Here is a 144,179-nt window from a genome sequence, read left to right on the forward strand (position 1 = left end):
TGGAGCCACAACTTTCTGTGTCCTGAAATAAGCAAGCCATGCACATGGGCTCAACAAAGGTCCTCCATTCAAATTACTTTAGTCTCCAAAACATGCTCATGGCTCAGTAAACTGGGCTAAAATGGGCAAGTTGAAGAAGCTGCCAGTGAGTGTTGGCAAAGTGAAGACAGGACATTTGATGACTTTTGAATTAAGTGGATGGAAATGAAATTTAAAACTTCAGACAGACAAAGGCTAAACTGTTACTGGCAGCTGAAGTCATGCTTATTCCTTTAAGAGGAATAGTGGAAGTTGAAATGGAAGATGATAAAATATGGATATCATAAAGATACTGACTTGTGATAGGTAAGCATATCAACTACTTTAAACTGGATGTGCTCTATGTACCAGAAACCACCATTATAAAAAGAAAACAAACAAACAAAAAAATAAAACATGCATCACTGATGTTACCACACACTGTGAGTATTCACTCAGAAGATTTGCCTATAGGTCAAGTTTGTGGTTATGATGGGGGAAGGGAATGAACCAATCCCACTCCTGGAGAAATTGAAAGAAAAAAGGGTAATACCATTATGATTATCTAGTACAATGATTTTTAGTATTTGACAAGTTTATAGACCCTTAGAAAATGTAATGAAAAATAGATATAAGATTTCCCACACACAAAAACATGTATTTATACATATAAACAAAATCTTGCATGTAGATACAGAGGATCAAAGATTCACTGAATCCTATCTGTGGAGCCTCTGCAAGCCTGTGTACCAGAAGTTGAGAAACACTGCCTACAGTAAGCCAGACACTTTTCATGTTTATCTCAGGTGATCCACAGACAAAGAGAACAACAATTGACAAAGATCCTTTTAATATTATCACCATTTTACAGAGATAAAGGAATAAGGATCACAGCGGCTGAGGAATTTGCCCAAGATCAAGCTAGAAAGTGGCAGAACCGAGTCTGTGAACACCCTGCTTACTAGTGAAATGGAACTCACATGTGCCTTGTTGTAGCATTCTACTTGCAAACTAGGAGAAAGTAAATGAAATCGTTCTTTTATAAAAACAACTTCTACGACACCCCAACAGAAGCACTCCCCAAAGAGAAATAAGTTCTTTGTTCTTAAATATTGAAAAAGTGTTATAGGGTGAAAACTTGCTCCCCACCTGACCCCCCCCCACCCCTGAAGATATTCACACCTTAGTCCCCAGAACCTGTGAATATGGTACCTTACATGGCAAAAGGAACTTTGCAGATATGATTACACAAATGATCTGGTGATGGTGAGATTACGATGGATAATGCTTGTAGGCCCAATAAAATAAAATAAAAAGTGTTCTAATAAAGGACATGGGCAGGTCAGACAAAGGAGAAGCCTGTGATGATCGAAGCAGAGGGTGGAGTGATTTGGCCACAAGCCAAGGAATGCCAGCAACCCCTAAAAGCTGGAAGAGACAAGAAGACAGATTCTCCCCTAGAGCTTCCAGAGAGAACCAAGCCTGCCAACATCTTGCTTTTAGCCCAGTGCAGTCTTTTTGCAGACCTCTGACCTGCAGAACTTGAAGAGGATGAATTTCTGTGGTTTCAAGCCACTAAATTTGTGGAACTTTCTTACCATGGAAACTGGAAACCAATACCAAAAGTAAAACCAAGTTATTTATAATCAAATTTCATTTTTTTTTCCTGAGCTCCATGAGAGCAGGGAGTTTTATATCCTAGCACCTAAAACAGTGCCAAAAACAGAGTATATGCCCAATAAAAAACACAATGAACCAGTGAATGTTCATTGTGGTACCATGACATTTTATAAATGTAGGAGAATTAAAAGTGAACCTAGAGGCACATTCCTACAGGGAGAAAAAAAAATGCTTTAAAATGCTATATATATTAATAGATATAGAGTATAAAGACAACTATATCTTTGTCATGTGTTTACACCCCCCACAGATGCAAATACAAGAGAATTATTAAATAAATGTTAAGGTGAATTGATTGATTATTCAGCCAGATTCTCTAATACACTAGTCCTTTCCTCATATAATCTTTTGTTATTTATGAACGAGGTGGTCCAAACTCAATTCTGCTTAGTAAATGACTATATTTTTCTTTTTCCTCACTTCTGATCACTCCTGCTATTCTTCTTGGAACTGGGCAGGGAAAGAGTTAAGGAATAATGAATCATTTAGAGGTTGCTGTGGGGAGGAGGCTGAAGCTGATGACTCCTACAAACTGTGAAGTTCATGTCCATACCTCACAGCATCACTAAGACAAAAGATGACTATCCCCCTTCTCTTTAAAACAAAAGGCTTCAAACTGATCTTCTATGGCCACTTTGCTTATATAAGGTTTTCCCTCCCAAGGGAAGCTGATGGGATGATGTTTAGGGTAAAGGATTAAGAAAAGAAAAAGAACTCAAGTACCAAATTCAACAGATGCCTCTTTTCAAGTCCCACCTACTAAAAGCTTTATTAGTCAGGGTCAGTGATTGCTGCCGAAGAGGAAATGGCACCCCACTCCAGAGCTCTTGCCTGGAAAACCCCAGGGACGGAGGAGCCTGGTAGGCTGTGGTCCATGGGGTCGCTAAGAGTCGGACACGGCTGAGCGACTTCACTTTCCCTTTTCACTTTCATGCTCTGGAGAAGGAAATGGCAACCCACTCCAGTGTTCTTGCCTGGAGAATCCCAGGGACAGGGGAGCCTGGTGGGTTGCCGTCTATGGGGTCGGACACGACTGAAGCGACTTAGCAGCAGCAGCAGCAGTGATTGCTGATGATGCCTGGAATTACAGCCGTCAGAGGCAGCACCATTAGATAGATACAATAAGTGTGAAAGATGTCCAAGGACAAGAGAGAAGAGGACGGGAGAGAAGAAGTCTAAATCTTGTGGCTTAGCATAGTTGACTGTATTTTGTTAAAGCAAATATTCCTAGTCAGTGAACAGGAATGTGCTTGGTTAGAGACCAGGACTGCCCAAGGTCTGAGTCCTCCATGAGGTGGGAAATCAAAGAGATGAGGGAATTACACAAAACATTTACTTGAATAAGACTGGGAGTAATATACAGCACTTATACCACATTCCAGGGGTCAGATCCCATCACTTTATGGCAAAGAGATGGGGAAACAATGGAAACAGTGAGAGACTTTAATTTTTGGGCTCCAAGATCACTGAAGATGGTGACTGCAGTCATGAAATTAAAAGACGCTTGCTCCTTGGAAGAAAAGCTATGACCAATCTCGACAGCATATTAAAAAGCAGAGACATTACTTTGCCAACAAAGGTCCGTCTAGTCAAAGCTATGGTTTTTCCGGTAGTCATGTATGGATGTGAAGGTTGGACCATAAAGAAAGCTGAGGGCCAAAGAATTGATGCTTTTGAACTGTGGTATTGGAGAAGACTCTCGAGAGTCCCTTGGACTGCAAGGAGATCCAACCAGTCCATCCTAAAGGAAATCAGTCCTGAATATTCATTTAAAGGACTGATGCTAAAAAAAATAAAAATAAAGGACTGATGCTGAAGCTGAAACTCCAATACTTTGGCCACCTGATGAGAAGAACTGACTCATTGGAAAAAACCCTGATGTTGGGAAAGATTGAAGGCAGGAGGAGGAGGGGACGACAGAGGATGAGATGGTTGGTTGGCATCACTGACTTGATGGACATGAATTCGAGCAAACTCCGGGAGTTGGTGATGGACGGGGAAGCCTGACATGCTGCAGTCCATGGGGCTGCAAACAGTCAGACATGACTGAGTAACTGAACTGAACTGAGGGGTCAGAACTCTTTCATATGGCTACACACTCCCACCTGCAAAGAATTCCAGACAATACAGTATGGCTTCAAAACTAGGAAGCAGAGAAAACAACTTCGGTAAAGATAAGTATTCTACATGCCCTAGCCTCTGGCCACCTCTATCAACTCATTTCCTATTGTTCTTCCCCTCATTTACTATGTTCCAGCCATTTTGGCCTCTTTGTTTATTTTTAAACCTATTAAACCAAAGTCCTATCTCAGAATCTTTGTACAGGCTGCTCCTAACAACCTAAATGCCGTTCCCGCTAGATATTCACACGACTTGCCCTCTAATTTCATTCTACTTAAAACCACTTCTTCAGGGAGGAGTTCCCTGACCCCACCTCCATCTAAAATCAGTACCCTGTCACCCTCTTGTCCCTCACTCTGATTTTTCGTTTCCCTTTATGTAATTCATCACTATTTGATATTATGCATGCATGTGTGCTCAGTGTGTGACCCCATGGACTGTAGCTCTCCAGGCTCCTCTGTCCATGGAATTTTCCATGAAAGAATGCTGGAGTGGGTTGCCATTTCCTATTCCAAGAGATCTTCCCAATCCGGGGATCAAACCCATGTCTCTTGCATCTCCCACACTGCCAAGCACACTCTTTACCACTGCACCATCTGGGAAGGCCATCTGGCATTATAACATCTATTTGTTCATTCCATTTTTATGTTTTTCTCAGTAAAATGTAGACTCCTAAACGTCAGACACTTTAGTCTGTTTTCTTAATTGCTGTACTTGCAGCATCTAGAACATTGCCCCAAATATGATAAAACACTCAGGAAGCATTTTATTGAGTGGAAGATGTTTCTTAATAAAGACTTCAAATATATAAGTACTGCAATGACTCTATTTCCTAATGACCCATTTTGAGCACAGCCCAGGTCACCTCTTTCACAAATATCTCTTATTCATTCCACTTCATCGCACTAACTCCTATCCATCTTGAATTTAAGTCGTCTCAAGGATCCTCTCTTTTCCCAAAACTCCGGCTGCTCTGTGCTCCGTGGTACTTCACACAGAACTCCTTTCTGCATGGAAGTCAACTGCTGATGTGTCTGTCTCCCCCACAGTCCAATTAATTCCTCCTGGGCAGGGCTGTGTATTCTTTAACTTTGTGTCCTTATTGCTTAGTATAATATCTGACATATGGTAGAATCTTAACAAATATCTGTTCATCAGAACTGTTCAATAAGTTTGAAGACTTCTTCCTGCAGCAAAACTTATCAAGAGAAAAAAAAATCAACCACTCAGACTTCCCTGAGCAGATTTAATAAGAATATGGCAAAACATGATTCCTCCCAGCTCCTTCCAAATTGTAAGAATACAAACAAAATTGTTCCTTGAATCATATATAATTAATGCAATGGTTATTAGAGCTGGATTATTTGTTTTAAATATGTCATTATGATGCAGTTAAGTGGTAATAGTTTAGTGTTATAGATGTAATTTGTACATTGAGATCCATGAATAATTGATGCACACATCCTATTTATGCCATTTTATAAAATTTGGAACATAATCTTATTTTAAATGACTGTAGAGATTTTAGTATTTGTTAGTTTTTAACTCTGGATCATTTTGCTGTTGAATTCATGATCAGAGAAGCCAGGCCTAATGGTAACATTATTGCTAAATGAAAAAAAAAATCCATTTCACATTGATATGCTTTATGGTATAACTTACAGCAATGTCTTATAAAGAAATGTGGAGATTCCTTATAGGAAATGGATAATTGGAGAGACAAGTTAATCCTGGAACTAACAAGCAGAGGGCTTCCTTCCCAGGTGGCTAAGTGGGAAAGAACCCACTTGCCAATGCAGGAGATGCAGAAGACATGGGTTTGGTCCCTGGGTCTGGCCCCTCCCCTGGAGGAGGAAATTTCAAACCACTTCAGTATTCTTGCCGGGAAAATCCTATGGAAAGAGGAGGCTGGTAGGCCCCAGTCCATGGGGTTGCAGAGTCAGACATGACTGAGCACACACACACAAGTAGATATAATAACCCATTAGGTGATTAGTAAAATCAAGTATTTTTTCTTAACTAGAGAAGTCTTTATTGCATTCATTTTCCATGTGTATAAAAGGTTTCTAGAAAATATGATAACATTTGGACAAATGTAACTCTTGTCAGAGACACCTTCAATCTGTAAAAGATAAAACATATTATCTGTGTATCTAGACTTTGTGTATCCCCTATGTACATGTATATATCCTGTGATAGAGACATATATTTATGTGTCTATATTTATGCATAAGGCATTTTCTTTCTCTCTCTATATATATAGGTGTACATGTGTGTGTGTGTGTATTTAGTATGGTTAATAACCATGCCTCCCAGGGTAGGGAATCATGACATTTAGAAACCCTGTTCCACTGTGTCACTTACATTTCAGGAACTGACTAGGCGTTTGGTTCTGTCTTCACCAGGCCAAAAGAACAGGCTTAAGACACAGCAGCCAAACCAGATGTGAGTTTACAAAATGCATTTGTTCAATTTCTATTTGGATCTTCACCTAAAAACCAATAATGTCTCAGCTACCACCTCATGGTGAAGTCCACCAGAGAAAACTGAGCCAACTGGATATCATCATATTAACACAGATATCAATGCATATGAGTCTGTAAGATCACTAAAACCAAATATAGCTTAAATTTCTCTGGGATTTTGAGTAGGCATCAATCCCCATTGACTCATCAATAATGAGTGCTGCAGTGACTTCTGACTTCAGAAAGTAAAGTGAGATACCTGGTACAATTCTACGTTTGGGTGAAGGAAGAGAAAAGATAGGTTATAAAGAAACAATTTTTCTTTGAGGGGCCAGGTTTTCCTACCATTCTATCAAATAAATCAGATTTTCTATTTTGTTCACATTTGGAAAACACCATGTATATAGAATGCAAGTTGAGTTGTGCAATTCCATGATAACTAGATAAACTTAATCCATCTGGGGCAAATGAGGTACATTCATCAGTCTACAAACAATATGCTTAGATATGAGTTTATTCATTCATTAGTTCAGTTCTTATTGATTACTGATGTGGTAGTGATGCTGAAGGCCAAATCACTGTTCCTTCTTGCCATGGCTTCACATCTGTTACAGAAGACAAGATCAGTAACTATATATTATTTTCATTTATATTTGGTTTAGTTTTCTTCTGTGATGTGATACTCCACATTTCCAACAGGAGTCTTTATAGTTTTGCATTGAAAAATAATATTCCATCTAATTTAATGTAGCTTAGACCTGTCAAGAAGAAAGAGCAAGAGGTCAACCTGCTGACTGACTAATAATTTTAGGCAGGGTCTCTTGGGGATTCAGCATCTGTATGTGGCTAATACAGGCCAGACATTTAGCTTTGCAGTTTGCTAAAATCAATTCCATCAGTTCATCTCAAGTGTGATCAAACTCTGGGGGAATTATTTGGACTGGAAAAACCACAAGAGATGGGTGGGCATGCAAACCAGAGTATCAATTTATTTGTGTGGTTGATGTACTTGGCAGAGTAAGCATCATTGATCAGGGTAATGCACTAGGGAAACTGAATTAGAGATGAAAAACAGTTGCTCACATGCTCAGCCTCAGAATTATGGAAATTAAGGATTCTGAAAAAGTATTCCATCCAGCTAAATTAATTGTTAACATAATATTTTTAAACAGCTTTACTGAGATATAGGCTTCCCTAAGAGTTCAGTTGGTAAAGAATCCACCTTTAACATAGGAGATTCCTGGGTTGGGAAGATCCCTTGGAGAAGGGATAGGCTACCCACTCTAGTATTCGGGCCTGGAGAGTCCAGAATGTATAGTCCATGTGGTTGCAAAGAGTCGGACAAGACTGAGTGACTTTCACTTTCACTTACTGAGATATAATTCACATGTCATACAATTCATTCTTTTAAAGTGTACAACTGAATATTTTTACTGTGTTCACCTCTAATTTTAGAACATTTCCAGCACCTCAGAAAGAAATCCTATACCCGTTACCAGTCATTACCCATTCCCTCTTCCCCCCAGTCCTACACCTCGAGGCTACAACTAATCTACTTTCTGTTTCTATTGATTTGTGTATCCTGGACATTTTATATCAGTGGCATCCTGCAATATGTGTTTCTTTGTGACTGGCTTCTTCACTTAGCATGTTTTCTTGGTTTTCCTATGGTGTATCATATATCAATACTTTTGTTACTTTTTATTTCTGAATAAAATCATATTTTATGAATATACTAAATTTTATTTATCTGTTCTTGGCTGATGTATATTTGGGTTAATACTAATTTTGGGCCACCATGAATAATGCTGCTATGAACACTCACATACAAGCTCTTGGGTGAACATATGTTTTAATTTTTCTTGGGTATATACTTAGGATGAAATTGCTGGTTCATAGGATAACTCTGGGCTTTCCTGGTAGCTCAGATGGTAAAGAATCTGCCTGCAATAAAGGAAACCCCGGTTTGATTCTTGGGTAGGGAAGTTCCTCTGGAGAAGGGCATGGCAACCCAATCCAGTATTCTTACCTAGAGAATCCCCATGGACAGAGGAGCCTGGCAGGCTATAGTCCATGTGGTCACAAAGAGCCAGACACGACTGAGTGACTAAGCACAGCACAGCACAGGTTAACTTTATGTTTAAATTTTGGGGGGCCTACCAAACTCTTTTTCAAAGGAATTGCACCATACTTAATTCCCATCAGCATTAATAAGCATTCCAATTTCTCCACATCCTCACCAGCACTTGTTAGTTTCTATTGTTTGTTAGTAGATATCCTAATGGGTGTGAGGTAGTATCTCACTGTGGTTTTCATTTGCATTTCTCTAATGATTAATGATAGTGAACATTCTTTCATGTCTATTGACCATTTGTAGACCTCCTCAACATTCAGAAAACTAAGATCATGGCACCTGGTCCCATCACTTCATGGCAAATAGATGGGGAAACAGTGGAAACAGTGACAGACTTTATTTATCTGGGCTCCAAAATCACTGCAGATGGTGACTGCAGCTGTGAAATTAAAAGACGCTTACTCCTTGGAAGGAAAGTTATGACAAACCTGGACAGCATATTGAAAAGCAGAGACATTACTTTGCCAACAAAGGTCTGTCTAGTCAAGGCTATGGTTTTTCCAGTAGTCATGTATGGATGTGAGAGAAAGCTGAGCACTGAAGAATTGATGTTTCTTAGCTATGGTGTTGGAGAAGACTCTTGAGAGTCCGTTGGACTGCAAGGAGATCCAACCAGTCCATCCTAAAGGAAATCAGTCCTGAATATTCATTGGAAGGACTGATGCTGAAGCTGAAACTCCAATACTTTGGCCACCTGATGCGAAGAGCTGACTCATTTGAAAAGGCCCTGATGCTGGAAAAGATTGAGGGCAGGAGGAGAAGGGGACGACAGAGGATGAGATGGTTGGATGGCATCACCAACTCAATGAACATGGGTTTGGGTGGACTCCAGGAGTTGGTGATGGACAGGGAGGCCTGGCATGCTGCAGTTCACGGGGTCGCAAAGAGTCGGACACGACTAAGCGACTGAACTGAACTTTGTAGCTATTCAGATCTTTCATCCACTTTTTAATTGGAGCGTGTATTAACATTTCATTTGTTTTATTGACAAGCAATGTTATATTGTACAGATATACCACATTTTATGTGTTCATTTACCAATTGACAGATATTGTGGAATAACGTTTGTATTTCTATGGAGAATGTTGGTGATGTCAACAGGATGGAGAACCAGGGAAGTGTATACTACAGAAATTAATTTGGTTTATGGGCCTAACTCTAAAGAAGTAATAGAACCTGAAAGAACCCAGAAAATTTTATAATATACAGCTAACATATTTAAAGTAGGGGGAAGATGAAGCAGTCTTAGAAGTCTCTGCTCCCCTACGAAGGTGAAGCCACCTTAGGCAAGGCAGCCAGCCTCTAGTAGCAGTTATACTTGAAGCCATGTATTAGTTGCACTCTTTCCGGCTGCGTGCATGCTTAGTTGCTTCAGTTGTGTCTGACTGTCTGTGAACTCATGGCCTATAGACTGCCAGGCTCATCTGTTCATGGGGTTTTCCCAACAAGAATACTGGAGTGGGTTGCCAAGCCCTCCTCCAGGGGATCTTCCAGGAGGTCCATCTAATTTAAAGCTGAACTTTACCCAATTACTGGAGAATCAGCACCAAGGTACAATGAGCCCATCACCCTTGGAGAAAAAGGACTGGCAAGCAAAAAGAAGGGTCAGGGTCTTTAGCAAGCAAGGTGAAATGCCAGCAGATGGAGCATTACTGAGAAATCAGGCAGAAGTGGGACCACATGAACCAGGAAAAAATGGTAGAGAACAGAGATGAAGGTGGATTATCATTGTAGGGACAGCAGCCCAGAGCCCACCTCATTCATTTTACATTCAATGCAGAAATCTAGTGATATTATTTCTGTATTATACCAGCTAGAGGGTGAAAGTCCACTACCTGTCTTGCTCAGACTTGGCTTTGGATCTGAAGTCTTGAGCATACATGGTAAAAAGTCTATATTAATAGCAACATGGAACAAGAGAAAAGCAGTAACTTCCAAACCTCTGTAATCAAAAGATACGATCAACACTAGTTCATCTATCTGTCAGTCTATCAATCATCCATCAATTCTTCTCATTAGAAGAAAGTGGTAGCTCCTCTTTTGAATGCTTTCTTTCAGCACTGGAACATATTTCTGACCCTTTGGTCCAATACCAAAGCAAGTGGTTGATAGTGTTTAGATGCCATATTTTATGGGGAGGGGGCGGGAAATGGACCTTTAAACATCAAAATCATCCCCATTCTGTTAAGAAGATGCTACTATGAGAGCCTTACTGAGGGAATAGCAGGTTTTTGGCTCTTATCAAATGCTAATCCCTGGTCAGATGCTAAATGGTAGAATGTCATGCCCAAATCCCATATAAATTGTTATTGCTGTATTTCTTTTACCATCCCTCTCCAATACTATATATTTATATTTACATAAGTTAAATGGGCATATAAACTTTCAACTCACTCTACAGTTTTCTTTATATAAGCTGTATTTCAGTCCTTTTCCTGATGTTACACCTTGAATATGTTGAGTGAACTAACTATAGAGACCCCTTGCTGTTTTGGTCAATGGTATTTCTGATAGAGACTTGGCATACACCCTAATCTCACTGTTAATTATTTTATTCAATAGTTAACCAAAATTATTTTTTATCTGTATTGTGCTTGATATAAGTCAAGAAAAAAAATCCTGTCCTCAAAGAAATTACAGTCTAGGAGTGGTAGTGAAGAGATGGACAAATAAATAGACAGTGAAATGCCAAGTGATGAACAGGTAGATGCTTTAGAAACACAAAGAAGTACTTAACCCAATTCCAGAGTCTCAGATAGCTTTTGTAAAGGAAATGGATTTCCCTGAGACCTGAAAAATGCATAGGCATTAGCCACAAAGAGGGGGGGATCCCTGGAGCAAGAAAGCTTGCCAAAGGGAACAACCTGTAAAAAAGCACTTCATACATTTAAGGGACAGTATCAAATAGCCAATCAGATTCTCTTTCTTGGGAAGTTTGAATGCAGGTTGTGCAGAGAAAAATAATTCAAAGAATTGTGGTGTAAGCAGAGAAATATAAGAAACACAGTTACAAGGTCATTTGCAGGCTTCAGAAAAAGAAGCAATAGCAGATGGATGCTTCTAAAAGAGCAGTGTGACCAAGTCACCAGAGACCTTCTTATTGGACCATAAGCGTCATTGCCAAACACAGGTGTGCTGCTCTATTCTGAGGGACATACGAAGTCTCTCTGCGCATCTGTTCTAAGAGCCTACAAGAACGCTTTCCTTGCAGGAGGCAAACCCACCTCGGAAATGACTGAGCAATGAAAATTTCAATAGCAGAACTTGAATGAACGTGGTGGTTTAAATGATATCACTGATATCATCTCTTTCTCTTCATCTGCCAGCCCTGCTTTCCTTTCCTTTGTCTTTATGTTTCCCTCATGCAAACTTCCTCCAAGTGGCCCCCACTAGTAGCCTCAGTTTTACATTTTACTAGCCAGGGGACCCCATTCTCCCAAGAGTTCCAGCAATAGCTTGGGTCTTGCACCTATCTGTGAACTGACCACTGTGGCCAGGGACAGGTAAACCTTCTATTGGTCTATCCTAGGTCTTATGTTCACCTTAGATCAAGGTCAGACCCACCTACTCACATGGACTGAAGTGTGGTTCCTCTGTGGAAAATTGAGACACAGTCATCAGCAAGGGGTAAACGGAAGCTTAGAAGACAGAAACAGCAGCTCTCTTCCATAAACTGTCCTTGTGTGTCCTTCCCTCCTTGTATCTTTCAAACAAGTCTGCAGTAGCTGATGTCAACTCAGCACATTTTTGTGGGGTTATTTGTGGTTTTTTATTTTTTATTAATTGTTTGCTCCTCATAGCCTAAAAATTCCTGGAAGAAAAACAATCATTTGAAAAATGGTCCTGTATAAAATAGATTTTTACATGTATGACATGCAATTTGTAAATAGAAGTGATGATTATTGCTCTTAAGCACATATGGCTAAATTAGCAAAGTGTAAACCAAACACTGCCACGCTGCATACCTATGAAGACAGGGTAGGCACAACCAGTTTTCAGAGCCTAAAGTAATCTAGTCTATTAGAGGAGAAAAACAAATAAAAATACAAAATTATAGTACAATTTTTAACTACAACAAAGACTGGTACCAGGTGTGTCTACAGAGGAAGAAGTAATTAAATATGGGAATGGGTGGTCTGGGCAAGGATTCCAGGAGGAGGGATCGCTAAACTAGATTTTGCCAGATAGATTCGATAAGTGGCTCTGAGAAAAGGGCACTCAGGAGGTGGGCTGAGGGGGGCACAGATCAAAACAAAGTCATTGCTGTGGAACAGTATACTCTTGTGTTTTACAAACTACTAGGGCAGGAATGGAAAATACGAGTTTAGGGAGCAGCAAAAGATGACACTGTACGACTAGCAGTTACTTGAGTGTCTCTTAGCCAATCAGTTGAACAAGCCTATTGTAAGAATATTTCTGATGGTGAGAATCTAAACATTTGACAACAGGGCACTGATCAAATATACAGTAGAATACTAAATAAGACCAAAAACGATGCTGCAGAAAGCCATTTAGTATTAGAGGAGGGGAGAGGGAAGGAGAAAGGGAGAAGGAAGGAAGGATTGAAGGAAGAACTGAAGGAAGGAAGGAGGGAGAGAGGGAGTGAAGGAGAAAAGGAAAGAAAAGAAAAGAAGAATGAGAAAGGGGAGAGGAAGGAAGCGGTAGAGAGAGAAGGAGAAAGGGAGGAAAATAGGTAGGAGCCTGACTTAACATGACTTGCCAGAAATCAAAAGGCAGTCAAACAACATCAAAATGGACCTTACAGTGAGTCTTTAGTTAATTTCTATATGATTTCTCTGTGAAAGAAACTGCTAAGGGCTGATCCTAGAGCCTACCTTCCTTCTCTCTTAATAAAAGAACCTCAGTTTCACTTGGAGCACTGGGACATCTAGCCTAGAAAAACCAAAGCAAGCTTGTTCTCCCTGGCTACGTGCTCACTTTCACAAACTCCTTGGGTGATCTGGTGACTGGATTCTGGTCAATGACTTGGAAATAGGAGAGTGGGTTCTGGAAAATATTTTTTCCTCCATAAAAAGATGTTCCCTTTTCCAATGGAATCCTTTTCTTTCTATTATAAAGGAGAGAAAAAGCTTTTTTCCCTCTATCCTCCAAGGGTCTCTAACTGAGGCCCTGCATATTAGACAGTGAAAATACATATTAATAAGAGAAAAAGAAATAGAGTTTATTAATATGTATGTACATCAGGCATAGATGCAGAAGAAACTCAGTGATGAGTAACTCTAAGGAGCAGTTAGAACTTGGGCTTATAGAGCATTTTCACAAAAACAATAAACTTGTATAGAAATGACAAGACAAAGGAAAATTTGGGGGGTTTAGGCTTTTAGGGGCAGCAAACTGTGGGAAGGCAAATATTAGGGGGAAACCTAATGAAAGGGAAGAATTACTTTAGTAAGATTTGTTTGCAGACTTATCATGGTCCAAGGTTTCTGTCCTCTTCATGGCCTTACACTATCCCAAGAGAGGGGATTTAGGGTAATCCTCACTTCTCTAAGTTTCTGCTCTTAGTCTGCATCTGTTGGTTCTCATTTTCCTCTGGTTCAAAATAATTCTTATGCCAAAGTGGCATATTTTGCGGTGGCATATTTGAATCTCCTACACTGTCTTGAACGTGGTTTGTAAGGATATGGTTTTTAAGGCAACGGCAGCCATTTTGTAACCATGCAGTGATAAAATCTATTTAGAGTCCAGTACTGGGCAGAATGGGCTTCCCTAGAGGGTCAGTGGTAAAGAATCCGCCTGCCAACACAGGAGACACGGGGGTTTGATCCTTGGGTCGGGAAGATCCCCTGGAGAAGGAAATGGCAACCCACTCCAATATTCTTGCCGGGGAAATCCCATGGACAGAGGAGCCTGGTGAGCTACAATCCATGGGGTTGCAAAAGAATTGGACACAATTTAGCAACTGAAGAATAACAACTGGGCAGAATGCATGGATATAAAAAAAAGAAGTTATAGTCCCTGAGCCAAAAAGTGTAATACAAAGTGTCAAGACACACACATGTGAATTAACCAAAGAACAATTACAAAACATCTTACAGTATGACTCAGCGCCAACTAACCCGCAGCACTGATGGGAGTCCTCAAGAATCTACCATTGCTAACTTCCTCGTGTCGATACTTCTAGCCAATCCAGCTAAGATGATGAAGTTTTTGGGCAAGATGTGACATTTAGAGAAGATTCTCATCTCAAATTCTTATCCTTTTAAAATATAGTACTGCCCCTGTTTAAATGCCCCTAAGACCTTTCACTCAGAAAGGAAACAGACTATCAAAAAAGCATTGGGCTGGTCCCTGGGCTTTAGTCTTGGTAAAGGCTCTGAACAGCTGTGGAACATCACAAAGTTTATTTAAATATCTGGCATTTTGATTCCTGATTTATAAATTAGAGTAATGATTCATTTAATTTATCCAGCCCTTAAAAAATGAGTGTAGTTTTAGGTGACAGAGATTTAGCAGTGAAAGAGGCGAAGCCCCTGCCCTCAAAAACAGTAGAGAGACAATAAACAAATATATACTCTATCAGAATGCAGTAGGAAGTCTGCTGGAAACACATAAAGCAGGTTAGAGAGGACAGGAAGAATGACAGGTAAGTGGGGAGGGAGCTGCTATTGTAATACAGAGTGGATGAGAACACATCTTTGATAGGAAGGCTGTATTTCTTTCTCCTTGTGGCGTGAAGTGTATATGTGTTTGTGTGTTTGTGAACACATTGGCCTGCTTCTCCAGGATCGTAGGAGAAGAAGTCAAATAACTGAAAATATGTAAAAAGTGCTTGGTAAATTACTCGGCATTATGTGGACATAAGGTATTGTTATTGTCATTATAATTTCAGGTTAAGTCTAAACTCCATAACTTGACATTTAAGATGCTTTACAAAACAATTTTCAAATCTACGTTTCTAGCTTTATCTCCACTCCCCTGTATAAACCTAACTTCCAAATAAAATGTTCACTTTAATTCACTTGGCAATTAATCATGTACCGACTCACATTGCTTCTCCTATTGTTTCTTCTGTTCAAATCCTTTATTATTTTCATTTCCCACAAACCCTGTGTTCCTAGTGATATTTTAAACTTGTGTATGTCAGTCTTTCTATAAATTCCTTGAGGTATTTAATAATATGATTTGGCTTTGCTTCATGTACTGTCATACTATTTATCATCACTCTGATAGTTATTATGCTTTGGAATTTGGTGTTATACTGAATTTTGTATGGGTTTTGAGAAGCAGAATATTTTTTTAAAAAATTCTGTATTGCTAAACTGAGCGTATAACTGTAGTTAGGACTTGCCTTAAGGATTACCTCAGTTCCATTCAGACAATTAAGCACCTCCTAATCCTGTGTGTCCACTTCATGACCACAATCCTAGCCATCCTCTTGGCTTTTTCATGGCCTTGGGATTTCTCTTGCCAGTATACATGTGATATTGTCTCTTGAATGACTTTCAAGTAAATTTTTGCATTGAAAGAACTTCCCAGCAGTCTGAGAAATCAAGTAGAAGAGATAGATGAGTAAAATATAGTAGAAACTATAGGATAAGTACTAAGTGAAGCTTTGATAGACATAATGATCCTACCAAAATAGCTAATCCCTGGAACCTCTGACTATGTTACCTTGCATCACAAAAGGGCCTTTGCAGATATGAATAAATTAAGGATTTTGAGATGGGGATATTACTCTGGGTTACCTGGATTAACCCAAAATAATCACAAGAGACTTTATAGAAGAGGGATGCAGGATAATCGGAGTCAGGGTAGAGGATAAAAGAGGTCTGAGTGATGTGGTCACAAGCCAAGAAAGGCAGATGCCTCTAGAAACGGAGCAAAGAACAGTAAGGAACAGATTCTCCCCTTAGAGCTTTCAGAAGGAATGCAGAGCCCTGATGAGCCTTTGATTTTAGCCCCATAAAACCAATTTTCAGGCTTTGTACCTCAAAAACTATAAAAATAATAAATTTGTGTTGTATTAAGCCACCAAATTTGTGGTAATCTGTTATAGCAACAGAAGAAAACTACTGCAGGAGACCTGGGTTTGATCCCTGGATTGGGAAGACCCCTTGGAGAAGGGAACAGGAACCAACTCCAGTATTCTTGCCTGGAGAATCCATGGACCGAGGACTCTGGCAGACTACAGTTCACGGGGTCACAAAGAGTCAGACATGACTAAGTGACTAACAGGAAACTAATACAGTAGTTTAATAATTTTTTTAAAAAGCCCTGAGCTAGGGATCTATCACAATCTAGCCCCATCACATGTTTTTAGTTGTGTAATATCGAGAAAGTTGCTCTACCTCAGTTTCCTTTCCTGTAAAGTAAAATTATACCTGCCTTACAGAGTCATTATGAAGACAGATGAAATTATTCATATGAGCATTTTGTAAAGTGTTTTGTGTTATGTAAACGTGAAGTGTAAAACTTTAACTTAAGGCTTTCTTAACAAGGGTTGGGTGTGGAATGAAGACATCCATCCTTACATGTTACACCATGATCATTCTCAATAACCAGCATGTTATTTTAGAAGTTGTAGAAGTGGCCTGCTGGGATACTTGCCACAAACTTCCCTCCATTAACCAAACTGGACATGGCTAGTGGGCTTCCCTGGTGTCTCAGATGGTAAAGAATCTGCCTGTGATGCAGGGGACCTGCAGGGGACCTGATCCCTGGGTTGGGAAGATCCCCTGGAGAAAGGAATGGCTACCCACTCCAGAATTCTTGCCTGGAGAACTCCATGGAGGAGCCCAACAGGCTACAGTCCATGGGGTCACAAAGAGCCAGATATAACTGAGCAACTAACAGACACACGATGGACTGCAACATTCTTTGTGCAAGAGCTAAGACACAGCCTTAGAATCCTTCTTAACCTAACTTTAGGAAGTTGCAATCAATCATCTAGAGCTGGCATAAAAGAAGAAATTTATTAAAATCCCTGACTTGGTGGTTTAGAAAGTTTGGTCCCTTGGCCGGCAGCACAAACACCCCCTGTGAACTTGTTAGTAACCACAGATCCACAGGTCCACCCCAGGCCTACTGAGTCAGAACCTACATTTTAACAAGATCCCCAGGTGATCCCCATGAGTGAGAGGATCTCTTTTGCAGTGTTAAATTCTTGTTTCGCAGTTACTACTATGTGACCTGAAGCAGTGTCTAAATCATTGAAGCTTTCGTTTTCTCATCAGTTCAGGGGAGAATTTCACTCACTTCATTGGGTCATTAAGAGAATTACAGAAGCTGCATATAAGGCATTTTGCACAGTGCCTGCTAACAAATAGTTGGTGAACGTTACCTCTTTTCAGTTTCATTTGCACCATCTGCAGCTGCTAACCATACTACACATCCATTTAGTGTTGCTGGAGCCACCCTGAGTGGACGCTTTCCAAAGCCATCCATGTCCAGGAGACGGGAGCTGGGGCAGTAGCGGGCAGGGGGCAGGAGCTGTCAGCAATGCCATCTCCAAATACGCGGGGTATCATACTTTTTGCAACACCGAAAAAACCTTGGATGGTCTCCTTGGTTTCAGATCTCTGCACTTGGCTCTTGTGGAAACCGTGTGCTGGAGTCAAGACACAGCCATGGAGTCTGGTGACCTGTGGGTGGGAGCGAGGGCCAGAATTCCTGCGGAGCTGCTCTGGGCCCCAGCCCTCTACCCTAATCTCCTTCTGAACTGTCCACCTGCTGCCGGTCTCCTCGCAGCAGCACCGCAACCCGCCAGCGGGTGCCCGGTTGCCCCCGGGCCCGCAGCAGCCGCCGCCGCAGCCCCTTCCCGCGGGACGGAAGGCTGGGCGGGGCGCGGCGGGGGCGGAGCTCGGCGTCCCGCCGCCGCCGGTGCCGCCGCTGCCTGCGCTCCTGCCGCCCCTTCCTCGGGTGTTCCGGCAGGGCAGCGCTGCCCGGCGAGGACAGATGCGCGCAGCCCGGGCCTGACGGACGAGCAGTCGGGCACGTGGACTCCCACCTCCAATTTGGCTCAGTGCCGGGCGGCGGCGGCTGCAGTCCCGGAGTCGGGGGTGGCCCCCGCGGTCTCCGCCCGGCTCCCGCGCGCCGCCTCTGCTCTTTGCATAGTAATTTCAGTTCCTGCCGGCACCCGGCTCCCTCCCGGAACAGGTCTGAAAAGGACCGCCACTCCCGAGCCCGCTGAGGCATCGGTGGGGCGCCGGGAGCCGCCGCGTGTGATATGCGACGGGAAGCCCTCGCCAAGGCGCAGGCAGCGGCCCCGCCACGCCGGAGAGAGCCGGGCAACAGCAGGTAGGTGACCGGCGGCCGCGGGAGGAGACGCCCCCCGCGCCACCTCTGCCCATCTTGCAACCCTGGGAGACCACAGCTTTGCGGTGTGCTCGGTACTGATGGGGGATGGATTCGGTCCCACATTTTGCTAGGTGATCCTTTTTGCCTGTTGCTCTCGTTTCCATCCCGTCCTGAGCTCCAGGAGGGGCAGCCTTTCTCGCAGGTGATGAATTTCTCGGCAAGGTCATTGCTACCTTAAGCTTTGGCTTTGAAGGTAAACCGGCGAAGACGCCTGTTGTTCTTGTTCTTGGGAGAGGGGGGTTTGCAATCAGGTCTGCATACTGTGAATATCCAAATAGGGGTGCGTGCGTGTGTGTGTGTGTGTGTGTGTGTGTGTGGCAATACTACACAGGCATTTTTCTCATTTTCCTACACTTACTCCGTTTAAGGTCAGCATACTGTCGTTATATATAATATACATGCGTTTGCATGCGTGTGTATACACACATTACATATATAGTTTTTCTTGAGATAGGCAGAGAGAGAAGGGCAGGCAGAGGTTGATAAAGGGAAATCATTGTAGAGACCTGTTCAGTATCTAGAGGTGAACTTTGGAACCACATTAAATCCGGGTAGACTAGAGGCTATAAACAGCTCTTTGGAGATGGATTTTAGAAAAGAAATCACTGAAAAACACTGTCAACCAATACACACAAAAGATCCCTACGCCATCCGGGCAGATCGAAAAGATACAGGCAAAATTTCAGACGCAACAATGGACAGTGAAAGAGTGGGGGAAAAAAGAGGGGGGAAGAATTTAGACACTGGTAAGTGATTTTGGCTGGTAGGAAGGCAGCAAAGTCTGGTCAGGTTTAAAGTGCTTTTTAGAGGGGCCTTGGGAGAAATCTTGGCTTGGTGTGTAGGTAGTTCAAGGTTAAGATGATGTAAATGTCCTGAGAGCAGCATAGGTAGTGGGGAAAAGGTTTGGAGGGGGAGGGGAGAAAGGAAGCTCTGAAAGTCATCAAGAAGCAACCACCTTTATTAAGGTATCCTCTTCTTCCTGTTAAGGCAATACCTTGGATATGCTCTATCTATTAATAAATATTTTTCACACCACATTTGTTAAAGATCCATTGGATCATGTTTTCATTTTGTTTTTGCAAAGAATCTGGGTCATGGTGGGACTGGAGGAAACTGAAGTGTTTACAACACCAGCAAGATTTAGAGAGAGAGTTGATTAAGGCTTTAGCTTCATGAAATATTTACACATCTCTTGCGTGGGCTTTTGTTTGCTCTTGTTGGTACTGCTGCATATTTTACTTTGATAATGCTTTGAGTGTACTTCTTCTGAATGTGCTTATTTTCCACTTATAAACTCTTCTTTCTTTTCCATTGTGTTCACCACTGGCCTGCCCTAAGTAGCAGCTGTGGGAATAAAGATACATGAGTCACAGCGTAAAGAAGAAAATCTTCTCTGTTGCTATCTGGGAATGGCAGGAGTTTGTATTAGGGAATATTCTTTTCAAATAGGATTGCAAAGAACATTTTTCAAGAGCTTTCCTGCTTTTAGTTTGTTGGCAGGGCGGGGGGTAGGTTGTTGATTCATAAACAGAAAAAAATTAGTAATTGCTATGGCAAGCCTAGATATTATATCACTGGAATTTATTCTGGAAATAGTGCAAAGGAACTTATAAAGATCCATGCAGAATGTATGTGTGAGACTTCACCTAATCACTAACTAGACTAATGAAAATGATGAGGACAAAATCGCAAGTGCATAGCTTCATGTGGGAAATGGGGATCTGAGGCATGGTCAGAACCCCAAGGGTGGGTTCCAACCAGCAGTTTTAAAATCTGAGTGATTTTTTAAAATTGCCTCAGTACACTTGCCCAATATACTAAATTATTTGTCCCTTCCAAATACCATTGTTTGTGCCCTAAATAAAGTTGAAAGAATATATTAGACACAGCTATCCTTCACTTTATGAATTTCCAGTCACAAAATCTGCACCCTTCAGGGAAACACTAAAATCATGGTCATAGAATCATAAAGTCATGAATGATTGGCCTTGGAGGGTTAAGACATACAATTCCAGTCCCAGATCACACTCAAGCTTTTTCAGTGGCCGTTCTTTATGCGGTCACTTGTTGATTCATTTATGCCTTCTCCATATTTTTATCCTGAATTCAACATGGCCCTAGATTGTAGAATAGAAGAGTCTCAGCCTGTAAAACTCAGGAGGGAGGGAGGAAGAGCTAGTTCAGTGCTTGATGGGGAGAGCACAGGGTGCTATGAAAGTCACATTGTGGGAGAGGAGAGGAGTAAGGACAGTTCCCAGGAATTTGAAGGATGAGGAACTAGCCTGGTAAAGAGGACAAAGAAGGGCAATCCTTGTATACGGACCAAAATATACAGAGGCTGAAGAAGAACAAGTAGTTCTAGGTGGCTGAAAAACTGAGGAGATGAAGATGGAAAGATGGGGATAGAGAAGGAAGTGGATACATCTTCAAACTGAAGTCCAGAAGAGCTGTTAACTCATTTGATCCAGACGAGTTAGGTAAATACATTCATACTGAGGCTCTGTGTTGTTCACATTACCCAAGTTTATCTCCTTTAAATGTCTAGAAACCATATTTACCTGAATTTATAATAGCCTGATTAAAAGAGAGACATGTCATTGAGAAAGTCAGAATTCTCTGTGCCTAAATTTCTTCATCCACGAAATGTCTACCACTTACTGTGCATATTGTGAAAATAAAAGAGAATGAGGGAATGGAGATTTGAGTTTTACAGAAACTCAGGGAATCTTATCTTTTGACCAGCAGTGCTCAGGGCAAAAGAATGGAAAATACTATATATTCCAAGCATTTAATTGTCCCAGATGACTCCAAAAGGCAAAAAAAAAAAAAAAAAAAAAGAAAAATGTAATGCTAGAAAAGTCAGAGGTCAATGGTGACAGATAATTGTAATTTTTTTTTTAAGTAAAGGAAATATATATAGCAGTCCCAGAGTAATCAACTGGTCACAACCCACAGTGAGGTCAGTTTACTGGGTCTGATAGCATTTTTACTTTCAAAGTACAAAATAGAATAAAACAATAGAAGGGTGAATAAATATTGTTCTTGTAACAGCATATGTGGACTATGGTAAAATGGATATCATATCATGCATCATTTTAAAAAGTCTGAAAGCTGCTGCTTTAAGTGATACAAAGAAGAGATGCTTCCAGTTTGCAAGTCACCTAGAGATCTACTACACAAGCATTTACACCATATTCTGAATAGCAATCAGAATATAGGGCTTCCCTTGTAGCTCAGTCAGTAAAGAATCTGCCTGCAATGCAGGAGCCCTGGGTTTGATCCCTGGGTTGGGTAGATCCTCTAGAGAAGGATATGGCAACCTACTCCGGTACTGTTGCCTGGAAAATCCCATGGACAGAGGAGCCTGGTGGACTACAGTCCATTGGATTGCAAGAGTCAGACCCAGCTTAGTGACTAAACCACTGAAGAGCAAACTTGTCTTGAGAAAGGCAAGTCATCATAATTTACCAGTAAACTCATGGCAGTGAAGTCAGAAGACAGGGAGATCCTTGGGAACTGAATTAATTTAGAAAAGTTCAAAGTGGAGGTAAAACTTAAGGTAATCTATGAAAGATGGATGGATCCAGGTGGGCAGTGAGGAAGAGATAGTGATATAGGAGGAGGAAGTAAAGAAGGAGGTGGGGATATGTGAGATTTATTTAAAAATCATTTAAAAAGGAAAAAAAAATGAGTTATGGGGGGGGCAGAAAAATAACAGCAGAATTTCTGTTTAGACTAAAATATGACTCGAAAATTGTTATTTTCTATCTAAGGTTTCTTTTCTCAGTCCTACTACTTTAAGAAAGCTAGGCAGAAAGGCCATAACGTCAGTCACTTATCTGTTATTTTCTGCCATATTTTTTATTTCTTCTGCAATAATTTACTGGCTAAGCCTTGCTTCAAATGAATTTAATAGTTGAACTGCTGAAATTATATGACACACCATAATACAGCGTGATTATTTCATTTCTCAGAACACAGGTACAGTCTTTGGCACAGAGGGCCGCGGGTCACCAAGTGACTGTCTCACATGAAGCAAACCCTGCTTCTGCTGTCAGCACTCTCTCCTGAGTGCCTTATAGGTGTAGCCGCCCATGCTCGGTACTGGCAGCTCTGTGAGGATGGATCAGACCACCTGACACTCAGAATCCCAAAAGGAAGGGCAGAAACTGCCAGACTTTCTTTTCCAGTTGCTCAGTGACTTGTCCATCATTTTAATTAAATCTGTAAATATATCTGTATGCATTTTGAGAAATTAACATCTACTGTAGCTAAACAGTTATTTTACAAAGATAAAATCAGAGAAGAGAGTGTGTTATGTGTGTTTCTGAAAACTTTTGGTGGGCTTCTCTCAGCTCTTGTTCTTTCCTAAGCAATAAAACAATCTTAGGAATTTGATATCCTCTTGAATAAACCTGTACATTTAACCAAAAGAACCACTGCCAGTTAAAAATAGAGCCTCATGTGCTTCAATTAGTTGACTTGGAAGGCAATCAAATATGGAAATTCACTTTTTATAAATATGTCTCAGACTTCTCTTTCATCTTTCTCCACTTCAGAATGTTTACATTAGTGATAATCTAAGTTTTTTGCATGAGTCAAGTCTGAGATAATAAAAACATGTAGAGGCTGCATTTGAGTTGAAAAGGCATTTGTTAAATTTCATGGAGGAAGACATAAATACATACATATACATACATACTGTTACAATTCAAAGTACTGTCTTGAATGCCAGTGAGAAAAATTTTCACAGCTTTTGATCTGGGCATGTTACAGTTGGCAATACAATAGCAGCTTTCTAATTGTACATGCCTGTAATTAGACTGACAGCTTTATTTTGAAGCTAGCAGCATAACTGAGGGCCTGAATTATAATTTCCAGTCAGTAATAACTGACCCTTAGCTGGAGGGTTAGATGCTGTGACCTATGGAATCTGAATCTGTAGGTAGGGCTTAGAGATCTGTATTCTATAATAGTTAACAAAGGATTTCAATAACCAGTTGTGGACACTCCTGTTTGTATCCAGCCTTTACTTATAAGGAAGAGGAAAGATTACAGATGAGTCCCAGAGAAGTTAATAAATTGTCCTAAACCAATGGGGCAAAACAACCTAGACCTCCGCTTTCTAGTTCACTGATCCTCTGCAGAGGGGAGGAGGAGCAGGACCTGAAGTAAGGGTCTGAAGGGCTCCTGAGTGGTAGGGGGAGGGAAATCCAATTACTCCTGCCTCTTTCTTCCTGGACTGTGAGTCACTACAGTGATCTCTGTCTCAAGGGTCTAATGAGGCAGAAAAATTTTGAGGATCTACTGTGTGATCTGAGACCAGTCACTTTCTTGGCCTCACAAATCAGATTCAATTTTAAAATGTTAATTCTTGGGTCCTAAACCTCGTAGATCCCCAAGGCATCCCTAGGGAGATTGCTTTAGTCAGTAGTCACAGCCTGTGACACTAGCAGAACCGAGCAAATCCTGAAAAAACTCAAGACTAGAGAGTGAAAATCTGTAAAGTCACAAGCACCTTGAGGGACCTCAGGACTGTTGCTAATTCAGTAATGGAAAGCTGGACAGAGACCTCCAGAGCTCCTTAAAAAATCACATTTGCATCTACTAATTTTCTGGAGGGAAAGGAGTTAGAGAGAACACTTTTTTTTTTTCTTAAGCCTTAATTGCAAATGGTTCAACAAAGTAAGAGATCTAGTTTAGGGGGTATTAATCAAGATGGCTTATGTGAATAGATTCTTGATTGTTTTTTTTTTTTTTTTTCCAGAATATTGACTTCTAAACAGACTCAAATTAAGCTAACCATACTGTGTCTATGGGAGATTCTTTCTTTATAACATAAAACTTGGAGTAAATAAAATGCTTGAAGGAGTTAACTGTGTTCAGTATATTTTCTGAGTAATAACAGCATCTTTTTGTTTGAATTCTTGTTGAAATTTTTTCTGAAATCTAATACCCTTTGCTTGTGTGTCTGCCTTAACAAAGACCATGTGGCAAATATTATCAGGATTCAGAATTTTGCATCACCTCTGGGTTTTTATTCTGAATTATATCTGTGTAGGACAGGGCTCCTGAATATAACATAGGATTTGTGAACTGTTTTTTATTCATTCTGATGTAAGTGTGTTTTCTCATGATGTACTTTAAAAATTTTTGTTGTTCAAAAATGCAAAAGATATTTGATTCACTGTGGGTTTTACTTTGTTGGACTTTGGTCTTTGCTTTTGCTGTTACATCATTTTGGAATGCTTATTTCTTCATCTGAAATTAGTTTCTCAATCCCCTCAAAACATGGTTTAAAGCTCAATTCAACAAACTCGCCATGCTTCTTTAGACCTGTTTCTAACTACTATTTTATACATGAATTTGTAATTTATCCTTACTTGTGTTATTCTCTAAGCATGCCTTCCTTTGAATCCTGTAAATGATTTCTCCTTGAAATAGGCAAGCAAAAAATGAAGTGACTAGAATTTTAATGCTAAAGAGAACTTTAATCAGAGCTAAGGTTAATAAATCGATGTACATTTCCCCATGCATCCTTGAATGAGTAAAAATTGCTTATGACAGATGGGTGTGGAAGACTGGCCTTGTTTTCGTGTTGAACAAGTTCTGAAAGCAGTCAGAGAACAGAAAGAAATCTGTCAGGGTCAGGGTCAAGGGCTAAGCTCTGGCTGAGTGAAAATGCCTCTGCCTTTTCCTTTCACTTGGGGGATGATTTCTTGTCTGCATGTGTAGATTCTCAGAGCAGGAGATTCTTTGTCAGGAGCATCTGAGGGGCCTGGGGTGCTCCACTTCAAGCTCTCAGACAGGCTTGAGGATGTGTGTGTGTGTGCTAAGTTGCTTCAGTCGGATTCTTTAGTGTTGAGCCTCCACGGAAGCCTGAGAATGTAGGTACTCGATCAGAAACTGAAAACTGGCCAGCAGGAAGATCATGTTCTATCTGATCTGCAGGTATTTCTTTTTAATTAAGCCAATATCTAAAAATAAGAAGATCTATTATAAAAATGAAACACCAACCCACACCCTCTAAGCCAGAATTGAGCAACAGTATGTGCCTTTATTACACTTCAGACTTTATTACACTTCAGACCCCACTGCTCCCTATTGTCTCCCTGACACAAACTGCGTATAATCCCTTGTACTCAACAGCTTCCCTTAATTGTGTGAGCTATAGATACTGGGTTCTCAAAGCCTGAACTAGATGTTTTCTGAGTACCACTGAGCTCTCCAGTGCTCTGAGTGAGTTCATGAAATTGGTGGGACTCTACAGAGTAGAGAGATTATTGTGCAGTGTATAGTTAATTCCTATACACTCTCATGAGAATCTAAACAGTTCTCATCATCAAAATATGTAGATTCTGTAAAAGGGTAATGAATGCAGACTGAGTTGACCTGGTCTGTTAAGAACAGACTAACGGAAATTTTTGTTTGCCTGCATGCTTTTTATGGTACCACACTGCACAATACAAAACAAAGAAACAAAAAGTTTGATCAGTTATCAGTTTTACATTGGATTGCTTTATGTATTGAAGTACAGTTGAATTATAATATTGTGTTAGTTTAAGGTATACAGTAAAGTGATTCAGTTATGTGTGTGTGTGTGTGTATTCCTTTTCACATTCTTTCTCCTTCTAGGCTATTACAAAATATTCAGAATAATTCCCTGTGCTATATAGTAGGTCCTTGTTGGTTAGCTTTATATATTTTTAATGCACCATATCTTTGTTTTATATACAACTCTTTCCGTAGACACTACACATGTGTAGCCTCCTGAAAGCCCAAAGCATATCTCAAGCTTTCAGTGGATGGTGTATTCTGTTTGGTAGACGGGGCAGCTGAGAATGAACTGTCAGGGGTGGTATTGATTTGTATCCCAGTTTGTGACTGCGTCTGTGCAACTGAGGAAGGGTCATCTGATGATGGTGGTTGGTGATGATTCCAACCCATGGCTACAGTGGCCCGAATCCCTGTGCAGTCTGACCACTATACTGTGTGGAACTGTTCTGTTAATATGGCTGAAAATGAAGTGACCCTGTCAGTGTTGATTTATTCATGTTGCAAATAAAAGCAGTTGCCCTTTGGAGACAACAGGCAGAAGACAAACACAAGCAGATCCCTGAAGTAGAGAAAGCTCTTCCCAGCTCTCTGACATCTCTCCTACTTTCTCAACTTCAGCTGCCACTCTCCTTCCGCGTGCACACTTCATGCCTGCCACCCCCACATCGTGCCTCCCACTTAACTTCTAAAAACATCCTCGCACCTAATTATTAATCCCAAAGTGTCGGTGCTTCAGCAGCTTCTCTCCAAGAAGACAGTGCCTAGAATAGTATCAATGGAAGCCAGCAGAGGACACGGTGCCACATCAACTGTATGCTTCCTTGGGACGGAGTGTATTTCCTTCTAGAATACTGTCTAAGTCTTTAAGGAATAGGCATCATATCCCGTGAAGTACACTGATAATATATATAAAACCAGAGGTGTCCAGTGACTTAAATTGACTTACACTAAAACTTTTATGTTCTCTTATGAAACTATCCTCCTTTTCCCATGGTGATTATTTTGACGTTTAAAATTGCAGCGATGGGCTTTTAAAGATCATCCCTCTGGGGTTTGTGGCTTTTGAGTGCTGGGTCCAGGTCTCAGGAGGGATGATAAGAGTTAGTAATCTGAATTGGACTGGGTTGAGGGTACATCAGTACTTCTGTCTGGTAAATCAAATAAAAACATGCCTCAAACTGGAAATAGGAATTCATTTAGGAGCTGAAGTACAGAATGTGAGAAGGGATTGGCAGAAGGCCCTGATTTAAGGAAGACAGATGTTTGGATCATTTAGTAAGTTGGATGTTGAATAAAGTAGGACCCTGTGCTATATGCTAGGGATTCAGAGTTGGATAAAACACAGTCTGAATTCTCAAATAATTCCCAGACTACTGGATTAGATAAATTTATTGATAAATGTGGCTCAGCAAAGTGACAGTGGACTCTTTTCCTGGTCAGGATCTCCAGGAATTCCCCCAGTAGCCTAACAACCAGGCTCCTTCCTCAGTCCCAACCACACACACCCCCGTGCCTCCGTCTTCCTTACTTAGGCCCTGGTGATTCAGATCACTTTCCGTTCATCTTCACAGCTTCACTACTTGTTCATCACACCTGGGTTCCTTTTTTCCCCAGCCAGGTCAACATGAAAACTGGAAGTCTTTCCCCCCACTGTACTTCCCTTCATGAATATTGAAAATAAAAATGCAGACACATGTATTTTCAACTTTATCTTACTAAAAACAACTAAGAAACAGAGGATCACAAGAGTGACCAAGATGGGGTAGATAGAAGATCAAGAAATCTTCTGAGTTTCTACTGGTGGCTAGTCTGAATACTGTAGGGACTTTCCTCCCCATGAGTACGTAAGAAACTCTGTGTAACTCCATCCCCTCTCTTTTTTTTTCTGTTCAGGAAAATATCTACAAATGCAAGTGAGGTGAATGAGAGTAACATTATTATAGAAGTGACTTTATTATTGAGATCAGCATAGTTGACATTAGAGAGAACTGCTTTAATTATTCTTTTAATAAATCATTTACTGTCATTGATACTTTATCTTTGCTCATAAACTGTTTGTGATACACTAGTGAATTATTAGATGGTTTAAAGGTCATGGTTTTAGAGTATTGCTTAGATTCTCAGGGATTATGTCCCCCCTGGGGGGATGACTTTGAGTTAGATCATTACTGGGTTGTGTACCCACTTCAGGGTACTGAAAATACCTGGCTGTTTTCATAGTTGCTTGGCAAAATGCCTCATACCCTCATGCTGTCTTTTGTTTCTAAGGTGGTGCTCATCACTTTCCCCTGGTTTTCCTCTTCAGAGATAGGACCCTGGAAGTTCAGATGATAATCCATGTCTCTGCAAAGCCCTGGTGAATGAGCCCATCTCTGTGCATTTGCCCCTACTTACAGAACTTCCTAGCCTTGTTGCCTAGAAGGCAGTAGTGCAGGGAGAAGGGGGACGGTACCTGGATTACAGAACTAATGATGATGAGTGGAGAGAACAAAAGGCCAGCCAGACACAAGAGAGAAGAGGAATCTAAGTGGGATAAATAGGAGCAAGAGACCAAAGGACCCACTCAGGCCACTTTGTCATCTTGGTTCCGGCGCATGAGAGGATGGAATACATTTCTTTTTCTCTATTTGCTTTCCACTGTAAGGAAACTAAACATGAGCAGGTTGTCCTGTGCGTAGCCTCTCAGTTGTGTCCTACTCTTCACGTCCCCATGGACTGTAGCCTGCCAGACTCATCTGTCTAAGGGGATTCTCCAGGAAAGAATACTGGAGTGGGTTACCATGCCCTCCTCCAGGGTATCGTCCCAACCCAGGGATTGAACCCAGGACTCCCACGTGGCAGGTGGATTCTTTACCATCTGAACCACCAGGGAAGATTATAGGTTGGTATAATTAATGACCTCCAACTCTTTCAAAACTTCATTCTTTAGGCTTGTCTGCCAATGGCATCTGCTAAACTCATTTCTCATTTGAACAAATCTATGAGGTTGGACTTCCCTAGTGGCTCAGTGGTAAAGAATCCACCTGCCCTTGCAGGAGATGTGAGTTTAATCCTCGGGTCAGGAATCCTCTGGTGAAGGAAATGGCAACCATTCCAGTATTCTTGCCTGGGAAATCCCACAGACAAAGAGCCTGGCAGGTTATAGTTCATGGGTTCGCAAAGAGTTGGACATGACTGGGCAACTACACAACAACAACATGAGGTTTGTATAATACTATTATCTCCCCCATTTTGGGGAGGAGGAAACAGGTTAAATAACATGCCCAAAGTCCCTCAGATACTAAGTGATGGAGCTGAGAATCCAGAGTTGTCCAACTTCAAAGGCTACACCCTTTAGCGCTATGCTATATACCTTGCAGTATATTAATATGAATGTTATTAATACTGTGGGTCAAAATGTGAGGAATGAACAGGATTTTACAGACTGCTTTTTCCCAGCTCAGATTTCATTTTGTGTTATTTAAAAAGAAAATGTGAAAGCTTCTAGATCAGTGATAAGTCATTCTTTTAGCAAACAGGGTGAGCTCAAGGACAAACATTTTAAGTTAAAACTTCATAAATCATAGTATAGGCAGAAAAATTGCAGAACAAAATGTCTTATCAGAATATCCAGGTGACACATATGTCGTACAGACAACATGTCTTTGTTTCTTGAAAGAAAAGCCAAATATATTCTACACAGTCACATTTACACATGTGCACATACACACATATAACAGGAAAGAAGACCAGGCAAGTCTGTGTTTAGCTTTACCTCTGGACTTTGGACCTAGAAACTATTTATAGAACTAGTGTTTCCGTGATTGATGTTTTAATCACAGACAGTCATTTACCTATGAAAGTGAACAATTCCTTATTATAGCTTGCCGCTAAGTGTTCTAATTGCAGACTGAAGGATGAACAAAAGGTAATCTATGCACAGGAGGCCCATTTGAGACAAGTTTCTTCTTAAAACTCTATTTCTAATAAACTAATGGTGCTTGACAGGAGGATGAGTATACATAGATTTGTCTGTTTTGAACATGAAAATTCACTCATTGGTTTAAAGTCATGATTTCTGCTTTAATTTTTTAAGTATTAATAATAAGCAATTAATTTTTTTCTAGTTAAAAATAAAAGCAAAACAGAGGTCCCCTACAGGCACTAGGCTTATTGCTAGACTCTTACATCAATCTGGAATGTCTTTACCACTTGGTGTTGTTTCAAAACCCAAACTCTTTGTTCCAGAGTGTGGCACAGTAGAATGCATTGCTTTTCAAAGTGCAAGAGATTTCTACCAGTGACCTGTGAAATGATCTTAGGTAGTATACATATTTACTTTGTATTGAATAGCTACGAATTTATCTTAGTAGAAAAATACTTAGAATAAATTTTAAAGTATATATTTTTAAATATGCTATATGAAAAATATATAACTGACACAACAAACCTGTGACTTTACAGGTACCACTTCCTAAGGCTTAGCTAGTATTTTTAACTAGTGAACCAGTTACATTCAATTGAATGAAAAATATTAAGTAAAAAAATAATTTAGATAAGAGGGCTTCCCTGGTAGCTCAGTTGGTAAAGAATATGCCTGCAATGCAGGAGACCCCGGTTTGATTCCTGGGTTGGGAAGATCCGCTGGAGAAGGGATAGGCTACCTATTCCAGTTTTCTTGGGCTTCCCTTGTGGCTCAGCTGGTAAAGAATCTGTCCACAATGCGGGAGCCCTGGGTTCGATCCCTGAGTTGGGAAGATCCCCTGGAGAAGAGAAAGGCTACCCGCTCCAGTATTCTGGCCTGAAGAATTCCATGGGGTCACAAAGAAAACTATTAAGTAAAATATTTTTAAAATGAAAATATTAAGTGAAAAATCATTTAGATAAGAAGTACATAAAAGAGAATTCATGAGAGAGGTACACAAATGTCACAATCTGTGCAGGTGTTATATGAAACCATGTCATTGCCCAAGGCATCTCAGATTCGCTCTAGAAATGAGAAGGTTGGTTCGGAAATCCCTAAGATCAACTCTAGCTCTAAAGCCCAATTATTTTTAACAGGCTTGCATTTTTTTCTTTATCCCTGGGCCCACTTACTGAATTTTCAGTCTTTCAGCCTTTTCTGGATCTTAAAGATATCCTTATCTGCCCCCCTCCTCTGTCCGCACCAAGCACTCATGTATGCATTCATTTATGCCAGGTACTCCTGAAACAAATATTCTATGGAGAACTTACATACTAGGTAATGTGGGCAAACAGAAAGCTATGCAATTCTATACCCTTGACTTCATTCTTAAATGAGTATACCTGTCTGTGGTTCCCACTAAAGTTAAAACCCCCAGAAACGCTGGACTTCTGTCATAATCTTTTCTTTGTACGTCTTGAATGACTAAGAGATCCTCAATGGAAAGTCCCTTCATTGATAAAAGCACATTATCAAGGCTCATATTACAAATTTAAAACATGTGATGTGTAAATCCTGAGTAGGATTATATATGAGAATAGACAAAAAGGACTTTCTATATTTCATAACTAGAATGGTCTAATGCTTGGGCCATTTTGAACATGAAGGGAAAAATACAGTACTTTTTCTATTGAGGGTAATACAGTTGGTTGTCTAGACATTTTTATAGATCTGAGTGGAATGAGGAGTTTTAACACATCAGGTGTTTTTTAATTCAGTGATATTGAGGGAGGAACTGAGTTTCAGCAGTGTTTACTGTTTTTCTGTATAATTTACCTCCAAATACATGATGCTTAGTCACTTATCGTGTCTGACTCTACGACCACATGGACTGTAACTCTCCATGCTGCTCTGTCCATGGAATTTTCCAGGTAAGAATACTGGAGTGGGTTGCCACTTCCTACTCTAGGGGCTCTTTTCAACCCAGGGATTGAACCTGTGTCTCCTGCATTGATGGGTGGATTCTTCACCACTGAGCCACCTGGGAAGCCCAAACACAGAGTTATGGTGTAACTATTATTATCACTATTTTTCTTTGGGAATTTGTCCTTGAAAAACATTTGAGAAAGTGTAAAGCACCTGAGTGTGGTGAGTATAAATTGTCACAAACATCTGTGTGATGTCAGTAGAGTTCTTTTATGCTTGCCAGCAATTCATAAGATTTTCCTATACTGGTAAAAAGGATATAGCTGTGGTTTCCTGCTGGGGTTTCTATATAATAGTGAGAAAAGCATCAGAGGATCAGTTCGTTGTGGTCGTTCATGCACTGCTGCTCTTTTCTCTTTTGCAAAAAAACAGGAAGTTGAAGTTTACTCTTTACTCAGTTCGAGTATGTTTAATAAGGACTTATCCATGTCCTCCTCTATAGGAGGATATAAAGATGAAAAATGCCTTTAAAGACCATAAACTCTTAATATTAAGAAAAAGTAAAGAGGTTGATGCACATACATTGTGATTAAAAACTGTGAAATTGTTTTCAAAATTTTAATGTTTATGTTTTATCTTAGCATATGTAAGATTCCAAGTGTCACATTGAAACATATTTTGAAGACACAGCTAGTTAAAAACAGGTGGTTTTTTAATGCTAGTAATTACACCAAAGTTCAAATTATAATAGTTTCTTAGTTCTTCTGTATTCCCTAGTGATAGCCCAAAATCTTGATTTCCTAGCCCAGTAATTTAGAGGGGAATTGGGCAGAAGAAAATAGTCCAAGTCCTTTTCTCAAAGACAAAGTAAAATGATGTACTTAGATTTAATAAATCAGTATGATTGCACTTAACACTATTATACATTTTAAAAGAAAGAAAGCCATGCACAAAAAGAATATTTGCAACCAAGTATGTATTCTGACTGGAGAAGGAAATAGCAACCCACTCCATATTCTTGCCTGGAAAATTCCATGGACAGAGAAGCCTGGTAGGCTACAGTCCATGGGGTCGCAAAGAGTCGGACACGACTGAGCGACTTCACTTCACTTCACTTCATGTATTCTGAATGGAGCTTCCCAGGTGGCTCAGTGGTAAAGAATTCGCCTTCCAATGCAGGAGAGGCAGGAAATGTGGGTTCGACCCCTGGGGTTGGGAAGATCACCTGGAGGAGGCAATGGCAACCCACTCCAGTATTCTTGCCTGGAGAATCCCATGGACAGAGAAAGCCTAATGGGCTACAGTCCATAGGGTTGCAAAGAGTCAGACATGACTGAGCAACTGAGTGTGCATGCGCAAGTATTCTGAATAAAAATGATTTAATGGAAACTGTATCAGTTAGGAAAGCAGTACTATATGGTACTGAGCACCGAAGAATTGATGCTTTTGAACTGTGGTGTTGGAGAAGACTCTTGACAGTCCCTTGGACTGCAAGGAGATCCAACCAGTCCATCCTAAAGGAAATCAGTCCTGAATATTCATTGGAAGGACTGATGCTGAAGCTGAAACTCCAATACTTTGGCCACATGATGCGAAAAACTGACTCATTCGAAAAAGACCCTGATGCTGGGAAAGATTGAAGGCAGGAGGAGAAGGGGAGGACAGAGGATGAGATGGTTGGATGGCATCACCAACTCAATGGACATGAGTTTGAGTAAACTCCAGGAGTTGACGATGGACAGGGAGGCCTGGCGTGCTGCAGTCCATGGGGTTGCCAAGAGTTGTGAAGAGTAGCAAAGAGACATGAGTGAGCAACTGAACTGACTGACCACAATGGTGATATGGAATAACGGATTTATTATAAATTTTAGACCTTGCACAATTGTGGGAGCTTATAGAAAAGTTTATGAGAAGTAGTTGCTTTTGCATCTGGTATTGGGTCTGAAGTCATCATAGGTTAACAGAGCTGGTGTGTTTTGTGTGTTAGTCAGTCATGTCTGACTCTTTGTGACCCTGTGGATTATAGCCTGCCAGGCTCCTCTGTCCACAGAATTCTCCAGGCAAGAATACTGGAGTGGGTAGCCATTTCCTTCTCCAGGGGATGTTCCTGATCCAGGGATGGAATCCAGGTCTCCTGAATTGCAGGCAGATGCTTTGCCATCTGAGCTACTAGGGAAGCCCTAACAGAGCTGGTAGTAGGAAGAAAAGCTGGATGTTAAGTGAGGACGGGCAAAGGCAGACTGGAAGCTATGTCAGACAACTGTCCCATCCAGCCCCAGTGATCTGGGAGAACTGTGGAAGGAGCTAGCACTCTGCATTGCAGAGCTGTTTGTGCACCTGACCCAGAAGGTGAAGATGGGGATCTGTGTGCTCAGTCATGTCCAACTCTTTGTGACCCCATGGACCGTAGTCTGCTAGGCTCCTCTCCCCATGGGATTTTCCAGGCAAGAATACTTGAGCGGGTTGCCATTTCCTTCTTCATGGGATATGGATTTGGTGGGAGGCAGAGAACCACAATCTGGCTGCTACTTGACTTCACCAAGGTGAACTGGAAGATCTGTGCCCAGCACCTGCCCTTCTGAGAGCAGTAACCCTACCGCTTCACTTCTGCCTTCCAAAGCTCACCTACATTTTCCTTGTAGCCAAGTGTGATGAAGAAACATTTAGAGAAGAGAATTCTGGAAATGGGTTTCCATCGAAGCTAAATTGGCAGCTGGTACAAAACCATCACGGAAACTAGTCAATAAATAGAAAGAGAAATGTCGAAGGTCAGAGAGCCCCTTGTTTTTGAGTTCTGTGAGAATCCTTTAAACTAAAGGACTCAGGTTCCAGTCTGCTCATGGATTATGTTTAAGACGTTTTCTTCTATTTATACAGATTTTCTTCAGCATGCAACTATGAGTTGTTGGTTTACTTACACTCAAAGACTAAAGCTTCAAAAGTAGTATCTATAAAAAAAAAAGTTCCTGGATTCATGTCATTTAAGCCACTGAGCTCATCACTTCAAAATATATATCATCTTGCAATGCAGAAGTTAATGAGATTAACTCAGCACATGGCTGAATGATGTAATGATGAACATATTTTCTGCCACAATAGATTCCAAACTCCATTTTTAGATTTCCGTAGGTGCTATAGAAGGTTCATATAATATAATGTTACAGAAAAGAAAAGGCTCATTTAGAGATAAGCTGCCTTCTCCACCTCTTTGCAACCCCATGGACTGTAGCCCACCTGGCTCTTCTGTCCATGGAATTTTCCAGGCAAGAATAATGGAGTGGATAGCCATTCCCTTCTCCAGGGGATCTTCCCGACCCAGGGATCAAACCTGGGTCTCCTGCATTGCAAGCAGATTACCATCTGAACCACCAGGGAAGCCCAATGTAGCATGTGTTGTTTGCCTATTGTTGCAGATCTCTGCACTTGGGTTAGGGTGCCAGTGTACTGTATATACAGAGGTAGCTAAGGTTTACTCCTTGTGCATGCTCAGTCGCTTCAGTCATGTCTGACTCTTTGAGACCCTGTGGACTGTAGCATGCCAGGTTCCTCTGTCCATGAGAGTCTCCAGGCAAGAATACTGGAGTGAGTTGCCATGCCCTCCTCCAGAGGATCTTCACAACCCAGGGGTCAGACCTACGTCTCCTGCATCTTCTGCACTGCAGGCAGATTCTTTACTGCTGAGCCACTGGGGAAGCCCCAGATTTACTTCTTACCAAGAATAAATCTGTAATCTAGTGAGAGAGATAATACAGAGATTCAAGTGAGGGAGAGGAGCAAGTGTTTAATGTGGGCTTAATATGGAAGTGGAAATATTCTGGTTCTAAAAAGATGAAGTTGTAAAATCCTGTCCCACACTATGCATCTAGAATGACGAGGACAAAACAAAGACTTGACAATACCAAGTGCTGACAAAGATGTGGTATAACTGGAACTCTCACATGTCACCAGTGGGAATATACAACGGTACAGTGACTATGGAACATATTTTGGCAGTTGCTTATAGAGTTAAACATTCAGTTACCCCATGATCTGGCACCTCCACTCCTATTAACTGAAGTGAAATTAAAACCTACAGTAACCCAAAGATCTATTTCTAGTGGCTTTATTCATAATTGCCAAAACAGACATACTGAAAACATAGCTCAATTAGAGAATGTCTAACCAAACACTGGCACACTTGTGCAGTGGAATACTATCCAGCAGTGGAAAGGAAGAAATTATCGATACAACCAACAGCACAGATGAATTTCAAATATATTATGCCAAATAAAGAAGCCAGTCTGAAATAGCTCTGTACTTTTACTGTTATGTGACAATCTGGAAAAAGCAAAGTCAGAAGTGGAAAACAAATGAGTGGTTAAGAGTGGGGGAGAATTTGACTACAAATGAATGGTCAGTAGTCAAGGACTTTCTTTGGGGAATGATAGGATAGTTTTGTATCTTGACTGCGGTGGTGGTTATACAGCATTTTTCAAAACTCATAGAATTGTACCCCCAAAAAGTAAATATTACTGTACATATATTTTTTTTTAATTCTTAAAAAGTAAATTCAGCTTTGAATCATGGTCTAGAGTTTAGCATCCTCTTTGTTCTGAGATTAGAAAATCAGGCCATATGGAGAAGATGCTAATCCTATTCTCTGTTTATTGACATAGAAAAATGTGCAGACTGAATAGATTTGTGCTCTGATGTCCAGAAATCTTGGGTTAGTTTAGATCTCAAAACTCTCTTTAAATGGATGGAGACAGGGATCATGGGGCCTGAATATCAGCTAAGAATTCTGTTGCCAAAAATTCTGTTATGTTAACCATATGGTGGATGTAGGTGAGGGTATTGTGCACTTGCTGTGTCTTCTACTGGCTGTGTGTGAATGGGCTACGACCCTTCTCTCACCAGTCTCACATTCACAGACCCTGAAGGTGATTGTTCACCCTAATCTTATTTATTAAGGTCTTATAATATGGGAAGTGCTATACTACATGCTGTGAGCACTAATACCAAGCTACTTAGAGCCTGTATCAAACATGGTGCTTACAACCTAGGGTGAGAGATAAGACATGATAAATCCTGTAATAAAGGTCTTCTCACTGGACTGTAGCTGTTGAGAAATGGAAGTCACCACTTCCTGCCAGGAGTATCAGAAAGGTTTACTTTGAGGAGAGGATGGTGTTTGTCCTGAACTTTGAGATTCTTAGTTCCTAAGGTCTTTGAGAAATGGGTCTTTTCTATCTTATTTACTAGTTTCTTCCATATTTCATCCAGTCCCTGATACACTTTGTTTTATTGATACATCAATGTTTTATAATTAATAAATGAAATAAAAGACAGAGGTGGAGAACACACACTAGGGAGACCTGGGGTGAGCACAGAAATTCAGGCAAATGCTTGAGAGATGCATGTTTGAGAAACTGAGAGTTGGTCCGTCTGGCTGGAGTATAGGGGGCTTGTGGAAACCGATGTGGTGAAATCAAAATGGTGTTGAAATCAAACTGGAGGTATTCTTCAGTGCATGTTAAATAATATGAACATGTTTCAGTATAGGAAGCCTCTGAAGGATTCTGAGCTGAAAATGAAGTGATCAGTCTTTTAAGATAATGTCATTAAACAGTGATTATAAGACAGTGACTATTACTGGTTATATAAGATGTATTGAAGCAAAACAAAAAAACCATACCTGAGGCACCTATACCAGCTCAAGCATGACTTGGAGAGCTCAAGGATTGGAAGATCGAAACTGGAAAACAAGAGTCAGAAGGCCTGGGATCAAGTCCTAACTCTGCTTCTAAGCTATGGTATAAATCACAGAAGTTCCTGAAGCCTCAGTCTTTTTAATCTGTAAGGTTAATGTGGAAATTATAAGAAAGAATATCTATGGGAGCTTTGTATATCTGAAAGAGCTATATAAATGTGAGAAGTATTGTTATTTGAGTCTTGGTTATAGGAAGGAAAGTTGCATATATTTCTGGCAGAGCTGTGACAGGAGTTGGGGACTGCATGATTATAGGGGATGAGGGATCTAAAGCTGTCAAAACCATTCCAGGATTTTAAGCCAGGCCTGACTGGGTGACCACTGGTGCTGTTAATAGGAACAGAGATGTCAATAGGGAAAGTTCATTTTGGCAGAATGATGTCGAATATGGGATAGCCAAATTCACCATCCAGTCGCTGCACCATGTTGAGTCTGGGATACTGGCATGACATGCAGGTCCACAGTTATAAAATGTAGGAGGATGGGAACGTGGGGGAAAGTGGTGCCTCTAAAGAAGTTACAGCTATTAGATCAGCACCATTAGATACCCTGTGTGTGAAAGAGACTTCCAAGGACAGGAAAGAAGAGGACTAAAGAGAAAAATTCCTGATAAAATCCATGTTTAAGGGTCAGAAAAGGAAACAGTTTGATCTACGGCTACAAAGGGGCTGTCCAAAAGTGGAAAGGAAAGTCAGCTAGAAAGAGTGTCAGAGAGAAGGGCTCAGTGGTGAACACCATGCCCAAGTTCTCGGCAGATGAGGAATAAAATTCAGCTTCCTTACTTTAAAATTGATAAAATAATACTTTCCTTGCTGGCTTGTTGTGGAAAATAAATAACTTAGAGCAATATCTTATATACGATAGTCTTAAAATACGAGCTATTATTACAGCATTTCTATTGTTGTTAGAAATGAAGTCTCATTTTCAATATCTTTTAGGAATTAAAAAAAATTAATTATCCAGGCCTTGTGAGTTTTGTGTGTGTCATGTTCCTTTCTAAAACATAAATCTTAGGCTAAATTTGCAGCATAATTAACATCGACCAACCTTTAAAGCATAAAACCTAGCTCCACAATCATTTAAGAAGAGCTCCATACTGTCCTGACAAAAGCATACTATTTTTCAGTGACTCATGAAGGTGTCCTGCTTGAAAAAAATTTCTCCCATCCCTGCCAAACTTAAAGCAAAGCAAAGATACACAGGTTAAGAACTTGCCTGTCTGTTTCCTGCTTCTGCCCTAATGTGAAATGTATCATTTATATGGAATTAATGCTACATTTCAATCCTGAAGGTGGAAATGTAAACTTAGTTAACTCAGAAAATCACTAATGAAGGGGAGAAAAATTAAAAGAATATCAGTTTGATATATACACTTTTACACTGTCTTATGTATGAGTGACCAGACAGCATAGAACAATCATAAAATCTTTTCGTACCACGCTGATTATTTTTTAGATTTTTATCTAAGAGACTGAGCATCTCTGCTTTGATCCAGGTAAAAACGAGTTTACTTTTAAAACAGGGAAAAAAATCTTTCAGGATCACATCTTGTGTCTCATCTCAAAACAGCCACCTTGAAAATGTACGCTATTAAAGAAACAGTGAGAAAGCACAAAAGGCTTGGGGACATCAGCAGTTACTCTAGGGAACACCATCCAAGGCAAGGCGCAGGATACTGTATCTTTTAAGATCCTCAGGGCTCTGAAATTCACTGGCACGTTGAACATAAGTCCCTTGGTTTTCAAAGCCAGATGTTCTGGGGCTTGTTTTCCTGGTGTAGGACCACAAGCTCAGCCCTTTGTAGGCTTGGACCCTTTGCTCCTTGGGGAGGACCTCTGTGATTGTGACATTCCTTCCATTCATGGCTCACCAGTCCAGGGGGATGAGTCCCGAGTACACTGTGTGTCTGCTCCTCCTACTCGTATTGCTGTGATTTCTCCTTTGTGTCTTTAGTTGTGGAAAATCTTTTCTGCATGTCTTCAGGTTGTTCTCATGGATAGTTGCTCTGTAAGTAGCTGTAAGTTTGGTGTGGGAGGAGGTGAGCTCAGAGTCTTCCTACTCTGCCATCTTAGCCACTTTCCCTCTACAATTTTTGATTAATCATTTAAACACATGGAGTAATGTGCCATTGAATTTCAGAGCCATGAGGATCTTGAAAGATCACAGCATAATAGCCCCTTATCAGCTTCCCTCTGAGTCCTGGCACAGGCAGCAGTTTGAAAGAAGCCAGGGTCAAACCTACTTGATGATCTTGGAGAGCCTCCTGGAAAAACAGGAGGCAACTGGGACTCCCCCTGGGAGCCTTCTTTGGGAACTTATTCTACCAAGATAACATCAGCATTGGCAATCACTATTTTGGAATTCTCTCGATAACCTATTAGTGTTGGGACACAGCCTTGCCCACCAATAGGCCGTGCCAGCCCCCAAAAGACTGTGTAGCACTTTATTTATAATGAAAAGAATCTGTATATAAGTGGACCTGAGCAGCTCAAAACCACATTGTTCAAGAGTCAACTGAATACACGATGGAATATTAGTCAGCCATAAAAATGAAAGCTTATTATTTTTGACCATGTTGATGGATCTAGAGGTTATTGTGAAAAAAGTGAAAAAAGTCGATAAAAAAGCAAATACTGTATGATCTCACTTATATGTGAGAATCTAAAAAATGAAACAAAATGAAATGAAACTAGACAAATAAACAGAAAAAAAATGGGTGATTGCTAGAGGGAAGGGATGCAGGGGGCAAAATAGGTTAAGGAGATTAAGAGGTTCAAATCTCCAGTTTTAAATAAGCCACTGGGATGTAATATACAGCATAACAAAGATGGTCAATAACATTGTAATGACTTTGTATAGTGACAGATGTTTACTAACTTGTGATCATTGTATGGTATATGCAAATGTTGAATTACTATGTAGTATAATTCTGAAACTAACATAATATTGTAGGTCAACTATATGTCAATTAATAAAACTATGGGACCTCCCAAAGAAATTGATAACACCTTTTTGTCATCATTTGATATAAGTTGCTGCCCCAACACTGAAACCAGGCACATTTTCTTCTATATAGCAATCAGTAAAAATCAATCTTACCATGGAACCAGCTCATCAATATTTCTCTTCTTTTCTCTTTTTTATTTTTTAAATTATAAAAGTATGATAACACATGTACAAGAGACTTGGAAAGTACAGAACGAAGTTACATATAGTCCCACTATATATTACAATTATTTTTAAGTAGATAAATGAAGATCATCAATCTTTCTTAACTTTAGGATTTATTATGATTTGTTGAATTTTTAGAAACATCTCTAAATATACACATTTCTTTCTGTACTTTCATCTTGCATTCTACATTTTAGTTAGTGATTTATTTTTTACTTATTTCAAAGTATAGGGCTTTGAAATAATTTCTAGAATAAAATTCAATTTCTTAACTTGGCACTGAAGTCTATTCATAATAGACTTGGGCCGAGAGCCATATTTCCCAATGAATATCCCAACCCATACCCCATTTTCACACAACTCCCAACTTTCCATTATATACTCTTGAGTTCCAGGCATAATGGACCACAGTAAGTCTATAATTTCCCATCATTGAATCCTTCCTTAGGCTGTCTCCTCACTCCCAAAGCTCAACTTTAAAACATCAAGTAATATCTTTACCATGTGCTATGAAATAGCACACCGTCCAGTTTAGTCGGTTCAAACGTGTAAGCCACAGTAGACTAATTTCTAATAACATATAACCCCAAAATGTCAAGGCTTAAGGAAATAACATTATATGTATTTAAGATCTTTACCAGCACTTGCAAAAAGCCTTTGAATTTGACTCTAGTGTCAACTGAACATTTGCCCTCTGTACTCTCCTAGCACTTTCTTTTACAAGCCTAGTACGATAGTTGTTCTCAGAGGTATATCCTCCTTAAAATGTTCAGTTCTGGAGCCTACCAGCCAGCTTTTCTGGCATAGCCCACCCCCCAAACTTAACATAATGCCTTAAACATAGGACTCCTCAATAAATGTTTACTTAGTTCAGTTTTCCATTGAGTTCAGTGTTGAAATTCTCCAGGAATTTGAGACTAGCATAGTAGGGTAAAAAATAATAATAATTTGCTTTATAAGTATTTTTGTGGTACTTCTAAATCCTTATAAAATTGTTTTTTTTTAAGTGGCTTTATTGTATCTAAGACATTTATCATATTTAAAGTATCTTTAATGTAGTGAAATAAAGCATATATTTCCCAGTCAATACTTGGTGACTTTTCTTCCTTGAGGTTTTTGTTTTCTACTCATTCTGAAAGTCAAAAAACTCCTGGAACCAATGATAAGAGATAAAATAAAAATAGGAATGTATTCATAATGTATAAGAGGAGATGTACATAGAAAATGCAAATACATTGAAGCTGGAGTCACATTTTTAAAATGAAAAAAGGACAAAGGATCTATAGTATTTTTTTAAAGTAAGCTTTCCAATTATGCGGTAGATTCTTAGATGAAAAGAACCTTTATCTGATGTGATAAAGACAGAATACAGGAAAGCACCAATGAAAGGTGAATTTGGCTGGAAGAGAAATATCAAAGCTGGTCTGAAGTCAGTCCCAGCCAGAGTATGAGGAATCAAAAAGCTGAGGACAAGATTTCTGGGTCATCATGATAGAATGGTTATAATGAGCACCACCTACCTTGATACTGTTATCTATATAACTTTAACAAGATGATCAACAAAAACCACAATTTTGTTGAAGCAGTTCAGCTTTTGAAATGAACATTTTTGTGTTTTGCAAACCAGTATCCCTGACTTTTACTGATAATTCCTTTTACCACTTTTGTTAAAACATTCAGAGAACATGACAACTACTTAAATATTGTGTCCTCTTAATTTTTATGTGTAATTACATGAGGAAAATATATTCCTTCTATTAAAAAAAAAGGTGAGTGTGACTGAGCAACCTCTATGAAAAGGAAAATGTCTATAAGTTAAAGAAAAAGATATATCGATATTTTGCAAAAGAAAAAGGGAAAGAGTTGAAAAGATAAGCAACTGATGAAATCAAGCTAGAAAATGATGTATCTAAGTGGAAAACTAGTGTATGACTTCCTTGTCCACTGAGGATAGATTAAGCAGCTGGAGTAGCAGAGTTAGAGATTTAGGCAGAGTGGATATTCTAATGAGCTCCTTGCTCATAGTGATTCCCTCCCAAACACCCAGTTTCTCTACCAGTTCTTGGATGCTGAATTACTTTATGTGCCTTTTCCCCAATCCATGTCAATTCCATTTTGTATAAAAGGTGAATCTTGATGATTTCTTTTGGGAATAATTATGCAGAAAGGAGATAGTAAGATTTGAGAAAAGCAAAAAGAAGTGCATTGGAGGACAGAGTCAAGAATTGAGATCTTTTCAGTGCAGCCTAAGGTTCCAAAATATTTTCAGAATTAAAATGTCAAGTTATGGACCATGATCTTTGGTTGTTCTGTGATTATGGAGTGGATGGAGTAAGGGAAGGGAGGTGGGGAAGGGGCAGTGGACTTGGAAGGTTACCTGGCAGTGAGTTTACTAGTAAGAAACAAGTAGTTGTCCTGTGACTAACACTCCATACATTGCTGCTGCTGCTAGCCAACCCTGTGTGCAAAGCCTTCTTCCAAGAGCTCACAACAACCCCATGAGGTAGATGCTACTTCCATCCCTGTGTTATAAGCTCTAGGCACCGAAGAGTTAAATCATTTACTCAGGGCCACACAGTTCATAAGTGGCAAGCTAGGTGTGAATCCAAATCATCAGATTCTAGAAAATTCTTAACAATCTTGCTAATGGAGCCTCTCCCACAGAGAAATGTGTCTCAGAGATAAGGGCCACAGTAACTCTAAACTGCTAGTCGTTCTCTAACGCATTGTGTTCAGCCTCCTGACCCTGCTCACGCTGTTTTCTTTGACTTGAGTGACCTCCTCCCTTCCACCTTTTCCTTCACGTGGCTAACTCTTCACCCTTCAGGTCTCAGTTCAGGGGTCATCCTGCTCAGCAAAGCTTTCCAGAACCCTCCTGAAGGCGGTGGGGTCCCTTCCCTCACAGACTTATATGGCCTCTTACGAGCACCTTCATCACAGCACTTACCTGTTTTTGTACTGCCTCATCTTGACCTCCTGGATAGCCCAGCTAACTCATCCTTCACATCCAGTCAGTCATGGTGCACAGATTTCATAGCTTCAGTATTTCTAGATCCCTCCCTTCCTCTCTGTTCCTGTGACCATACCCTGGTTCTCTCAGTACCGCCTGCAGTCACCTTCTGAGAGGTCCTTTTACGTCCAGTCTCCACACACCTGCCCCCGGAAGCCCTCAGTGACTGCCTGTTAGCAAGGGGGAAAGCCCAGCGCAGTCTCACTTTGTTCCTCCCTTTAGTCTCATCTCTTGACAGATGGCTGCTCTGCACTATCAGCCCTGATCTGGAGCTCCAGCAATGCTCAAATATACACTGTTCCAATGCCACCCCACCCTCGACCACTCCTGCCAACAAGCTATCTCTCTCTTCTAACATCTGTCCATGAGTTGTTCTCAATGTGCACATGAAATACCCTCTCCCCTTCGCTGACAACTCCTGCTCAACTTTCTTTTTTTTAAATTGAGATATAGTTGATTTACAGTATTATGTTAGTCTCAGATATACAGCATAGTGATTCAGTATTTTTACAGATTATCTCCATTAGACTTATTATAAGTTATTATAAGACAGTGGCTATAATTCCCTAAAATATAATCTGTTTTATACTTAGTTTGTATCTGTTAATCTCATGCCCATAATTTGTATTCCCTCCCCTCTCCCCATTGGTAACCACTAGTTTGCTTTCTGAATCTATGAGTCTTTTCTGTTTTGCTACTTACATTTATTTTATTTTTTAGATTCTACATCTAAGTAATATCATATAGTATTTATATATTTCTCTGTCTAACTTATTTCACTAATCATAATATTCTCTAGGTCCATTATATTGCTCTAAATGACATTATTTCATTCTTTTTTATGAATGAGTAATATTCCATTATCTATTTTTACCACATCTTCTTTATTCATCTGTTGATGGACGTTTGAGTTGCTTCCATATCTTGCCTATTGTAAATAGTGTGCTCTGAACATTGAGGTGGATGTATCTTTTCTAATTAGTGTTTTTTTTCTTTTTCTGGATATACCCAAAGTGAAACTGCAGGATCATATGGTAGTTCTATTTTTAGTTTTTTGAGGAAACTGCATACCAGTTTCCATAGTGGCTGCACCAATTTATATTCCCACCCACAGTGTACACAAGTTCCCTTTTCTCTACACCCTCACCAGTATTTATTATTTGTAGTCTTTTTAATACTAGCCAGTCTGACTGGTGTGGTCATGTTGACATAGGTTCCCTCTATATTCACTTTGATGAGAGTCTTTATCGTGAATTTTGTCAGATGCCTTTTCTGTGTCTATCAAGATGCTTGTGTGATTTTTATCCTTCCCTTTATTAATATGGTGTGTCACATTGATTGATTTGCACATACTGAACCATCCTTGTGTCTCTGGCACAAGTCCACCTTAATCACGATGTATGATCTCTTTTGTATATTGTTGGATTCGGTTTGTTAATATGCTGTTGAGGATTCCTGCTTGACTTTCAAGGCAGCTTTGCTGTCACTTACACTCAGATTCCCTAGGTGGGCCCTCACTCAGTTTCACCAACATTGTGAATGTTGGTATCTCATTCTTTCATGAAGCTCATTATATTATATTCCAATCATCCATTTTTGTTTCTTCCTTCCCCCCTAGGGAGGAACATCCTGAAGGTGAGAACTGGTATATTTATCATGATACTGTCAGTGCCTGGGATGTAGCAAAAGCCAGATAATGTTTGATGAATGAATTAATGAGTTAATGTACATGTTTAAATGTCACATATATAAATACATATAAATAACATTATTTCCACCTTCCGTGCCTGATGCCTTACCATTTCTCCTTCCCCCTTACTCCTAATTAAACTTGGAGCTGTTCTCGAAGTCCACTTTGTGTGTACCATGATCTGTGTGGCTATTTCCACTGACTGCACAGATTGGAATGAGTCCTTTTCCTCTTGTGTCCCTGCTGAAATCTCTGGCACTTAAATTGCCTCTGTCCCCAGCAGATGTGAACCCCTATAGGCCGGAATGAAGTTTTGCTCATTTCTGTGTCTCTCTAGAACCTACCACAGGCCCAGCACTAGTGTATGTTAAAAAATTTTGAAATAGCTAAAAAAAGTAATATGTTTCATGTTTGGTACTTCAGGCCCTTTATTTAACAGTATAAGAGTTGAGTGGATACAAAAATAATTACTCTAAAGGCCCTGCTTTCATCTCATCTTATAGCCTTCAGTTAAGCAAGAGATTTTACAAAGCTACATGCTAAGGCCCTTGGCAAGCTTTGTTAATCTTAATAACATGTGGTCTTCTTAGGCTTGAGCAGATGTGGGTGATGTTCTTATCACTTTTAGAAAAAAATGGCCTCCATTACCATCTGATAGTAATATAATTGCATGTATGACAAATTATCATATTAATGAATTCTTAAAAGCAAACAAGTCCAGCTCATTATAACTTTATTAGGTGAATTTCCACAGATTTGTGAGATTTCTGACATAAATTCATAATCCCCATGATAATCAAGTGGAAATAGCCCACTAAGCCACTTCAGGCCACAAAGAGGTCATTTTTAATGAAAAGCACCAACACATCTGCAAAGTAAGTTCTCAGGCTAGCGCTTTGTCGGGCTTGCGCCTACACATTTTGGATTGATCCTTTCTTAATGAATTCTTCTAAACCGTGGGTTTATCCCAATAAAGGATGTGCATTGCTGAAGCAAGAGAGAGAACACAACTGCTCGTGGTCAGGCTGACAGGGCATGATGAAACTTTCCTGGATTCCATTTATTTTACTGTTTAAAAAGGATATAGAATATTTATTTTTGTTAAAAACTGCTAGTCAAAGCAGTGAATAAAAATGCAAACAATTCATGAGTTGAGATGGCATGGACATGATTCTTGTCATAACTAGTGAATAAAACTAACGTCAATAATAGAAACAGCTCTTCCTTTATATTAAAGTGATTTTGTTGGCAATACATTGCACAATATTGGTCTAATGTGAGATCTTATTTTCCCATTAACTTATGTCCACTCTACTTGATGATTTATAACTTTCTATTTGAAGGAAATAAAAGCACACTCCTTTTGAGGCATGTTAAACTTTTACCAGTGTTAACTGCACGCTTTTTTTTTTTTCCTTGCCAGTGCCAGGGAGGATAGCAGGGCTGCCAGGTAGTCACTCTCTTTACCCTCTTAGACCTTACTGCTTAACAAATAAAAACAAAGGAACAAAAAGCAATGTTTGACAGCAAAGCAATACCTTATAAAGGGGCTATGCACCTGCACCAGTGCAATGAGAACAGAGGGGAGGTATCTAAATCAGGGGTTGGGAAAGGCTTAGAGTGGGAGAGGCCTAAAAAGGTTCCCAGAGGAGGAGATGCTGACCTGAACTGAGGTTCACAAGGGAATAAAGAGTTAGGAAGAGTGTATTAGTTTCCTAGATCTGTCATAGCAAAATGCCACAAACTGGGTGGCTTGAAACAACAGGGATTTGTTCTGTCACTGTTCTGCAGGCTAGAATCTGAGACCAAGGTGTCAGCGGAGTTGGTTCCTTCTGGTGGCTCTAGGAATCTGTTCCATGTCCCTCTCCTAGCTTCTGGTGGTTGCCCACAGTGCTCAGATTGTAAACATCACTCCAGGCTCTGCTCCTGTCTCTTCACAGGAGCGTCTCCCCAGTATTTGTGTCTATGTCCATTTTCCCCTCTTCTTAATGAACTAGTCATACTGGATTTAGGACTTAACCTAACCCCATATGACCTCGTCCTAACTTGATTATATCTACAAAGACGCTAGTTGTGGGTTAAGCTCACATTCACAGGTTGTGGGTGGACCTGAATTTTAGCGACAGTATTGACAGTACAGAGGGCATTCAAGAAACAGGAAGCAGCATGGATGCTTGTCTACGGTTGGATTAAAAGGTTCTGGAGATCCTAGCAAGTTATGAGGCTTAGAGGCCACAGGAGTTTCATCACAAAGAGTTTTGTGTGCCAAGCTTAGGAATTTGAATTTCCTCATGGAACGTATGGATGTCACAGAAGGATTTTAATTCTGGAAGTTACATGATTATATTTGCATTTTAGAAAAATCTTTCTGGCAGCAGTGCAGAGAATAGAATAAGGTACAGACTGGAGATAGAGAGATTATATAGGAAGTCCTTGAAATAATTCTGGCAAGAAGGGATAAGTGCCTACATCACATCAGTAAATAGGGAGACTAGAGACAAAGTGGTTGATAGAGGAGATATTTAAAAAGAAAGAGCTCTAAGACATGGTGGCTAGCTGGGTGTGAGGGAGAACAGAGAGACAAGAGTGGCTTTGAAGTTTCTGGCTGTATGTGAGGAAACGGAGGTGACATTCGCTCAGCTAGTTGAGAAGAAGGAACATGATTAGAGATCAAGGCGTGTTAGCATTTGGACCTACTAGAGGTACCAATAATACTTCTAAGTGGAGCTGCTGTTTTGGAGATTGACTGACAATTCTGGCTTGAGATTTGAGATTCATGAACATATAAGTAATAGTGCCCCTCAAGTTGAAAGTAAAAAGTGAGACAAGCAGAAGTTCTGGGAAATACCAACATTTAGGAAAGTAACTGAGGAAAAAAAAAAAAAAAAGCCAAAGAATGCATTGTGAAGGAGACTTCTATAGAAAAGAGAGGAAAACCCAAGGAGAACATATCGCAGATAAGAGAGCTTCCAGAAGGACACCGTGTTCAGACTGTCAATGCTACTGAGAAGTCTGCAAAGATAAGGAGAGAAAAGTGTTTGTTTTGGCAAAATACAATCATTGTTGGTTTTAGCAAGAGCAGTGTCAGTGGAATGACAGAGGAAGAAAAAAGTCCATGGTGATCTGGAAGTGACTGTACAGGAAAGGAGGTATGTAGGGATCATGGACTGTCATTTCAAGATGGTGGATTGTGAGGAATCAGAGCTCTAGTGGAATCAGTAGCTCCATGGGGTTAGGGAAGAGTTTTCCCCTGATGGAGATTTAAATATGCTGTGATTCAATTCAAGTGGGAGAATTTGAGGTCTACAGAGTGGCCTTGGGGTAGAGGTGGAAGGTGGGAAACGAGTAGGGACATCTCTCCCAAATAAAGAAGTTTATGAGGACGTGTTCTTAAGGCAGTTGTGGATCTCTCACAGAGCTGCTATGTGGTCATCGTGTTATATGAATAAAAATTTTTCATTCTCCATGAAATGGGCATGTTTTGCTGGCTACCTTTCCCAAACCTTAGAACGATCACATGAGGGGACCTATTCTCCCCCAGGCAAGGTCAATTATGCCTCTCTCCTTGGGCTTTGCATCTGGAGCATTTAATTGATGCAGACAGGGGTTTGGGGGATGGCAGTGGAGGTGATTAGAAATAACTTATCCCAGTGACAGTTCTTTACCATACCCTGGTTTCTTCCCTCTTCTGCCCTGCTTCTGTAGCCTTCTCTTCCATTCTATGACTGTGTCCTTTGGTAGGCTACAGTGCCAAACTCTGGGAACCCATGGCTTGGGTTCAAATCCAGACTGGCCACACTCTAACTGCGTGATTTGGAGCAAGTTACCATTTAACTTCTCTGTGCCTTGGTTTCCACATCTGTGAGACCAGTGATGATGCCTATATACAGGGTTCTCTAGGAATTTATGATTTTAATGCTTAGAATGGTATCTACTCAAAGGAGGTGCTCTAGGTGTTTGTTATTACTTCTCTGATAAATTCCCCTTCTCTGTAAGCTAGTCAGGATCATCTGTTTCTATGTGCCACCAAGGAATCTTTATGGATACCCCCTTCATTCCAAATGAGTAACATTATACTGATATACTAAACTTGAATGTCTCATGTAATTAGTACTTTCATAGGGATTGACCACTACAATGGTTTAGAGAGAGATGAACGTTCTCATTTAAGTATCAGATAAAGAAGGTTAGCAAGAGACATTAATGGTATATTTGTACAGAATTTTACAGAACAAATATGGGTGAATTTTTAAAAATTATTTTGAAATGTGACAACTCCACATTGTCTATTGATAGAAATGAGATGGATATGATAGTTCCTTTCTAAGTTCATAATACAGTAGAAAATGCAGTGACCAGAGCATCAGATTTGGAGGCTTATGTCACTTACGTTCCCTATAAGAAGGTAGTATTTCTCCCTGAATCTCAATTTCCTCAGGCAGAAAATGCTCACGGCTATCTGACATTGAATTCTAGGGTAGTTTGTTAAACAGCAATATTGCAGCAAAGATAAGGAGGCTGAAAAGCGATGGGATTAAGATCTCCTTTAAAGGAAAATAGGGGATAGTGAAAAAAGCCAAGGAGTAAATCTAACAAACTCTGGCAGTTAGAACTAAGGAGAAAAAGCTACCCAAGGCGGTCTGGACCAAAATATAGAAGAAAACCAAACAAACTATGGGTCATAGAGGCTAAAAGAGACACACATTTCAAAGAAGAAACTTTCATGTGTTGAACCTGGCTAAGAGGTCAACTAAGATGAAGCCAGAAAGTGTTTTGGATTCACATATATCAGGGTCACCAGTGATGACAGTATGAGGCTGGGTAGAATGCAGGGATGAAGGCTGGACTTATGAGTCAAATCATGAGCAACTAGTGACAAGAAAATATTGTATATCCAGGAATCTCAGAACCCAAGGACAGAGGATGGAAAAAAGGAGTTTGGAATGACTAAGGCCCAGCAGATGGCCCGGCAGACAAACATGACAATTTTTCCTTGTCTGATTACTGCAGACAAGTAATCGGAAGGTCACCATTGTGGACTGACTCTCCAAGGTCCCATGATAAAAAGGGAAAAGCCAAGTTGAAGATCTGACAGGTAGAGCAGTGATGGGCAGGCAGCCACATAGACCAATATCTGCACAAGAAAGCACAGTGGTTCAGAAGCAGAAGAGTTCAGCCTGTGTTCCCTGGGGTTCCTCGCCTCTCTCCTGGAATGCACAGTGTGTAGACTGCAGACTGTCCCTTAGGGACAGATGTTCTGCTTTTGCAGGTCTCTCATGCCTTTCCCTGGGATCATCTTGCCTCCCACCTAGACATAGACCTCACAAGGGCAGAATTTGCCACTTCTGAGAGGTTAGCCCACAAAAAGAGGAAACAGTGGCCACTTTCTTCACCATTTGGGCTGGAATCTAAAATTCCTAAAACATTTTGAGAATTCAGCTGTGATCTCAAAAGCCACTGTGATGAAGAATGGACACTTCTGAGGTCAAAACACTCCCCAACTTTAAAGGTTCTGGGAGAAAAATTCTTTGTTTGGGCTGAAGGCCCTTCCCAAAATGTGAGAGAAGCTTATGAATCAGAATGAACTGTTGAAAAGAAAAAAAAGATATTAAAAAAGTGTTATGTTTCCCAGTTCCCAGTGTTATGTTCAGGTCTGCCCAAACAAGCATGTGTGTGTGTGTGCGCGCTTAGTCACTCAGTCGTGTCCGACTCTCTGCGACCCCGTGGACAAGAGCCCGCCAGGCTTCTCAGTCCATGGAGGGGGATGTCATGTCCTTCTCCAGGGGATCTTCCCAACCCAGGGATCCAACTCAGGTCTCCAGCATTGCAGGTGGATTCTTTACCATCTGAGCCACCAGGGAAGCACTAGAATACTGGAGTGAGTAGCCTATCCCTTCCCCAGGGGATCTTCCCGACCCAGGAATTGAACCAGGGCCTCCTGCATTGCTGGGGAAGGAAACGGCACCCCACTCCAGTACGCCTGCCTGGAAAATCCCATGGGCAGAGGAGCCTGGTAGGCTACAGTCCATGGGGTCTCGAAGAGTCAGACACGACTGAGCGACTTCACTTTCACTTTCATGTATTGGAGAACTTTCATGTATTGGAGAAGGAAATGGCAACTCACTCAAGTATTCTTGCCTGGAGAATCCCAGGGACAGAGGAGCCTGGTGGGCTGCCGTCTATGGGATCGCACAGAGTCGGACGCGACTGAAGTGACTTAGCAGCAGCTCCTGCATTACAAGTGGATTCTTTACCAGCTAAGCTACCAGGGAAGCCCCCAAATAAGCATATTTGACACATACATTTTTTTCTTTTTTAAAAAATGATTCAGTTATACACATATACATATATGTATTCTTCTTTAGATTTCTTTCCTTTATAGATTATTACATGATATGGAATATATTTCCCTGTGCGATACAGTATTCTTCTTCTTCATCTACTTTGCATATAACAGTGTGTATCTGTCAATCCCAAACTCCTAATTTATCCCTCCCTGCCCCCCTTTTCTCTTTGATTACTGTAACTTTGTTTTCTTTGTCTGTGAGTCTATTTCTATTCTGTAAGTAAGTTTATTTGTATCATCTTTTTAAATTTCACATATAAGTGATATCATATGATATTTGTCTTTCTCTGTCTGATTTATTGCACTTAGTATGATAACCTCTAGGTCCCTCCATATTGTTGCAAGTGGCATATATTGCACTTTGGCACATATTGCAAATTGGCCAGAAGGTTTGTTTGTTTTTTTCTTGGGGCGGGGGGGGAACAACAGTGTGATACATATATATATATATATATATATATATATATATATATATATATCACATCACTATATATGTATATACACCACATCTTTGTCCATTTGTCTGTTGATAACACAGGCTGCTTCTATGTCTTGACTATTGTAAACAGTGCTGCTGTGAACACTTTAGTACATGTATCTTTTTGAATTAGGTTTTTTGTTTTTTTTTTTTTGGATACATGCCCAGGAGTGGGATTCCTGGATTATATGGCAACTCTATTTTTAGCTTCTTAAGGAAGCTCCAGACTGTCCTGCATAGTAGCAGCACCAATTTACATTCCCACCAACAGTGTAGGATGGTTCCCTTTTCTCCACACCCTCTCCAGCATTTATTATTTGTAGATATTTTGATGATGGCCATTCTGAGTGTCGTGAAGTGATATCTCATGCAGTTTTGATTTGTGTTGCTCTAATAATCAGCAATGTTGAGAACCTTTTCATGTGACTGTTTGACATTGTGTGTCTTCTTTGGAGAAATGTCTGTTGAAATCTGCCCATTGTTTTATTGGGTTGTTTGTTTTTTTGATATGGAGCTATATGAGTTGCTTGTATGTTTTGGAAATGAATCCCGTGTCAATCACATCAATTGCAAATATTTTTTCCCATTCTGTAGGTTGTCCTGTTTTGTTAATGGTTTCCTTTGCCATGCAAAAGCTTTTACATTTGATTAGGTCATATTTGTTTATTTTTGCTTTTATTTCTATTACTCTAACTTCAGTTCAGTTCAGTCGCTCAGTCGTGTCCGACTCTTTGCGACCCCATGAACCATAGCACGCCAGGCCTCCCTGTCCATCACCAACTGCTGGAGTCTACCCAAACCCATGTCCATCTAGTTGGTGATGCCATCCAACCATCTCATCCTCTGTCATCCCCTTCTCCCCCTGCCCTCAATCTTTCCCAGCATCAGGGTCTTTTCAAATGAGTCAGCTCTTTGCATCAGGTAGCCAAAGTATTGGAGTTTCAGCTTCAACCAGTCCTTCCAATGAACGCCCAGGACCAGTCTCCTTTAGGATGGACTGGTTGGATCTCCTTGTAGTCCAAGGGACTCTCAAGAGTCTTCTCCAACACCACAGTTCAAAGGCATCAATTCTTCGGCACTCAGCTTTCTTTATAGTCAACTCTCACATCCATACATGACTACTGGAAAAACCATAGCCTTGACTAGATGGACCTTTGTTGACAAAGTAATGTCTCTGCTTTTTAGTATGCTGTCTAGGTTGGACATAACTTTCCTTCCAAGGAGTAAGCATCTTTTAATTTCATGGCTGCAGTCACCATCTGCAGTGATTTTGGAGCCCAAAAAAATAAAGTCTGACACTGTTTCCACTCTTTCCCCATCTATTTCCCTTGAAGTGATGGGACCGGATGCCATGATGTTAGTTTTCTGAATGTTGAGCTTTAAGCCAACTTTTTCACTCTCCTCTTTCACTTTCATCAAGAGGCTCTTTAGTTCTTCTTCACTTCCTGCCATAAGTGTGGTGTCATCTGCATATCTGAGGTTATTGATATTTCTCCCAGCAATCTTGATTCCAGCTTGTGTTTCCTCCAGCCCAGCATTTCTCATGATGTACTCTGCATATAAGTTAAATAAGCAGGGTGACAATATACAGCCTTGACATACTTCTTTTCCTATTTGGAACCAGTCAGTCTGTTGTTCCATGTCCAGTTCTAACTGTTGCTTAGTGTTCTGCATACAGGTTTCTCAAGAGGCAGGTCAGGTGGTCTGGTATTCTCATGTCCTTCAGAATTTTCCACAGTTTATTGTGATCCACACAGCCAAAGGCTTTAGCATAGTCAACAAAGCAGAAATAGATGTTTTTCTGAAACTCTCTTGCTTTTTCAATGACCCAGCAGATGTTGGCAATTTGATCTCTGGTTCCTCTGCCTTTTCTAAAACCAGCTTGAACATCTGGAAGTTCACGGTTCACATATTATTGAAGCCTGGCTTGGAGAATTTTGAGTATTACTTTACTAGTGTGTGTGATGAGTGCAATTGTGCAGTAGAGTGAGCATTCTTTTCATTGCCTTTCTTTGGAATTGAAATGAAAGCAGACCTTTTCCAGTCCTTTGGCCACTGCTGAGTTTTCCAAATTTGCTGACATATTGAGTGCACCACTTTCACAGCATCATCGTTCAGGGTTTGAAATAGCTCAACTGGAATTCCATCACCTCCACTAGCTTTGTTTGTAGTGATAGATGAATCCAAAAAAAATGATTGCTGCAGTTTATGTCAAAAAATGTTCTGCCTATGTTTTCTGTAGGAGTTTTAAAGTATCTGGTCTTATATTATCATATACAGCCTTACTTTTGGCATGTATTCTTATATGCTATCATTTTATGAGTGTATCTTCCCTCTACCCAGTGTGGGAATATTAAGTATATGTTCAAACCGAAGCTGCGGGAGCACAGGTCCTGCTGCTGGATTCTTGGCAGGCAGAGCATCGCCCAGCCAACATAAGCACCGTACAATGAAGGTGGGAGAAATGACCCACCAGCTTTGACTTCCTATCGTAGGGGCAGCAGAGAAGAGGCTAGGAAGCAATGACAGTTCGCCTGACAACAACAACAATAATAATAATAATAACCGTGACTGGTCTTCCCCATTCTTTACAAATTACGAAGAATTCACCTTATTTTCTAGTACATGTATGTTTCTTCTCTTTCACTTTAAGAGGCTTTGGGGTGAGTGAAGGCAAGATATACTTCTCATGTATAGCAGATTACTTGTTATTTCTATAGAGAAACATAACAGCGATGTCTAGTTTATCAAAAGAAACTAACTACCATTTATATTAGCCTCCCCCAAATGAAATACTTGAGTATAAATTTAACAAAATATGTAGAAACTCTATGAGGAAAGCTATAAGACTCTGGTGAATGAAATCAAATGAAGAGATATTTCCATGTTCAAGGATAGGAAGATTCAAAACTGGCAAAATGCCAGTTCTTCCCAACTTGATTTATAAATTTAATGCAACACCAATTGAAATTTCAGCAAGTTATTTTGTGATCTTGACTAACTGATTCTAAAGTTTATGTGGAGAGGCAAAATACCTAGAATAGCCAACACAATATTAAAGAAAAACAAAATTGAAGGACTGATGCTACCAAACTTCATGGCTTACTATAAAGGTACAATAATCAAGGCAGTCTGATCTTGGTGAAAGAACAGACAAATCAATCAATGAAGTAATGAAATGTCATCAGTTCAGATTTTGGCCAATATAAATATAGTCAACTGATCATCAAGAAAAGAGCAAAGGTAAGCAAAATATATCCCCCTTCAAAAAAACTAATTAAAAATGGTGGATCATAGACCTAAATGCAAAATGTGAAACTATTAACCTCCTAGAAAATCACAGAGAAAACTCAGATGACCTTGGGTATGGTGATGACCTTTTAGATACGACACTAAAGGCACAATCCATGAAAGAAAGAATTGATAAACTGAACTTCATTTAAATTAAAAACTTATGCTCTAGGAAAGAAGATGCCAAGAGAATGAGAAGACCAACTATAGATTGGGAGAAAATATTTTAAAAAGACATATCTGAAAAACGACTGTTAACTCAAAATATACAAAGAACTCTTAACATTCAATGAGGAAACAAACAATCTGATTTTAAAATGGGCCAAAAATCTTTAACAGACACTTCACCAGAGAAAATGTACAGAGAGCAGATAAGTGTATGAGAAGCTGCTCCACATCATACTTCATTAGAGAAATGCAAATTAAAACAATAACCAGATACCATTACACATCATTTAGAATAACTAAAATCCAAAAAGGCAAAATAGCACCAAATGCTGGTGAGGATGTGGAATAAGAACTCTCATTCATTGCTGGGGGAATGCAAAAAGGTACAACCATTTTGGAAGATAGTTTGGCAATTTCTTACAAAATTAAACACACTCCTAACATACAATCCAGCAGTTGCACTCTTTGGTATTTACTCAAATTAGCTGAAAACTCATAGCTACACAAAAACCTCTACATGGATGCTTATAGCAGCTTTGTTCATAATTACCCAAACTTGGAAGCAACCAACACATCTTTCAGTAGGTGAATGTAATGGTTTATCTGGACAATGGAATATTATTCAGTGCTAAGAAGAAATGAAAATACTTGGAAGAACCTTAAATACATATTGCTAAATGAAAGAAGCCAATCTGAAAAATCTACATACTATAAAATTCCAACTATACGACATTCTGGAAAAGGCAAAAACTATGGAGATAATAAAAAGATGAGTGTTTTCCAGGGGTCAGAAGGACAGGGAGGGTGCTTGCTTCTGCAGCACATATACTAAAAAAGAAGGGCAGGGAAGGGAGGAGTGAATAGATGGAGCACAGAGTGAAACAGAACACTGAAACTACTCTGTGTGGTTCCCCTTATGACAGAAACACATCGATATACATTGGTACAAACCCACAGAATATACAACACCAAGAATGAGCCCTAATGTAAACTATAAACATTGGATGATGTGTCCATGTAGGTTCATTGATTATAACAAATATGCCACTCCACTCTGGTGGGGAATGTTGATGGTGGGGGACATTATGCATGCATGGGGACAGAGGTATATATAAAAAAAAATCTCTATATATTCTTATCAATTTGCTGTAAACCTTAAACTGCTCTTAAAATCTGAATTTTAAAAAATTTAATAGTATTTCTGAAGATTAAAAAATTTTCTTCTTTAAATATTATATATTCTAAAATTTAGTTAGTTATTAGTGATGGTTGAATTAATCTTAGCTCTTAACTCAGTTTATGAGCATTGGTCTTTAAAGGACTCTGTATTGTTAGTTAATCAAGTAATTAATTTCTCTTTTTCCTTCTACCCCACTTCTATCCTTTTCCTCATCGTTCACCATAGCCCATCATTCCATTTTTACATGTTTTTATAAAAAGGATGTTATATCAATAGATCTATTTCTATTGCGTAAAATTTTTTAAAAGAAACTACCTACTAAGGGTATCGTTTTCAGCTAGTCTTTCTTCATGTATAAATAATAAGGAAAAGGAAAATCCAAATTCTAAGCAATAACAGAAGTGTAAGTGCAACAGTAGCTAATGAAATGAATCTCTAATTAAGACAGGTTATATTAAAATGTGAATTAGAATATCATTAGCAAAACTATAATAATTAAAATAAATATTCTGAAAGGAACCTAAATATCAGTGTATATTTTAATTTATATGTGGAATCTAAAAGATTAAACAAATATAAGAAAACAGAAACAGACAAATAGAACAAACTGGTGGTTGCTGCCTGAGGCTAAGGGGGTCAGAGGATGGGCAAAATAGGTGAAGGGAATTAAGAGGTACAAACTACCAGTTCTAAAATAAAAAAAGTCATGGGGATTTAATGTACAGCACAGGGAATATAGTCAGTAATATCACAGTAACTTTGTATGGTGTATGAGCTATAAAAATAATTGAATCACTGTGTCATATACCTGAATCTAATAAAATGTTGTAAGTCAATTACACCTCAATAAAATGTTTTAAATCAATTTTTAAAAGATCAGTGCATAGATGATAGAATAAATATGAGTAAGAATTGTATAAAGTATAATTATACATGATTATACCTAGTATATAGTAGGTGATCAATAAATATGAGAGAATGGTTACTAAATTCATTGTTAGTATCAAAAATATTCTGTATTATTTGCTGTATGACAGAGGGACAAAATAGCTCTGAGCTCTGAGACAGGTAATTCTGTTTTTAAGCAAGAATTTCCTGGAATTCAAGCCCCTTGAAACCGGTAAGGCTCAGAGAAACTTCCTTTAAAATTAAGTCTGCCTGGTCTAGGTTAATTGTAGACATTATGAAACTGAGAGCTCCACATGAAACTGACCCACTGTTAAGGTCAGTTAGGCAGGCTGGGGTTTTGATTTTCTCTTTTTTTTTATGAAATGTGTTGGCAAATATTAACTAGTCTGATTAGGACCCAGATTGCATTACGGTGACAACGTTACAGTTTGTTATTCCTGTTGACATGGACAAGGAGATAAACAAAGGTCTATTTCATTCAGAAGAAATAAACAGTCAAGGAAGGGGTTGCACAATTACTTTTCCTAGAGCTCTTTGCAGGGCTGGCAGGAAATGAGTGAGGAGGGAAGGAGGGCTGCTTTCTGCTCCTCCTCCAAGGATGGACACAGTTATCATGTCAGCAGGGCACAGGACTGCCAGAGCAGATCTAGTCCAACTGTCGGGGAATCCAAATCTGCTCTCAAGAAGGAAGAAGAAAGCTATCCTTTTGTCTTTTATCTTTGATTTGATTCCTTTTTTCCTACTGATACCAGAATTACTCAAATACAACCAGGATCAAAGAATGTGCTGATTCAGTCTGGCATTGAGTGGCTGCTGGCTCTAGGCAGGATGCTGCTATTTTATTATTGATTAGACTGTCTTGAATAATAAAATGTAGACATCGTTGGTAAAGCTTTAGAATTAGAGATCCAGCATTTGTTCTATTTTTCAGTCACAGGGCCAAACCTGTCTTCTATTTAAGTTCTCGTCTCAGACAAAGGCACTGCTTTACTCTAAAGTTGTTTTCATCCCCCCCATACCCATGTATGATTGTACACACGGAGCGTGCACACACACACACACACACACACACACACATACACACACAGAGGTTGCCTGGCCCCATCCTCGAAAATGTAGAAGTCACCATGACACAGTGCTTGCCATAGCAACTGAAGCTCCTCTGGCTACATCTATCGCTCCTATTGCCTGTCCATGAACTTCAGACAATTTTAAACTCCCAATTTGTTGTGACTGGTAGATTGATGCTACAGTTGGGATTGTCTGGAACTTGGGGACAAATTTACTAAGTTTGCAGATGGCATAAACTGAGATAGTCATGCAATGAATTTACCAAATCTTTTTTAAGAAAAATGGAGGATCTACCCAAATGATGTGATTCCTTCCCTCTTTCCTATTTGCAACGTTTCTGAAGCTTTACATGTTAGATTCTGTGTGGGCACCAGAGGCCCAAGCTGACCACATGGTTACCTCTTATTTGAAGCTCTCAGTTAAGCTGTCTGTTTTTCAATCTTTGGGTCACTATAAATATAAATTTGATGGATTTTAGTCAACACTTTTTACAAATTTATTTTATTGACACATAGTTGCTTTATAACATTATGGTTTTGGTGTATGATTTAAAAGTTTTATATATATAATATAAAATATTATCTATATATAGGGTCAAAAAACTAAGATCATGGCATCCAGTCCTATCACTTCATGCAAAATAGATGGGAAAAATGTGGAAACAGTGTCAAATTTCATTTTCTTGGGCTCCAAAATCAATGCAGATGGTGACTACAGCCACAAAATTAAAAGAGGCTTGCCCCTTGGAAGAATAGCTATGTCAAACCTAGACAGTGTTTTAAAAAGCAGAGACATCACTTTGCCAACAAAGGTCCATATAATAAAAGCTATGTCTTTTTTAGTAGTCATGTATGGATGTGAGAGTTGTACCATAAAGAAGGCTGAGCACCAAAGAATTGACACTTTCAAACTGTGGTGTTGGAGAAGACTCTTGAGAGTCCCTTGGACAGCAAGGAGATCCAACCAGTCAACCCTAAAGGAAATCAAGCCTGAATACTCATTGGAAAGACTGATGTGAAGTTGAAGCGCCAATACTTTGGCCACCTGATGCAAGGAGTTGACTCATTGGAAAAGACCCTGATGCTGGAAAAAGTTGAGGGCAAGAGGAGACGGGGGCAACAGAGGATAAGATGGTTGGATGTCATCACCGACTCAATGGACACGAGTTTGAGGAAACTCCGGGAGATAGTGATGGACAGAGAAGCCTGGTGTGCTGCAATTCATGGAGTCGCAGAGTTGGACAGGACTTAGCAACTGAACAACACGACAACAATATAAGGATATATATGTATATACATATGTGTATATATATGTATGTATGTACATACATATATTTCTTTTTCATATTCTTTTCCATTATGGTTTATTGTAGGATATTGAATATAGTTCCTGTGCTATACAGTATGCTCTTCTCGTTTACCCAATCTGTATGTGAGTCTGCGTCTAGTCAGCATTTTTAAATGGGATGGAATATCATTTATCTGAAATACCAGCAGTCTTGTTTTAGTACTGTTTTATTTTAGCAGGCTAAACAATTGGATAAAAATGTGTGTACTGGATTGTGGGGTAATTTTTTAAAGAAATATTGTGTCCAAAAAAAGCTCAAAATCCACTAGTATAGCTAATATATTGACAGAAAAATTTGTGATAGCCTAACTATTCCATTGAAGCAAAAATCCCATTAATTACAGTTGTTTTCAAACACTTAGAAACACGCCATCAGGAAATCAGTGGAAATGAAAGTTTGAATTGAATGGCCAAAGAATGATTGAAAATATGAAAAGAAAATGTTATTTTTATAAATCATAAAATTTAGTAAGTGCTAAGATCATCATGACTGCCATAGTGATATGACCAACCGTAAAAAGGAAATTCCTTATGGGATTAGCAGAGTCCTGTGTGGTGTGGTACAGTGTGACTTGTCTCGGTACTCAACATCAGCAGTTCCATTTTGTGACTCTATTGCCTTCCCCTCTCTATCCACTCCGTATTATATTAAAAACCTAATTTTTATAGCCTTCTCACCAACACATGGGCCCAGTTTCCAGTTTTGCCATTATTCTCTCTAACCAGTTAGAATTCAAGTCCTGGTAATTCTTCCTTGAAAAGATGTATCACATCCATGTCCTTCCTCTTTGCACTCCCCTTCTCACTGTTAGTCCAGACTATCATTTTAACCACCTGTCCATCGCCTTGCTTCCCAGGTGGCGTGGTGGTAAATAATCCATCTGCCAGTGCAGGAGACTCAAGAGTCAGGGGTTTAATAATCTCTGGATGGGAAAGATCCCCTGGAGTAGGAAATGGCAAACCACTCCAGTATTCTTGCCTGGAGAATCCCATGGACAGAGGAGCCTGATGGGCTACAGTCCATGGAGTCACAAATAGTCAGACATAACTTAGCCACTAAATAACAACAAAAAGGGTTATTGTGGGTTTTAAATGAGATAAAGCTTATGAAGTCTTTAGGACATGAGAACACCTGGAACATAGTACATGCTCAATAAATACGTTTCCATATCATAATACATTGCTAGCCTATATGATGGAGTGTACATGCTTCCAAACAATACTCATCTTTCCTTAGTGTGACATGCTAAATTTGTATTGTCAAATCCTCCTGATTCACAGACTTGCCACTGTAGCTGTCCTTGAACATGGCAGCCTCTGAGATGTTTGCCTTCTCCCTCAATTGCCACTTTTCCCATGCACTCTAATCCTTCTCTGCTGTGCCACATTCCAACTTCTGTATCATTCTACGCCTTGTTTTCTGCCATCATTTGGCCTTTAGCAATATGTGTGATGAGGTATTGTTTCTTCTATGTGTATCTCTAAGCATAAGATTTATAGGAGAGGTGCCAAAGGTAAAAATGCCAAATGTGATGCAATATACATAAGAAAAAATATGTTTGAAAGAGTAACAAATAGATGAACCATTTGTATTTCCAAACACAGTGAGGTCTACATTTGTCTGGCAATTTTGATAAGCTAATTTGATTCTAGTTAACTGAACTTTGTTTTCTCAGCATCAGAGCAGATTGCAGGGAGACCAACTTAGTCACCGGATTTGATATAGGCCCCAGAGGTTATCAATGTGAAGCCACCTTCTTCACCCCTGAGAAACTGTACTAAGACCAGCAGATAAAGTGAAGCCTTTTATCTCTCTTTTTTCCCCACTCCTTTTGTCCATCAATCTACCACATCCCTTTCCTCACTTCCTTTATACTTTTTCATGTCACTATGTATTCTGCTTTGATAATTTTAAAATAGTAATTAATCAATAAGTCTCGTAATATTTTCCCCCCACAGAAGTAACAATACTCAAGCTAAGAATAAATACTCAAGCTTTACATGCTATTCAATTCAGTTCAGTTCAGTTCAGTTCAGTTGCTCAGTCGTGTCCGACTCTTTGCAACCCCATGAATCGCAGCATGCCAGGCCCCCCTGTCCATCACCAACTCCCGGAGTTTACTCAAACTCATGTCCATCGAGTCGGTGATGCCATCCAGCCATCTCATCCTCTGTCGTCCCCTTCTCCTCCTGCCCCCAATCCCTCCCAGCATCAGGGTCTTTTCCAATGAGTCAACCCTTCACATGAGGTGGCCAAAGTATTGGAGTTTCAGCTTCAGCATCAGTCCTTCCAATGAACACCCAGGACTGATCTCCTTTAGGAAGGACTGGTTGGATCTCCTTGCAGTCCAAGGGACTCTCAAGAGTCTTCTCTAACACCATAGTTCAAAAGCATCAGTTTTTCAGCGCTCAGCTTTCTTCACAGTCCAGCTCTCACATCCATACATGACCACTGGAAAAACCATAGCCTTGACTAGACGAACCTTTGTTCACAATGTCTCTGCTTTTTAATATGCTATCTAGGTTGGTCATAACTTTCCTTCCAAGGAGTAAACGTCTTTTAATTTCATGGCTGCAATCACCATCTACAGTGATTTTGGAGCCCAAAAAAATAAAGTCTGACATTGCTTCCACTGTTTCCCCATCTATTTCCCTTGAAGTGATGGGACCAGATGCCATGATCTTAGTTTTATGAATGTTGAGCTTTAAGCCAACTTTTTCACTCTCCTCTTTCACTTTCACCAAGAGGCTTTTTAGGCCCTCTTCACTTTCTGCCATAAGGGTGGTGTCATCTGCATATTTGAGGTTATTGATATTTCTCTTAGTTAGTTAAATTAACCTGACAGTTATACAATAGAATTTTAAATGAAAGGGACATGTATTGCCTTAGTTCCTTAAATATTTGATTTAAAGCTTAGTGCAATGAGAACTCTATTGCTACAGAAAAATATGCTGTCACTCCACAAATATTTTTGAGCATCAATTATGTATTAAACCACAGAACAAGAGGTTGGATTCTCTGATAACGCCTAATCATTTTCTTGGGGCTCCCCAGGTAGCTCAGCTGGTAAAGAATCCACCTGCAATGCAGGAGACACCAGTTCGATTCCTGGGTCAGGAAGATCCCCTGGAGATGGGACAGGCTACCCGCTCCAGTATTCTTGGGCTTCCCTGGTGGCTCAGATGGTAAAGAATCCACCTCTAATGCAGGAGACCTGGGTTCGATTCCTGGGTTGGGAAGATCCCCTGGGGGAGGGCATGGCAACCCACTCTAGTATTCTTGCCTGGAGAATCCCATGGACAGAAGAGCCTGGTGGGCTACAGTCCATAGCGTCACAAAGAGTCGAACATGGCTGAGTGACTAAGCACAGCACAGCCTAGCTATCGTTGTCTTGAAAATTACATGGGAATCTCTGTCACTCAATCTATAGTTTTTTTCTAATACTTGAGGAGGCTTGCAGAACTATATTTTTGTCCTGTATGGGAGAATATGGTTCTAAATAATGGGGATCTTAACCTTAATCCAACCAAAATGTCATTTAGGCATAATAATCTATTGTATCCTGCCTACTCTGGTTAAGAATTTCTGTAATAAGTTTCACAGTTGAGGGATTAAGCCTTAGAAATAATTCATTATGAAATGAGTGAATACAAACTACATTAGCTTTTCGTAGGAGGGAGGAGAAAGACCAGGCAGATGGGGTTGTAGAGGGATGGGGTAGATGTTTTAACACAGACCTAGTCCCAGAAAGGTGCCCTAAAAGAGAAGATTAGTAATATACCTTTGAGATGAATTGCTATCTTTTAAAATAACAGTTTTACATATTGGGCTTCCCTGGTAGCTCAGACAGTAAGAATCTGCCTGTAATGCAGGAGACTCAGGTTCGATCCCTGGGTCAGGAAGATCCCCTGGAGAAGGAAATGGCTACCCATTCTTGCCTGGAGAATTCTATGGACAGAGGAGCCTGGCAGGCTATAGTCCATGGGGTCACAAAGAATCAGACACAGCTAAGTGACTAACACTCCCATATTAAGCATGCTAGCCTATTGAAGAAAAGTCATTATTGCATAGTTGAATAATTCACCAGACTTGTAGAGGAAATTCAGCAGGATCACTGCTACAGGAAGGATAAGAAGCAGGAATTGCCTACAGTGGTCATCTTTGAAAAATATATTTATGCCAGAGTATTAAATATTGTCTTAAAAACCAAAAGAAGTTTTTCCTTCAAGGAAACAATAGCTAACTTAGAAATATTTAAAAATTCCTTCTAAGTGGGAATAAATTCTGCCATCCCACCTTGCCTGAACCTTGATAGCAGGTATATCAAGCATAGCTCAAAACTATATGCTTCCCCCTTTTCTCCTTCCAACTGATATTCTTAAATGTTGCCTTACAGTCATTCAAGAGCATGTATAAAATTTCACTATTTTTCTTGCTTTCATAGCCAATTTCTCAAGAGAGGTATAAATATTTAATAACTGGCTCTCTAGGAGAAAAACAGCCCTCTGTTTATAGTTTGGCAGTTTCTGTGTTGCCAGTATTACAGTATTCTGTAACTACTCCCACCATGGCCAGTGTCAAGCTACATGATGTTACTGATTATGGAGATCCAGCACAGCACTGGTTGTAGGCCTGCTATTCCCATCATTCATCACTTAGGTACCTTAGTAGTGGCTCCATAATTTCTATATAAAAAGGAATACACAGGACCAATGTAATTGGAAAGAGAAGCTGCATATTAAGTGCACTGTTTTTATTGGGTTATATGTTTATTTGGAGTTAAGAGGCACAGACAGAGACAGCAGTGGAAGAGCAGCTAAGAGGAGTAACCCCATTCATGCCATTTGCCAATTTTCACACAGACACCCATTAAAAGTCTTCCAATCCAGCTTTGGTCCATGTTAAGTTTGTTTTGTTTTGTTTTCAGGTTAGAGCTTCTTTATTTTTTTAAAACTTTTTATTTTATACTAGAATGTTGTTGATTAACAATGCTGTCATAGTTTCAGATGTACAGCAAAGTGACTCAGTTATACATGTACCTATTCTTTTTCAAATTCTTTTCTCATTTAGGTTGTTACATAATATTGAGTGGAGTTCCCTGTATTATACAGTAGGTTCCTGTTGGTTATCCATTTTAAATATAGCTGTATGTACATGTGGTTCCCTATTCTTTAATCATCTTGTCAACCTTCCCAACATCCTCCAGTCGCTCTGATTTGAAATCTTGGAATCATCTTTGATTCCTCCCTAGCCTTGCTTCCCTCCCACATGACACCTCTGCCATAGTTTTCGTATCTCTTTTCTCTTTATATTCTTTATATTAACAACATTGATGGACTCCCCCTACCTTTTTAGGTGGCAATAGCCTTGTAACTGATCTCCCTCACTGGATTCTTTTCTACCAGTCAGTGTAATTTGAAATCCACTTCATTTGTAAACTTTCTAATTGTCTCACTGGCCTGTTAGAAAAGCTCTAGTAGCTTCCTACTGCCCACTGAAGAAACCCAAATTTGTTAACAAAGCCAATAAAGGCTTTCCAGTCTCACCTGATCTATGGTATCAGCTTTTAGCTCCCCATAGCCATTTTTATGTAATTACATACCAGTATTGGTTGTTTTATACATAGCCTTGCATCTGATAAGTCAGGCACACATAGGCGTATACTAACTGGTAAACATTTTTAGTGATACTCCTGCATATGACTACACTATATTTGAATTTTCAGGACAACCTACTCTTCCTTGAACAACTAGTATATTTTCCCCATGTCTGTGTTTTCTTTTTGTGGATTCTTCTGAATTCCTCCCCACTACAGTTGAAATCTTCTCTTATCATTCAAGGGCAGACACAAATTCATGTAGAACTTAAAGATATTAACAAACAAAAAGAGGACATAATATGTCTTAAAACAAGCAGTAAGAGAGAGAAATGACTGTGCCTTTTCAATGGCTTAAACCAGAAGCCAGAGACTGACTGGAGCCCAGAAAGGAAAGAATGCCAAGGGCTGATGAGGAGCAGTGATAAGTAACTCCTAGAAAAGGCATGTTAATGCTGTTGAACCAGAAACATCAGGGTGATTATAAACCTTCTAAGGCAGCAACTACCTCAATGAGGCAGGTTTAACCCCAGATTTCTTCTCAGGTATCCAGTGGAGTCTCATTGTATACTTAGGACTAGAGGGCAGAACTGATTTAGTTAGACAAAGTAAAGAGCTGGTGTAATATCTGAAAATCCAAAGTGAATCGAGAGAAAATAAGATCTGAAAGTGCCATGTTAGAGAAAAACATCCTTCTTACTGATACTCTTAGCAATGGGGAACCCAGAGTTTTAACCTGGGTTATAAAATAGGAAACCTCAGGGTTCTGGAGTTTGATTTGGCAGTAATAATATTTCTTCATTCTTATTCTTCTTTACATTTTTTACTAAGTTTTACACAGTGGAAATAAGACTACAGGGTTTTAAAAGTACAAAAGAATAAAATTTTTAAAATCACCCATAAAACTACCATATATCAACACACTAATATTTTCTATATTTCCTTCTAATATTTTTTCTGCATATGTGTTTTTCTCTACATATTATACTAGATATAAATTTCTTAGAGCCTATAGCATCACAACTTACTGATATAATTGATCAAAACTAGAGAAAATAAGAAATTATGAAATGATATGTACATTCCTATGATTTTCCTTCCAACATAAAACATTTGAATTTTCATCATTCACTAGCCTTTTGATACAGGGCAGATGAAACCACTAGTTGGAGTTTTGTATCCTTTTTCTTATATAAACTCATAATGGACTCTGATATTTTTCTACTTCAGTTTTATTAGAGTAAAGCAAAGAATTTCTAATTAAGGATAAGAATATTAAATATTGTTATTTTCCTCTTTTATAGCTGTCTTACCCATTCCTAATTTGATCACTCCTTTTTTTTTTTAGTGACCTACCTTTGTCAAGTCTTACCAAAGCATTCACCTTGGTTTCCAAGAAGCAAAAACACTTTTGTCATCAAGTTTTATCCTTTTTTATGCAATGCGGTAGTCAAATGATGTGGTGGTGAGAACACAAGCAATTGACATGAGCAAGTTTAGGAAGAGCCACTGACCCTTGGTTTTAATACAACGTAATTGATAAAAATAGAATTGGGCAGGACCACCAGAGAAGGGGCTACCTACCTTCTGTGAAGGTTCCATGAGTCATGATTCTTACCAGTAAAGCCTACATTGAGAATGGAAAGCTCTTTAGCTGGATAGAGGTTATTTAGAGAGCTTCTGCTGTATAACCCTCCAATGAATGTCATTGTTCACCAACACTTGCACGTTGTTTTGTTTACTTCTTTAGGCTCACTTCCCAGAAGTAGAATTATACATAAGCTTAGTAGGACTTCAGAAGTAACAGAGAGTGGAAATCAGAGATTGGCGATTTAATAATAGGCTGGTCTGGAGGACCTCATTGGGAAGACGATACCTGAGCAAAGACATGTAGAAGCCCTGTGCTGTCCCTTCACCTGACTTCACTCCCCTGCCCTCCTAATCAGCTCCAGCTGCCACGCTGAGCTCTCCACCCTTACCCACAAGTTCTCACCTTTGTACTAGTTGTGCTCTCTGCCTGGAGAAAAAAGGATGAGGTAAAAAGTGCCACTGGTACAACAATGAACAGTTAACTACAGGAGACGAGAGATGGGACAACTGGTTTGGGTTGATGTAATCAGAAAAGGTCCTAAGGAGAAATTATCATTCCAAAAAGCTTTGCATATTTATCCCTCTTGCTGTCTTTAATATGCATACATCATGAATTCATTTTTGCCTCTGATTTTGTACTTGTGGAGGCAGTAGAGTGTGGGTTCAGACTCACCAGGATTTGAATTCCAACTATGCCACTTACTTGCAGCTTTGGTGAGCTGGATTTCTCTGAGCCAGTTTTCTCATCTGTAAAATAAAGATAATAACCCTCTTTGAAGCTTGTTGAAAGAATAGTAAGCAACATACAAGGACTGACAGATGATGAGAGAGGATGTCACTATTAAAAGACAACTGGATCAGATAGTGAAGGACATTTTTTAAACTGTGCTAAGGAGCATGTATCTTATTTTATAGGTAGTGGAGAACCATTAAAATTGTTTTGTACAGAGAAGTGACATAGTGTATGTTTGTTTTAGGAAGATAACACAAGCAGCAAGTGGAGGGTAGGTTTTCAGAATTGGCTAAATGAGACCAAGTAGTATGGTACTGCACTGTTGTGAGACATGATAAATTCAGTTAAGCCTGGTAGAGACAGAAGAGGTGGATTTGATAACTGGCAATTAAAATATGTTTTCTACACTTTATATCTTAATATTTTGTCAGTTCTCAAAATATAAACAAAATAATTTTTTTTAATCATTCTCATTGATGTTTTGACCCAGTTTCTCAGAGTCTGGCTTTAGGCCATTCTTGGATTTATTGTTTGAAGTATATATGACTTGAGGACCAACTGCTCAAGCTACCAGAAATAGGAAAGGAGGGAGGGAAAAAAAGGAAATCAACTGATAAACAGGAGTCAGAGAGTCTGGGAAAAGAAACTTAAGTAAACTTTATTTTGTGGCCCAACAGACATCGCTTTAAAAAGCATTTCTCAGCTGTTGACTTTGAAAAATAATTATATCGCCTAGCTTGGAGCTTGTAGATAACCAAGATGGATAAGGAAATTATGGTTTCTTTTTAACTGGTTGCATTCCAGACTGATCTCCTTACAGAACAAAGAGTAGATGGAAAGAGTGTGAAAGGATAGATCAGCACAAATCCATCAACACTGTTAGAAAAGATTCAGGGTGCCGATTTTCTCAGTTTTGCCTAGGAGGGGAGCACGAGCTTTTAAATTTTTAATTATTTTTTTAACATGTGTACATTCATATAACTTAAAATTTAAAAAGTACCAAAGAATATGAATGAAGTCTTCTACCCATCCTATTCCCCCAGACACCCAGTTCCCCTCCCCTGAAAACAATTTCTTACTTATCCTTGCAGAGATATTTTATGTATACACAAGCAAAAGATACTCATTTTTCCCTTTCTAATATAGTTAATAGCATTGGAAACATACTGCTCTGTATCTTAGGGATTTTTTTTTTTAACTATCATCATGTTTTTGTCTTACTTGTTGTTTTACCTAACAATATGTTTTGGACTATTCCATATCAATATATAAAAGTTTCCTTATTATTAAATCTGACTGCTTATATAGCAAAGAATCTGCCTGAAATTCAGGAGACCCCAGTTCGATTCCTGGGTTGGAACATCCTCTGGAGAAGGGATAGGCTACCCACTCCAATATTCTTGGGCTTCCCTTGTGGCTCAGCTAGTAAAGAATCCTCCTGCAATGCAGGAGACCTTGGTTCGATCCCTGGGCTGGGAACAATCCCTGGGCTGGGAACATTCCCTGGAGAAGGGAAAGGCTACCCACTCCAGGATTCTGGCCTGGAGAATTCCATGGACTATATAGTCCGTGGGGTCACAAAGAGTCGGACACAACTAAGAAACTTTCACCTAGTTGAACTTATATGGACGTGCCATAAATTTTGTAACTAACCTGCTCCATATTAATAGATATTTAGATTGCTTCTAATCTTTTGCTATTTCATGCAGTGAATAACCTTGTACATATATCAATTAGTACATGTATTTTACTCACAAGTACCTAAGGTGAAATTGTTGAGTCAAAGTGTATTTGACCTTGTATCTTTGATACATAGTGCCAAAAAAAGTTGTATTAATTTGCATTCTCAAAAAAAAATTTGCATTCTGACAGGTAGAATATGAAGAACACTATGTTGGACTTGAGAGCAGAAAACTCTATCATTAATTCATATGTACCTGGAGTAAATTCAAAGGCTGTCACATCCACTCATGGTATTCATTCTGAAGATGCTGCTTTCTATCCAAGTGGATACATTCGTCTCCTAGATCAGTTGGTTCTCAACTGGGGACAGTTTTGCCTCCCAGGAAACATTTGGCAATGTCTGGAGACATTTTTTATTACCACCAAAAGGAGGTGGAGGTGCTGCTAGGGTACAGGCACAGGACCGTCGTTCCTCGGTCCCTCCCCACAAAGGGTTATCTGGTCCAAAACATCAGTAATGCAAAGTAAGAATATCTACCATAGATCAATGTCTACATCCTCCGGATTGTATTAAATAGATCTTACAAAACTGCAGCTCCTCAACTCTGTAACCAAATGAAATAATGAGACCTCTGTGCCTTCATAGTGCATTTGCTTTTGTTTCTTTTCCAACATTTATGTTGTATTGAAATTAATGATTTACAGGAACTGTGAGCTCCTCAGAAAAGATGAAGGTATCTTATTTATATCTGAATATCCAGCATCAAGAAGTTACTCAATTTATTGAATGAGTGAATGGATGTAAAAGTACTTTCTAGTTGTCTCGTTGTGACTTAAAGTGTGGCTTATTTTATATATTTATTTTTTTACTCTAACTTGCTCACTTTCTCTTACTTTCAGTTTTCTTCAGACTTACACGAGTAATTTTTTCTAGCGGACAGAGAAATTTTACCAGGAAGTGTCAGCTGAATAAGAAGTATGGGCCCCTCCCCTGGCTTAAACTTCTATAAACTCTGGTTTATTACTACATCATTAATCACTTAATTATAGACTAGCCTGATCATTTATAGCTTTGGACTGAATTTGTCTTGTCTCCTCAAATGGATTTAAATCTTCTGAAGGGCAAAATCAAAAATTTTAAGGACCTCAGTGAGGCCTAACTTAGGACTTTACAGACTATAAAGTAGGAGAGTGACAGGTTGGTTCATCTTTTTCGCTAATCACAACTCAGACCTCACCCAAAGAAGATTCTGACTTCACCAAGGAAACCACTCCTTCTCAAGAGCAGAACACCCATGGGAATTCTCTCCAAGTCCCCGTGGTTAGGGCTCTGTGCTTCCACTGAAGGGGGCACGGGTTCGGTCCCTGGTCAGGGAACTAAGACCTTGCATGCAGTGCAGCCAAAAATAAATAAAGACTAACCATTTAAAGAAAGAAAGCAAAAAAAGCAGAGTATCCCAAATTCTCCCAGACATGCAGGTCAACAGCAGAAAGTCTGTGCCGAAAGGGATCCATCGGCTTCCTCACTTGGCTTTCTCCCTCCTTGCCACCTTGTTCTCTAGGAGAGGATGAAACAGGAGGAAAGGGAGCAGGGCATGACCTTTGAAAGAATGACATGGCCATAGGGACATGACAAAGACAGGTTAGAACCAACCAGGTCCAAGATGGCGCAAGACTCAACTTGCAGTAAACCTTGAGCTTCATCACAGGCTAATTGTAATATATTAGCATGTAAATGACATGCCCACCAGCACCATGACAGTTCTGAGGCGGAAGAGAAAAGGCCAAGAAGTGGGCGGTGGCCCAGTTCCTAGAAATCCCTGCCCCTTCCCCAAAATAATTGGTACAGTCCCCACTTCTTACCCTATGAAATTACTCAGCCCATAAAAACTAACCACGCCATATTTTGAATTTCTCTCTTTCTCTGTCTCTCTCTGTGTCCCTCTCTTTCTCTTGCACTCTCGCGCACTCTGGCATTCTCTCTCCTTCTGAAATGGTCCACACTCCGCCTGTGTGTGGGCGGATAAACAAATCCACGTCGTACCTATAAGTTCCTCTCGGAATTCTTTCCCAGCTAAGCAAGAACCTCAAATCCACTGGCATTAAGAAGAGCCCTGACTGACGGTTGGGGAAGCGCTCTCTTTTCACATCTGTGTCCAGTCACCACAAATCCTGCCATCAGACACTTTTCATTGTCCGATTAAAGGCCCCAGTGTGACTTGAACTAATTGGCCAAAATCACTAGTAAGCTCTCCTACCGCTGGCGGCTAGCTGCGGTCTCCGCTCAGCAGCCCCCTCCAGGGCTGCCACACGTGGGGAGGCACGTGGCCAGAAGGGAAGTGGGTGGAGCCAGAGGCCAGGTTTTAATGAGACGCACCTGTGTGGGTGGGGGAAGGGTGGTCGCAGGTCTGGAAGGTCAAAAGAAGCAAAGACAAAAATCCTTGTTTGTAGCGCTCCGTGGCGCTAATGGATCTTGGAGAAAATCAGGCTGCGGGACAGCTTTGTTCCTGTCTAACACAGCAGTTTAAAATGCAAATGCAAAAAAAAAAAAATGCAAATACTGACTGCTGGGTTTATTTCAACAGCTTGTTGTTTATCTAGCTTTTAGCCCTGAGATCCTGTTGCCTTCTCTTTCCAGTTAAGACAAGCTTGCAACTGAAGACCTTCAAAGCTGAGTTGCGAGTGAAAATATTCAGATTCAAATATCTATAAAGCAAGCCTAGTAAATGATAAGCGACAGCTTGATTAGGAAAAGGTTAAAAAAAAAAAAAAAGGCAAAACAAATGTTTAATCATTCTTCCCTAGAATAGTTCAAGTTTAAATATTTTTAAGACGTTTTTGAAACAGCAACTTTGATATTTAGATACCTTATATACTTAGGTATCTTGGATATCTATAGAAATGATCTTAGGTAACTTTAGATATTTATCTCCACAGGTGGGACAGTGGAGCTACTGAGGGGTTAATTTTTGAAGGTTACTAAAGCTTGAGTCTTTACTTTGCTGAGGAAAAAAACCAAAAAGGTCACATTTCCTACATGATCTGAATAGAATGGAGCTCACTATTGTGTTTATTTTCAAGTTAGCTAAAACTTTCCTCTTCAAATGATGGCTTTTGGTCAGGGGTTTGGGAGAACATATCGTAAACTTATTTAAGTTTTGGGACATTTAAGTTGGCTTTCTAGAAATAGATTGCATGGTTTCTACCTTCTTAGGTAAATGACTCCAAAATAATATTTTTAAATAATAATAGTTCCTAATTGTGTATCTGTTATTCTCTAAGAACCAGCTGAGTGTTTAACTTCTTTAAGCTCTATAACAATCCTGAGGCAGGTAAATTCCATTTTGTGACATTTTTCCAAGGTCTCAGACAAAAGGATATTAACGTGCAGTCTTAGAAAGTTTTCCAGACATGAATTTCCTAAAATTATCTACATACATGTATGTGTGTGTGCACATATGTGTTTCTAGAAAGAGTACATAGTTTTCATCAGCTTCTCAGAAAACTGTGACCCTTAATGCATTCAAATTGGATAAATCATTATGAAGAGCAGGAATTTCTGTGTTGCCTAGTCTATCTCTATTAGCCTGAGCTAGTAAGTGGTTTCAAAGCTATGTTTTCTGAGTTTTCTCTTGTTTCTTCATTGTCTGACTATGCGTCTTTCTTGTCCAGGTCATTGAGCTTGCTTCTAGAAGAAATGCCCATCTCTCTACTGTGTAAAATTGGTTAACAACTTGGACTCTGGAGCCAGTGGTCTGGATTTAAATCTGTTCTCTCTCATTGCTTGCTTGCATGACCTTGCCTCAGCTTCCATTTCTGCAACATGGAACTCAGAGTAGGACCATCCACCTGGAGTTGTTCTGAGGGTCAAATAAATTCACATAAAGAACAATGTTTGGAATATAGAGAACAGTAAGGGAGTGCTTGCTGTACTGTGTGCTTCTAATCAGTTGTGAATTTAGAAGTCATCTTTTCAAATCATATTTGACAAAAAGGGAGGATATATTTGGGGTATTCATGCTTTTTAAAGCCCATTTTTACTTCTTTGTTTTTGTCCAGCCCTGCTTACCATGGAATTCAGTGAGATCACAAGCCATGCATTTGTTTTTCTGAAACACTGTAGAACAAAAGAAAAGCTGAATAGGGAAGGGATGCAGCCTGTTTCTCATGTGCCTTTATTAAAATGACCATTATAACCAAAAGTCTGGGACACTGTTGTTGGCACAAAGCAGAGACTGCTTGTCTCTTGAGCCTTGTGATTGACTTTAGATGCAGTTCGAAGGGAAGAACCAGTTTTTCAGCTGATATCTTTGAAGAGTGCATTTGAGGCAGCTATTAGTGTGAGGGTATGATTTTTTAAAGAAAGAAGAAGCAACTGCTTTTCCTAGCCTGTGGGTGTTTTCCTGGGACTGAATCACCTCCCCTTAAAGCTGCGTACTGGCAGGATCTGCTGGGTTCAGAATGCAAATGATCTAGGCAAGGGTTCCAAGTAAAGGGAGCAAATAAAATCAGATTGAATAGGAAGCCAGATGACATTTTTTCTTTATCCTTTTTTTTTGAGGGTTAACAGTCTCTTATCTCTCACCCCACTGTTCTCCAAGGGTCTTTGTGATCATCCATCTGATGGCTGCAGTCAGATGAGTGTAAACAGGGACACCAGGGTCCCTGTGACACTTTCCTAATGTCACTAAAGAGATCTGATGACATCCCGGAGCCCTTGTTCTAGCAGTGCTGACGTTAAGTGGGCAAAGGTCATTGTTGCCACAGGATTGTCACCGTGATCTGCAGCATATTGGCATCTTGCTGGCCCAGGACTGCCAAGCCTCTCCCCATTCTTTGCATCTGATGCTCTTCCCGCCAGAGCAGCTTTGGAGGAAGTCACAAAAGGCAGCGATTCCCTGCTGCCCGTCTTATTAAGCGTGGGTGTCTGTTATGAAAATAGGCAGCGCGGCTGAGTAGTGGAACCCACTATTTTCAGAATGAGCAGTGGCGGTGTCAGCTTTCAACAAGTCGAGCTTTTCATAATGTGACCAGTTATGAATGCCATTGTAGTCGGTGTTAGTACCATCCAAGCTGCTGCTAAGTTGCAAACCACTTACAGAAAGAAACTTCCCTCTCCTCTGAAGATACTTTTCTTTCCCCTCTGTTTTTACATTTTCTCTCCAGAGTTAGAGATAATAAGGAAGCAGCATAGAAGGAGGCCAGGCATTACCATTCATAAGAATTCAATTCAACAGGAATTAGATTGGTCTCAAGTCAATCTCTGGACCTCAGTTACCTTCCCTGTAAAAAGTCAGTAGTGTTTACCCTGCAGCCTTGCTGCATTGCTGGAACAAGGCTTTAAATCTTTGTTCATAATTTTAAAGGCAAAAGCACCAAAGGGACCTGCTGTCAAAAGTCCAGTTCTCCAACAGACTTAAAAACAAACTGACTTAATGATACCATCAGCTTCTGTGGAATTCATGCCCAATTCAGAAAGAAGTCATAATGCCCCAGAGAGTCTTGTAAGAAAATTCTTATTTGCTGCTGCTAATGAGATGAGATGATAAGGACTCCTTCCTTTACTAACCTCAAGTTGGGCTCCTGTGAGCCCATTTCTTAATTAGATCTCAGTCTTGGGCTTCCCTGTCTGATCTTGCAGAGTCCAGTTTTAACAATCCTGCTAGGTCAATTTAGAGAGAATACTCTCCCACATGATATCTGGTCATTCTCAGTTTGTTGTTGTTCAGTCACTAAGTCGAGTCTGACTCTTTGCAGACCCTATGAACTGCAGTATGCCAGGCTTCCCTGTCCGTCACTGTCTCCTGGAAGTTTGCTCAGACTTATGTCCATTGAGTCAGTGATGCCATCCAACCATCTCATCCTCTGTTTCCCCCTTCTCCTCCTGCACTCAGCCTTTCCCAGCATCAGAGTCTTTTCCAGTGAGTCATCTCTGTGCATCAGGTGGGCAAAGTATTGGAGCTTCAGCTCCAGCATCAGTCTTTCCAATGAATATTCAGAGTTGATTTCCTTTAGGATTGACTGGTTTGATTTCCTTGCTATCCAAGGGACTTTCAGGAGTCTTTGCCAGCACTACAGTTCAAAAGTATCAATTCTTCGGCACTCAGCTTTCTTTCAGTTCAGTTCAGTTCAGTTCCGTCGCTCAGTCGTGTCTGACTCTTTGCGATCCCATGGACTGCAGCACGCCAGGCCTCCCTGTCCATCACCAACTCCTGGAGCTTACTCAAACTCATGTCCATTGAGTCAGTGATGCCATCCAACCACCTCATTCTCTGTTGTCCCCTTCTCCTCCTGCCTTCAATCTTTCCCAGCATCAGGGTCTTTTCAAATGAGTCAGCTCTTTGCATCAGGTGGCCAAAGTATTGGAGTTTCAGCTTCGACATCAGTCAGCCCTTCCAATGAACACTCAGGACTGATAAGCTTTCTTTATGGTCCATCTTTCACATCCATATATGACTACTGGAAAAACCACAGCTTTGACTCTATGGACCTTTGTCAGCAAAGTGATGTCTCTGCTTTTTTATATGCTGTCTGGGTCTATCATAGCTTTTCTTCCAAGGAGCAAGCGTCTTTTAATTTCATGGCTGCAGTTACCATCCGCATTGATTTTGGAGCCCAAGAAAATAAAGTCTGTCACTGTTTCCCTTGTTTCCATTGTTTCCCTATCAAATAGATAGGGAAGTAATGGGACCAGATGCCATGATCTTAGTTTTTTGAATTCTGAATTTTAAGATTGTTGCCTTCAGCAACAGTCCCCCTACCCTTGATGTCTCTTCTTAAATCATTCTTAAATCATTTTCCATCCACTGACCCACCCCCACCCCACCCCCATTCACACACAAACCTACTCCTTGGTTATAATTCCCTACACATTTTTGTGTATTTGGAATTGAACACAGTCTTTCTTTCCTCCTGCCATGGGCTTTACCCCTATTGCAATAACATACATGAAGTCTTCTTTATCATTTTAACAAGTGTCAGAATAAATTTTTCTTTCACATAGATCAAAGTTTGCACACGTACTTAGTTGTGTCCGTTGTGTCCAACTCTATATGACCTGATGAATTGTAGCCCACCAGGCTCCTCTTTCCATGGGATTCTCCAGGCAAGAATATTGGAGTGGGTTGCCATGTCCTCCTCCAGGGCATCTTCCTGAACCCATGTGTCTTAACGTCTCTTGCATTGGCAGACGGGTTCCTAACCACTAGTGCCACCTGGGAAGCCCCAGATAAAAGATTAAATATGAGGTTTTTTAAAGAGGCTAACACTTCTTTGGTGCTTAACATGAGCCAAGACATTACTTGTTTTAAGAGCTAAGTCTATTCCTCACAACAGCTCAGTCAGGCTGTATTATTATTAATATTATTAGCCTCAATTTATGAATTACACTGGGGCCCTGAGATGTTAAATTACTTGCCCAAGCACACAAAGCTAGAGCTATGTGTTGGAACTGATATGTGGTGGAACCCAGGGGGCCTGGCCCCAGGGTTCATGTTCTTAAACACAATGCCAGACTGTCCTTGAAAGACTGAAAATTAGGTTGGGAAGTCTACTGTGTCAGTGCTCTTAAAACAAAGCTCTCAAACTTACCTGTCCATAGGAGCCAGAGTAAATTATGCAAAGCAGTGAAGCAGGCTAGATGAGGAAGGGTTGTGTGGAGTCTGGAATGCCCCTGCCCTCTACAAAGACTGACCTTCACATCGCCACCTTGTGTTGGTATCTGGAAATGCATATCTTCTGAGGTTGGGGAGGCGGAGTAATAGAAGAGAGAAATAAGGATTTTTCTGAATGATCTCTTCAATAGACAAAGAAAGGGAAGAGAAAAAGGAAAAGGAGAGAGAGGGGAAGAGAAAGGAAATGGAAGGGAAAGTTGCACAAGAAACACACACAGCAGACCTGCAGAAGGAATTATTCAGTCTGTGGGCCACCTCATTTAATAACCTCATTTCTAGACGTTATTAAATCTTATCACAATGGAATCCTACTGATTTTAAAGACTTACTCCTCACTCTAAACCACCAAGTAATTACATTTTTTAAATAACCTATTTGTGTAACCTATTAGAGACTGTAGATTTCTGCTATTTAGTTGGAGAGGAAAGGAGCAAAAGGAGGAGAATTGTTTCTTGAGGTTAAGCAGTCTGTCCAGGGCTCATGGAGATGCAGTGACAATTACAATAGCAAATATGTTTCAAGTAGTGTTGATTTCCTATCTACTCATGAATCAAGAGATTTCAAATTACATGTGTTAACCAAGCAATCTGGGCTTTTCTTCTTGAATTGATGGATGATTTAACTTCTACTGACAAAGCAAGCAAAAAGAAAATGTTCTTTTAAATGTAAACTAGTATAGTCAGCTCTCTGTGGGAAATGGGGATCAACTTGGTGACTTCTGAGATTTCAGTGAAGTCCCTCATCTTTTCTAAGTCTTCCAACCTTCAGTTGCTGGACTCTGAGGTGTTCATATTTTACAGTCCTCTCTGGCAAGCCAGGCTTCTTGGCTCCAGCCATATAACAAGAAGATGTTCTGTCCCCTAACCAGGTGTTCTGACCTTCCAAGTTTTAATAGGAGGTGGCCAATGGACTTGTTTTTAATTATTTAAACCTGGATTACAGATATGTAACCCAGTCTCATAAATAAGATACAACTATTTTATTTCCAAAAATACCACTCTTCTAAATAGTGTTTTCATTACTATTTCATGTCATGGCTTAAATTTGCTTGTTATTTTGAAGTTTGGCAGGATGTAATAATGGCCATTTTGGAGGGAAATGGGATCGATTAACACCTTTTTGTGCAGAAGGTTCTGCACTGTGTCCTGAGGAGTGAACAGGAAAGAATCAGTAAGATTGTCCCCTTCCCTCCTGGGACTTGAAGGACTTCTGGAGAAATGAGACATTTATACACAAAAACAGTACATGCGAAGCACAATACAAAGAACACAGATGGCAATAGCTGTGGAATTTTGAAAAGAGAGAGAGATTTTATGACTTAAAAGGCCTTAGGAGCCTTCAGAAAGGATGGAGTTTAAGTGGGGTTTTGAAGAACAAGTATGCTTTTTGAAGATGAGGAGGTCAGAGAGTAGTACTAAAGACAGATGCCAAAGAGGCAGAGGGAAAATAAGCTTGGGGCACAACAAGTGTCTGCAACAGAAAACTCTAGAAAGGAAGAAATGGAACATAAACCTGGGGAAGAGGTTTGAAGGAGCAGAAAGACGTCAAGACCAAGGATGGGAAAATATTTAACCCATCAATGTGAATAGTGAAGTTAGAAGGAAGTGCTGTTTGGGAAAGAAGATACATTGGATTTATTGTTAAATGTCATATGATTGAGCAATCAAATACCATTGAACCAAAATGCAAAAGTATTTATTTTCAAAATCTGGGTGCAAACAGATTGACCTTTGCCTTACTTTGACCCTAAAGCTGGAGTTATGATTGTGCTGTTTGATTTATTATCTATCACATGCAAAAAGTAGGATCTTTGAACTTTGGAGCTGGAAGAGCCCTTAGAAATCATATAATTCATTTTGCCAGTGAGTTAATTTGGGGTGCAGAAAGATTAAGTGATTTCCCATGAGGTCATAGAACCTGTGAGTGATAGAAGTAATATTAAAACAGTCACCTGCTAATTTCTGAACCATTGCTTTGTCTTCATCACAGAGTCTGGTTATTCTTTCTAAAAAAAATGTTTATGCATAAACACACATGAATAAATTTTCACATATACTTTTAAAGATTCAGATATACTTGTTAAAATCCAAAATTTTTCCACTTTTGGATACCTGCATCTCTTTTCCCCTATTTCTAAGTCACAAAACTCCATTTGCCACCGAATATGTCTCATTATGTATATTTTTGGAATTTATATAATTATACACAAACACACACATAACACATATGTATGTAGAGTTTTAGGTCATTGTTTTACAGAAATGAAAACATATATTCTTTATGTACCTTGCTTTTCTCATTCAACCATACCTTGGTGAAATTTCTCCCAAGTGAAAAGTTATAGCCTCATTAGCTATTTATTTTAATGGTTGTATAATGCTCTACTGTACAGCTATATCATGATTTATTCTGCCTCTCCACCTATTTAAGGAGACCAGTTTGAGTTTTTTGTGTCTACAAATAGTTCTTCAATAAACACGTGTGCATGTGTTAGTCACTCAGTGGTGTCCAACTCTGTGATCTCATGGACTATAGCCCACCAGTCTTTATCCACAGAATTTTCCAGGCAAGAATACTAGAGTGGGTTGCCATTTCCTTCTCCAGGGGATCTTCCCAACCCAGGGATTGAACCCAAGTCTCTTCCATTGCAGGTGGATTCTTTACCATCTGAGCTACCAGGGAAAGCTTTTTTAATAAACATACTTGTATATTTATCTACACATGCTGATATTTTATTTCCATTGATAGGATCACTGAGTGAAGGACACGTGTATTTTTAGTTTTAAAAGCTAAACTACTTCCCTAAGAAAGCTGCAATAATACACATTTGCACATACAATTAATAGAAACACTTCCTTTCACAAGGTCTTCCCAGGCCATGGTGTTACAACATTTTTTAAAAGTTTTTGCAAGTGCAGTTGGTATAGAGTAAAATCTCATTGTTTCTTTATTTGCATTTCTTTGATTACAAATGAATTTGATCATCTTTTCATCAGGTTCTTGGCTATTGGATTTCCTACTTTATAAATTGTGCTTCCATATCCATTTTTCCAATGGATTATTTTGTCTCCTTGTAAGTTTTTAAGAACTTCTACTATATTTCAGATATTTTTGCCTGTCCTCTGGGTTGAAAACACTTTTTTAAACCTATTGTATCTGTTTGTGTCATCTTTTGCCATGCAAAAGTTTTGTCATTTTTTTTTAGTCATCTGGCTGATGTTTTCTCTCATAATTCTGGGTGTATTTTCTGCCTTGCCAAAGAAACCTACCTACCTTGCTCCTAGATATATTTATGAGCCTATATTTTCTTAACAGAATTTTTAATTTAAATATTTATATTTTAACCTTTAATCTCTCTAAGTCTATCTAAGATTTATTTTTGGAATTGGTATAAGAGAGAGTTTTCTTTCCTTTCAGATGACTAAAGAGTTTGCCAGCCCCTTATATTATCCATTCTTTTGTCACCAAACTGAAATGCTCTTTTGTCATATATTAAATCCTCATTTTATATCTGGATCTATTTCAAGATAATCTAGTCTACATATCTGTTTAGATTTATTTCTTGTTTTAATACTTACTCATTTGATTACAGTTGCTTTATAGGATTTTCTGATATCTGGTAAATCGGATTACACAAATGACTTGAAGTAGTTATCAAGTGCATATGTAAGTATTAATGTGTTAAAAGCCTATTTTCTAGACAGCAATGGGATGAAGCAGAAACTAACATCAAGATAATACTTGTATAATTAAAATAATTTTTCCATCATCTTTCTTCCAAAGATCTGTATTTATATCAACAGTTATGGAAAGAAAAGCTTTCATGTGCTTATGAGATCCTATACAAGTGACAAATTGGTATAGCTTCAACCCTCAGATACTGTACTGTATTAATGGTACTGTTTCCTTGATTCACAGATTGGTCCTTCAGAGGAATCACCCCTGATTGCATCTTCACTTTGAACTTCGGCTGCTCCCCTATAGGAGTGCTGTCCAGGTGCGAGCTCCAAGGTTTTTCCCGGAGAGAGATTCCATGGGGACTGTACCTGACCCTCTGAGATCAGCCAAAACATCCCTGATTGCAGCTTCCGGAGAAGAGGAGGACCGGGGAGAGGTGCAGGCTGCCTCGCCCCAGCCTCGACCAGAAGTCCTCTGTGAGAACACCAATGGCCTTTCCAGCACTCCTGCAGAGCCAGACCGCAGCCCCAGGACAGCTGCCAAGGCCCTGATGCAGGCCGGTGAGCATGTGCCCACGCAGCCAGCCATGTCCTCTCCTGACACTGTCGGTGAGGTGGGGAAGGCATCTCCCACACTCAACTCTCCTGGCAGTACTCAGCTGTCAGCGGGCAGAGAGCCCACAGCACCAGCCCCGTGTTCTGCGGCAGGCAAGGATCTGATGTGTGCAACGTTTGCAGTGCCAGCCAATCAGCACATCCACCCGGTTGTCCCAGGCAACCAGCCCAACGCCAGCCCCCCATCAGGGCCTGAAGATACCCTGGTGAAGTCACAGAGAACTGCAGATGGAGGGCAACCTGAGAAGTCAAGCTGTCCGGTGGGGGTCATCTGTGGCAAAGATCAAGTGTCCTGTGATTTTCCTTCTCAAGAGACAGTGCAGGGAATGGTGCAAACTGGAGATGCAGCAGCCAGGGCGTTCAGTCCTCCTTCCGCTACTGTAGGTGGACCCGGAGCAGAAAGGCAGCAAGCTGTCTGCACTTCCCAGACAAGGTCCTGTGGCTCTCCAACAGGAGAAGATGGATGTTCGGGGAACAAACTGCCCTCTGCCGCCACCTCAGACACCCAGGCCATGACTTCGGTGATTCCTGAACCATCCCCCCTCCCTAGCAACGGATCGATGTTTCCTCCAGATCCAGAGAAGGTGCCGCTGGCAGCACAGCCTCAAGTGTCAAGGTTTAAAGAAGCAAGTACGATGACCAGCCAAGCTGAAAATGAGATCAAGGAAACCCCACCCAGGGCTCGGCAAGATGCCGAGGTGCAGGCAGTGGCGAGTGTCGAGAGCAGATCGGCATCCACCAGCCCCAGCATCCTCACTGCATTCTTAAAGGAAAGCCCTGCTCCAGAGCGCTTTGAACAAGAGCAGCTGCGTGTCATCTGCCACGGCAGCGCGAGCCACGCGCTGGAGCTGTCTGAGAACGCCCTCGGCCCCCGGGAGGCGGGTCAGTGCCGTGACCTCATGCCAGCGGTGCACATCCAGACAGCTGCGGCTGTTTCTGCAGCTTTCCGAGGAGAAAGTCAATCAGGGAGCCTACCGGCGGAGGTCCTTAAAACCTCAGCCGTCAGCGTGGCTTCCAGTGATGCTCAGGAGATGTGTAAAGAAGACGGGAAATCAGCGGGAATGACCGTAGCGGGGCCAGAGCTTACCTTCAGACAGCTTTCGGGTACTGGTTCTACCTCCCTGAAAGCTAGCCCCAGTGACCAGACTTCTCTTAGTGCAGGACGTCAAGTTGAAACAGGTCACGGATTAGGGAAGTGTGAAACGAAGCCATCTGAGTTTGCAGTGGCAACCACCGGTGGCCACAAGCCAGACCCCGACTGCCAACTCTCCGACTCCAGTGGCCCTGCCAGCAGAGCCGACCAGTCCAGGAGCTTGGAGCTCACGAATCAAGGGGATGCAAGAGAGAAGAAGCTTGCGTCTCCTCAGATAATGAAAGAACAAGAATCTCCTGGCATCGATATCCTGGAGGTGAGGGCAAGAGCAGAGGCCAAAAGCCTACTGCTCAATCCTAAATCTCAAGAAAGTGGAGGCGTGGCATCAGGTGCCAGCCCTACACCCTCCCCAGTTAGAAGGAGCCAGGAGGGCACCGGGGAAGAAAACAGACAGACCAAGACGGCCGCCAGCCTAAGCCTGCCGTCAGATGCCATCGGGGACTCTAGTCCTGGCTCTGGCAAAAGGACCCCTTCTCGCTCCGTCAAAGCCAGCCCCCGCCGGGCCAGCCGGGTCAGCGAGTTCCTCAAGGAGCAGAAGTTAAACGTGACGGCTGCTGCCGCCCAGGTGGGACTCACGCCGGGCGAGAAGAAGAAGCAGCTGAGTGCCGACTCCAAGCTGCAGCTGAAACAGTCCAAGCGCGTCCGGGACGTGGTGTGGGACGAGCAGGGCATGACCTGGGAGGTGTACGGCGCTTCCCTGGACCCCGAGTCCCTGGGCATTGCCATACAGAACCATTTACAGAGACAGATCAGGGAACACGAGAAATTAATCAAAGCTCAGAGCCGCAGGTCCATCTCCTCGGATACTTCTTCTAATAAAAAGCTCAAAGGCAGGCAGCACAGCGTTTTCCAGTCCATGCTGCAGAACTTGCGACGCCCCAACTGCTGCATTCGTCCTGCTCCTTCTTCTGTGTTAGACTGAAAAGGAACGTGTCCGGAAGCCCTTGGATACTGCTACAGGCTTCAGAGGCGTCCATCTGTCTATGTCAGAGCTTGCTTGATTTTTTTCTGAGGGACCAGGAAGAGAAAGCATTAACTCACGGAAATTGCTACTAAGAATCGCGGGGTCCTTTGCTGGGGCTCCATAAATAAAAAATAACGTTTCAATTTGAAAGGAAGTGAAGAAGTAAGCTTCACTGAAGGTTTACAACCTTAATTAAGAGGAAATAACACTCACTGTTTTTTTTTAATATGATGTTTTTAGAATAACATGCTCATTACACATGTGTCATTTTATATTACTGCCTCAATTTATCACACTATGGTATTTCCATTAAAACCCCTCTTTATATTAAAAGTAGCAAAGACACTGTTAGCAAAAACAGTTATACTTTGTAGTCCATTGCAATAAGAATGCTGATACCATACAAAATTTAAGTAGGTGATGAGAAATATCATGGAAAAAAAGGGAAACAAATTTGACTCATTCCTCGGCTAGAGGATATAAATGAAAGTACTTACATGCATAAAATGCCAAATATGAAATAATATTTGTAAACATCTGCATATAACCCTTTTTATAAACCTTGTTATACCTGTTAATAAATGTTAAGTTATATTAGGAAAAAAGTTAGCAAACCATTTGAATACTGCCCACATAAAACATGAATTTATGTATGTACATTTTCCTGCACTAAGGGCAAGGGTCACCTCTGTGATTATGCTTAGATTAAATTCATATTTCCTTGCCCAAGAGGAAATACATGTGACTGAATTCTTGAAGAGAATTATCATATTATTGATAATACTGAATTTTATGTCGTTCAGCTGTCTCTAATAACATTCTGCTGAGAATGTTAAGGTTCTGGTAAGGAATTATAAATAGCCAATTACCAAACACTCCTTTTTTGTGTGTTGAAAAAAGGAAAGTCTCCTGAGTAACAAAAACAACAGGTTTAATTGTGGCTCCTGTAAACAGGATGCAGTTTGTATTTTTGTTTTGATTTGGTTCAGTAGCTTCTAATAGAAAATGTAGTCAAATAGAAATGAGCTCCCTTGCTGCTTTTATATGCAGACTAATATCATCTAATTGCTTAAAACTAATCTGTGGTAAAAAGGTAACCTCTTCAAGCCTATTAATTTTAAGAGAAATACCATCATATCTCATCCTTCCAACCCTTTAAAAGAAGCTGCCTTTATTAAAACATCATTCATTTGAACTTTGGGTGGGCTTAGTCCTTGAGAATATAGGCACCTGTTTGAACTGAGCCCTCACCTGTCTCCATTATGGAAGTGTGTCCTTGGGGCCCATGAGTGTTTTGCAGGGCACTGGCTGGGGTGACCAGCAGTAGCTTGAGTGGGGCTAGTGGGGAAGAGAGGAGTGAGCCCTGGAGATTGTTGGTTTCCACGTTGCATTTAGAGAATGAATCACTGTTCATGATGAAGGGGCGTTGGCTGTTTTCTCTAAACTCGCTGCCTTGATGAGCCAGGAAAGAATTGTCCAGCTGTGTACTATCTCTCCAGAGGTTCATAAATGCCATTTGTGTAGTAAATGCAAAGTTTCTATTTTTTTTTTTTTAATTTGGATTCTCTTTTGCAGATTCTGAACATATTGCGGGAGGATATCATACCTAAACTTTAACACCACAAGCTACATCAGACATAAATTAGTCAATAGTCATTGATTTCTTTCAAAGTAATTGGACTGTCTATAAAGCCTGCATAAGTAGACCACAGAGCCATTCTCAGAGTCAGAGCCAGAGAATGGCAATTACAGTTGTTAGAATTGAAACTTCCAATGAATTTTTCAATAAAGCACGTTTGTTTCTTACCAGTTGACCTCTACTAAGAAGGCTATCTAACTAGAAATTACCATCAAATTAGCAGCCAAAATTATTATTAATGAATTGAGTCTAAAATTCTCTCTTTGAGCCTTAAATACCCATTGGCTGTAGTGTTCACGTCACTTCTGTAGGAGATGCCTTTGCCGGAGTTTAACCTCCCTCCTGTCTCGCTCACTGGCTGTCTCCCTCCACATGCTGTGTACACACAGAGAACACACTCTGTACACAGTGGCACCTGTCAACAATACCCACTCCAGATGGGTGGGCCCAGGTCACCCTCTGCTCAGAACTGGCTAGAACAGGCTGTCCCTGCATTAAAATGGGAGAAAAGGAAGAATTTAGCATCTGGTAATAATATTAGTTTTCATGAGATTGGAGTAACCACGTGATTTATGAATAGTGAAAGGAAGCAGAGGCCAAAGAGAGTTGTAGACATTGTTGTCGTCACACATTAGAAGCAAATTAATAAAATTCAATAAATTGAAACTTGATGTGTGCTAGAGTCACTTTGGTTTTTCTGGGGACTGAAACTAACCTTTACTTCTTAATGTTTAATTTTTCACTTTCAATCTCTACCACACTCTAAAGATTGTCACAAAATGTTACAAAAGCTTTCTTCTCACTTACTGAATCTTATAGAAGGAAAAGTCCTGAAAAAATGGTCACAGAAATAGCTCATCAAATAGATAAATAAGACAGGAGCCTATTCAAAACAGTGGTGTTTCTGCATTAGGATCACCCAAAGACTCTCAGGATAAAACTTTGTTTTGAAAATGCTCCTTCACTTGGATCTATGACACATACACATTCAGGACATCATCTGTGATTCCTTAGGTTCATTCAACAAATGAAGTTGGCAGAACAATTTTCATGGCAGACTATTTGAACTTGCTCTGCTATTCGTTACCTGCATGACACGCACAGTGTTGAAAGCTGTTTTTGTCCTTATTTCTTTTAGTTATCTTTTGGTCCTTTTTAAATGTATTTTAGTTGTTGAAATAAATAAATAAATTAAGTAAATCAGTATAAGATATTTTTAAAACCAGCAGCAAAAAAGAGGTGACTTAGGCCATCCAAATATTTAACATGTGAAGATGTGTACCCAGTGAAAATTTTTAATTTAAATTCTGATTTTTCTATTTTATGACTACAAGAAAAATGTGACCACTTCAACTGTCATGTATCTATTTATCTTCAGCAATTTTTCTAATTATGTCTTTCTGGATTATTACCCTTGATGCCACAGACCAACTACTTTACATACACTGAAATCCTAATTAAGCTTTGTGTTTTGGATCAGTGGAACACATTAAACATTTTGTTAGGTCACAGTGGACCAGAAACTGTTTTGTTTGCATCCAAAATGAAATATTTATAAAAAATATTACTGTGTTTTCCTACCTTGACAAGTCAGCTATATTGAATATAATTTGATTTTTGATGATCTTTAATCTTTAGAATGGTCTAATATTTATTATTTTGGATATCAGTGTTCTCCATCTTATAGGTTAAATATCATAACTGGAATAAATTGGACTGAATATGCATGTGTACCATATACCCTAGAGGTTGAATTTTGGAACCAAATTCTTAATAAGAGCTTGTCATCTTAAGAAAGCAGAAGAGGAAAATTGCTTTGGGTTGCATCTAAGAGTATTAAGGTTTCTATTGTTCTAGCTTATTCTGATAGTCTTCCTCTCATCTCTGGGAGTTCCTATCATTTGGGAAATATCTGTATATACCACATGAAGACTAGAATATGATGTGACTTTAAGATTTGTTTACAGAGGACCTATATGAGTAGGCTGTTAATGTAAATTGTTTGGCCTCTGTTGTATCCTCTTTGTTACTGTTTTGCTTCCAAAATGTGAGAAACTGTCTTTTCTTCCTCCTACATATTGTGCAAGTGTTTAACAATTTGTCCATTTCTAGTACCACATACTTTACCACAGCCCTTGTCTACTTTTTAAGAATCAATATAAAGGAGAACAATACATTAGGATAAGGTTTGCATATATATATGTGTGTGTTCTTACTGAATATCACAAATATCACTTGTAGCCTTGTGTAGGCCTCTACGTGTCTGATTTACTAATCATCTACAATGCTGCCATGGAGATGACGCTGTTTACTCTCTCCAGCTTTGTCCTAAGCGGTATTTGAGAAACGGAGCCTGTGAACTTCCCTCTGTGATAATAATGCAGTGAACTCAGCAGTATCTTGGATAAATAAACTGACCATCTTGTCTCTAACGCTGTTCTGTCTACACAGTGAACCAGAAGTCTTGCCCTCCTCTGCCTCAGTGCTTGCTATTTTATATTCCCATCTGAGCATTTTGTTTTCTGTTAGCAACATTCTTGGTTCCATATGTGGCCCTTTGGGTTGAATCTCCAAAGATGGGTCAGCTGCTGCCACCTGGCAAATAACAGGTGACATGCCAAATCTCCTGTCCAACTTTGTAACTTTATCTTTCTTAATGAAATTCTGCAGCCAGCTGAGTAGTTATAAATGTCATTGTGCAGACACATGGGTTGAAGGATATCTACAAAATTTTAGACATTTTTTTGCAAAAGGGGAAACAATTAGTCTTGTAAAGACTGAAACAGATTTCCATGAACTTTACCCTACTGTTGGAAAAAATGAATTCTCCTTGGCTACAGAAATAAACTTGATTTGCAATGACCAAGGACATGAATGAAGATGGATTGAAGTGGAAAAATTCTGTCTCACAAATCAGTGACATCTACCAGAGTTCATTACTGCTACTTTTAACTGTGAACATTCACCAGCTAAACTACTCACTTGCCACAACCAAATAACCTCTCTCAAAGTAAATCCAGTACATTGGTATATATGTGTAGATAGAAACAAATAAAACAAAAACCCTGAAAAATTACTGTTGGCTGTTAGGTGAATCAAGGTGATAATCAAAAGGACACTTAAATAACTGCAAGCCTTGGTGAAATGACTGTGAAGGCCAGAATGGTGCAACAAAGTTGTTATTCCCAAGTCTGGTGTGTTTTTCTAAGACCCAGATATCTCAGCTACTCATCCTGAGAATAAAGACTGTTGATAATGAAATTAAAGTCAAGCAATAATGTGCCAAAAAGAGGCAGTTATACCACCAAGTGCATCTATTATGGGCACACCATTATATAATCACGGTTTGCTCCATGAAGACTGACCATAACCCACGGGATAAAATAAGCAAAGGTATTATTTCTGCTTTCTTGCTGGAAAAACTTATGTAGGAGCTCCATAAAGAGGTACAGCACTAGTGAACATTAGATCTTATGGTTAACAGCTCTGTTTTAATATAGTCAAGACCAAAGGAATCACCAAGAGTCTTGCTAGCTTAAAATTCAAGACAGCTTCAACCAGAAACGTGATTGAAATGGAAGGTTCAATGTATAGTAATTACTCTCCCTGGACACTAGCCTTTAAGAAAGCAATTCAGTTAACTCTGCCTGGAGGATTACCAGATTTAGCTATGAAAAAATGGGTTCTAAAATAAGGAATAGCTAAAATGTGAATACTCATATCAAAAGTGGCCTGAAATAATGCCTTACAGAATTGATGTTGTATCTACGTACAACATTTAGCATTTCTAAATACTGATTCTTCACCAAGTATTCTTTTGGGTTCATGCTCGAAATCAACTGGCTGGAATAAAGATCACATATTTTACACTTTAGAAAAAGGTACTGATGATCAACCAGCATGGTGATAATTGTGATGACAAATACCTAATGATTTAAGTGTGTTAAAGACAATTGAGTGGGGAAGAAACACTAACTTCTTTCTCGATCTTTTAAGATATGGGAGGCCATCTGCTTATTTTGGAGTGAAAAGGATAGCTTGCTTTTTGACCTTGCTGCTAGCATTACTCTTTGTCCCTTTAAAAATTAAATTATTTTTAAGCAAAACTTTTGAGAAGTTAAGCATTTTTTATGGTTCATATTGTTTTTGTGTAATGTATGGAGCAAACCATGAAATGAGCAGAAGGGGCTTACCCATTTAGACTTCTTAGCATTTATTTAACCACATCTTTGAGTCAGTTACTTTGTAAAATGTTTTCCATCATTTCTGATGTTGGTAACTTGGGAGATTACAGTATTATTCTCACACTCCCCATTCCCTAGAGGGTTGGAGAGACTAAGTCTTGTTTTTAAGGGCATCTGGAAATACCTTTCCCAGGTATTTGAGGAAGGTCATCAGGGCCTGAAAACCCAAGAAGGAAATATACTAACAATTACTAAACTTCTAAATGTATTTATCTCTGCTGTACTAACATGTAAACACTATATTGTGCATTACCCTGTAGCTGGTTGTGGTACATCAGTACATTTTGTAAGTATGTACAGTCTGTGAGCAGTTGGTTTTCTATCTTTATGTGTAGGAAAAAAAAAAAAAAAACATTCTGCATCCCATTTTAAGGCCAAGTTCTGTCATCAGGTAGGCACGTGGCCGAAAGTGAATAAAACCAACAAAAGTGTGCGTGTGTGTTAAGTGACAGAATTTGTCCTTTTGCTTTTGAAGGTCAGAAAGGGCTGTTGTTTTCTTCTTTTAATCATCTCCCAGAGTAGATAACATAATTGTCACAAAGGCTGAATGCAGTCATCAGTACATTGGCCTGTTACCAAATATGCCAGGGCTAATTCCCCATGCCATTAGTCACAGGTAAGGTCAGTTCTTTGACCACTGGGTTGATTTACATTCCTCACACATCTTCTCTGTGTTGTGTGATTAGGATGTACATACTATGGGTGTGATTGTGTACATACCTTGTATGAATTATCTAAATTCTCAAAGCAGTGGAAAGCAGGAAGAAGAAACAGTTGTTCAAAAGCCTCAAAAGGGCTAATCAATGTGTATTTTCATTTTCTACACATAAAAATGTATACATAACTGTAAATAGCTTACCCACATATATATGCACACATAAATGCATTTTATTCATACTGGTACATTTAAATCAATCACAAATTAAAATAACTAATTGAAAACTGCATCTTTTCATGACTGGTTTCACACGGATTGATATCAGATTAGACACTCCCCAGTTAAAGGTGTTACTCCCTCGTAGCACATTTGGTGCTTAGGAAAGTCCAGCCCCACTGAGTCACGAAAATCTAGGTGATATTTTACTGAGACACAGACAGGTACTTGAGCGGCTTCAAAGATTTAGTGCTGTTCTTTAAGTACCTAATTTTATATCTGGAAATGACAAACACTGGGGAAAGCCAATTATGCTTCATAGACTCGATTTGTGCGTTTAGTGGCATGTTTATTTGCACAGGCTCATAAAAGCTCTACCTTGTAGAGCTGTATCCCTAGGTTTCAAAAGAGTCTATAATCACTCGAGGTGAAACATGATTGCAGGCATTCTTCTCTTGAGATTGGCAAAACAATGTTTAGCAACACCAAAGAAAAGTCAAAGTACAGATTTTATTTTTAAAAGTTACAAATGATACTGGTAGAATAACAGGATGTTAGCAATTGGGATTTCCTTAAAACGGACTCAAATAAATGACTGTTATTGACAATAGGTGACACTGTGTGGACTAGATAACGAGATTAGAGTCATTAGCCAGCAAATGTCAATACTGGACAACAGTAGTCAATTTATCACAATTCCAGCCAGTGAATCGATGTTGTTTTAGTTTCTCTCATTTCTTCGAAAAGGAAGTACTTTGTTAGACATCGAAAAGTCTGATCTGGTCCTTAAAACCTAATATGATTTGATCCTGATATTTTGACAAGAATAATTATGTTGACTGGATATTAGGTTGAAGTTATGAAAAGAAATACCAGAATTGCCATCAACAGAAAACTGTGTGGCAAAGTACAAATATAACCATTTCTGAATAGAAAGTCAATAATCGCATTTAATAGGTACTCATATTTTAAAGATTGAATTGCCATCTTTATATCTTAGATTAAAAAAGGTTAAACACCATAAAAACACTATAATTACAACTATACCTAGCTGTGTTTTTAACTACTAAAAATGGATATTATAAAAGCATACATGAAATTTTGATGTCAATATTTACTGTTGCTTAGAAATAAATTTAAATTTATGTAATTATTTTGGAAGTCATGTATTAATTTAAGTGCCAACCAGGAAAATTATAGATGTCAATATAAGAATTATTTATGTGTGTGCTCACGGGGGAAAGACCAAAAGTGTAGTATGATGTTAAATCACTGAAGAAACAGTAATAAAGTGAAATTCCATTTATGAATCTAAAGTTATGTCTTTTCATGATACCTATAGACAAAGGTCATTAAATTGCTTATTTAAGAAAGTCCCCATCCTCTGTAAACTGACTTATCAATGAAATGTCATTACCTAGGAAAAAAGATGGAATGTTATGATTTACATGAGGATAGATCAAGATTTTGAAATTACCTACACATCCACCCTCATTTTGGATTTGAGTTTTGAATGGATGAATGAATGAAATTCAACTGATGACTTAGTTTTATCCTAAAAAAAATGTCAAATATGATTTTGTTGCTTTTTTTCACTTTCTGTAATAAACGTAATATAGACTAAGAGATACAGTCTTTGTTTTTTGTTATTATTGCTTCTGCCATTGCTGGCAAAGTAGTTCCTTAGCCCTAGGATGTTTAGAATCAACTGATTTTCAGTGTGACACACTTCTGCAGTGAAGCTGAAAGTATTTACACTGAAAGTATCAATTCCTTTAATTAAAATAGAATTTCCATGCCTGCAGCTCATCCGAGACAGTGGTTTTTCCTGCTCTGCCTGGCACAGTGGTATGTGTATATGTCCCCATGTGGCTGTCCATGTATGAACTTTTGCTCAGTGAGAGGTGATAAGAGGTTGATGTTCACGGAAATATAGGAGGAGGTAGGGGGCAGGGTACATCTACTCTTATGGAAGCATAGAAACCTATATTCAAGCTTATATTGTCTCATGCCTCTGCCCATGGCCACCCAGGTGTGTTGTTGTGGGGTTTCAGCTTTTCTGCCCACTCCTTGGTAAATAAATCAGCATCCTGCAGTTTACGTTCCCAGAAGGAGACAGAAAACCCAGCCACGGCCTTAAATCCAGTTTAACCATTAATAAAACTAACACTATAGTTAGATCCCTTTTTGTCTCCTTGAATCTGCGTTCAATTCATTGAAGAACTGGTGAGTTGGATAGGTATAACATTTATGAACTCCAAAGCTCAGATGGGAAAGAACCTGCCTGCAATGTGGGAGACCCAGGTTTGATCCCTGGGTTAGGAAGATTCCCTGGAGAAGGGAATGGCAACCACTCCAGTATTCTTGCCTGGAGAATCCCATGGACAGAGGAGCCTGGCAGGCCACAGTCTGTGGAGTCACAAAGTGTCAGACATGACTAGCACTTTCACTTTATTTCAATCTCAAGAAATGATTTAGTGAACTTTTCATGAACCTTAAACAGTGATTGTTTCAAAACTTCCAAGGGCCTTGCTCTCCCTCCAATGACTATATGTATAAATACACACTATTCCAGTCTAAAATGATATCCTGGGGCTGCCATTATCTAACTCTTGAACACTGAGACATTCATTTTGGCAAATGAAACTTCATACATTTCCAAAGATATAAACGCTATTTGTGGAGAAGTTAGATGATGCAAGGATCCTCAGGAGGGCTGAGATGTTTTATCTTATGCCTGTAGCTGTTTATGTGCCACCAGCAGGCATTGCTATCATTATGTGCCATTTACAGCCACTGTTCTCACACACCCACATCTTTAATGTTAAGTAGTAAACACAAAACAGCCTTAGCATAATCTGGCTTCACTGGACTGACTGTGAATTCAAAATACTTATTTCTTGTAAAGAGTACACCTTTTGTAAACCATACAGGAACTCTTTAAGTCTAACATATATTCTTAATGAACTCATGAATACCAATATTGTTTAATTTCTCTTAACACCAGACTATCAGTAAGCTAAGTTACAGAGTTCTAAGTTCTTTAGACTCTTTGAATCATCTTAATGTCCTATAGCCAGTTTTTCTAAATACCATACAGGACTAACATACTAGAAATTCATATTACCAGGATGGAAGCTGCAAGTGCTCAAAGAAATTTCTGGTGGGAGCACTAGCTTCCCAGGGATGATATTTTCCTATGCCTTTTTTTTTAATTATTCCCACTGACACCTCTCAATCAAACTACACAAGAACCTTGGCCTGTCATTCAAAAAAAGAAAAAAAAAAACCTAAGCGGAATGTCACTGTCAAAGATATTCTAAGTGTTTAGAAGCAAGATAAGACTTATTAAAAGGCTGAAAATATTTGCTTATTATCTGTGTTCTTTTTGCCTAAAGTCAATACAAAGAGTAATGATCAAGGGCTAAATATTCTGCTGGGCACTTCTACATATGTCTCCACCTTGGGAAGTATTGTATAAAATTGCACATTTTTTCAGGGTTGGATACTTGAAATGGATGTTCAAAAAATGGACATTCAAAAAGATATCATATTAATTACCCAAGCTTAGAACCAAAGAATCCTGGGTTCAAATTTCAGCTGTAAAACTAAATTTCTTGGCCCAGTCACTTAATCATTTTGAGCTTCAGTGAGTTCGCCTGTGAAATGAAAATAACAATACTTACTTTGCAAAATTATGAGGATTAAATGACACAGGGAGAACAAATGTTAGTTTCTCCGGCTACTCCTTTGAGTTTTGTATTCTTTTCTTGAACTTTACCATTAGATTATAAAAAGGCTGGCATTTTGCCACTTTCTTCTGTTTAGTAAACTTTTTAATAAATCTAGAAAAGCACTAAGACTGGTTTAAATAAGACTATGACATACCTAAATTGTCACTTTAAGCATATTTCCCTTTTTGCTCAAAACATAAGGGTAACACTATTCCAATGTTTAGAGTTATCAGATCCTTAAGAATTAGTAAAAGATTTTGATTAGTTTAACTTTGTCACATCAAATATGATTTTTAAAACATAAATTTAAATGCTAATTAAAATATAACCAATTCAAAAAAGGAGCAAAGGGGAGAAACAATTGGTAACTTGACACGAATATTTGAAACTTAGATATGATAAAAAAGATTCCAAATGCAAATTAAGAGAGGTGATATGACTGACAAAATATTGGAATCTAGAAAAATAGGAAGAACACCTACAAACCAGTTACAAAAAGATTAATACAACAGAGAGAATCATCAAACTGCACAAGCAAGCATCATGAACGTATGAAAATATGCTCGACTCCACTAACAAATCTCTACCCCTCACGACTGAATGCTGTTGGAGGAAATCTTCCAGATTTACAAAGGCTGAGTTAAGAGCTTTACATGCAAGAGTAGGAAGAGAGTACTTCACCTGTATTAAAAAAAAAAAATCTGCAAGTTGGAGAATCCTGGAGATGTGTGCATGGGAGGGAGGGAGAGAGAATCAGTGTGTGTGCATGCATGCACCCAGAAACAGCACATGTTTGCATGTATGGGAGGTAGGGGCACAGGGAGAACTCTTAAAAGAATCTGCAGAATGCCCACCAGCGTAGGTTCAAATAAGCCCTTGCCAGAGAGTGCAACACTCAGCAAAGTATGAACTTTCCTGATCCCCTCTGTTCCTACCTCTCCCTGGTCTTCATCCAGATTATCTGGCAGAAATAGAATCTTTAAGGGAGTGTAGAAACAAAAAGCCGAATCACAACCCCCTTCTACGTGTGGGTCTGTGAGGCTGATAAGGAGGGAACTTCCAGTTGTAAACAGAACAATGATTATTCCATGAGACTGGGCATTTAAAATTTGCATTGAGACTGCATTTGCAATTTGAATGAACTATGCCTGCTGAATCGGGGAGGGTCCCCAAAGCTGAAACAGATGATGTCACTAATGATGACCTTGCCACCTGATGGAAAGCTTTGTGTGGACAGAAAATACTGGAAGTTCATGTGACTGAGCCCTGCTACCTGCTTGGCCTCTGAAAACAACTGCATTTGCAACTGCCACTAGTCCAGAGGCTCCACATCTACCCCAGATTTTAGAAATTGGCGACATCAGACTTTGCATAGGTCGTGGAGGCAGAGTCCCAGGTGATTCCTCTTCCATTTATCCAGACCCACTGAGGTAGGCATAATTCTGAGAGGGCCCTGGAGATTCCCTGCCTCTGATAAGCACATACCTTCCCTCAGTTATTCAGTCAAGCACAGCTGTGGGGGTGATTTTGTAATTAAAGTCCCAAGTCAGCTGACCTTAAAATAGAAAGATTATCTGCCTGGGCCAGACCTAATCATGTGGGCCCTTTAAAAGGTAGCATTTTTCCCAGCTGGTACCAGAAGTCAAGAAGACACATTCTGTCTGGCCTGGGGGAAAGCAAGCATCCCATTTGGCTGGCAGAGAGGAGGCCAAGTGGCAAGGAATTGGGACACCTTCCAGGGGCTGGGAGTCTCCTTGCCAGCTGACTAAGAGAAGTAAAAACAGCAACTCAGCCCTACAGCCACAAGGAAATGAATTCTGCCAACAGCCAATGAGCTTGGCAGAGGACTCCTAAACTCAGGTGAGAATTGCAGCCCGGACCAACACCTTGATTTCAGGCAGGACCTGGAAGAGAGTCCAGACATGCTGTACCTATACTTCTGACGGTGGCGCAGTGGTAAAGAATCCACCTGCCAATGTAAGAGAGGCAAGATATGCTGGTTCGATCCCTGGGTCAGGAAGATGCCCTGGAGGAGGAAATGGCACCCCACTCTAGAATTCTTGCCTGAAAAATTCCACAGGTGGAAGAGCCTGGGTTGCAAAGAATCGGACAGGAATGAGTGACCAAGCACTGCACAACAGAAATTGTTAAGATAACAAGTGTACCCTGTTTTAAGTTGCTGAGTCTCTGGTAACTTGTTACATAGCAATGGAAAGCTGATACAACCCTCAATTAAGGATTTGAAATTGCCAAAGACCAGTTGAGAAGTTAAGAACTTGTTTCTATCTTTGCCACCCAAATCAAGACACAGGAGGCCTTCCGTTCTGGAGTATCCTTTTCCCTGAAGCATCTGATGGGAGCTTTAGTGGGTAAGTGCCTGAGTCACTTTAACATTGAGCGATCCTGGATGTCTTTAGTTGTGCTGGTTACCCACCCTGTGCTCTTCACCGGACTCATTCTGCTCTGTGCACTCAGAGGCTGACCTGGACAGTCGGGTCCCACAGCCCCCGGGCCACGCTGCTACCCACCGCGGTCGGCCTGTCCATGTGCTGGCTGCAATGGGTGGCAGGGAGGAGAGAGGAAGGCTGGGACGTTTATCTCCTGGATTGGCCCCATGCGCTGCGTCATGCTCGATCAAGCCAGAACCCCTGCTGACAGACCACTCCATTAGGTGACTCCTGGTTACTTCTCCTGCCCTTGGCGTCTCAGGCCTAGGACTCATGTGCTGGGGACACCCACCCGGTCACTAGACCCCTGGTCTTCCACCACTATTTTGTGATTGCCCTAAAACCTACCTATATTTGCGTAAATCTCTTCATAGAATTCTCCTCAGTTATGCTATTTTAAAATGCCAACTGTTTCTTAACAGAATTTGACTGTTAGGGTAGTCACAGTGTCCATTTTTAAATGATAAAATGTGGGACTTGAGATATATTTCTGTATCTTTTGGCTGGCTATGTCCAGCTGTGCCCCTTGACCTTCAAGTATTAATAGCTTCTTATTCCCACCTCCCTGTTAGAATACTGCATAAAATTGGAAAACCATTTGTTGGTGTAAATAATGGAGATCATATGCATACAAGATTTTCTTTACTATATGATGTGTGTGCTTTGTCGCTCAGTTGCGCCCGACTCTTTGTGACCCCAGCCTGTAGCCCCCCCAGGCTCCTCCATCCATGGGGATTCTCCAGGCAAGAATACTGGAGTGGGTTGCCATGCCCTCTGCCAGGGGGGTCTTCCCAACCCTGGTCTTCCATATTTCATGTGGATTCTTTACAGTCTGAGCCACCAGGGAATGTTACTTTCAGTAAAGGAAAAGCCTCCTGGTATGAAATAGGTGCCAGGGTGTTACAAGATGCCTCAGATTCCAGTGCTTGGCTGGGCTCTTAAGATAAACGCTTAATGAAATGATGCCTCATCTTCCTCATTTACAAAACGGGACAATTAGTATTATTTGTCCCCTACTCACAATTAAATTTCGTATATAAATGATTATACTTTAGTACTTTTTTTCAGATTATTGCTATTAATAATAATAGCTAAGGTGTATTGATGGTTAACTACATGCCAATCTTAATTCTAAGTTTCTTAGATACATTTCCTATTCAGTCAGTTCAGTCGCTCAGTCATGTCTGACTCTTTGTGACCCCATGGGCTGCAGCACACCAGGCCTCCCTGTCCATCGCCAGCTCCCAGAGTTTACCCAAACTCACATCCATTGAGTCAGTGATGCCATCCAACCATCTCATCCTCTGTCGTCCCCTTCTCCTCCTGCCTTCAATCTTTCCCAGCATCAGGGTCTTTTCAAATGAGTCAGCTCTTTGCATCAGGTAGCCAATGTATTGAAGTTTCAGCTTCACCATCAGTCCTTCCAATGAATATTCAGGACTGATCTCCTTTAGGATGAACTGGTTGGATCTCCTTGCAGTCCAAGGGACTCTCAAGAATCTTCTCCAACACCACAGTTCAAAAGCATCAATTCTGCAGCACTCAGCTTTCTTTATAGTCCAACTCTCCCATCCATACATGACTACTGGAAAAACCATAGCTTTGATTAGACCGACCTTTGTTGGCAAAATAATGTCTCTGCTTTTTAATATGCTGTCTAGGTTGGTCATAACTTTCCTTCCAAGGAGTAAGCATCTTTTAATTTTATGGCTGCAGTCACCATCTGCAGTGATTTTGGAGCCCCCTAAAATAAAATTTCTCACTGTTTCCACTGTCACCCCATCTATTTGCCATGAAGTGATAGGACTGGGTGCCATGATCTTAGTCTTCTGAATGTTGAGTTTTAAGCCAACTTTTTCACTCTCCTGTTTCCCTTTCATGTAGAGGCTCTTTAGTTCTTCTTTGCTTTCTGCCATAAGGGTGGTGCCATTTGCGTATCTGAGGTTATTGATATTTCTCCCAGCAATCCTGATTCCAGCTTGTGCTTCCTCCAGCCCGGTATTTCTCATGATGTACTCTGCATATAAGTTAAATAAGCAGGGTGACAATATACAGCCTTGACTTTCCCTATTTGGAATCAGTCTGTTGTTCCATGTCCAGTTCTAACTGTTGCTTCCTGACCTGCATACAGATTTCTCAAGAGGCAGGTCAGGTAGTGTGGTATTTCCATCTCTTCAAGAATTTTCCAGAGTTTGTTGTGGTCCACACAGTCAAAGGCTTTGGCATAGTCAATAAAGGAGAAGGCAATGGCACCCCACTCCAGTGCTCTTGCCTGGAAAATCCCATGGACGGAGGAGCCTGGTAGGCTGCAGTCCATGGGGTCGCTAAGAGTCAGACACGACTGAGCGACTTCACTTTCACCTTTCACTTTGATGCATTGGAGAAGGAAATGGCAACCCACTCCAGTGTTCTTGCCTGGAGAATCCCAGGGATGGGGGAGCCTGGTGGGCTGCCGTCACTGGGGTCACACAGAATTGGACACAACTGAAGTGACTTAGCAGCAGCTGTAGCAGATACTTCCTATTACTCTTCACGATAACTCTGTGATGGAATTATTATTATAGTCTTGCCCATTGTACATATGAATGCTTAAATGCAATTTGTAGATGAAATGAAATGCAGAGATTCAGTGCATATAGCTAGTTGGTGGTGACCCCAAGATTCAAACCTACTCAAGCCTGGTATTACTGCCTTATATCTCACGAGTTCACTAAGGCTGCCTTACTGTACACAAAATGCTGATTACAAAAAAAATAGGGGGTGTTATCAGGATGTTAGATACTACTTCAACAAAATCTAGGGGTTTTCTCATGACCTATCTATTGGCCCTTACAATGTTGTATTAACTCAGGCTTCTAAAGTGTTATGTGATGCCTCTCTCAGAGGAACAAATCTTCTCTAACCAGGGGAGAAGTGTTAAGAAAAGGGAACAATTACTTCTAGGAGAAAATGAAATTCTCTCAAATATATTTCCTCTAAATAGTGTGGAAATTGGAGGGAATTAAAAAAGCATGTTTAGGTAACAAAATATCCATTCATACTCTATGCGAATCTCATATTCACAATCACAAGTAACTTTATGCTAAGACTGCAAAAAAACAGGAGAATGCTCACTGAAACTGTATAAAATTACATGCCCTTTTCTGGGAAAGTAAAAAAAAAAAAAAAGATCCAGGTGTATGAAGGCATTATTTTATGTGCAATCTGAAGTACAGTTAACACAAATTGATTGAAAGTTATTTCTTGTCTCATAGCAAATGAGATTGCTTTCTACCCTCACAAGTGTTTTAATAATTAATTACTAAGTTAAATTTTTATGAACTTTAGAAATGTAATTCAAAATATATGAACAAGCCTTGAGCATATTTTAAAATAATTAATACAGTTATTGGAAGGTATAAATTTTTAATTATAGCCGCCCTTGTGAAAGAACCAAGGCCCAGTATAACCTCATTTTTCCCTTGAAGGTGAAATGCTCATTTAAAGATACTAATTCTAATAACATTGGCCAAATGTACGGACTGAGACATTTAAAGTAATTATGAATTTGTAAGTGATGTAATAATTTCATTTTGAGAAGGTTTTTGACTTAATCTTCAGAGGTCTTTGAACTTCCCTGGTGGCTCAGGTGGTAAAGCGTCTGCCTACAAAACGGGACACCCGGGTTCGTTCCCTGGGTCGGGAAGATCCTCTGGAGAAGGAAATAGCAACCCACTCCAGTACCCTTGCTTGGAAAATCCCATGGATGGAGGAACCTGGTAGGCTACAGTCCATGGGGTCACAAAGAGTCGGACATGACTGAGCAACTTCGCTTTCTTTTTTTGCCAAGGCCTTGCATTACTTGGGAGAAATATTCTCAATTTTAAAAAGGTGAAAACAGTTCATTTCTCCTTCTGAGAACTTTCCAGGTCATTATAACCTGTTTTGCCTTTAACTGGGGGAATTTTTCTACACTAAGTCAAATGTCAACCTGAATCTTATCCCAAAAACCCATTACAGACTTAAACAAAATGACGTCAAAAGAGCCATTCTTTGATTCAGTAAACATAAATTAGACACCTGCACCAAGCATGTATGTGACATTGACAAAAGGTGTGTTGAAAACGTGACTGACCCTCACTCTAACCTTTAATAGCTTCCCAGACATATAAACCGCAAAGCACAGCAATATCAAAAAGGCCACAGTGGAACTACTATCCATTACTATAGGAGCCCAGAAGATGAAGCTCTGACTCTCTCTCTCGAGTTCAAGCTAGAAGTTACAGGATGGAAACAGGAGAACACAGTGCATAGACTGTCACAGTATACATTTGCACGCCTGTGTAGTTATAGTAACTTGTATTGAAAGTGAAAGTGAAGTTGCTCAGTCGTGTCTGACTCTTTGTGATCCCACGTCCATGGGATTCTCCAGGCCAGAATACTGGAGTGGGTTGCCATTTCCTTCTCCAGAGGATCTTCCTGACACAGGGATCAAACCCAGGTCTCCCACACTTCAGGCAGACTCTTTACTGTCTGAGCCACCATGGGCTTCCCTTGTGGTTCAGCTGGTAAAGAATCCACCTACAATGTGGGAGACCTGGGTTTGATCCCTGGGTTGGGAAGATCCCCTGGAGAAGGAAATGGCAACCCACTCCAGTATTCTGGCCTGGAGAATTCCATGGACTGTATAGTCCATGGGGTTGCAAAGAGTCAGACACAACTGCACTTGTATTACAATGTCACAAATTATTTTTCAGTGGACATATTATATCATAATATTGATAAGGTTGAATGTACATTCTCACACATTCACACATTTATTGGTGAGCTGTGATGATTTTAAGTGGGTAGTACCATGAAAAATAGAGTGAATGAACACTTAAAAATAGTATATTTACTGTATAAAGCATGTATTAGTAAGATATGAGGTGATATATGGTGACATATGATATGTAGAAATAAGCCCTCTTTATCCAAAACCCCTAAATCATGTTTGGAACCAGCAGTTGAGGGCAGTACATCATGACCTAATATAATGTTTTAGAGTATACTTTTTATAGGAAAAAAAATGTGAGGCCATTGTTTCCTTTCACTTTGACACTATTGAGTTCATGATCTCTGAAACATGAGCATGACAAAGAATATGTCAGGGTAGGATTAAAAAGTTCTACTGGTGTTCAATGTTTATTAACACAAAACTGAGTGGAGATGACACATGGGTCAAAACAGGTGTGACAAAAATAAACTCAAAATGGATTAAAAATCTAAATGTAAGATCAGAAACTATAAAACTCCTAGAGGAGAACATAGGCAAAACACTCTCCGACATAAATCACAGCAAGATCCTCTACGACCCACCTCCCAGAATACTGGAAATAAAAGCAAAACTAAACAAATGGGACCTAATGAAACTTAATAGCTTTTGCACTACAAAGGAAACTATAAGTAAGGTGAAAAGACAGCCCTCAGATTGGGAGAAAATAATAGCAAATGAAGAAACAGACAAAGGATTAATCTCAAAAATATACAAGCAACTCCTGCAGCTCAATTCCAGAAAAATAAATGACCCAATCAAAAAATGGGCCAAAGAACTAAACAGACATTTCTCCAAAGAAGACATACAGATGGCTAACAAACACATGAAAAGATGCTCAGCATCACTCATTATCAGAGAAATGCAAATCAAAACCACAATGAGGTACCATTACACGCCAGTCAGGATGGCTGCTATCCAAAAGTCTACAAGCAATAAATGCTGGAGAGGGTGTGGAGAAAAGGGAACCCTCTTACACTGTTGGTGGGAATGCAAACTAGTACAGCCACTATGGAAAACAGTGTGGAGATTTCTTAAAAAATTGGAAATAGAACTGCCATATGACCCAGCAATCCCACTTCTGGGCATACACACTGAGGAAACCAGATCTGAAAGAGACATGTGCACCCCAATGTTCATCGCAGCACTGTTTATAATAGCCAGGACATGGAAGCAACCTAGATGCCCATCAGCAGATGAATGGATAAGGAAGCTGTGGTACATATACACCATGGAATATTACTCAGCCATTAAAAAGAATTCATTTGAATCAGTTCTAATGAGATGGATGAAACTGGAGCCCATTATACAGAGTGAAGTAAGCCAGAAAGATAAAGAACATTACAGCATACTAACACATATATATGGAATTTAGAAAGATGGTAACGATAACCCTATATGCAAAACAGAAAAAGAGACACAGAAGTACAGAACAGACTTTTGAACTCTGTGGGAGAAGGTGAGGGTGGGATGTTTTGAAAGAACAGCATGTATATTATCTATGGTGAAACAGATCACCAGCCCAGGTGGGATGCATGAGACAAGTGCTCGGGCCTGGTGCACTGGGAGGACCCAGAGGAATCGGGTAGAGAGGGAGGTGGGAGGGGGGATCGGGATGGGGAATACGTGTAAATCTATGGCTGATTCATATCAATGTATGACAAAACCCACTGAAATGTTGTGAAGTAATTAGCCTCCAACTAATAAAAAAAAAAAAAAAACAGGTGTGAAACTGGAATGTCAGTTGCTCATTGTATTCACCTTGGGCCTCTGATAAAGTCCACCCTGAGGTGCTCAGACTGCCCCCTGGACTTGCAGTGTGAGGTGGGGGTGCCTCACACAGCCATCAGGGTTCGGTATGTAAGGGTTTGAGGTGGAAGCCGTGTAATGGCCACGCACCTGTGGTAAGACCGCACTGGTGCCTCTCAGAAGTCGGTTCAGACCACTGGCCTCCTCACTGTCCACATCTTGCCTATTGTGATGAACCTCAAAGTGAAATGCCAAGAAGCAACAGAAGTCAATCAAAAACTATTCCATTAATCAAAAACTCTCTGTCATGTCCTTCCATGTTAAAGGAAATGGTTATTTTCTAGTCTGGAACTTAAGGGTTAGAGGTTGCCTAGTTCTGCCTCATGATGCTTATCTCACGTGTGAAGCATGTCTTCATCACAGAGAAAGGCAGGTTAGTGTGGCCTGGGTTTTCTTTCTGTCTCTACTTCCACTCTTGGGATGTTGGGGAGTCTTCAAAATGAAAATTCTCTCAGTTTAATGTAAAAGGGTCTGAGAGAAGCAAACCTCCTCTTTTCACTGCTGACTATTCAGTCTGCAGATTTCAGTTTCTGCTCCCATAGTATGAATAGGATTCAAATCTGAGTTCTCTGAGCCCACATCATTGCCTATAGTAGAAGATGGCATCGAGTTTGTAGCTATCAGCCCACTCCTTCAATGCCCCTCCATCTGGGCACACAATCCTGTATTCCTTTATGATGAGAGGGAGAGGCAGAAACTCCATCCTTTTTATGATTTAGCATTGCATATCTCATACCATTGCTACTGAGATACCCATTAGTCAAGGCCCAGATTCTAGGGAGAGAGGGAGCAAGAGAACATAAATCCCACTGAGAGGAGTGTCAATCACCTTGTAAGAAAAGCATGTGAGACTGAATAAACATACTGATACAGCCATCTTCAGAGTGTTTAATCTTCAATATGTCACACCCTGTCTCCAAGTAAGAAGGGCCCAGGCCTTAGAGATATAATGGCTATTCTCTTCTTCTTCTCAGGGTAGGGAAAATAATTTTATTTATTCTCTTACAAGAATGGACAAAATGTCTCCTCATAAAAGAAATGAAAATTGCATTGAATATATTCATATCCAATTGGAAGTATATAAACTTGCTTCTGCCAAATGAATCCATCAGTGGGAATCATTAAACCAAGGTTCATGTAGGAATTGGCAGATTTAGGAAGGAGATTGTGGACTCAAATTTCTGATTAGGTTGCTGTAGTCTGTAAGAAGTAAATATTTTATCTTCATCCTGTTTCTGGCACTGAGCTAACACTGTTGGAATTTCCTAAGTGATGAGAGATTCAAAGGTGTCTTTTGTTCTGTTCCTTAGGTGGGTTTTGGACCAAAACCTAAGGATGGGGGCTGGTTGCCAGGGAAACTAATCATGTGATTAGAGGTTCACTCAGAGAAGGATTCTTGCCTGGAGAGTCCCATGGACAGAGAAGACTGCCAGGCTACAGTCCATGGGGTAGCCAAGAGTCAGACACGACTGAAGTGATGGCTTAGCATGCACACACAGAGAAGGAAAGGCTTCCCATGAGAGTCCCTTGGACAGCAAGGAAATCAAACCAGTCAGTCCTAAAGGAAATCAACACTGAATATTCATTAGAAGGACTGGTGCTGAAGCTGAAGCTCCAATACTTTGACCACCTAATGTGAAGAGCCGACTCGTTGGCTGATGCTGGGAAAGATTGAGGGCAGGAGGAGAAATGGGTGACAGAGGATAAAGATGGGTGGATAGCAAAACCAACGCAATGGATATGACTTTGAGCAAAGAGGTAGTGAAGGACAGGGAAGCCTAGCATGCTGCAGTCCATGGGGTTGCAAAGAGTCAGACACGACTTAGCAAATGAACAACAGAGAAGGAAGAGGGGCTGGAAGCTGGCTCAATCACCAATGGCCAGTGATTGAATCCTGTCTATGTAATGAAGCCTCCAGAAAAACAAAAAAGGATGAGAATCAGAGAGCTTCCAGATTGGTAACGTATGAAGTTTCAAGGAGGTTAGTGAACTTGGAATGCACATAGGAGCTTTGTGCCCTTCCCCATTACCTTGCCTTATGCATCTCTTCCATTTGGCTATTCCTGAGTTGTATCTTTTTATAATAAACCAGTAATCTAGTAAGTAAAATGTTTCTCTGAGTTCTGTGAGCTGCTCTAGCAAATTAATCAAACTCAAGGAGGGGGTCACTGGAACCTCTGATCTATAGCTGGTTGGTCAGAAAGATAGGTGGCAGCCTGGACTTGGACTGTCTCCAGGTAGAGAGTGTCAGAATTGAGTTGAATTGTAGGTCACCAGAATTGTTTGATAATTTGAGGAAACATCCCCCACCCCCAATACACACACACACACACACACACACACACATATACACTAGAATTGGATGATGAATCTTTGAGAACAACTTAGAACCAAAGAGTACTTCACTTGTTATAATATCAGTAACTAGTAACTTTACATCCATCATGAAAATATGTCCAAAAAGTACACAGTAAAGAATTCTATAGGTAACACAACATTGTAAATCAACTATACTTCGATTTACAAAAAGAATGCAGTAGGTAAAACTTTATTAGAAAAAGTACTCAGCAGTTTATTGGGAGGTTAAGTCTCTTGAAACAACTTCCCTGTAGGGACAGAAAAATAGTGTGGATAATTTGGCTAAAACACCCTTTGAATCCCAAATCACACTTTGAAACCCAAAGAAAAGAGAAAGAAACAATTAATTTAAAATATTTATGCCACATAATGATCTAAGACTTGGCTATTAGTAAGAATGGAATAGCATTTCATTTTCTTATTATTAAATACAGAGTACAGAGTAAATTAACAAAAGAGTTGTAGACTATGGACTTGAGTAAATTATTCTAAGGGAGGAAAAAGAATTTTTCCACTATCTGTCTGAGTTCTTACCTGAGACCTCTTTAGTAAAACATAGATTAACAAGAAAAAAGCAAGCAGATTATTAGTATGTATACTTCATGAATACACAGGAGAAACCCAGGGGAAAAAAGTGCGTTTCTCTGAGGTAGGTTAGAATTCAGGCTTACATATCATCATAGGGAAAAGGGAAAGGGAAAATAGACCTTTTAGGGCAGGGTAAATGATTTTTAGGAAAAGTGAATGGTCCCTTAGAAGAATAGGTTGAGGGTATGATAGTTAGTGACAAAGTTTGTCTGCGTGTCTCCTGTAATGAAACTCCTCAGAAGAGGATTTATGACAATTTAGTTTCTTTTGGAGGATCTGTCTTTAAGTTTGTAAGGGTAGTTCAGAGAGAGCGTGTCTGTACAGTTGCCATTTCTCAAGTGTCTACAGTTCAAAATAATCAGTATACTAAAGGGCACATTCTGAGGTGGTGTATTCTGCTACTCTTTATTATCAAGAATTTCTAGTAAAATAATTGATACAAGTAGCTGCCTTCTAGGTGTTTGAAGTCCCTTAAGTAGGTTTTTTTTTTTTTTTTCTTATACATTTCTGAAATCTCTTAAATACTTTAGGTTTTCTACATTTAATCATCTATATTTCCTCTCTCTTGCAAGAAATTTTCAGTTAAGCAACGATAATTTCAGTCAAACCTTTGTCTAACACACTGCATTTTGAACAGACAGGGTCTAAAGAGATAACTGGTCAAACTTGAGAGCAGGGAAACCAAAAGAAAACCTTTGTGGATGGATCCTCAGTTCTGTGCCCTGAAAGAGAAAATGTAGCTAGGTTTCCAGGGTCCTCTCTGAAATTTGAGACCTTGATAAAAAGCCTTTTTCCTCTCTATGGATTGGGGAAGACTCCTGCAGAAGACAGAGAGTGGCCCTACCCATGCTTGAGACCCTAGAGTTAGCTCAGACCAAGTTGTGAAAGCTTGGGGTGTCTGAGACAAACCAAGCCGTGACTGCCCTCTGCTGGACAGCCTAGATGACCAACCTCTCTGAGACTCCATGGGACTAGATGCCAGATCCCCTTCACTCTCCCTCCTGCCTAAGCTCATCAATACTCTCGCTAGGCTACTTGCTACAGCCTCTATGCCACCATGCTGGAAATTTCTTCTCCTGAGATGTGTACTGTGGCTTCTTAAGTAGTGCTAAGCATGCACTGAATTTTTACTTTCCCCAGTTTTTAAGCAAGGTGACATTCTGCCGCAAGTCTGAGATACCATTCTCTCCTCAGTTCCACCCAAAACTCCAATGTGCTTTATCTCTAGGATGTAATGGACTACCAGCAAATGTGACTACTTTGCAATTCACTAATTGCTCTTTACGTTTGCTGAGTTCCCATCTATGTAACAGATGGCTATGGGCTAGTGGTCTTAAAATTGACTGAGAGGAACAGAGAATAAGAATAGAAAAACATTGAGTTAGAAAGAGAGCTGAGTTCCAATACTAACTTTATCACTCCAGGCCTCATTTATCCCTGTCTGAATGGAAAAAGATGAATTATATCACTATTCCCAATTTAAGGTCCTTAGACCCCTGAGAGAGTTTAAAATGTAATCACATAAAAAAATAAATAAAGTATAATCACAAAGATCTGGGAAATATAAATGGCCTATGCATATGTTAGCCAAAACATCACATTTCTAAAGACATAATTATATAATTATTAGCAAAAATATATAATTTAATAATTATTACTTTCAGTCACTCAGTCATGTCCAACTCTGCTACCCCATGGACTACAGCACGCCAGGCTTCCCTGTCCATCACCAGCTCCCGGAGCTTGCTCAAACTCATGTCCATCGTATCAGTGATGCCATCCAGCCACCTCATCCTTAGTCGTCCCCTTCTCCTCCTGCCTTCAGTCTTTCCCAACATCAGGATCTTTTCAAGTGAGTCAGTTCTTCGCATCAGGTGGCCAAAGTATTGGTTTCAGCTTCAGCATCAGTCCTTCCAATGAATATTCAGGACTGATTTCCTTTAGGATGGACTGGTTGGATCTCCTTGCAATCCAAGAGACTCTCAAGAGTCTTCTCCGGCACCACAGTTCAAAAGCATCAATTCTTCAGCACTCAGCTTTCTTTATAGTCCAACTCTCCCATCCATACATGGCTACTAGAAGAACCATAGATTTGACTAGATGGACTTTTGTCAGCAAAGTAATGTCTCTGCTTTTTAATATGCTGTCTATGTTTGTCATAGCTTTTCTTCCAAGGAGTAAGCATCTTTTAATTTCATGGCTGCAATCACCATCTACAGTGATCTTGGAGCCCCGAAAAATAAAGTCTGTCACTGTTTTCATTGTTTCCCCATCTATTTGCCATGAAGTGATGGGACCAGATTCTATGATCTTAGTTTCCTGAATGTTGAGCTTTAAGCCAACTTTTTCACTCTCCTGTTTCCCTTTCATCAAGAGGCTCTTTAGTTCTTCTTCGCTTCCTACCATAAGGGTGGTGTCATCTGCATATCTGAGGTTATTGATATTTCTCCCAGCAATCTTGATTCCAGCTTGTGCTTCATCCAGCCCAGCATTTCTCATGATATCATCTGCATATAAGTTAAATAAGCAGGGTGACAATATACAGCCTTGACATACTCCTTTCCCAATTTGGAACCAGCCTGTTGTTCCATGTCCAGTTCTAACTGTTGCTTATTAACCTCCCTACAGATTTCTCAGGAGGCAGGTAAGGTGGTTTGGTTTTTATTATTATTATTATTATTACTTTGGCCCTAGACTGATTATTACTTTGGCTCTAGACTAATACATTTGGTTATTTTTGCTTTAATTTGTAAATTATCTACATAATGCAAAAATCTTGGGACCACATCCTTCTGTGGATTTAAATGACTCTATCATTTAATCCAAAATTTATCTGACACATCCCCCTCATCTGTATAACTATCAGGTACCTCCTTAATCATTTCTCCCATAGTTACTTCTGAGAGTACCTGGAGAGTATACAAATACCCACAAAGCAGTGTACTCCTTTTTGCCCTCCTATCAACTCGATGATAACTCCCCTCTGCAAATCCGAGATTGTAAGCACCACCACCTTGGTTGCAGACACTATCTAGGAAGGTCCACCAGGCCCATGAGGTTGTCTGCTTGACTTTCAGGACCCTTGAGTTGCTGATAAGCTTGTATACCCTGTAGTTTTTGTTACACTTAGGTGAAGCCAGATTCAGCACAGAATGAAGGAGAATGCTTCTCCCCATAAAGCCCAGATAAAGCCATGGACCCTAGCCAAGTTGAAAGCTAGGGAACACATGCTTTCGACCACTGTTTTACAATCTCTGAAGCCCCACCCAACCCTTCTTCATTCTTCTGGACAGGAAAAAGAGGAGAAAGTATTCTTCTCTCCAGACTCTGTTCCCCCACACATGAGTTAATTCACTGGGACATCAGAGCTCTTGGTGAAACAGATTAATTCAAGAGAGTCAGTGGAGGAAAAAATAATAAAAGAAAAGCTTAGTGGTGATAATATTTGAGAACTCTGAGCTGGGTGGTGCTTAAGTCCCCATTCAGTACTCTCTTGATGGTATAACCCTTCTGGCATCACCTTGTCTCACCAGGAATGTGGGGGTTTTCTTTATTGGCTTTCTTGAAATACTTCATCTCTGTTATTACTGTTCAGTCACTAGGTCGTGTCCAACTCTTTGTGACCCCATGGACTGCAGCATGCCAGGCTTCCCTGTCCTTCACTATCTCTTGGAGTTTGCTCAGACTTATGTCCATTGAGTCAGTGATGCCATTTCTTCTGCTCTGACCTGCCACCAATTCCACACTTGTTCTTCATTCTCTTTTTTCCTAACATGCATTACATATCTTATCTAACCAGTACAATTTCTATTGTTTGTAGTGATTTTATTTTTCCTACTTAGATGTCACCAGAGAATAATTTGATATTAATGAGCTTCTTTATATATTATAAAAAAGACAATATCCACAAATTTGAGTGCTTAGAGATAGATGCTTTAGAGATATCACCTTATTTTGTGATATCATGTAATATATGTGATAGATTTAGAGAACAAAGAATATGGACTATTTTATTGGTTGCCAATAAAATGGCAAAACAAAGATTTAAAACCAGTTCAGTCTTCAAATCCATTCTCTTAAATCTCTGCTCAGGAAAGCTAAGAAAAAAGGAAGCAAAAAAGACCTTTGCAATCAAAATAAATTTCACAGAATCCATGCACTAAAGCTTATTAACTCATCTGTAAGGGAATTTCTCAGACTCTGAATCAGAACCTAAAATAGTCACTCTAATCCCAATCCCATTTCTAAATTATCTGTTTTCTAAATCTATGTCAGATAGAAAACAGCCTGTTGACAGCTGTGAGAGGAATAAATGATGTAATTATCAGATTCAGAGAAAAGATGAGACAGGAAAGTTATAAAAATTAGTCTCACAAACTGAAAAATTCCCAGAAGGGTAGGATTGCTTAGAGGCACATAGCGGTACATTCTAATATCAGATGAGTGCAATAGTTGGTGTTCATAAATTCTGAGGGCATTTTGTCACCCTTATACTCTACTTAAAATAACTCCATTAAATTTTCCAAAAGACATGAATCAGCAGCTGCAAGTTCTCATTTATACACTTTTTTAAAAACGTAAAGATAACTTTCTGCATTGAGTATTCTAGTTCACTGTTGGAAAACAATTGATTTTATCCAACACAAAATTTGAATTTTTAAGAGTATATTAATCCATTTTTGTAAAGCCCAAGAAGAAGCAAAGTAAAACACTCTTTTGTTTAGAAATATGTGATAAAATAATTTTTTAAACCATACATTATAAAGACAAAACTTTTATACACAAAGGAATAATGGTCCTAAAATTTGAGATAGTGCTTTCCTCCAGGAGGAGACAGGGAGTTGAAATAAGCAAGTAACCCAATTCAAAAATGGACAAAGGATTTGAATAGACATTTATCCAAAGATACTATCAATAAAAAAATAAGGACATGAAAAGATTCTCAACATCATTCTTTACTCATTAGGAAAATGTGTATGAAAACCACAATGAGACACCATTTCTCACCCACTAAGGTGGGTATATAAAAAAGACAAACAGGAGCAAATGTTGCTAAAGATGGGCAGAAACTGGCACTCACACATGGCTGGTGAGAATGTAAAATGACAATTATTTTGGAAAACAGATTAGTGTTTCCTAAAAAACGTTAAAAAAAACTTACCATGCAATCTTGCAATTCCAGTCTTTCACATCTACCTAAAAGAAATGGGTAAATTCTACGATACATAAAATATCTCAATAAAACTTTTTTTAAAAAGCATAACAGATTTCAACTTTTTCCTCTAACATTTTAGTAGACTACCCACATTATTCAAAGCCCCTGTGAAATTGTTCCTAATTGAAGCAACACATGACTGTGCTGTTCATCTCCTTCTAGTTTGCATAACTGACAGGTGGAAAGGAGAGGCTTAATTACCCGCAAATTACCCTCATTATCATTCCTTCCAATTTAAACAGCCAAAGTGCGGTTGTGAGTAATGTCACTAAAAATGTGCCAGTTTGCAGTCCTAACAACAACAGGAAAAATACTGATGACTGGTGACTTTTGAGTCATTGCCCCTGCCTTGGATCAGCCAGAATATGTCACGTTTTACCTTAAAGTCAAAGAAAAGGAGTTGATAGTAACTCTCTTATTTAAAAGAAAATGATCAACTTTTCTTGATTCACCTTTAAAATTATATATGTAGATGATTATATACAGGGCAAAATAGAAACGTAGATGAACATGAACATGGCTGAAAGGCATCAAATCCAAAAAGAAAAAAGAAGATTCACTTGGAGGCATACCTGCTATTCCTCTGAGAAAGTATTCTTTTGGTTCTTCACATAGAACTTGACAAGGTTCAACATGTCCTCTCATTGGTATTTCCCTGGAGACTCAGATGAATGTTTCTGTGATGGTTGTTTTGAATGGAGACATACTCTTTAAATTTATGTCTAGTGTATTATTGTTCTGTGGAGTTTATGGTGGTTGTTTTTTTAATATGACTGTTCTGAAAGCCTTTTAGAAGAAGACCTAGGATGAACTTAATGACTTTGTTTATGCTGTTTTGGAGAGCAGGTTCTTTCTGCCCTGCAAAATGAAAAAGTTATTTGGGGAAACACAATATAGACTGGCATATTTTTTCTCAGATCTGTGGTAACGTTACCATGAGGCTAGAACTATCAGACCAAGACAGCAAAGCCATTGACAGTGCCATTAGCACTGAAATGCACGCAGCCTAATTTTCTATTACTGGTGATGCAGAAGAAAAATACGGCAAAGCAACAGGAGAATAACATGAATTATTTCCCTTTTTATTTATCACTTTATATTCAACCAGACAGGAAGGTAAAGAGCAATGGAGAGTCCTCCATTTGCTAACAAAGCAATTTAGATTCATTAAACATCATTGGTCACCTTAGAAGACATATCCTGGACTTAAGACATTGTTCAAGGACTTCCCTTTTTTTATGGAATATCTTCCTCTTCAGTCTTCTCCTAATAAAATTCATTACTTGAGTTTGGAACAGAGAAAGGACATTAGTGGGAAAAATGGGGGAAATCTGAATAAAATCTGTCATTTAGTGAAGAGTATTGTATCAGTATTAATTTACTAATTTTGCTTATTGTGCCAAGAGTATGTAAGATGTTCGCCTCAGGAACAGCTGGGTGAAGGGTACAAAGGAATACTCCTTTGCAACTGTCCTATAAACCCAAATATATTTCATAACAAAACCACTAGAGAATGCAACTTAAAGAGAGTTACTAAACGTAGATCAACAAAATTCTATTCTTCCTGTAAGTAGTGGATCAGATACCTTCCCTGTGATGTCTGTTTTTATCCACTACCAGTAAGAAGTGAAACAAGGTCACATTCTCTGATGGCCTTTTGTTTGTTTACAGCACATATCACATTCTAACATTTATAATCGATGTCCACATTTAATCTCCCCTGTTAAGAAAGCAGAAAGGGTTAGGCCCAATAAACTGTGAGTTTAAATCCTAGTTTTATCAACCTTGGGTGAATGACTTAGCCTCCCTAAGTCTCAGTTTCTCCATCTAAAGAAGTGAGATTAACCAGGTAACTAGAATTCAATGATCTTACACGCATTAAGATCTTTGGAAAAAGCTGAGCACCTCATAGAAGCTCAAAATACGTATTTATGTATTGATCCCATTACCCTTATTATTAGACTATGTTTCTTGGTATCAGGGACATTTTCATCACAGTTCACAGTGACTTGAAATATGGATGCTCAGAAATGGGTTAGTGAATCGAAGTGATTCCAGAATACGCTTTTTCAGGTTGATGTGTATGTCAAACATTCTCATTTAACTCTCTACTCCAGTAATTTATTTCTCTAAATTATTATTACACTTTTTACAGTATTCTCAATTCTCAAAAGTACACATGTATACTCAATTCTATCTAGCCCAAACCATTGAAATTTCTCATGAAACTACAATAGGAGAAAAGGGTTTGGTTTTTTTTTTTTTCATATCAAGTTACTGAGTAAACCTTAAATGTTCCCCTTTTCTATTTCCCTCTCTGAAGCAATAATTTACCTCTCACTACAACTCAGTAACCTGTGTCACATTCTTGGGCTTGTCAGTGCCTGTTTCAGGGGACCCTGCTCAAAATCTCCAGGGCTTGCTGTGGTTTGTCAACATTTTCATTTCCAGTCACAAAGCAGGCTCTGTATATTCTAACCCTACTCATACCCACGTGTTCTGGGACTTATCAAAACTGAAGAGAGCTGGAGTAAAATAGGATGACATTTTCACTTACTTTTTATATGAATATTATGAAAACATTTATTAGCGTAAGTCTAATTGTTTCCTCATTCATTCATCCATTCTCTTTGACAAAGATTGATTGTTTAGTACCTACCAGCCACGAAGCAAAACACTGAAAATATGAAAAAAAAAAAAGTTCCTACCCTAAATAATTTCGTGTCCTCTAGACAGACAAATGTGTAAACAGCTCATTAAAATGCAATGTGAACTGTGCAATAAAAGGATGTTACGGAATATTATGGGATCATAAAAGAGCATTTCAGTCTGGGGAGAAGAGGCACATCATGACTCCAAATCATAGTTCTCAGCCAGAGCTACCATGGAAATTATCTGGGCAGCTTTAAAAGATACTGATTCATGGCTGATTCATATCAATGTATGACAAAACCCACTGAAATGTTGTGAAGTGATTGGCCTCCAACTAATAAAAAAAAAAAAAATTAAAAAAAAAAAAGATACTGATTCCTGGGAGCCACTTACATACATTCGATTATGATTGGCCTGGGGTATTTTCTTAGGGAATAGGATCTTTTCATACTCTACTGTCCTAAAGAAGGAGAAGAAACTAGCCAGGCTGAGGACTGGGCAGAAAGTGAGGAATGGCATGGAGAAAGGGTATGTCAAACAGACAGCAGCATGGGCAAAGCCATCAAGGCACGAAAGAGGAAACTGACAAGCATTCCAGTTTTGTTTAAGGGCAGTGTCATAAGTAGGCTTTCGATGTTCTGAGAGCAGAGGTAGGAAGGGAGATGAGGGATGAGCAAGCAAGCCACGTGCTGCTTCAGGATAACAGATTTGGGGCAAAGAAATGCCATGGTCAGATTTACATTGTAGATAGCTTCCTCTGCTTGCTGAGTAGAAGCGGGGATGCTATTGGGTTGGCCAAAATATTTGCTCAGGTTTTTCTATATGATGTTACGGAAAAACTGGAACAAACTTCTTGGCCAGCCCAATAGATAGCCACGACTGGAGGCAGGGAGAAAGAATCAGGATGTCCAAATGAGACACGAAGGCCAGAGTCTTGCAACGGCATTTGGAAGAGATTCCTAAAAACTGTTTGGAAAGTCATATTAGCTGGCCTTAGATATTGTTGGGGTGTGGTGAAAAAGGTGAAAAGAGAAATCTGATGAACTGGTGAATAGAGATTACTTCCTACTGAGACAAGATGGTGCTGGCAGTAGGTTTAAGAAGAAATGTGATCTGCTCAGCTGGGAACACAGTGCATTTGAGAGGCCTGTGGAGCTTTGAGATGGAGATATTGTACTAGGCCACCTGGTCCAGGTTTCAGGATGGATGAGAACATGGATTTGGACTTATTCAAGGTTGCTTTTGCTTTGCCTGGATCCTGAAGCAGCAAATAAGCAATGCAAAGATAGGGATGTGACAGACTGACATAGTTCCTCATTGTCTCTCTTTTATTTTAAGGAGACACATTGCAAATACAGTGTCTGGGCAGTGTACGTGAACAATTTTTCCACTGAGACAAAAGAATTACAGATCTATGGGCTTTCCTGACTTTTATACCCTCAGCCATGTCAGCAACTTACGGTAACATTTGAAGCTCCGATTCTGCTGTTCCACAGACCACGTTACACAAGCCTACTATCTGGGTTGTGAGGCTTGAAGTTCTTGCTTTGTCAGTACCAGAGAAAATGACTTTTAGACCCAAGTCAGTCTGGTCACATATATCTTATAGGTTCTTTTAGTTATATCTCAGTAGGCAATGATATTTGGAGGAGTGTGGGTAAGGGCTAAGCCTTACCATGACTTCAATATCAGGTTATAAAGAAAGCAAGTAGCAGACCAAATTCTACCATAAACACAGATATTAATTAGTGTTCTGCTCTCTGTTCTCATAACAAACCACCCTAAAACTTAATAGACTATGTCAATAAAAAATTGATCAGTCCATCTGAGAAAAAAATGGAAAATTTTCTTCAGGTCAAATTTGAGGATTATAAATCAGGATGAGCACCTCAGAAAGCTCTGAGAACTCTTCCTCCCTTTAGAAGTCAAAGCACAATTATATAACTTTTTTGAGACAGAGCTGTACATTAAATGGCATATGATTGACAGTTTACATAATCCAGATCTATGTGCCATGTGATCCCTTATGAGATGCAGAAGGAATGGCATCTTTAAGGAATTGCCTTGTTGATGCTAGGGGAATGTTGCTCCTTATGGTTGAGCAGGTATTTCTGCTGTTGGGGAAGGATACACAATGCAGAGTGTGGGGAGAGGGAAGGCCAAAGGGCAGAGAAAATTTTTGTTTTAATTTTTTTTGCATTGCCATAAAATAAAAATTTTGTTTCAAAGCTGAAATAACAATCTTACTATTAATATCTCACAGTTCTGAGGTATAACTGATCTCAGCTGGGTGGTTTTTTTTCCTTGAGGTCTCTCAGTTGTCATGTCTGCTGGGGTTCTGGAGCACAGACAGATTAAATACCCATGATGGCTACTCACACGGCTGGTTTGGAAGCTGGCTTTGGTTGGGAGCTCAGCTGGGGCCACCACACCTGCGCATGTCCTCGTTTTTGTGGCCTGGCTTCTTCCCACCACACGGCATCTGGAAGCAGGGCAGTGAAAGGCTGTACCCAGAACTGGCAGAGTCATTTCTGCTCTACTCTATCACCAGCCATTCCAGCACCCATGGAAATAGTCCATATTCAATGGAATGAAGAAACAAGCGCCTATAGCATGATAGAGATCAGTCTGTGAAAATACAGTCTGCCACAGTTAGCAAACTGGCACAATGCAGTCGTGCAACCTGTTATTTAAGAAAGATGAAGCCTCAGCTTTTAAAATATTTTTTATAAAAACTTCACCTGAGGCAAGTATAATACCATTCCAGAAATAGGATTTGGCTGACTGGGTTTTTTGGTGGTGGTGGTGGTATATATATGGCATCAAAGAATATGGACTCCTTGAGGCCCATGGAACACCTCAGGGATTAAGCTCAGGACACTATACCAAAGTTAACAGGGCTTATTAAACTCATGTACTCTGTGTATTCAAGGTTGATGAATGTCTAAAATATTCAGCACATGTATTTCCAGGTGGGTCAGTGGTAAAGAATCTACCTGCCAATGCAGGAGATGCAGGAGACATGGGTTCGATCCTTGGGTCAGGAAGATCCCCTAGAACAGGAACTGCCAACCCATTCCCATATTCTTGCCTGGAAAATTCCATGGACAGAAGAGCCTGGCAGGCTACAGTCCATGGGGTTGCAAAGAATCGGACACAATTGAGTGAGCTTGCACACATATACTTCCCCACTATCAGTGATATTGTGAGATCAATGAGTATTTTTAGGTAATATGTGGAATCATCATCAGGCACTGGGTAACTGCTGCATTTGTCTACACAGGAGTTTCTGGGAATAGGTTTGTTCCTCACCCAGCACAGATGCCCAGAGACCATTGGATATGAAAGTCTGAGCTTTTGTAGAGACCTCAGGGTTGGATATTTTAATTTAGAAAGCATCAGATATAAAATTTTAAGCCATTTTTAAACTATTAAAAAAAAATATGAGGCTGGATGAAATCCCCCAGGAAGGGTGAGTACAATGAGAAAAGCAGTGATTCTTGGTCAATCTCTGTGTCTTCTTAAATTTCTTTCACCAATGTCTTATAGTTTTCAGTGTAGAAGACTTTCATCTTCCTGGTTAAATTTATTACTGTTTTATTCTTTTTGTTGCAGTTGTAAATGGGACTGTTTCCTTACTTTTCTTCCTGATGCTCTGTTATTAGTGTATCAAATCACAACAGGTTTTTGTGTACTGATTCTGAAATTTTACTGAATTTTTTTATTAACTCTAACATTTTGAGTGGGGCTTTTTTAGATTTTCAATATATACTTTCATGTCCTCTCCAAATAGTATAACACTTCTTCCTTTCAACTGTGGATGCCTTTTTTTCTTTTTTTCTTAATTGCTCCAACTAGGACTTCCATACTATGTTGAATAAAAGTGCAAGAGTAGACATCCTTGTTTTGTCCCTCATCTTAAAGGGAATGGTTTCAGCTTTTCACCATTGAGTACGAAGTTAGCTGTGGACTTGTCTTCTATGGTCTTTATTATGTTATGTTCCCGATTTACCACTTTGTTGAAAGTTTCATCATAATTGAACGTTGAATCTTGTAAAATGATTCTTCTGCATCTATTAATATGATTAAATGATTTCTGTCCATTTTGTTAATGTGATGTGTCATCATTATTGATTTGCCTATGCTAAACCATCTTTGCATTCCTGAGATAAATTCCGTTTGAACATGGTATATAATTGTTTTAACGTATTGTTGAATTAGGTTTGCTAATATTTTGTTGAGGATTTTTGCATTTATGTTCATCAGAGATATTGGCCTGTAGTTTTCTGTTCTTGTAGTATCCTTGTCTGGTCTTGGTATCAGGGTAATATTGGCCTCATAAATGTGTTTGAAGGTGTTCTTTCTCTTCTTTTTTTGGAAGCGTTTGAGAAGGATTGCTATTAAATCTTTTTTAAATGTTTAGTAAAATTCACCAATGAAGTCATCTGGTCCTAGACTTCAGTTTGTTGGGAGTTTTTTGATTACTGATTCAAGCTCCTTATTAGTAATCAATCTCTTCAGATTTTCTGTTTCCTCATGATTCAATCTTGGTTGATTGTATGTCTTTAGGAATTTTTGCACTTCTTATGAATTGTTTTGAGGATAGACAGCCCTCAAGTTTTTATGTTTAAAAGCTGAAAGTCGCTGAGAGAATTGTGCTCGGTCGTCTCTTGGGGAGTGGGATGAGAGTTGAATAACTTTAAGAGAAGAAACCAAAATAGTCATAGAAGAAAGGATATGGAAATCTTCAAGTAGGAAGGCATAGCCCTGGAGGAGGGCATGGCAACCCACTCCAGTATTCTTGCCTGGGGAATCCCCATGGACAGAGGGGTCCTGGTGGGCTACAGTCCATGGGGTCACAAAGAGTCAGACACGACTGAACGACTAAGCACAGCACAGGAAGGCATAGAAATTTCAACATGTCCTGGGAGAAACAGACAGTAGTGTCTCCTATTTCTGAAATCATCTTAAGGCGTGTGTGTGTGTGTGTGTGTGTGTGTGTGTGTGTGTGAAGTCACTCAGTCGTGTCCAACTCTTTGCGACTCCATGGACTGTAGCCTACCAGGCTTCTCTGTCCATGGGATTTTCCAGGCAAGAGTACTGGAGTGGGTTGCCATTTCCTTCTCCAGGGGATCTTCCCAACCCAGGGATCGAACCTGAGTCTCCCGCATTGCAGGCAGATGCTTTACCCTCTGAGCCACCAGGGAAGCCCCTATCTTAAGGCATGGCCAAAGTCAAAGAGGAATTAGATATGGGCCATACAGGAATGCTGGATACCAGGCAGAGTGGCACCCCACCTCAGAGAGAACTAGCAGAAAATAGGCACAAAATAGTAGAGCTGCCAGTCTTTGGGTGGGCCCACAGGTTTGGACACTGAAATATCAACATTATATATGAGTAGATAGTCTCATGGTCAAGGCTTTGGGGGAGTGGCATTGTAATACTGGTATCCATTTGGAAAACAGACATGATGGAGCCAAACGAAATTAACCATGCTTTAGCCAGTTATCTTCTGAGATAAGGCCTATACATGTTTTTAAATCACACATTATTATTATGGCACTCTTTTTCTCTCATGGCCTTGACTAGAGTTCGGTTCTCCACAGATGATGCTACTCTTTCTGTGGGAACTTGTTCTCCCAGCTCTCATGTATTAAACGCTTACAGGTAGGGCTGTCATGGCATTCTCTGGAAGTTCACTGCTTCCAGACCTTGGGAATCCTACCTTTGTAAAGCTTAGGTATCTAGCGAGAGCATTCAAAATGCCTTTTCTGTCAATGACCTGATCCTCTTACCTCTCCCCCTTGTTTATCCAATGTTCTGAGTGCTCACTGACCCATCTACCCCACACTCCTACCACTGGAAGTTTCAAGGAATATGTAGACTGTTGTATAACCAGCTTGTGGACATGTGACCTATGCTTTCACACATAGCTCCACACTGAAATGGGCTCAACACTTGGTTAAATGTTCTACTTCTGCCATCTTAAAGTTCTCAGCACTTTTTTTTTTTTTTGTCCATGCCAAACCACTCTTGTCCAAAAGACCCATTGTTAATTTTTCTTAATAAAAATGGACTTCATCTTAATTACAAGGTTGTATTTAAGATGGCAGGTTTTTCAATGGAGGGGAGATTTTGCAGATCAGTGTTCTATCAGCTCCTGCAGATATACTTGTCCCTGTCTCACTTGTCGTTTACCCCTTAAGAAATGTACAGTATATTGAAATTGCAGCTTCCAAGGACTGCTGTTAAGCTAATTATGAAAACTGCATGATACTAGAGTGTTGCCCCTCTGTGTGTCTTTCATTTGAATTGCAAAGTTGGTAATTTCTTGAATACCTTTGTGTGGCCTGGACCGCCAGTGTCTTTGTGAGGAAGATTAGGTGAGCAGTAAGCATGATTTTCCATCATTTTGGAGATGAAACAAGGTGAACAGCAACTATATGACTTGTCCAAGGACAATGATGACAAAAACTGCTGCAGTGTTCAGAATCTCAAATTTATAATTCTTTAAACCAGTGTTCACAGTGTCTGTTGGCAAGCTTTTCCATTTCTTCTCCGCCAGAGGGGAGAGCAAACAATTGACCTTATTTTTTTCCAAAAGCAAAGATCTATTTGCTAAATATGCTATCTAAAATTCATGCAGTTTTTTCATTTGATGATATGGACAACATTTGCAAAATTTTACACAGCAGCATATGAGTGCCTACAGACTGAGCCCTTGCTAAGCCTGGGGTTAATTTAATTTTTACATTTGGGACAAACTGACATATGTGCCCTTCAGAGGATGCTCTAAGGTTGCAATGCCAGTTAGGTAATATTTCTGCAAAAATGATTGCAATGGACTGAATGTGACCCCCAAATTCATACGTTGAAATCCTAACCTCAGAGTGATGGTATTTGGAGGTGGGGCCTTTGAGTGGTGATTAGCTCATGAGCAAGGCTCCCCAGCCTCTGGGATCTAATGCCTGATGATCTGAGGTGGAACTGATGTAATAATAATAGAGGTAAAGTGCAAAATAAATATAATGTGCTTGAATCATCTCGAAACCATCCTGCCACCCCAGTCCGTGGGAAAATTGTCATCCACGAAAACCGTCCCTGGTGCAAAAAGGTTGGGGATCACTGGTGAGGAGGACTGAGTCCTCACAAATGGAAACAGGCCCTGAGAGGTCCCTTGTCCCTGTCCATTCTGCCTCATGAGGACATAGCAAGAGGACAGTTACAAAGGAACCAGGAAGTAGGTCCTCATCAGAGTCAAATCTGCTGGCATCTTGTTCTTGGGCTTCCAGCCTCCAGAACTAGAAGAAATAAATTTCTGTCACTTAGAAGCCACCCAGTCTGTGGTATTTTGTTATGGCTGCCTTTATCCAATGGCATTATGCAACCTTAAAAACGAAAGAAATTCTGTCACATGTAACAACATGGATACCCCTCAAAGACTTTATGCTAAGCATAACAATCCAATCACAAGGGACAAATACTGTATAATTTCACTCATGAAGTATTTAAGAAGTCAAAATCATGGAATGAAAGTAGAAAGGTACTGAGGCTAGAGTTTGTTTCGTAAGAAGATAAAGTTCTAGACAGCTTTTCTGCTTTTTTTCTGTGTCCGTTGTTACAACAATGAGAATATACTTTACACTACTGAATTGTGTACTTAATAATGGTTACAATGGTAACCAGAAACCATGAGAGAGACTGAAAAAAATAAGAATATCAGAGGGTAATAAGTGCTACAGAGGAAAATAATACAAGTAGGAAAAGCCAGGAAGCACCTGTTGGGAGGTGGAGAGAAGTCTGTGGTCCAGAGGATGGGGTGCTGAGGAAAAGACTTGCTAGATTCAAGGCATCAGGGAAGTCCTTGCTGACATTTGAGGACATGTCACCCATGTGGATAAATGAGGAAAGCGTGGTGCAAACAGAGGGACCTGCAAATGAAAGGCCCTGAGGTACATGATGTCTGATATGTTCTAGAAACATCAAGAAAGTCACTGTGGCTGGAACAAAACAAAGGCTAGGGTGAGGGGTCAGTGATGAGGTAGAAGAGGGTTGACGTGAGAGAAAGCCACAGATAATGTAAGACCTGGAAGCCATTTTGAGAAGTTGACTTTATCAGAGTGACACGGGAAACCATGAGTAAAGGCAGACACAGGCAGAACAGTCCAGAGCTATTAAAATAATGCAGGAGGGGAGATGGATTTAAGATGTGTTTTGAAAGAAGGACCACAGAATCATCCTGACATTAAATATAAAGGGAAAGAGAGGAATGAAGGATGATGCCATGATCTACCCTCACATGGTTACTTCTAGCTGGTCTCAAGTGGCCTGTGCTCCACTCACTATCTTATTTTGGGGGTGATTTGCTCAGACCTGTCCTCAAAAATTTACTGCATCTCATCTTATTTATTACCCTGCTTGAAAAATGAAACCCCTTCAACATAAGTCATAACTACAACCCCAAGCCTTAGTCACAAGTATAATCCAAAAGCAACAGTGATAAAATCTAAGGAGTCATATCAGTCAGCTCACCAGATAAGTGTATTTGGGTGAGCTGCCACTGCTAGAAGGAGCAGTCCCAGACCCCTGGAAATGACTCGTTCACATAAAACACATGAAAGGAATTAGGAAGTTTATTCTGAGATCAAACCCCAAGATGTATACAGTAGAATTCAAAAATCTTCTGTCTTCTCCAACTTTTATATCATTTCTTCAGAAAGCAAGTCATATTCCTGGGAGGAACTCCTCCTGGGAGGAGTTGCTCCAAAGCCATTTATTTGAAATGTCTAACTAGTAAATAATTCTCAGATGATGACTGTTCTGGCACATTTGAAGGACTTCCTGGGTCATTTAAAAGAATATGTCTTAGTCTGAGCAATTACTGGGTAAGTCAAAATAGACTAATTTCTATGACTAAAGTAGCTCCAAAATCTCAGTGGTGTAACACAAGGAGATGTATTTCTTACACACACACAGGATTCTGTGGTAGATGCTCCTGGTTATCTTGCTTTCCCAGGAGGATCCACTCTACATGGTGACTCAGAGAGTCAGACCCACATGGGCAGTGAGGGAATCACCTTCAGTATTCTTTTTTTGTTTTTCTTCCGCCATCTCATGGGCCTTCATTTCCAGACAAATGGACAGGGAAAGACAGAGTAGAAGATGACACAAGCATTTGATATCATGTGTCCAAGTGGCAACTTCCATTTACATTGCTGTAGCCAGAACTCAGCCACATGCTCTCAAGTTGTAGCAGGAAGGGTATAACTGGAGCCTTCCTGTGTGCACAAAAAGCAGACAGAATGATGGATGGTGAACAAATAGTGTCATCTCTGCAATAATTTCCTATTTGTATCTTTATTTTTTCAATTTTTTAAAATAATATTTTTTAATTGAAGGATAATTGTTTTACAGAATTTTGTTATTTTCTGTCAAACACTTTTATTTAATGCACATGACTTAACAATTCTGGCCTTATTTTTACGGATCATGAAGACAAGCAGCTCAACATAAAATCTCTAACTTTCTGTTTTTGGAATTTGACAGGAAACCAGAAAGACATGTATACATGTATCACGTATTTGATCCCTTCAAATCAACATTCTGTTTTTTTCAAATCCACTTACGTTGAAATGTGTCACAAACAAACCAAAAATCATAGAGAATGATGTAATGTCTGCTGTGTGTCCTAAGATGATTGGGCTTTTAACATTTTGATGATGTGATGACTGTGGAACAATGTCTCTATGGTCTTAGTTGGCATTTCTCTGATAACTAGTGAAGTGGAGCATCTTTTCATGTTTATGTGCTATTTGGGTTCCTTGTGATCTGCCAGATCACTATTCTTTCTCCATAATTCATATTGTATATGGCGGTGGTGATTTCATCCCTAAGTTGTGCTTGACTCTTGAAATCCCATCTATCCATGGGATTCTCCAGGTAAGAATACTGGAGTGGGTTGCCATTTCCTTCTCCAGGGGATCTTCCCAACTCAGGAACAAACTCACATCTCCTGCATTCTAGACAGATTCTTTACACTGAGCCACAAGGGAAACCCTGTATTGTATATATATATTTTTCATATTGATATGATATGAATTGATTGATTCATATCAATATGATATGATTGATATGATAGTCATAGTGAAGTGATACTAAATGCTACATAAGAGCAGATGGTAATACACTACTGCTGCAGTCTGACCCTTCTTTTATTACCCGTAGCTATTCCATTTGGCCCCAAACTAACATACCCTACTCAGCACAAAATAAAATCCTTCATGCCACCAGTACCACCCTTCTGAAAGACAGTCTGGGACCTACAACTGTGCATTACTCCTGAAGAGTTGCAATAGTAGAGTCCCAGGAAGAATTCTGATCAATATCATGAATATCATTTTCTCAATTTCATTGTATTTCTGAGGAGATTCTATTGCATCAGTGGTATTTTAGTGTCCATTATAAGCAGGCATCTAGTCAGAACCTTAATCCCAATTTGAATTAAATAGTGAACATTTGTATGAGGAAGCACAAAAACGGTGCAAGAAACAAGAAAATGAGTGAACAAAGAAAGGATGCCATCAGCTGCAATTTTCTGGTGATCTTGCTGAGCTTCGTGGAAAGTTTGTTGCATGTGAGGATCTACTGTTTGCAAAAGTGTCAGCAAAACCTGAATGGAAATATCTCCTTGCTCCAAATGTGCTTAAAGCAAATATGCATAAGTACCTATATTTCATTATAAGCAAACATGCGTCAGGAACTTATATTTTACTAACACCATTGGAAGCTATAATAACCTAGATTTCTGCATCTGAAAATGCAAAACAGGTAGGAGGCACAGAATGCTTGATAAAGCAGTTGCCTTGTCAGAGGCTCCATTTATTCTCTTTTCTTATGCACAGACACCCATTTTATATTTGCTTTTCAGCATGAGCAGATAATATTGTAACATATTTGCCTTCCGGCCAAATAACTTGTTTAATGAGACCAACATCTACTGGCAGATCACTGAAGGTCACACCAGCTTAACTATATTGCAAGACTCCTGTTTTTACAAAGACAAGCTTCACTCTTAATAGAAAAATATTTAAACAGATGCATAGCAGGGTCAGAAGAAAATAACTTTTTCCTACGGGTACTGCTCTGACTTAGTTACCTAAAAACTAAAACACACCCTGTCTTCCTAAGTCCATCTGCCTTTGATGGTGTCTTTGGGAAGAAGGGAGGAACCCTTACTGGTCATTACTATGCAGCAGTGTTTCTTGATAAGGGTAGGAGTCGAGGAAGCTGTCTCTCTTGGAGGAGTTTCAAGTCCAAAAAGCTCTACCAAGGTGGAAGGAAGGAAAGTTTTCCTTGACCCTCCTTAGGGCCTCTGGCTGCATCTGAAAATTAAAGGGACAAAAACAGATTAACAGGAGAAAAATATATGCATTTATTTATTGTAAGTTTTATGTGATTTGGGAGCCTTCGTGAGGAAATGAAGACTCAAAGAAATCGTTTGACATGAGTATTTGATGCTAGCTTTGATGAAGGGTGAATAGTCATGGAGGAGTATGATAGGTTAAGGATTATGGGTAAGTATAGCAAACTGGGAACACTTACAAGTCCTTGCCATTCAGATTGTTCTTGGCATCCTTTGTATTCAAAGGTAAAGATGCTCCTTTCCTCCAGATATAGGAGGACACCTCTCACATGAGGGATTTATGATCTGTTTTAGGAAAGAGGGTGGGGACAAAATTAGAGTGATCTTGCTTCTGCTGTTTTCTCCAACTCCCTGAGCTTAAAATATTTAATATGTCAAGGTATCGTATTTTGGAGTAGCCTGTCTTGAATCCCACCAGAGGGAACCCTGCAATGTAAACCCTGACATGGGCAAGACACCAAGGCGCTGATCTTGCTCTAATCTCCTGCAGATCTTCCTAAGATTGAGTTTCCTTCTACAAAGTACCACATCCTCAGTATCCTCATTCTGCCTAGAGAAGACTGCCTCAGCGCCCTGAGGGGGAGCCCTGGAAACCCGGCCTGGAGCCGCAGTCATGGCCGTCGCGTCAGGGCTCATGTTGACTCTCATGGTGATGTAATTGGCTCCTCCCTCTCCATGACACCATTCAGTGCTAGACAAACTCCAGATTTACAACAGCAGTCAAGAAGAAAATGAAATTTCATTGGGAGGAAAGGAATATGGAGTCAAGTGTGGTTTCATATCACTTCTTTTTTAGAGTCTTACATTTTCTCACTTTTATCTCAGATGGGTATACACTTTGCTTCTTTAGTTTTCTTGGGTGATCATAAGAAAGTACCTCAAACTGGGTGGCTTAAACAGCAGAAATTTATTTTCTCATAGTCCAGAAGTCTGGAAGTCCAAGGTCAATGTGTTGACTAGGTTGGCTTCTTCTGAGGTCTCTCTGAACTTGGCTTGTCGTTGGCCATCTTCTGTCTGTATCTTCACATGATCGTCCCTCTATGTGTGTCTGTGTTCATGTCCCCTCTTCTTAGAAGGACACCAGTTATATTGGAGTAGGGCCTAATTGAATGGCTTCATTTTATCTTAATTACCTCTTTAAAAGCCCTGTCTCCGGTTACATTTCTGATACCAGATACAAATCCAGATACCATTCTGAGGTCCTGGCCCTTCAACATGAATTTATGAGGACTAGTTTCAGCCCATAACAATTTTCAACACATGATTTCTAAAATATTTTCTTACATTTTAAAGGAATGAGTTTAGAAGTCCTCTTTGTTATTATACTCTCCCTCTTCTATTTGCTTTCCTCTTCAAAAATTTTTTTCTCATTCCATCAACTAAAGTTGTACTGATAATATCACACCAGGAGATCATAATACCACCATCGCATCATGCTAAGGGGTTTCCCAGGTGGCTCAGTGGTAAAGAATCGGATTGCCAATGCAGGAGATGCAAGAGACATAAGTTCGATCCTTGAGTTGGAAACATACCCTGGAGGAGGAAATGGTAACCCACTCCAGTATACTTGCCTGGAAAATTCCATGAACAGAAGAGCCTGGCAGGCTATAGTCCTTGAGGTCGCAAACAGTTGGACATGACTGAGCATAGTACAGCATAGCACATCATTCTAAGAGGAAACTATATACACCTCCTTATGTTTCTAACTGAAATAAATCCTGTTTGAATGATGACTGTGAGTCTTTTAGCACCAACTTTAGTAAATGCATATCCATCAATCACAATACCATAAAAGGTCTGTTCTTTGGCATGACGACACTGGCTCATCAAAGTTTTCAGTAAACTAACTGAAGTTGACACTTCCAGATTATTTTTTTATTTTGTTTTTCTCCCAGAGTTTATGAGTAAATAAAAGGACAGCTATTAATCAAAAATCCAGAAACGTATCCATGTGTCTGGAAATTTTCAATTTTTTGAGAAGTTGAGCTCTAAGTATTCCTTAACTTAATCTGCTTCTTCACCCTCTCATTCCTTCCTCCCCCAAGGGAAAGTAAACAACAGTCATCTGGCCATTTCCTGTAACTGAATTCAATGGCCTGAATGTTTATGTTTCCCCAGATTTGCATGTTGAAATGTGAACCCCCAAAGTGATTGTATTAAAAGGTGAAGCTTTTGGAGAAGACTAGGAGATGGGAATTAGTGTCCTTATAAAAGAGGTCCCATAGATCCCCCCAGCCTCTTGTACCATGGGACACCACAAGGGACGGATGGCCACCTGTGAGCCAGGAGGAGGGCTCTCACCAGAAGCAAAACCTGGCCATGTAGACACCCTCATCTTGAACTTCCAACCTCCAGAACTGTGGTAAATAAATTTCTGTTGTTTATAGGCCACTCAGGCTGTGGTATTTTGCCATGACAGCCTGAAGGTATTAAAATATTGAATAATCTGACAACTGTAATTAGCAACTAGTCTAACTAACTCAGATTACTAAACTAGGCTTAGAATTGGAATGGACCATCAGAAAAATGGAAAAATGTGAAAAGCTCTTAAAGAAATGGGAATACCAGACCATCTTACCTGTCTCCTGAGAAACCTGTATGCAGGTCAAGAAGCAACAGTTAGAACCCTGTACAGAACAACTGATTGGTTCAAGATTGAGAAAGGAGTATGACAGGGCTGTCTTTGTAACCCTGTTTGTTTAATCTATAGGCTGAGCAAATAATGAGAAATGCCGGGCTGGATGAGTTACAAGCTGGAATCAAGATAGGTATGAGAAAGATCAGCAACCTGAGATATGCAGATAATACTACTCTAATGGCAGAAAGCGAAGAGGAACTACAGAGCCTCTTGATGAGGGTGAAGGAGGAGTGTATGAGAGCCAGCTTAAAACTAAATATTAAAAAAAAACTAGAACCATGGCATCCAGACCCATTACTTCATGGCAAATAGAAGGGGGATATGTAGAAGTAGTGACAGATTTCCTCTTCTTGGGCTCTAAAAATCACTGTGGTCGATTTCTGCAGCCATGAAATCAAAAGATAAAGGCTATGACAAACCTAGACAGTACACTGAAAAGCAGAGACATCACTCTGCTCACAAAGGTCCATATAGTCAAGGCCGTAGTCTTCCCAGTGGTCACATACGGTTGTGAGAGCTAGACCATAAGGAAGACGGAGCATCGAAGAACTGATGCCTTCGAACTCTGGTGAAGATTCCTGAAAGTCCCCTGGACAGCAAGATTAAACCAGTCAATTTTAAGGGAAATCAACCCTGAATACTCATTGGAAGGACAGATGCTGAAGCTGAAGCTCCAGTATTTTGGTCATTTGATGCAAACAGGAGAAGGCAATGGCAACCCACTCCAGTACTCTCGCCTGGAAAATCCCAGGGACGGAGGAGCCTGGCGGGCTGCCGTCTATGGGGTCACACAGAGTCGGACACGACTGACGTGACTTAGCAGCAGCAGCAGCAGCTGAGTCACTGGGAAAGTCCCTGATGCTGGGAAAGATTGAGGGCAGAAGAAGAGAGCATCAGAGGATGAGATGACTGGATGGCATCACCAAAGCAAGGGGCATGAACTTGGGCAAACTCCAGGAAATGGTGAGGGACAGCTGACCTGCCATATTGCAGTCCATGGGGTCACAAAGAGTCAGACAAGACTGGATGGCTGAACAACAACAACAACAAAATCAGAAAAATACAACAACAGGAAGTGGCTTGGAAAGTGCTGGCTAGCTTAGCCTTTATTATGCCAAGGTAACAGCCCACTTACCTGATAGAATGACCAATTTCAACATAAAGCAACAATTAAGAGGGTTAGAAGATGTCCATGAAATTTTTATGTCTCCAAGCCAATACTATACTTTGTTTCCATTTTCTTTGTGAAACATTATTCTTTTCGGATTAAAGCAGTTTTCACTGTCCTTGTTCTGTAAATTAAAGATGTAGTAAACTCAACTATTTAAAATTTCTGGGTGTTTGGTTTGAAAGGCTCATCCAAGTGCTTATCTCAGGAAACTGGCCCCCAAATAGTTACATTCATAACTAGTCAGTACACAGAAAATGTGTGTAGCTCAAATTTTGTAAAGCAGATTTCCTTTTTCACTTATAACTTTAGAATTCCTTTCTTTCCTTTTACTTCTAATTGATCAAAAATTGACTCAAAATATACAGTCAGTCATTTAAATCACTTTACCTAAAGCCATTTGGTTAAGAGGTTTATGATTTGTTACATGTTAAAATGGCCTACAGGAAATTTCTTACTTTAAAATAAAATTCTTAAGTCGCATGGTATATTAAAAGAACAATATATGATATCAATGTTGGGTTCGTTCTAGTAAAGTGGTGATAATTCAAGACTATAAAATATGTTAATATTACTTACTAAGCCTTTCAAAATACATGAGGATTCAACAGATGAACGACTGTGGTAAAAACCTGAAAAGTGACTTTTAATCACCGCCTCCAGCCTGCTAGAGTCTCTAGGATGGGAGTGGAGTTGGAAGGGAATGTGATATTGTTTGAAAAAATATATATGCAGTCTATTGTTTTCATAATTAAAAAAAAAAAAAAAACAGTGATAAAGGAAGGGAGGAAGGAAAAAAAGAAAGGAAGGAAATTACAAAAGCAAATAATAAGTATTTCTATAACCTAAAGAGTAGTTAAAAAGTGTCAAAAGACTGATAGATATTGACTTAAAAAATTGTTGAATAACAAAAAACATTTTTAACCTTCAAAATAAATAAACAATGTAAAAGATAAAGAAAAAAACTGAAGGAAGTATTTGAAACAAGTATATATCAAAGGTTTAACATTCTAAGAACTTTACATAATTTCTGAGAATATAACAATGGACAAAGGACACCAATAAGAAGCTTAGAAAAGTGGAACACAAGTAACAGTCAAAGAAATGCATAACACAGTGGTTGAATACACAGCTCTGGAGACAGAACTTTGCCTCCACTAAACCAGATAACTTTTAGCAAGTTACTTACTGTGAGGCTGCGCCATGGCAGGCAGCCTAGATTAGGAGTAGGCCTGGTTTCCCGGGTAACATGATTATCAGGCCACCTGGAGCCGGCCAATCAACATGCGTCTAGCAAGAAAAAGGGAACCTATCAGGGGAAAGCTGAAAAGCCCGTGAACGCCCAAGTTTGAAAAAAAAAGCCCACGAAGGTTTGGGCCAATAAGATTACTTTGCAAACATGTAACCAATCCACTTAAGCCAGCTACCAACTGCTTATGCACACCCTATAAATTTAGGTAACAGCTTGGGCTCAAGGCTCTCTGACCCCGTACCACTGCGTTGGACGCGCGGCAGGAGCCCTGACTCGAGTCAGCAATAAACTTCCCTTTTTTTGCGAGTTGCATTGTCTTGGAAGCCTTCTCTCTTCCTGCTCAGGGATTCGGACATCGGGCATAACACTTACCTTTCTGTGCTTCTATTTTCCTACCTGATTGTTCAAGTCAGATTTTTTCATGCTGGGTTTTTTAAGTCAAGGAGCAGTTCTATGGAAGAAAAAAGAGATTTTACTTTAACATGAAGCTTTTTCAGTGTTCATTTCAAAACAGTTGCTAATTTTGAAACATTTGGCAAAATGACATTTCTTGTTATACTTTAATCAGGTCCAATAAAGAGATTAAAAGGTATTCAAAAAGAGTAACTTGAGCAGTAATGGGGATAGAGATCTTAAAATTTTTCTTTTTGAGAATTTGGATGTTTGAACTATTAGTGATTCTATGTTAGCAGGGATTTCTCTTCTGTGATTCTCTGTTTCTTAAATCCCTGGGTGAGGGTGATAGAGGAGTGCTGACAGTACAATTCTCAGGAACTGTCAGAAGCGAGGTGATGAAATTCCAGTTGAGCTATTTCAAATCCTAAAAGATGATGCTGTGAAAGTGCTGCACTCAATATGCCAGCAAATTTGGAAAACTCAGCAGTGGCCACAGGACTGGAAAATGTCAGTTTTCATTCCAATCCCAAAGAAAGGCAATGCCAAAGAATGCTCAAACTACCGCACAATTGCACTCATCTCACCCGCTAGTAAAGTAATGCTCAAAATTCTCCAAGCCAGGCTTCAGCAATACGTGAACCATGAACTTCGAGATGTTCAAGTTGATTTTAGAAAAGGCAGAGGAACCAGAGATAAAATTGCCAACATCCGCCGGATCATTGAAAATGCAAGAGAGTTCCAGAAAAATATCTATTTCTGCTTTATTGACTATGCCAAAGCCTTTGCCTGTGTGGATCACAATAAACTGTGGAAATTCTGAAAGAGATGGGAATACCAGACCACCTGACCTGCCTCTTGAGAAACCTGTATGCAGGTCAGGAAGCAACAGTTAGAACTAGACGTGGAACAACAGACTGGTTCCAAATAGGAAAAGGAGTACGTCAAGGCTGTATATTGTCACCCTGCTTATTTAACTTATATTCAGAGTACATCATGAGAAATGCTGGGCTGGAAGAAGCACAAGCTGGAATCAAGATTGCCGGGAGAAATATCAATAACCTTAGATATGCAGAGGACACCACCCTTATGGCAGAAAGTGAAGAAGAACTAAAGAGCCTCTTGATGAAAGTGAAAGAGGGGAGTGAAAAATTTGGCTTAAAGCTCAACGTTCAGAAAACTAAGATCATAGCATACGGTCCCATCACTTCATGGCAAATAGATGGAGAAACAATGGAAACAGCGTCAGACTTTATTTTGGGGGGTTCCAAAATCACTGCAGATGGTGATTGCAGCCATGAAATTAAAAGACACTTACTCCTTGGAAAGCAAGTTATGACCAACCTAGATAGCATATTAAAAACCAGAGACATTACTTTGTCAGCAAAGGTCCCTCTAGTCAAGGCTATGGTTTTTCCAATAGTCATGTATGAATGTGAGAGTTGGACTGTAAAAGCTGAGTGCAGAAGAATTGTTGCTTTTGAACTGTGATGTTGGAGAAGACTCTTGAGAGTCCCTTGGACTGCAAGGAGATCCAACCAGTCCATCCTAAAGGAGATCAGTCCTGGGTGTTCATTTGAAGGACTGGTTGAAGCTGAAAGTCCAATACTTTGGCCACCTGATGTGAAGAGCTGACTCTTTTGAAAAGACCCTGATGCTGGGAAAGATTGAGGGTGGGAAGAGAAGGGGACGACAGAGGATGAGATGGTTGGATGGCATCACTGACTCAATGGACCTGAATTTCGGTAAACTCCGGGTGTTGGAGATGGACAGGAAGGCCTGATGTGTTGCAGTCCATGGGATCATAAAGAGTCGGACATGAATGAGCAACTGAACTGAACTGAATGTTAACCAAAGTCAGGTCTGGCTGCTCAAAATTCTGTACAAGAGACAACTGTTGGTAGAAATGGAAAAGTTGTTTTTATCAGAAAGCCAGCAATCTTGAGAGACGGCGGACTTGTGTCACAAATGTGTAGGCTTGTTGACCCTTGTCATCTTTCTTTGGATGTTATCTTGTTCACAGTTAGTTCATGAGAGTACTAAAGGGGAAGCTGAGGAAAAGATGTGCTCATCTTTTAATTACTTATTTTTCATTTCTGTTTCTTTGTTCTAAGGAAAGAACTAACAGGTTAGGCAAAGTGCTGTGTGATCAAAAGATTTGAAAGGTGTGCTTATGCTGGCGGTTAGTTAAAATATAGCTTTGCCAAAGTGATAAGACAAAAGAGGCCTCCTGCAGAGAGCTCCTTCCTGCAAAGAGCTCTTTTCCTGCAAAAAGCTACTTACACTAATGCGAAGATCTGCAAGTTAAGTGAGGTTTCCTGCAGCTAGGTTAGACTTGGACTTGGTTAGAACCTCTGTGGGTTTATTCCATTCCCTCCATATAATGACTTCTGTTCCAGCATCGAGCCTCCAATCTCAACTGTATGGTGGGAGAGAGTGAAGAAACACATTTCATAACTGCTTTGCCCTGAAATTTTCATATGGACTCTGTCTCACTCATATCAGCACATGAACAGAAATCTTAGCTGACAATGAGGTGATAGCTCCAGATATTTGACAATTCCCAGTCCATATCTTAATATACATTCCTGCTGTGCTGCAGTCTGGATATTACATCCTTTCTACAATACATCAAAATACATGAACTACTCAGATACTGGTAGTTAATGGAGCACACAAAACCTAGCAGTCTTTTCAAACAGCTAATACTTTAGAAGGACTAAAGAAACAAAAATGTTTTCTATAGTGGTTAAAAATGCCATAATAGTAGGTATCACTAATTACATGCTTACTATTTGCCAGACACTATGTGGAACCTGATATAAAAAAGTTGTATATCTTTATCATCTTTAAATCAAATTAAATTATATACCAAACCCAATCCTGCCAAACTCATTAGAAAATCTCAGTTTTATTCTTTGCTGGGATCACCCAAAAGCATGTGAGTTCTATGTGCTTTCCGGAAAATGGGGAACAGCCTCTATGTTCTTTGGTCCCCTTTTATGCAGCTATGATAAACTTCATAAAAATGGCCAGGCAGGCAGTCTTAGCATTTCTGTGCCAAGCCTGGTTGTGGGGATGTTTCGAGGCTGGGAGTCTAGGTGCGTGGTTCCCACCTATGAGGAGTACCACAGAAGTGCCTAGAAGGGCTATGCCACCACCCGCCAGGGCAGTAGATATGGGCTCAGGCTTCCACCCCTCTTGGAACCCACAGATCTCTGGACTCATCCCAGCCTGGGAAAAGTCTCTCTCCTCCTCCTTGCTAGTTCTGCTTTCCTTTTCTGTGGTATATTTCCAGCAATTAGCTTAAGTTTACACACATACAAAAAAACAAAAATTTTTTTTCCCCAATGCTTTTAGGGTCCCTCTTGCTTCCCTGATAGCTCAGTTGGTAAAGAATCCACCTGCAGTGCAGGGGATTCCTGAGTTGGGAAGATCCACTGGCGAAGGGATAGGCTACTCACTCCAGTATTCTTGGGCTTCCCTTGTGGCTCAGTTGGTAATGAATCTGCCTGCAATTCGGGAGACTTGGGTCTGATCCCTGGGTTGGGAAGATCCCCTGGAGGAGAACAGGGCAACCCACTCCAGTATTCTGGCCTGGAGAATTCTAGGGACTGTATGGGGTCGCAAAGAGTCAGACATGACTGATCGACTTTCACTTTCAGGGTCCATCTTATGCGGGTTCTGAGAATTAAACTGACCAAGACAGATTAATAAGAGAAAAGTTTACAGTTTTATTTAATATTAAAAGTTTTACCTGACACAGGAGATTTCATAAGGAAATGAAGATCCAAAGGAGGAGTTAGACCTGAGTATTGCATGCCAGGTTTGAGGAAGAGTGGATAGTCCTGGAGGAGTGGGCTAAATTGAGGAGGTCAGTGTAGTAACGGAGGGGAGCTCAGCAGGGTCTATTGCTCAGAGTATTCCTTGGCATCCATCTGTCTTCAGAGACAGGGATGTGCCTTTCCTCCTGGTTCAGGAAAGGAACCTCTTACACGAGGGCTTTCTGAACTGTCAGAGAGGGGTTCGGGAGAGTGCAGACCGACCTGCCATTTTCTCTAACACCTTCCACTTAAAATATTCACTCTTCCAAAATGTGAATGGACCATGCAGGAGAGCATGGCAGCCCACGCCAGTATTCTTGCCAGAAGAATTCCATGGACAGAGGAGCCTGATGAGCTGTGGTCCATGGAGTCACAAAGAGTCAGACACAAGAGAAGTGACTGAGCCCACAGGCATGCACATCAAGATGTGAATGGGGAGCTTGTCCTGAGCCCTATCACCGTCAAAGGAAATCGTCCTTGTGCTGCATCCCACCCTTGCCACAGAAAGAAAGGGATTCAGGCTAACCTCAGGAGGAAGAGGAAAGGAAAGTGGAGGGTGATGGAGGGGCAAGAAGGAAGAAAGGAAGGAAATAAAACGGTAGCAGTTCATTCCTACTGATTTCTATACCATAAGGAAAATAGCTATAAATTAGTATCTTTATGACATGTATTGCATTTAAGATTCACAATAACCCTATGAGACAGGTGCAGCTATAATGTTCACTCTACAAATGAGCCAGCTGAGGCTTAAACAGTCTGTGTCCTGCTCTAGGTTGTGCAATTAGTAAATGATAAAGCATGAATTAAAAACCAGATCCACCTGATTCTGGATAATATTCTATTAACCACAAGAAATACACCTCTTTAGCACAAACATCATATCATTCTGTGAATACAGAAGTGTATCTAACAACACGTCCAGCTCCTAGAAGGGACACGGCAAGCATTTACCAACTGAGTAGCATATGGATGTGAGAGTTGGACTGTGAAGAAAGCTGAGTGCCGAAAAATTGATGCTTTTGAACTGTGTTGTTGGAGAAGACTCTTGAGAGTCCCTTGGACTGCAAGGAGATCCAACCAGTCCATCCTAAAGGAGATCAGTCCTGGGTGTTCATTGGAAGGACTGATGCTGAAGCTGAAACTCCAATACTTTGGCCACCTGATGCGAAGAGTTGACTCATTGGAAAAGACCCTGATGCTGGGAGGGATTGGGGGCAGGGCAGGAGAAGAAGGGGACGACAGAAGATGAGATGGCTGGATGGCATCACCGACTCGATGGACATGAGTTTGAGTAAACTCTGGGAGTTGGTGATGGACAGGGAGGCCTGGTGTGGTATGATTCATGGGGTCGCAAAGTGTTGAACATGACTGAGGGACTGAACTGAACTGAACTGAGCACGTCGGCTGTAGTTTCTTAACACAATTTCATTTTCCTAAAATGTATTTGTCCTCAATATGATTTACAAAAAGAGCTTACCCAAAGTAATATTTTGTCAGAGAGCACACCTTTTCCTAAACTTTGAGCACTTTTATAACCATCAACTAAGGGTCAAAAGATTGTCCTGTGTATTCTTTTTATCTGCTAAAGTTAGTTAGTTGCACAGTCATGTCCGACTCTGTGATCCCATGGACTGTAGCCCACCAGGCTCCTCTGTCCTTGGAATTCTCCAGGCAAGAGTACTGGAGTGGATTGCCATTTCCTTTATCTGCTGAAAGGGGCACCAAAAAAGTAGTCATTTGCCAGAGGTCACTGCAAAGTCAGCCAGATTGAAAGCAGAATTGAGTTCAAAGCTATATTAACCTGTGCGCTATGCAATGAAGTGAGGATTTTGTTTATTCAGAGAGAGAGAATGGTTCCTCTCTTGTGATATGGTTCCATCGCTATGGATATGAAATGGTTCCAGGCTTATGATAGCTAATTCCTTTATTCCTTGTTTAATAGGGCTAAAAGGAAACTTGATAATTTTATGTATTAAAAAAGGTTAAGGACTGAAAGGAAAAGTAGACCCTTGCTGTTTGAATTTTCTGTTAATTTGTATTGTCTTGGGAGAAAGTAAGTAACTTAAATTTATGCTGCTCATTGGTTGTTACTCCTTTCTATGAATTGAGTGCCTGTCCAAGCAGGGAAATTCCTTCTCCCTTGGCTCTTCTGAGACCACTAAAGTCCAGGTGGCGCTGGGGACAGTCGGTCATCATCTCAGTGGCCACTCCTGATGTGTGAGCAAAGACTGAAATTGTTAAATGTAGGTAATTTACAAGGCATAGTCTACAAATCTCTCAGAAATTCTCAGTACATATTCCAAGAGTTTCTGTGTCAAACACATTCAGAGGATCACATTTGGTTCTGCCAATACTTTGCAGCGCTTAAACCAAAGTGCCTAGCACCTTCTGTAGCACTTTTTAAATTTCAGTCTTGCTTTTAGCAAGAGATGGAAACCAAGTATAAAATGTTCATCAGAGCTCACGAGCTTTCAAGACAACTCTTGGACTTAAACCTAAATTTATGCAAGAAGGGAATTAGCAATAATCTACCCTTTGAGAAAGGAGTTTAGGGGTTTTGTTGTGTTGGATATCTAGATTGAGAAAATTCACTCCAATTTTTTAAAATTAATAATTATCAAATAGTTAACACACCAATAGTAATACAGATTATAGGGCTGCCATATTCAGTTAGCTCTAGCCAGAGCTAAAATTTATCCTTAATCAATCTGATATTCTTTAACTTAAGTTACTATAAAAAAAAATTAGAATGACCATTAGTTAAGAATTACTGAATTGACCAAGACCTTTATGATATTTTTTATTGTTTTAATTTTGAATATGTTTTAGGCTATATACTATAAAGCACTAAGAAAGCAGTGTAGTTCTGGTATTAATTTCCAGTCTTGTGTCATAAGGATGGTGGAGAAATCCTTTGAGACCAAATTTAGGAGATTTGTGTCTATGTCTGACTCATGTATTCATCCATGTAGTCATGGCTGCTGATATAGATCAAGATCCAGATATAGAGACATAGTTGTTGGTGATGTTTTTTGTTTTACTGTCCTGTGATATCTCACTGATCTTCTTCTCGTGACTCTTGTTCATAGAACCTGATGGCTATTTTGGGATTATTATTTCTTTGCATCTCTCTGATACCAGTTTCTCAAAGTTCACTTTATCAACCTTGCCTCCAAAAGTGCTTGATTTCCTTTTGTGATATAGTCTGGTTATTACTGTTGCCCAGGAATTCTCACTCTATCTCAGCTGTGATGAAGTTATAAGTGGCCTATGTGGGGAAATAGAGTAATTGTCCAAACACCCAAGAATTATGCCTACTACTCAAAATCATTGGAGTCTAGCTTACACTATTAAAAAGTTATATTGGTTGAAGATCCTGGGTTTTTAATTGCTTAACTGTTTCATATTACTTTTATAGGTTGCATGTGTTAAGACATATTTTAATTGTTGTTATTTAAGATAAAAAAACAAAATTAAGAGTTACTCTATTTCCTTCTATGCATACTAGGACTCCACTATTGACAATTTTTCTCCTAGTTCTGAGAAAATTGGAAAATTGGGGATTCATGGAATATGGTTTATATACAGTTTCAAAGAAACAAGGAGAAGAAATATGGCAGTGGTTTGTTTTCATTCCAGTGATGAAAATCCCATTGCCAGAATTCTCAAAGCTCTTTCTAAACATATCTTACTAAGCAATTCAATTTCCATTCTGCAAATATTGTACCAAGCACAGTACCAGGGACTTGGAAAAGAAAAATGAATAAGACTCAGTTCTTCTCTTCAAGGAGATGAGAATCTAACAAAAGAGACAACTCATAAATAATAAAAGATCATTTATCTCAGAAAAATTAATGTGTAAGGGAGTATTTCTAGAAAGAGTTGTATTTGATTATGTATGATCATATTTATAAAATAAAAATGACTTATTTTCAATTTCTTCAAAGCTTTGCTCACATGAGGCCTACATTGGCCCCTCTATTTAAGAATATCATCTACCTCATGCTTTATGCTGCCCTAATTTTTCTCCTATCCGATAGCACTTGTTACCTTCTGCCATACAATGTAATTTGGTCCTTTATTTTGCTTGTTTATCATCTTCTCCTACTAAAATACAAGCTCCATTAGACAAGGTTTTTTATTTGTTCATTGATGCATCCCAAGAACCTAGACACTACCCGTGTTTTGTAGTGTTCAATGTGTTTATTGAATGATTGAATAAGCTTGTGATTTGGATTACACAACATATTTATATTGGAGAAGGAAATGGCAACCCACTCCAGTATTCTTGCCTGGAGAATCCACTGGACAGAAGAGCCTAGAAGGCTACAGTCCATGGGGTTGCAAAGAGTTGGACACAACTGAAGCAACTTAGCATGAATGCATGCATGTATTTATATAAATGACTAGCATATATATGAGTATATATGACTAGTTTATGATTTGGATTAGATAATTCATCTGTTACATACTAATTGCCCAGCATTCATCGTAAATTCTTATATGATTCTATATTATAAAACTAGTTTGCTTCCTGGTTCAGATTTTCTCAGGAATTAAAAAACTGAGGAAAGCTCTATCAGAAGGATAAAAATGAAATGGATGTATTTTCAGGCAACTAAAGACCAAATTTTTCATGTATTAAATGGAATCAGGATATTATGTTCAAATTATTGCTAATTTGAATTAGGTAACAATTAATTTTAATGTTAATAGAGCTAGGTATCCATTGCTGCTGATAGTAATAATAATCTTCAGTTCAGTTTAGTTCAGTCACTCAGTCGTGTATGATTCTTTGTGACGCCATGAATCGCAGCACACCAGGCCTCCCTGTCCATCACCAACTCCCGGAGTTTACTCAAACTCATGTCCATTGAGTCGGTGATGCCATCCAGCCATCTCATCTTCTGTCATCCCCTTCTCCTCCTGCCCCCGATCCCTCCCAGCATCAGGGTCTTTTCCAATGAGTCACCTCTTCGCATGAGGTGATCTTATAAGTAATTAATCAGTTGGTAGTTGTGACTCTTCAGGAAGAGTTTAAGATTTCCACTAAAATATTGTACCTTTAAGTTTCTTTTTTTTTTTTATAAGAAATTAGGATTATTGAATTTTAGAGTTACTACATAACCTGGATTATTTGTAACTTAGCTAAATTTTTCAGAAGTCAAGTGTCTAAATTTTATATCATGTTACTCTTTATATATATCACCAATCTGAAGAAGCTTTATGTTTTCCTGAATCATCCTGTTTTTGTTTTATTTTGATTTTATTAGAATGAGACAAAGAAATGTATTTTTAGGAACTTTTGGAACATGTTAGTAGATGCAGCCTATAAATAAATTGTTTAACAAATTTGGCAATTGAAAGAAATATAAAAGTATATTGGTCTATATGAGATATCATATATGTTGTAAGAAAAAAACTAGAAAATAATGAAAATCTTCCACCTTGTAATAACCAAAGACTTTAAAAATAGTTATTCATACTGAGAAAATAATTTTTGAGATAATATAAAAGTGTTCTAAGTGCATGAGGATAGGATGTTAAATTGAAAATTTAACATTTGAACTGTTCCTTTTTATATAATGTTTTGATATGTCTACACATTGAAAAAAGATCACCATGATAAATCTGGTTACCATCTGTCACCATACAAAGATTTTACAATATAATTGGCTGTACATTTCATCCTCATGACTCATTTATTTTGTAACTAGAGGTTTGTACCTCTTAATCTCCCTTGCCCATTTCACACATCTCCTCTCCCCACCCCTCCCTCACCTCCCCACCCCCCTGCCAGCAACCACCTGTTTGTTCTCTGTAGTTATGTTTGTCCATTTGTTTTGTTTTTTTAGATTACACATATAAGTGAAATTCTATGGTATTTATCTTTGGCTTTGTCATCTTTGAATTAAGATTCTATGTAGAAGATAGTAGGTTGTTTGGTTTTGGTCAAGGTAGGGTGTTGTGGGTTTATTATTTAACTTTGGTCAACTTGTTTTCCTTTTTTTAAAAGAAAATTATTTTAAAATAACTCTTGATAAGAAAGTTAGAATGACCAAATACAAAATTACTATGGGGATTGTCAAATGTTAATGTGCCTAAGAATCTGCTATGGAGCTTGTTTCAAATGCAGATCCCTAGGCAGGCATAGCTAAGGATGTGTGAAATGAGGCCTAACTTCCTAACAGGTTCCCCAAATGAGTCAGAGGATATGCTGAGAAATATCCTTAAATGAGTCAGAGGATATGCTGAGAAATATGGGTTCGGTTAAAAAATAATCATAAGCCTGAGACCAATGACATGAACTTATATTGATTTTGTCTAATTTAAGTCATAGAACCCAAATTCTCAATATATAGTATACACACTAAATATATACATACAATTTATAAATAAATAGGCCTATATGTTGATTGGCATATTTCATTTATTAAATGGTTATTTAATTATTTTTATATCTGAAGTAGTAGATAGAGCATAGGAGTCTGAGAGAACTTGGTTCAAATCTTGGTTTTGTTGCTTAATCAAGTAAGCAATTTTGGGAAAATTACTTAATCTCTCTGATCCTTTCCTGTTTTGTATGATAATAGTGCCTAAATCCTTGATGAGAATAAAAGAATTAGTGGATGGAAAGTAATCAACTTAGTATCCGAAGTGGTAAAATCCTAGAAGACATTCAACTGGCTATGATAATTCTGCTTTATAAAGTGTTTCATTGAATACCCCTACTCAAGCTGAGTAATTAAGCCTTTTTTTTTTTTTTTTTGCATTTTTGAGAACTATTTTGTATTTTTTTAGCTTTATTGAGATATAATTGACAAATATATAGTAAGATTTTTAAAGTACATGCTGTGAGCAATTTGATATACATATATATTTTGAAAAGATCCCCCCATCTGGTAAATTAAGACATCCTTCACTAACATATTTATCTGTTTTTGTGTGTGTGAGAACATTTAATTTCCACACTCTTAGAAAATTTTAATTTTATAATGTTATCAGCTATTGTCACCATGTTTTACATTAGGTCCTCACATCTTATTTATCTTAGAGCTGGCAGTTCGTACTATTTACCAACCTCTTCCTGGTGGCACAGATGGTAAAGAATTCCCCTGCAATGTAGGAGACCTGGGTTCGATCCTTGGGTTGGGAAGATCCCCTGGAGAAGGGAACGGCTACCCACTCCAGTATTCTTGCTTCAGTATTCTTGCCTGGAAAAACCCCATAGACAGAGGAGCCTGGAAGGCTATCCATGGGGTCACAGTCATACATGACTGAGCGACTCACTGTCGCTTTCCCTGTTTCCCCACTGTACCATAGCATCCAGTGAGCCCACTTCTGGATGTTTATCACCAAAGGGAATGGAGACAGGATATCAAAGAGATATCTGTACTTCCATCATTCATTGCAAAGTTATTCACAGTAGCCAAGATATAGAAAGAAATAAGTTTTCTGGTAATGGATAAATGGATAAAGAAGATATGGTGTATTTTTCAGCCATGGAAAAGAAGGAAATCTTGCCATTTGCAACAAATGAACGGGCCTCGAAGGCATTATGTTAAGTGAAATAAGCCAGATAGATAAAGACAAAAAAACTGCAAGGTATCACTTGTATATGGAATCTGGAAGAAAGAAAAAGTCAGATTCATAGAAACAGACTACATTATGTGTTTCAGCTGAGAAACTGCTTTGTGCCATACTTTGCCAGTCATACCTATTTGCTCTCAGATCTATTTGCCTTCCCTCCCAAGCTCTGTTCTGTGCAAACGGAGTTAATCCCTGCAAACTGTTTCCCAGAACCCCTTGCTACCTGGCTTCTTCAGACTGAGAGACACTAAAGGCAGGTTGAAAGATGAGAGAGGGAAGAAAGGGAGCTGACAGTTCTTGCAGGATCTCCTCTGGGCGCCAGCTACTGAGACTGCTGGTCTGGGTTTTGGTAGAGCACCTCTTCCCAGTAACAGCTTCCTACAGGCTGCCTCACATTTTCCTATGTACTGTTTAATATACTTTAGTGTTTCTAGTATAAATTATTCTGATTTGGGGATTCAGAAGTATATTTAAATTTTTAAAGTAACTTTTTAATAGTAATTAAGTTTTCAACATGTAATGTTTTGCCCTATTATGATTTCAAAAACAAATCACTCTTTAAGGCAGAGAGTCTATATAGAGACTAAGAATTGAGGAAATTTTATTTTCTTCTTTTCCTCTAAAAGAAAAAAAAACTTGGCACGGTCACTCCTATCCCTAAAAGCAAACTTTGGTTTTCCATCACGTGAGATGGTATATTCTTTGTTTTAATGTAGAAATAAAAAACTAGATAAAGAATTTTCTAACTTCATATACTATATAATGTTTTAAGCATTTGTAGGGGGAGGTTTACAAAGATACACAGTTGAATAGATATATCTTGCATACTCAGTCACTCATGTGTGACTCTTTGCATTCCCATGAACTGCGACCCTCCAGGCTTCTCCATCCATGGGATTTTTCAGGCAAGAATATTAGAGTGGATTGCCATTTCCTACCTCAGGGGATCTTCCTGACTCAGGGATCAAATCCATGTCTCATGTCTCCTACAATGGCAGGTGGATTCTTTACCACAGAGGTGCCTGGGAAGCCCAGATAGATATATCATCATAATGTTAATTAGATTATGCTGATTTTTCAAACTTGTACACTCTGTACAGTCTTGGAAGCTTTATATCACTTTCTGGCTGCCAGACTTAGCTTATGGATTGTGTATTGAACTCCAGCCAAGATTGTTACCTACTGAGTTGTATTACATTGTGGCACCCAAACATTCACTGTTTGATCCTTGCGTTCTTGTTGTTGTTTAGTCACTAAGTCATGTTGACCCTTTGCAACCCCATGGACTGCAACATGCCAGCCTTCCTTGTCCTTCACTATCTCCTGGAGTTTGCTCCAACT

General features: G+C 39.7%; 1 protein-coding gene across 1 annotated transcript; it reads left to right on the forward strand.

Annotated features, from left to right (window-relative positions):
* The first annotated feature begins 18,293 nt into the window (after positions 1–18,293).
* On the forward strand, positions 18,294–92,571 carry GPRIN3 (GPRIN family member 3). The gene is made up of 2 exons (XM_061164398.1): positions 18,294–18,678; positions 81,709–92,571. Exon 2 carries the CDS (start codon positions 81,824–81,826, stop codon positions 84,155–84,157), a length of 2,334 nt encoding a protein of 777 aa, XP_061020381.1. The 5' UTR covers positions 18,294–18,678; positions 81,709–81,823; the 3' UTR covers positions 84,158–92,571.
* The last annotated feature ends 51,608 nt before the right edge of the window (positions 92,572–144,179 follow it).

The sequence above is a fragment of the Dama dama genome, chromosome 17, assembly GCF_033118175.1.
Source record: "Dama dama isolate Ldn47 chromosome 17, ASM3311817v1, whole genome shotgun sequence".
Classification (NCBI taxonomy): Eukaryota; Metazoa; Chordata; class Mammalia; order Artiodactyla; family Cervidae; genus Dama; species Dama dama.

What these genes read in the sequence shown, in the direction of transcription:
- GPRIN3 (XM_061164398.1), top strand. Translation starts at nt 81,824, where the DNA reads ATGGGGACTGTACCTGACCCTCTGAGATCAGCCAAAACATCCCTGATT.